At 42.8% G+C, this 118124-nt stretch overlaps 3 protein-coding genes across 9 annotated transcripts; 1 reads left to right on the top strand and 2 right to left on the bottom strand.

The window, feature by feature from the left end:
- Positions 1-29122: 29122 nt before the first annotated feature.
- On the bottom strand, positions 29123-51242 carry STYK1 (serine/threonine/tyrosine kinase 1). Of its 5 annotated transcripts, none has more exons than XM_074825732.1 (11): positions 50986-51242; positions 45234-45768; positions 36797-36901; positions 35748-35891; positions 34527-34775; positions 34017-34198; positions 32284-32367; positions 31819-32027; positions 31547-31587; positions 31182-31278; positions 29123-30496 (listed from the first exon to the last, which is right to left on the bottom strand). In XM_074825732.1, exons 3-11 carry the CDS (start codon positions 36861-36863, stop codon positions 30292-30294), a joined length of 1278 nt encoding a protein of 425 aa, XP_074681833.1. In that variant the 5' UTR covers positions 36864-36901; positions 45234-45768; positions 50986-51242; the 3' UTR covers positions 29123-30291. The 5 variants fall into 5 exon arrangements, with proteins under 5 accessions (XP_074681833.1, XP_074681835.1, XP_074681834.1 ...); XM_074825734.1 differs by having other exon boundaries at positions 45234-45594; positions 50986-51065; XM_074825733.1 differs by lacking the exon at positions 50986-51242 and adding an exon at positions 46312-49459.
- SYCE3 (synaptonemal complex central element protein 3) lies at positions 49483-54213 on the top strand. Of its 3 annotated transcripts, XM_074825737.1 has the most exons (4): positions 51261-51309; positions 52006-52144; positions 52645-52753; positions 53834-54213. In XM_074825737.1, exons 3-4 carry the CDS (start codon positions 52645-52647, stop codon positions 54001-54003), a joined length of 279 nt encoding a protein of 92 aa, XP_074681838.1. In that variant the 5' UTR covers positions 51261-51309; positions 52006-52144; the 3' UTR covers positions 54004-54213. The 3 variants fall into 3 exon arrangements, with proteins under 3 accessions (XP_074681840.1, XP_074681839.1, XP_074681838.1); XM_074825739.1 differs by lacking the exons at positions 51261-51309; positions 52006-52144 and adding an exon at positions 49483-50914; XM_074825738.1 differs by lacking the exon at positions 52006-52144 and having other exon boundaries at positions 51223-51309.
- A 7800-nt stretch (positions 54214-62013) lies between these two features.
- Positions 62014-86917, bottom strand: YBX3 (Y-box binding protein 3). Its single transcript, XM_074825731.1, has 9 exons — positions 86506-86917; positions 82772-82835; positions 81005-81038; positions 75966-76055; positions 75212-75334; positions 68672-68766; positions 63749-63920; positions 62985-63085; positions 62014-62539 (listed from the first exon to the last, which is right to left on the bottom strand). Exons 1-8 carry the CDS (start codon positions 86744-86746, stop codon positions 63020-63022), a joined length of 885 nt encoding a protein of 294 aa, XP_074681832.1. The 5' UTR covers positions 86747-86917; the 3' UTR covers positions 62014-62539; positions 62985-63019.
- Positions 86918-118124: the final 31207 nt, after the last annotated feature.

The following is a 118124-nucleotide window of genomic DNA, read 5'->3' as shown; positions in this document are numbered from 1 at the left end:
GTAGCTTCTACTCTTGACATACTGCCAAGAAAACACTGCTGAATTGCCTTTGAGCAATAGCTCTCTTCAGAGCTCATTGATACATTTATCAGTGCCTTCTTTCTCTGGAACAAAAAACAAATCACAGTGCAAGCCTGGAAAAAAATGTGCGTTTTCTTGTTATTTGCATTTTGTTGGATTTTCTGGCAGCTTACAAGTATTTAGTATCTGCTCTTCTATTTTATTATGAACATTTTTCATAAAATTTGAAAAAGGATTCAACTGATTTAGAAGCCTAAATGTCATTTTGAAAGAATTTAGACATTTAGCTCCAGATCTTCAGGGCTGAAGTCCCACTCACTCTTGAAAATGCTGAAAGAAATGCAACACTGTAGCCACAAACATTTAGTAATATTTTGTTTTGTAGCATTTTTAAAGACATAGTCACATGACAAAGCAGAAAGAAATCTTGTTGGTTTTGAAACTATATAGCTATATGCATCTGTGGTTATCTACATAAAAATCAAACATGAGACACTAAAAAAAAAAAAGAGCATTTTAAAATATATACATTTGCTGTGGATGTCATGGAGATGAATGTTAGATTGTTTCACTGTTAGAGAAAAATGTCATCCACTGTCTTGGCCTCAGAAGATGAGAAAGAATCCAGTGGTAGACACTGAAGGCCCTACAGCTACCTAACAAAATGGAGAAGCGACATTAAATTAACATCACTGCAGTGACTGAGATATTTGTGCTTCTTATAGAAGGCTTCATCTTATTCTGCCTCGAGGGTGTCCTGTAAGAAAATGGCATTTCCCCAACTCAATCACAGGGGAAAATACCTTTTATTAAAACTTTAACTATTCCAGAAGGCAGAATCAAGGGCATATTTGGACCAACTTCTGAGCTCTGAAAAAATCACAAAAATGCTAAAGCATATTCATGTTTTATCATATTTTTATAGTCTATTTTAGCATATTCTTACAGTCTATTTTAGCATATTCTTTTACTGTAATATTCTCATATTTTTCCAGAAAGCAGAAAACACATTGAGGTAGTACATCCCAGGTAGCATGAGCTGCAATTTCATTTAACACACTGACACTTCTCTGGACTCAGGCATTGCAGGTCTGTTGCTCCCACAACATGGACATTTTCTCCTCCTTCTGCAACTGGTGTTGGGTTATCCAGACCACAAAAATCTCCATGATGGTACCTCCCTGAAAAAGATTCCTGGTCAGAGCCTGCCTCCCAGAGAGGATCTGAACATGTGACCTGGTCTAGCAACATATTCTTGAACAAGACAAAAAGAAACAATTTTAAAAGGAAAGTAAACAGGTTTGAGAAAGAGCGGCATCCACAAAGGAGAGGAGATACATGAGGAGACACATGGAAGAAGACATTGCTGGGGACATGGCTGGAGATGCACCCTTGGAAGATGAAGCTCCCATACCAGAGCAGGGACAACCCCAAAGGGAGAGCAGCCCGTGGGTGACCCACGCCAGATCAGAGAAAAATGAATAAAACACATGGACTGGCAGCGAGAAACCGTTGCATTCCAACCTCAGCCTCCTGCACTGCCCATCACATCCCTGAAGGGATCGGGAGAAACTGAGTGTAATGCATGTCAAAAGCAAGGGAAGTTGGGACCAGGAGGGGGTGAGAGTCATGTCTGACTGAAGCTGAGCTGGAGGAAAGAGGAGGAAAGGTGTTTCCCTAAATGTTTGTTCAATTGTTTACTTTCTCTTTTTTTCTTAATATCTGAATCAGTAATTAAAAGTTGTGCTAGTTGGGAATAAATAAAATTAAATTAAATTCCCCAAGTCAAGACTGCTTGGGCCATGGCAAGTATGCTTACTCCAGCTGGCAGGAGTGTCCAAGACCTGCCTGGTGGCCCATGTAGCAGTTTCAGCTCAAGCTTAGCCTTCTGTGTAATGCTGTACATCTGGGAATGTGGTTCCTTCCCTCAGCGACGATTGTTTTCACTATTTATTGCTGCCTAGCTGAGATGGCCACTACGTCTCCAATTACCTCATTGTCAGGTCAGCCTGGGCTGCTTTAGCTTTCTCCATATATTAAGCCAATTAATGGTCTTTTCTGGAGTCACTAATATGTTACAAGGATGTAAGGTCACTAAGAGTTCCTCTGGGCTTCTTGTTTCTTTCTGTTGCATACCTGAATCGTTTGGAACAGGGCAGATGTGGTTCAGAGCTTTGGGTGAGCTTTCCCATTACAGCTATTTGTGCTTTCCTTGTTTTTCCCATTGCATACTAGAATCATCTGACATGTTAAAGCTGTCAAAGCAGTTCAGGTCTCATTTTGTCTGAGTGATAGTTTTGGGCAAGTTTTACCACATGACAAGCTAGCCTCCATTTCCAAAGGATCTCAAACCAATCTACAGAGATTGATACTAAAATGGTCATCCTACTTATGGAAAGGCAGCTGTTCTTTCTGCTGCAGAATACAATCATAGATCAGCTAGCTACAGGGTAAAAAAAGCAGAACGACATTAGGACTCTGAAGCAGGAGGTGGGGGATTCTTTTGGCTAAAACTGGGTCAACACTTTCATAGACTCATCCACTTCCAGAAATACTGAAGATAATTTACTATTATTCATAAGCTTAGATTGAAAATTATTTTCTGACTCTCCAACTAGCATGTTTTTTGATTGGAAATATGAAAGATGTAAGCCACACATAGTGTGGGAGTTTTAAAAGCAGAAAAATGGAAGGCTAAATTATATAATGAAATAACAGAGAAAAATTATATATGCTAGCTACAGTTTGGGGATAGTGTGTTTTCTGAGAAGTTTTGTACTGCCTCTTAAAAAGTCGAGAAAAAGAAACAGGGTGAAGTAGTCTAACCCAGTTAAGTGAGACAGAAACCTCCCAGCTGTTCTTGTTTTCCACTTTCAGACAATTGTTATCATAAACATTTTCTATTAAAAACTCATGTTTCAGCCAAAGAACTCAAATATCCACTGTTTATGTAAGATATTTATTTGTCTGCCTGATGGGGTGTAGGAGTTGTGAATCTCCCAAGTGTAGAACAGAGATTATAAAGTCATCCGATGGGACAGATTCAGCGATGTTAGTGCAGGACCCAAGACCACAACATCAAGTAGGATTCACTGCTATGAAATTTAGAGGCTGTAACCAAAACTTGACTCTCCTGGTGTAAGGAGACTCTCCCAGTGTAAAGGAGAACAGCCTTATCCTTCCACCTATGTAACAAGGACAGTAATTAATAAACTCTTCTGGAGCAAGAAGTAGCAATGAGTCTCTAAAGGATAGGAAGGAGCGTCAAGGGAGACGTAAAGGATTTACACTGGAAGAAAAACCTTAGATGCTTGATCCTGCCTTCACTGGCACTACTGAAGAGCTTCGGTTTGGTTTCTATGAGAGCAGACTCTGCATCCGAAAGCGGAGACAAGATTCTGCTTTAGGCTACATTCGTGGCACTGAGATTGGTAGAGCTGCACAGAGACAACTGACAGTGACATCCTGCCTTGTCTGTAAGCACCAGCTTAAAATCTCTCTCTTTTTCTGGCATAAGAACAAGCAATTCGATAAAAATCAGGTTTCCTTTATGTTAAAGACCATTGTAAGCAACTCTTTATTTTTTTTCCTGGAGACTTTAACACTTTTTTAACATAATCAAATACATTAGTGTCAAAATACTTGTGAATCTCTTCTGCCAAACTTGTGCATAATTAGTAAATACTACTCAGTTTACTTTTTGTACAAGGAGATATCAATAGATTTCATAATGAGCTCATTTCATTATAATTTGCAAAGAAAACCAGAACAGAATTAATTGCAGGTCTGACTCACCTGTGTACATATTTGAAGACAAGTGACAAGACTCCTGTCAAGAAGTAATAAAAAAAATAAAAAGGGAATTATTTTAGCCTTCTGCTGAACCAGATGAAGAAAAACAAAAATAAATTAATTAAAAATACCAAAATACAAGTCTGCAGAAATATTATGTTTAATTGGAGTTTATTTCAAATAAACTTCTTACTGTTAGTTAATTACTGTTGCCAAGCATATTTAAAGGTTCAAAGTGCTTAGAACTGCCAGGTCTGGCAGGCTGGTGCTCGTTCACATCTGCTCCTGTAGGAGGTTGATAAGCCAGGGTTATTTTACGCACATGATATTTTCTTCTTCTTTCCAAAATAGCTGAATAAAATAACACCTACTCTCAGAAGTTCTCAGCTGAAAATCAGGTTGAAAGTTCCACCCCAAACCAGAACCATGAGTAGTGGAATAAGTGGATATTTTGCCCATCCGATACCCAAAATGCTTTGTTTCCAAGGAGAAAACCTGTTCCTCTCTGAAATTCAGTGAAAAAATTTCTTTCTTTCTTGGTGGGAATCAAAATGAACCCAAGAAAGCTTTGGGGTGGTTGTCTGCAGTCTCCATTACGAATGCTTCAGCCTATGGATGGTGTCACCCTCCTTCACTTCCCATTTCAGTCATCATCATGTGTGTCAGTCTGGAAAATGTTGTTGAGAGGTGATTAATACTGGATTTTAGACTGGGTAGATCCCACTGGGGACAGCCAGCTTGAAAGGAAATAAAACAAGGTTGTTGCTTCCTCACTTCTGCGCTGCTGGTGGACCCAGCTGGGAAAAGATGCAAGACTTAGAAAGGAAGCTGGGAACTAGATGGAAAATACATGTTTTGATTGAACTGATATTTCATGACAGGTCTTATTGGCCAGGAAAGCAGCAGATATGAGACACTTAGCTGGGTCTGACATATGTCACCATGTCAGGGAGTTCACAGCCCTCAAAACCTCATCCTGAGAGCATTCTGCCCTACATTTCCAAGCCACTATCCCTTCAGCAGACATGTCTGCACATTAATTATCACAGCATTAATTATCACAGGTGGTCCAAAGAAGTCAGATCACAGTGGAAAATTCTTTTCTGCCTTTGTGATTAATATTATCAAACAAAATAGCCTACAGATACAAATAATTCTTAAAAAAGAACTGGATTATTCAAACCTTTTTTTTTTTCCTCTCCAGGTTTTTTTTCCTGACACTATGTACACAGCAGGACTGCATCAAATTATATCAAATACCACGAGAAAAACTCAGCCCCTTTGAGGCATTTAACACACTGCAGGTAGCCTAGAACAGAAAGCTAACAAGGTTTCCACCAAGTCACTCATTAGGACAATTTGTCAGATGGCATAATGCTTGAATGGGTATTGTCAAAAAATATCAGGGTTTAGATGTCACTCCTGCAATATTACAAATAGCAAGCAAGTGGGTGATAGACCAATTTTCCATCTCCTAGATGTCTGTGGTAGCATGATTCTCGTAACAATAGCACCCATGTAACTAATTTATAAAACAGATGAACTAAACTTCTGTCAATCCGCTTTTGTGGCCCACCCTCCCCTGAGTCAGGAGCACCTTTTCTCAGTATAACACCATCTTTCCCACACCACAACCTTCTTAAAATGCATTTTGATCTCTATGCTCCCTGAAGCACTGGGGACTGGGGGTCATATACTGCTTCTCAGCACAGCCATACTTTTTCCCTGTTTCCATCCCTCTGACAACCAGTAGAGCAGCTCAGCAATGCACAGTGCCTTTAAGAGAAGGTTGTGCTAAAATACTTATTTTTGTCTTAGAATGTGTAAACACTGGGTTTCATTCCAGAGCCCAGATAATTTCCCACCCCTCCAGTGCTGTCAGTATAGTTCATGGATCTAATAGTTGATTATGGAAAAGTCAGAAGTGATACAGCTGCAAAAGTAACCCAAACCGATTCCCTTCATTCCTCAGTTTCTACAGGGAGAACAGGGCACGATTTTCACGTGCTGAGAAAAGACTCATATATTCATGAGGTGCTATAGTACATATTAAACAGGAGAGTGCTCCTCAGAGGCTGAAACAACACCCAGATGAGAATTTACGTGCCCAGAATCCTGCCTGGTTCACTTTACATTCTGCTAGGAAGAAATACAGAAAACAACAGTATTTATCAAAAGGTATTTGTAGCACCTCTGCTGTTTTTCTCACATGCTGTGTTAGTTTTTGTAACTTAGAGTGAATACTTATTAAAGAAAACTAATGAACACAAAGGAGTAACACTTGCAAAGTGTTTATTAATTGCTTCTGAATTGATTAAGCTTTTAAAATAAACTCCTTTTGTATGCATACACAGTCACAGAGGAGTTCTCTGATTGGAGCGTGGCTTGCAGGGTGCAGTGTAGGGCTGAAGCTGCTGTTTATTCTTTACTGTAAGGCACAAAAAATCCTGAAAGATTGCTGCGATGGCTGCTGAAAATTTTTAAATCCTCCCAAGGCAATCAAGCTGAGTATTTTGCAAATCAGAGAGGCTACAACTACTGTAGGATTTGTCCTCAGGTATGTCATATCCCTCAGTATTATTCTTAGTAGCATGATCTTCTGTACCTCACTGATGAAGGGCTTGCCTTAGAAAGCCCTTTATTCACAAATATGAGCTAGTTCTTATGTATAGCCAAAGGAATAAAGGTCTTCCATTCCAAAAGCAGCCTGATGTCCTACACCACCCTGTTTTATTTGAAATCTGAAATTGGAAAACATCTTTTATTGTTAACTTTTCTAATCTTAACTATAAAAGGCACGTAAAGAAATAGGCCTTCTGGGTACCCATAGTTGTCTTGGAGTTTGTAGGGATTCAGCATGGAAGGGGCAGATGGGTGAGCCATACCAGGCTCTGCTCCATCACAGAAGTCTGTATACAGCAAGCAAAAAGCAAGGCAGATACACTTAATATTCTTCTATAAGAGAGCTCAAGAGCTGTAGTTGCTGCTGTAGTTTACACTGTCAGACATGAATACATCCCAGTATTGCTTCACAGCCCTGGAAACAGGGGCTAATAAACAAAGAGGGTAAGGATTAGCACAAGGAAGAACTCATGGCTGCTGTACTGGGAGCTTGGGAAGGCGGAGGGGATACAAGGGACAGAGATAAGGACAAGGGCCATATGAGTAACACTGTTCTAACTCCTCAAAATGCTGTTATAAAAGCCTTTGTCTGCTGAAGCCTCGAGGCAGAACACTCCTCCCTCCTTCTGGAAGAGAACATGCCCAAAGGCCTCCACCTCCCAAAGCAGGCTTTGTAAAAGCACAAAATAAAAACCAAGGATAAGATAAACTTGCAAACAAAAGAAACTCAGATTTCACTTGCTGGGTGGGCTAAAATCTCCTCTAAGTGCTCTACCCTGTCCAGTTCTGCAGTTTTTTCAGTGATTCCCTGTATTAAATAAGCAATAAGCACCCTTACCCCCCAGAAGGCATAAGACTCTGCTAGAGGTCTGCACCCAGAGCAGGTGACCTTGCTCTGCTCTGGTTTCAGGGCTCTCCCTTGCTGTGTGACCTCCTGCCCGCCCATCCCACCTTCTGGAGGCTGAGCATGTCCAGCCAGCTGCAGAAAAAGCGCCAGCTGCAGGGAAGGGGTCTCCTTGACTGAGCATGCTGCAGCAGGGATGGGGTGACTGAGCAGTCTTTCTTGTCCTCTCATCTCTGCCATCTGGTTTTATGTCTTACCTTCCTCTCTTGTAATCTATGGCCCTTCAGCAGGCCACCAGCGGAGACCACACATCGTGCAGAATTGGTGTATGAAGGTCTGGGACTGAGAAAGACATTGGAGAGATTTCTAGACTCCCTGCCACTTAAAGGTAATAAAAAGTCTGTCTAAGGAGTGCTCCAGGCATTCTGAAACAAGGACTTGTTCTTCAAACAAATAACCGTTTGACATACAGAAATCTAGTTATGTGTTCACTTAACTCTCTAGCAAAGCCTAAGCTTTCAGCCCTACATGATGTGTTGCACCTTCCGATAGCCTGTGTGCCTTCACCTTCTATGTAAAGTCAGTGAACACCAGGATCGGTGGTGTTGCGTGCCCTTCTCACCTCCTCGGGTTGCTGCTTTGGATGGCGGGATAGCTACTTGATAAAGTGCCCCACATATCATAATCTATGATACGGTGATCCCCACATTTCCCCTATGGCACTCTCTGCAGAGGTTTCACCATTTCTCGCTGCTCACACCTCAGAGACTGTAGTCTGAACAAGAATGCATTGCTGTCCCTGAAACTTTTCTAATTCTTGGAGACGCTGACTTCTTTACAAGGAAAAGGAAATGCTAGCATCTTTCTGAAGTCCTGTGGGGAAACAAACTGCATCTCAGGGCTCATTTTTGGTGACTAGGTCTCAGGGAATGGACCATGAATAGTGAGTCCAGACCAAAGACCAGATCCTCTGATTTAACTAATGATTCTCAACTAATAGCAACCCCCATTATATAAAATCTGCCTTAGAACTTTTCAGGAATATCTCATCTCAAGCAAACCAGTAAGTCCTATAAAGGTGTCATCCCTGCAATATTCTGCTTTTGTAGCAGAGGAAGAACTTTGAACAAAGAGAAGGACTCATTCTCCTTATGCATCACTAAACACTGGCCTGGACCCAGCTCCCTGGCAGAACCACACAGAGTACTTCAAAACCTGAATCCAGGTCTACTGCTGCTTTTACCAGTACCACCACCTGCAGCCCAAGGCTTCCTAGGCAGTAAAATTTTCAGGGAATAAATTCTGGGGGAAATACAGCCTCAATGAAATCAGTGGAAAAACTGCCTTATAAAAAACCACATCCTTATAAAGCCAATTTTATAAAAGTCTTATAAAGGTCCTACCACAGCCTGGAGGTGTGGAAAAAGAAATATGAATTATACTTATGAAATCATTTATATGGCAATGATACCAATGCTGCACTGTACCACTGTGCCTTATGATCTTTGGAAGTGCCTGGAAGTGTCTGAATCCAGGAGAAAATGAGTTGAATATATACCTAAATGGATTTTGCCAGAATTTCTTGAAAGATTATTCGCTTTCCTATTAGACTGTGGATGAGAGCTGACTGCAGAAAAATATCTTAGAATAAATGATGCAGTCCTATGGTAACCCTGAATTAAGATTATTGGTGGATGAAGTAGTGTTAAAATAGAGTCGAACAGAGAGAAAGCCTGAGGTTTTGGTTACAAGAAGGCACTTCAGCTGCAATGGTGGCTCAGCTCCAGAGGGAAGGGTTTGGGGCTGGGAACTGTCCCATCCCTCTCAGGCTGGGGACAACCTTTCCTTCCTGGAGAGCATCTCTGCAGCCAGAGTGTCCAGGGAGAAGACAACTACCCAGCACTGACCTTTCCTTTGCACAGCCTTTGAGGGACTCACCTGCAAGACTCAAATCAGCCCCGTCTGTTTTCTTGCAAACCTCAAGCAGGATTTTGTCAAATTGACAGAAAACTCCCACAGTTTGGGCTGCTAGGTGGTGTCTACCTGCATTAGTCTCACTGGAGTGAAAAACTACCTTTCAAATTGTCATTGCAGCAAAATAAGTAACCTGAGACAAAACTGCAGTTTTACAAAACTGTCTCTTTTAACTCATTAATTTCTGAATGCAGTTAACAAAGTTATTATTTCATTACCACTGTAACGTAAATATAGGGACTATGTCCTCTTTACATGGGGACATCTGATGCTGCTGTGTTAATTTTGAGTAGCAGAGGACGCCCTTCATACTTTCAAATTAGTAGAGAAAAAACTCATACATATGGGTTATATATTGTAAATTTTCACAGTATTTTCCTTGGTCTGCTGCCATGCTGGAGCTACGCTGGTGGTTTTGTGCTTATGGAATAATCTTCCCCAAACTTGCACTCGCCATTCCACTACGCAGCCAGTGGACATAGCAGAAGGTTGATTACACAAGTTCCTGCAGGCAAAGCACTAAATGCTTTGGTATCATTCATAAATACTTTCAAAGGTATGAAGCTTTCTTTAAAAGCTTCACAGAACAATGGTTGAGAGCCTGCTCTGATTTTTAATCCTGGGTTTGTTCCTAATAAAACCAAATTACAGCAGAATGAATAACTGGTGGTTGTTTATTAGTCATTAAAAGATTTTTGATCAAAACATCCATTAGTGCTAATTCAGTAGATGATTCTAAGGAAACTGTTGCTTTGGTTTTGTTTTTTTTTTTTCCTGATATGTTCTATACTATGAACATAGATGAAAGAGTATAATAGAATATTGACTTATTCCAGGGTGACTGTGTATTCATCCAGTCATCAGTGTTCAGAAGATAGACCTCTGTCCTAGCAAATTTTAAAAATATCTTATTGTTAATTGGCATAGACTGTTTCACAAGTTTGTGTCTGAAGAGCTGGAAAAAGAGGTGTATTTCTCCACCTTATAAGAGGATACTTGGGTATATGTTGTCAAAAATCCTACTGCAAGCTCGTATTTGATTTGTCTTGTCATGCAAGGTTTCATGCTGTTCTATTCAACACCCAAGATCTCCCTGGTGATAAGTATTTACTGAGGCTGAATTTAATGTATACTCTACACACTATTTCTGCACTAAGCATTTACGCTACAGCAAATGCTAATTAGTCATTACATATAAATAATGTAATTTTTTCATCCTTGAAATAATTGGTCAAAATCTCTTGTTATGGGAGACAGCTCATAAACCTCTGTTAGATCACTGGGTTTCTCACTCCCATATATTAGTACTGGGGCTCGTATCTTCTTACAGTTTGTCCAAAACACATCTAGCTGCTCTAGACTCCATATTGGGTTAAAGTGCTCATATTATAACCATTTCTACTGATGTCATTGCAAGGGCACTCTTTGTTATTTCTGAAAGGTAATGGCAACTGGGATATTTTCCTGAGGACTGGAAGAAAGCAAATGTCACTCCTGTCTTCAAGAAGGGCAAGAAGGAGGATGAAGACAACTACAGGCCAGTCAGCCTCACATCATCCCCTGGGAAGTTGATGGAGCAATTTCCAGACTCATGGAAAGATGTGAAGAGGATCAAGAGTAGTCAGCACAGATTTATGAAGGGGAAATCATGTTTAAGCAACCTGATAGCCTTCTACAATGAGGTGACTTGTTTGATGGATGAAGGGAGAGCTGGGGATTTTATTTGTCTTGACTTTACTAAGACCTTTGACACTGTCTCCCATGCACAGAAAAGCTGATGATGTGTGGGGTTAGATAAGTGAACAGTGAGATGGATTGAAAACTGGCTGAACAGACAGGCCCAGAGGGTGGTGATCAGTGGCACAAAGTCCAGCTGGAGGCCAGTGATTAGTGGTGTACCCCAGGGGTCAATACTGAGTACTTAGCTGCATTAAGAAGCGTATGGTATGCCAGCAGGTCAAGGAAGGTGATCCTCTGCCCCCTGCTCAGCACTGGTCAGGCCATGTACTGAGTACTGTGTCCAGTTCTGGGCTCCCCTGTACAACAAGGATACGGACTTACTGGAGCGAGTCCAGCTAAGGGCCACAAAGATGATGAAGGGACTGGAGCATCTCTCCTATGAGGGAAGGCTGAGACTGCTGAGATTGTTCAGCCTGCAGAAGAGAAGGCTCAGGGGGATTTCATCAACATATATAAATACCTGACGGGAGGGAATGAAGAAGAGGGAGCCAGACTCTTCCCATTAGTGATGACTGACAGGACGAGAAGCTACAGGCACAAATTAAAAACTTGAATTACAATCTGAACAGAAGAAAAGAAAAAATACTGTGAGGGCAGTCAAACACTGGAACAGGTTGCCCAGAGAGGTGGTGCAGTCTCCATCTGTGGGGATATTCAAAACCAGACAGGACACAGTCCCAGGCAACCTGCTGTAGCTGACCCTGCTTCAGCAAGGGGTGGTGGGACTAGATGATCTCAAGGGTACCACTCAACCTAAATGATTCTGTGATTCTGGAAATTAAAACAGAATTTCTTAGGAAGACATACCTTGTGATTTGCTGAGGTTCAGAAATATCATTTCTTTTCTTGATGCACTGAGGAATCTGAAAACATAAGTTTTTGGTTTCCAGCCATTTTCCAGTCATTGTCTTTTAATATGTGACCTGAAATTTCACATCAGCTTAAGTGGTAGGAGGATCAGGTAATGAGTGGTAGAAAAATGTGTAAATAACAGAAATTTGCAAATTTTGTTGAATTATATTTGTTACTGCTTTCTTCCTATTGACTAATCAAGGATATTCCATTTTTCTACCTAAGCAGTGTAAAATGTAATTTGGAACTGATATTAGGAAATACCAACCCAAATATGATGTTCTAGACATAGTATATTGCTTTGAGAGGTTAATTTTGCTCGAATAAGTCTCTATTGGCACTTGTTTTATTTACAGCTCTGTTTAATGGTAGAATGTTGATTTCCAGATATTTTGGTATACATTCAGTGCCTTTAGTTTTTTTAATTATTTTCACTGAAAGGCATAACAAGACTCTGCTATGATTCCCATCTCAATTATTTTTGCACGTTCACGTTCTGTAGGATTCTTTGCATCTTTTCCTGGTCTTTAGCAATATCAGGTTTTCCCATTTAATATTAATGTGTTATTTATTCCTTTCATAGAAATTATTAACACACATGTATATATATCAAAAGTAAGCTAAAGAGACAGAATAATTACTAGAATCAATGCCCGGTCCTTTCTCACATAAGTGTACCCCACCAGCTCCCATTTCTTTTACTTCACAGCTATAAACTTGTTTCAGAGCTATGGCAAGATAAAGCCAACCGTAGGTAAATAATTTTCTGCAAAATTTGGGAATCTCCATGCTTTGCTCTTCTGTGTATGTATTCACCATCTCCACTCCTTGTGTAATGCTGAACCTCCAAATGCTGTCCTGAACAGTAAAAATGACCAGTGATTTCTCCAAAAGGAAATGCTATCACAACATATGCTTTTAGAAGTATAAATCAGATACATTGGATGGACTGACACAATATCAAAACTGTAAGTGCCCCATCACTGCCATTTGTACTGAGTAATAAACAAAGCAATCAATGTTGTGCTTCTATAAAGTCTTTTCATTGAATTATTGAATTTGAAAGCTGTCAGGGAAGTTCCCTCCAACAGTGGTCTATCTGAATAACGAGAACAGCAGGAGGAATTCCTTCAGCCACAGAGTATTTAGCCACAGCCATATTCTATATACTTCCAGGAAGAAGCTGGAGTATTGGAATAAATCTTTCTGCACCATATGTGATTTTGTCATGTATATCAACCTCCAGGAAAAATGCCTTGATGAAAGATGAAAGATGCTCTGTGCAAGCAAAGAGGAAGATTCATTTGCTCAATGATGCTTTAAGTGAAAATCACCACTACAAATACTAGAAGAGCTACTGAGATCCAGACTGCTCACCACATCAAAGGTATAATCTCAGAATAAACCTGTGTAGATTAAGGTGGAGTCCCAGGTTAAACCTGTGTGGATGTTAACTTTGTGTGTTGACTACAAATGCTTGACTGCTGAAGGGAGCTGGCAACTCTATCTGTGAAACACAGAAGAGCAGTCCAAGCGGATGGTAACCCTGTGTGAAAATGAGACTGGATCTCTTAGGCTACATCCATGTTAGTCAATCGAACAGTTCTAGGACAAATTGGATTTATATCCTTACCTTATGTCTATGTTGTGTGCCACAGTGCTGGTATTTTTATTCTCCACACTAATCTGGCTTTCTGACTAGGAAGCAAAAGGCCTATTTCTGCAGCTGACAAGGTATCACCTAATTCACAGCATCCACCAGGCCTGCTGGGAAAAGCTGGAGCTTCCCTCCGTAAGTCCAAAACTTATCCTACAATTACAAACAAGAGAGGAGAGATGGCAGGAACGTCGACACGGACCATCGCCTCTGCCAGCCCTGTTACTGCTCTCAGCTCCCAGGAAGCCACCCACCCACTACAGAGCAGCTGGCCCTTACTGCTCCCGCATACCTGGTCTCAAACCACCCAGCTTCCAATTTAGGCAAAACCCTGTTTTAAGAGACAGTAAGTTTTTTAGCACATGGTTAGGGAGCCCCAGCCAGTTTTGATGGCAGAGAACATGTCCTGACACATTCAATTCTTCTAGAATGGACGTGGCCTTACAATAACGTCCTTAAAGTCTCCTGATAGCACATTTCAGAGAACATCTGGTCAAAACATTACAGAAGTGCTGCATAGAAACAATTCCTACTGCTAACGGGCATACGGTCTTCATAAATCCTGAGTCCAGTATCTGAAATACCTCAAGGGCCAGAGACAGGGAATTTAAAACCATGACCACGTACAGCACTGGGAAATGCATAGAGCACAATAGCTACAGCACTGCACTGAAACCAAGGGAATGGACTTGAGCATGTGAGGATTTTTTTTGGTTTTCATTCCTGTCTTGGGTGACTATATGACAACATTTCAGTCTAGAAGCTCCAGAACTACCACCAGCAGTACTGACAGTTCATGTCTCAACAGGACGACTAAATTAGCAGCATCAATACAACCTCAGTTTCAATAGTTAATCCTCCATAAGGCCCATCAATATCTTCCTCTCTGCCAACACAGCACAATCCCATAGTCATCGAAAGGAGAGCAAGTAAGTTTCCAGAGAAGATCAGCAGAAGACTTCAAGACCAGCACACTGGTGTGGGCAACTGACAATCCATAACCTTGCAAGCTGGTGTACAAGCATGACATTCAAAGATGAGCAAGAAAACGATGCAGGGCAGAGAGTAGTAAATTAAAGCTGTGATGGTAAAGATGCACAGAAAAGGGGATTGCCTTTGGCATGGGTAGTGTTTGGACATGCCACCTGGGAAAAAGGCAGTAGGGTTTGTGGGATATAGAGATGTTAGGAGTGGACAGCCTATGGTGAGCCAGCTCATCACGACTGGAGTGGTTTAAAAAAAAATTAGTATCAATACAAGCTAAAGTATGATAAAAACTTAACATTCTTTAAAATACTTGTGAAGAATACAGGAAAAGACATTTACTACTCTTGCATAAATTTAAATGAACCTTATGTTTTTTGAACATCAAAGGGGTGCTAGAGATGAGATTTTCAGAAATGTTCTTCAGGTAAACATGGCAACAGCTACTGTTTTGTCATCTCAAGCATCCTGGGTGATATGCAATTTTATCGGTAAAGAACAGCTGTTGTAACAAACACCCTCCTCTCAGATAATGCTAATAACTTATTTTGTGACTCCTTAGGGGCACTGAACCTAACAACATAATCATCAGTATTTTAAGAAATACCATCATGAACTACCACCGGAGTGTCACTAAAAAGGCATCATAGTCATCCTGTCAGGTAGTCAAGGTGGAGTTGGTGGATGATTCACCTGGTTAGTTTGTCCAAGAGATAACTGATGATAATCATTTATGCCTGAAGTTGAAGTTATTGAAGGATGAGTCACTTGTTCTATAGCAAAAGTAAGATTCGTAATAGAAGGGACAGCAGCATGTAAGGGCTGCTTTTCATACAATTCATTCAATATTTTCATTCAATTTACAATGATTCACCATCAAACACCAGCTGTCATTAGGCTTACAGACAGGCCACATAGGGGAGTTACATGGGGAATGAGTTTTCTAAAAAATACCCTGTCTTTCTAAATCCTGAATGAGAGCAGTTACACCTTGTGAGGCTTCAGGGCAAATATGATGTTGTTATACACAGGTTGAGGTAGTTTTAGGTAATTTAGGTGTGGTCTGTAATAGAAAAGTATTAGAACCTCCAGCTGGTATTTCATCTATAGAAATTACAGAAATCTGAGTTTGATGGTTTGGCATCCAAGTGCCTAAAGGAGTCTTAATAGTGTGAGATGTTAATATATCCAAACTTACCATATATTAAGGTCCTACCGCCACTAGAGATCTCAGTATTCTTCCATGAGGCAAAATCAATTTTATCCTGGCCACGAGGAGATCCTGCCATTTTTGGCAGTCCCTGTTATAGAAACACTTTCTCGGGTTTTCCAAATTAATCCAGGGACATCCTCAGCTTTAACCATTGATATTGATGCTCCCATATCCTTAAAAAAGAGACACAAAATAAATCAACTACTATTAATGGTATACAAGGGCTTTCACTAGTATTAATTCAAAAAATTTCAGCCACTTGGGACAGATCAGCAGAACTCCATGGGCTGGAAATTGGGATTTTCTCTCTTTGTTTCCAAATAGTAGGATCAGGAAAGCAGGTGAAAGATTTTCTTATTCCTCCTCTCAGGAATATTCCTATCCAGTCCTCATTCAGCTTTTTGCCATATTCTGAGGACATCTGGCTTAGCTGTTCTGAATTAAAATTCACCCCCTGAGGTGGGGGAGTGCCTCTGTCTCTGGCAGGAGCCAGGAATTGTACCATGGAAGTTTTAATGAAAGGGTACAAGGAGTCTGTCTTACCCGTATGATGCTCAGGTAATAAAGTGGAGGTGGAATACCCTCTCTCAGAATCAAAATCATCCTTTTCATGATCAGTTTTCAAGGTATTTGTTCTTTCAGCAGTCCCATGCCCTGAGACTGGACGTGTATGCTCTTGCTCTGGCTGTTGTAAAGCCAGAGGTCTGAGGTTAGTTTCTAATTGTCAGAGTCATTGGTTCTTGCCATGACTATGAGATTCAAGGGCAGCTGCTCTAGCTCACTATAAAGTATTTTGAGTTTGCTGCCTCACAGATTTGAGCTTGCTGCCACTAACACCTCTGCAAGGAGCCCTATGAAGGACCCTTGCCTGCCTTTGCTTTACATTTATGACTCTCCTGTCACCTCTGAAATTCTGCTCTTAGTGTTTCCCAATTAAAACAATTTTTAGCTACTTAATTCTTATCCCACCTACGTGTTTTCCATCCCTTATCTTCTTGCCATGTCACCATCTTTCTACTGCCTCCTCCCAAGCATCCATGACCTGTGTATTTCACAGAAACCCACTTCTGACACCAATTAATGTCACAACTTAAAGGGTTACCCAGCCTGTGGGTATGTAGAGAGTCACAAACATGGGTTTGCAGGATTCTGTAAAACACAGTGCATCCTCTAGCTTTCTCTACTTTACTACAGATCACCATGAATCACTACAAGCAAGTATACCTATGATTAATAAAGTGAATACATATATATCAAGTTATTACACATTATTATCAGCAATCAATAGCATCATATCATCAATCAAGTATATACATAATATTTCAGGTTACTACAAACTCATCACTAATAAAGCAAACATCAATAATATAACAGCAAATATCCTTATGGTAGGTTACTTATATGCATATAAAAGTATGTTCATAATATTACCAGTACCAAGTGCATCAAACTGATCCCAGAAGTGGGATCAAATCAAATCAGCCCCAGAACTGGGCTCAGAATGGGACCAATAAAATACCAGACATCGACACACTTCAGAGATGATCCACATCACGGAGATGGGGGTCAACCAGGCATCTCTGGCGATGGCCTAATAACTTGTCCAGGAGACATCTCACAGAAAAGTTCGAGCAAGCAGTTCAACCTGCTTAGAAAGAGGAAAAGTATGTGCAGCATGGGAAATTCACAGAGACAGAGGCTTCGTTTTGTGTCAAAAATAACTCATTTTTATATCACAGAGATGTAAATGGGCGTAGGACACCACCACCTGGAGCAGCCAGTAGAGGCAGCTGATTTCTGTTTTTCACTTGGGTCAGCCAAAAGATGATGACGTTTTCCATTCTCTCAGACCAATTCTTGTTTTTCCAGACTGTTTTCCTGTTCTTGCAGCTGGAGCAGCCAATGGCAGTTACCAGTTCTTACTTTCTCAGGGTGTTTTCCCCTTTTGCCAGACTATCTTTCACCTTTCCAGATGATAAATTGCTGTTACAGTCATTTGTTGTTGTACTTGTCGATGGTATCCCAGATACTGTCTCTGTTCAAAGGTACCAGCTGTGCTGCTCAAGGATGCTTCTGGTTCCCAGGCCTCTCTCCCAGGCTGGCAGGCACTGTCTCTGTTGGCATTGCAGCAGACATCTTCCTCTGCTTAGTATTTTTCCCCTTATAAACAGGTTGCCTTCGTGGCTGTTCACATCAAGGAAGAAACTTGCATTTCTGAGAGAAGTCTGAGACTTGCAGTGTAATTTGAATTGGCCAGCTCTACACCTTGAAGCTGATTGCGAAACTTTCCTAAGAAATTTTTGCAGTATTGTCTCTGTTATAATAGAACTTGAAACCCAAATTTTCCTGGGTTCAGAGCTGAGCTGGGACAGCAGGAGGGGGAGAAACACCAATTTCCAGAGTTGTCCTCTGGTAGCCTGGCTCCTATGCTAGGACATCCAACACCTAGGTTTTCTTTATTGTTCCTGAAACATCAGGTTTAGATTAAAGACCAGAACCCAGATGTGGCTGCCCTCACTGTATAAAAACATATTAATGCTTATATATATATATATATAAAAGTAAAAAAAAACCTGGTGAGCGCTTGATTTGCACGTCTTGTCTTGCATGCAGCCCTTCAGGCTGGGCAGAAAACAACAGAGGTGGAAAGCTTAGCATCACTCCTCACTCAGCAACTTAAATAAACACTGAGGTGTAACGCAGTGAATAAACATTGTCCTGACCACGATTGTTCTCAGAGTTGTGATGCCTACTGCCTTCAAGCCTCAGCTTATTTTGGGATATTGTTACCAATTCCAAAATCTCAGAGAAGCTTCTGTATAACTGTAACTACTCAAGTTTTTAACATCTGCATTTTGCACGTTGCATAAGTCATCATGACCTGCAAGTCATTTCCAAGAGTTTTCAAGGCTACATGCACATGTATGTGAAGGAAAAACAGGTGGTAGTCATGGATTTCCAAAATGTGCTCACAACACAGCTGCTAGCAGAAGCCATATAAAAATTTACCTTGATGTGAAGTTCTGTGTCTGTCTTCCCATGATTTTCTATTTCTCATTTTAGGATTTTCCTTTCTGTTATTTTGATTTTGGTGATGAACTGCAGTAACCACAGTCACTCTCTGCCTACCATTAACATGAGCATTAGGGTTTTGAGTACGTATGTCCACAGAAAGGCACGAATGAGAATATTACATATATTCTTGCCTGGTTGTAAAACATACCTTTGGCAGCACGACACAAAACTCCAAGTCTTAAGTGAAACAAAACAACCCTCTCACTATTTCATCCCTTACGTTTTCCTAGACCTGTTCTCTGGAGAAGACAAAAGAAGATATAATTGAAGGTCAGAGATGGGCAACTGCTGCTGCAAGAAGACTACAGCCCTGGCCAGCGTACTGGGGGACACGCACCGCAGTTGTGTGGCAGGTAGGATATAATGGCAGGACTATTGGCCTCGTGTCTTGCTGCTGTCAGGTACAAGAGAAACACTGAGCAATGCCACTTCAAACAAAACCAAACCAACAGATGCCTACAGGACACAAACAGACCATCTGGAGTATCTCAGCATGCTCACACTGTGCCAGCCGGGACGACAAGCCTGGACAGGAAGCAATCACCAGGCATCATGACCCCCCTGTTTTCACAAATGGTGCTTCATTGCAGGTCCCATCTTCTGCCAAAGTGATGCCAACCATGGCTGAAAAGATACATTTGGTGCTGGTTACATCATCCATAACCATAAGCCAGACCTGCTTCCAGTGTGCCTGTCCTCCAGCAATTCTCCCTGGCACCGTCACCAGGAACCCCAGTTACGGGACAGGATCCCAGTGAAGGCAGGTGCTTCGGCCAACGTAAGGCAACTTGGCAGCTGTACCCCTGAAGCGAAAAGCAGGCAACAAGGTAGCCTGCATTGGAATTACAGTGTGGTGCCTGGCAAAAAATAAAGTATCAGCTAGGGGACTATTTTTCTAATTTAATTTCTTTTGACTTAGACTTCCACAGAACAGACCTGTTTCAAACGCTTTTGCCCTTACCTTTCTGATGTAAAGCAGCTCACTGAGTAATCACAGGGATGTACTGTGGCCAGATAACTCTGGATGTGCCCTGAGTCAGAAAAAACATACAGCTCCTCTCACTGAAGAGGTAGTTACCATGTTTGCATTCAGCAGCTCCTTCAAACAAAAGTTGGTTTAACTAATATGAATCACACTAACACCTCTTCCTACTCTGAATACTCCTGGAGGAGTCAGACATATCATAGCAAATGTTGCCCTGAAGATAAAATATCCTAACATGTGCTAGCAAAAACAGATGAAGAAGCCAGCTATTAACAACTAAGAACTGAGAGAGCATTTTCAATATAATGTCCTGGTTTAAGATTAGCATGAATAACAATTCCAATGCTGGCGTTGCTCTACAATCTCAAACCAGGCAACCGTGCTCAAAATCACTGATTTTTGAACAAATTCAACACAGTCTTAGCTTGACTATCCCGACATTACTCCACTACACTGGCGGGCTCCTATTCTGACATATCAAATTCTGCCTGAGCGCTGCACTGAAGGGCTCCAGGTGTCATTCCAGGTAGGAATGTATCTCACAAAGCAAACATGCATTGTGTTATTAATGAAGAAATACGGAATAAGTCTTCAGTGACTGGCAGAAAGCAGGAAGAAACACGCAGCATGGGTCTCATGACAGGGCTTGGTCTTCTGCTATCATCTTAATACCACCCAGCATGTGAACAAGAAGCTTCCTGATAAGCAGATCCAGCACCTTATGGAGGTGCTGGATGTAGGCAAGGGCCATCCTATGGCAGCAAGAAGACTCAGTAGCTTCCTCCTCTGCCACGGACATCTCAACTTCTTTAATCCTACCTGTGCTCTTCAATTCCTCTTTAACAGCTTTTTTGCTCTTAAACCCTGGATGCTGACATCTTTACTTCTACCAAAAACTGCTCAAAGAAGAAAAACTTCAAATTTAGAGTTTGGACAGAAATCGTTCCTTGGCTCATGTGCACCCATTTAAATTCTAATCTAAAGAGGATTATAAATATTTCATCACATATCTTGTTGGTAGTGTTGCGGCTCAAGCTTAGCACTATTAAACGCTGCTTCCTCACACCGCAGGTCTGTTATAAATTTCCCAAAGTCAGAAGTAGTTCCTGTAAGTGAAGCAAAGGGTGAAGAAATGTCCCCATGCATGCTTCAGTGCCTGATGAGACAGCAGTTGTAAATACCATGGTAGAGGCATTTTCAATACACAGAAAGAATCTCTAACCCAGGACACCTCAGAAAAACATCCAGCACTGCTACGTAAAACAGCAGCAGGGGAGAAGAGTTTTCGGGTTAAATAACACTTACCTGGCCACTCCCTTGCCAGTGAAGGCTAAGCCTCCCCACTCACACTTCATGATCTGCAAGCTCACACAGTCTTAAGAGCTCAGAAACAAGTCCAGGATGAATCTGTGCCTCCAACAGGAATAGGAAAAAAAGCAGTGCTGGGTAAGAAACACTTCCCAAATTCAAGAAAGAAGTAAGAAGGAAGATAAGTGAGTTGGAGATTCCTGGGACAGCTGGAGTCCGGAAGTTTTTGCTTCAGCTTTAAAGGAGACAGTACGGGCTGCAGGATCTACAGATATGTGTCAGCCTTACTACGAGCCAACATTTCAAGACCTTGTCACCTTATCTAACATTATATGGTATTTCATATGACAATTGCATCTTTTTACCTTCCACGTCGGATTCACTCTAAACATGCAGAAGCAGGCAGAAGAAAACACTGGGGTTGTGCTTCCCACACTGCATTTGTTCAACTGCTGCTTACTGGCTGCTCATCTACAGGGCAGGGAACTCACAACTCACAAACCAACAACCACCAAACTCAATTTTAAAGAGATTATAAAACCAGCTACATGGCACAGCAAGATTTTCTGAACAATTATTCACAACTGAGATGTATCCCATCGCTCACAGCTGCAAAGCCTAGGTCAGACACCATTCTAACACTGAACCATCAAGAATGGACAGTAACTTGCAATAGGGGAATGATACCAAATTATCAACACTCCTAACAGGAGCAGCAAAACCATGGTGGGTAAGACCAAACAGCATTCTCTGACTCCAGTATATCACTTGGCCTGAAAAAAATAAGTGTTTGTTGTCGGTCCCAAATGATTTGATGTCATCTTGGCAGTGTTTTCCAAGCATTCTTTTTTTTGCCTGATATCTGTCTGTCCTGAGTCAGACTCAAAACTGCGCTGCTGCATTTACAGATCTGAAAAGTCACCCATAGCCACCCACATCTTCCATGCTGTGTGCACATGTCTTAAAGAAAAGCACATTTTAAATAAAAGACTGTGCCCTCCTCTCCTGGTTTCACCTGGCTACAGGCACCTACATTGGCTGAAGTCAGCTCTTTCTCTACAGCCATTAGCTGTATCTAGCAGCTTTTATAACCTTTGAACAGAAAAGCTACTGCCACACAGAACGAGCCTTGCAAGAACACATTTTGACCCCACAAAGTATTTAAAAAATATTAGTTAAAACTACCTTATAAGCCTTTTAAAACTTTTCTGCACAACTCTGCCTATATGTGTTTAGTCTATTTTAACCACCTCTCCAGAGGATAAGGCCTTCAAGCCTTCTTCCTTCACTTCTTTTTTGGAACAAATTCCAAAAACATGTAATTATTTTAACATGCATCAGTCCAGTCATGGACTATACTAAGCGTATCTCCTGGTCATCTTTGCTTTCCTGGTGTTTTGTACAAGCCATATTCAAAAGTCCTTGGATTACTGACAAGCTATATGAAATCCAATTGTTTTAGTGGTTATTAAATAACTCCATTGCACTCCACAGGCTTGCTCATGCCATGCAAAATAAGAAAGAGTTACTGTATTTTTGTGTGTGATATTAAATCAAGAATGGTTTTGATATAGTATTCAAGGCACTGTTGCTAAAAGCCAGTGATGGCAGCTCAGGCTACCTTGCTACATACACATATGAAATTCTTGGGAATGAGTTCTGCAGGAGAGAACTGCAAGAAAAAGAGGAAAGAAAATAAGTTTCCAAGGGCAAAATTGGGGAGGTGGAACAAACCTGCAAAGGGAAGTACAGCATCCTGCACAGAAATAATTTCGACAGGAGGTGGAATTTGAGATATAATTATTATAAACTTAAAAAATTTACAATAAGAAAACCAAGACAGCATTCATTAACATTTGGAAAAAAATTACTGGATAGCAAGCTCTAAGCCACAGAAGATTCAAACATTTTCATGAACATCACCAAACTAGCAATTTAAAGTTTGGCATATGAATTATCAATTTTATACGCTGAGTAGAAACCTACCAATGGCCCAAAGGGTTGGTTAGAAAAGGCTCCACCGAGTCAGTATGCATGTGGGATAACCCAGAAACAGGAATATCTCAATTCTTACAGCAAAAAGGAGAATAAATCCTGTGAGGAGCGATTGAAGGAGCTGGGACTGTTTAGTGTGAGGAGGAGAAGGCTGAGGGGAGACCTCATCACTCTCTACACCTACCTGAAAGGACATTGTAGGGAGGTTGGTGCTGGTCTCTTCTCACAGGTGATTAGTGACAGAACAAGGGGGAACGGCTTTAAACTGCAACAGGGGAGGTTCAGAGTGGACATTAGGGAAAAAATTTTCCCAGAAAGAGTGGTCAGAGAGTGGAATAGGCTGCCCAGGGAGGGGGTGGAGTCACCACCCCTGGATGTGTTTAAGGGTCGTTTAGATGAGATGTTGGGGGATATGGTGTAGGGGAGAACTTTGTAGAGTAGGGCTGATGGTTGGACTCGATGATCCCAAGGGTCTTTTCCAACCTGAATGATTCTGTGATTCTGTAATTCAAATAAGCTTTCATGTGAAAGCTCAAAACCTATGAGAAGCCAGTACAGCTACAACTGTTAGTTGAAATGTATAAATCAACTACATATGGAATTGTTTTAATTGTATTCAGATTCACAGTTGCATCTAAATAAAATCAGATGTACAGTCAAGTCCTCCTCTTGCATCACAGCATTAATTCTTAATTTTAAGGTAGACTACTAGAGGGCAGATGTGGTAAGACCAGTCAGTCCTGGCATTCAACCGACTGCAGCAACTATAGGGAAACGAGGGCAAACACTGCAGCCTGTGGGACAGGGCTGAGTTTTGTCACATTGCTGCCTGTTTCTTATCTCAGAAACCATGCTGGCATCCTTTATGAACCTGTGTGAAGTAAAGGCACCCGTAACCCTGTAACAAGGATTTTTTTGACATCCATTTGGTCTGACATCTGAGAACCTTCCCCTGCCTTACCGAGAGCAGCTGCTGCAGTGAAGCATGACTAATCCTTGTTATTAGGATGCCACCCCACCTCAGAGCAGCTCTGACAGCAAGGGCTGCTCCAGCAAAGACAAATAAAGAGCAAAATATGCAGGGTGACAGCAGCAGGAGAAAGTAAACTAGATCTGAAGTACTGGTGAAAAATTGGAAATCAGCTTGCAAAGTGAATGAGCTTGTATCTTCTGAGCCACAGCTATAACATGCATTGTGTGAAGCTATGCTGACATGGGAACAGAAGAGCGACACCTCTAATGTAAAACAGAAAGCTACAGAAGTAAAATGCCTCTTACAGAAGTGGATGATGGTGGGAGCTCTTTAAAATCAGGACAAGAGGAAAACCCCAGGCCACCTCCTCCTTTTGTCGTAGATAGAAAGACCCGTTGAAGCATTCTATAAATATGAGACTAACTAACGTGAAAAATGTAGCACCTTTATGCGTCTTGGAGAGCTTGGGGGGGTGAGGTATGTTTGTGAATTATTGCTGTTTCTTGGTGGTGCAGTATCTGCTATAAATAAAACCACAAGCTGTAGGAGGTAGCGTAAACAAAAGCACTCACATCCTCATGACTAAACCACAGCCCTCACCAAAAAGCAATTCTGTGACCACAGGAGAGAAACTGCCGTGTCTCTCTTCTGTGTGTTTAAATGAGAATCTTTGCTACATGCCTACTGTGTCAGGAAAAAGATTTATGGAGGCCTAGAACGTTCAAACAGTCTCTTAGAAAGCTAATGGCACATCTGTGGTTTCAGGAAATTCCAAGCATGGTGAAGGCAAACCACACCATGAATATTTAGTGTCTGTGCATCCTGTCTGTTGCCACTTTTTGGACCATAACCCTTTTTTTTGTCTTTGCCTGCACCAGACAGAACTTTCTCATCCTTGGGAGAGCTGTTGGTGCTCATTCAGTGTCTCATGGAAAAGATGATCAAATGGCTGAAAAGGGCAGGTAGCAGGGATGAACTTTATCTGTAATGAAAGGCGTGCTTCATCTACATTTGAGAAGGGCAGTGAAACAATCCACTGTTTTCCAGTCTCCAACCCTGGACAAGCAGATACATTGAATGCTGGTCAAATAAAGACTCAGATGCATATAATTTACACGCTGTGGTGCTAAACTGCTCCTTCCTTGTCCCGTCAGAAGCGAGGCCAGGCAAACTCACTCTCAGTGCAGTAGAGTGAGGCGAGACAGACGTTGTTGACCCTAACGCTACCTCTCAGCACACCTAATCTGCTCAGGCACCGGGTCTCACTGTCACAGCTTCAAATATACAAAAGACAGCCATGCAACCGCTGTGTTGGTTCTCTGCTTTGTTCCAGATGGAGAAATTCTTTTCTCATGTTCTAAAAAAGCTTCCAGACTTACACCCCAAGCCTAGGACATCACCATGCGCAAAGTAAAAAGCTTGTTTCAAAGAAACAGTAAACTCATGCTTTCGGTGATGGCAAATTGTCAGAAGTATTGCAAATCAGAGAGGTAAAGTCCGGGTGCAAAGTCCATTCTGGCAGTTCTGCAGGAGCTGTGGCTCCTCTGCTTCACACTCAGCCCACAGGGACTGACGGAATGATACAGATGGCCCTGCCATCTCGGAGAAAAATTCAACATAATAATCAAAAGTCAACACTTTTCACAAGATATTCCAATTAAACAAATAAAATAAAGTCTGCCATTGAAAATCCATGCTTCTCCACAAAACAACTGAAAAATTTTCACCAAGCCCTTAGTGGATTCACTAAGGAGGAATTCATGCATGGGTCTACACTGATCCTAAAAATATAGACCTGTGGATGAACAGAGACTGCTGCGTGGAAAAGATTTCTATATAGACTGCTTTAATTAGCATGAAGTTTAGTTAAACTAGGGTAACCCCACACATATAATTCCTTTTATGCCTCTGTAAAACTTAATCTGATTTAGATTTAGTCACTTCGAGACCTACATAAGCTAACCTGGGAAAAAGGCAGTCCAACCAGAATAAGAATGCTCACATTGAGAATCAAGCCACTTTATTAAAAGGAAATTAAATTTAGACCTTATCATATAGCAGGAAAATCTCTTTCTCTGGGCAAATTCATAAGGAGGGTCTTGGCACAGATTTGCTCTCAGGGGAAACTAAAGCAGATCTTTGGCTAGAGACTGTGAGGTGCTCAGCATCCTGAATTCCCACGGATTCCCTTGATCAGGGCTTTGATAACAGAAACAAAATATGAGGATTGGTGTAAACCAGAACATTGCTTTCTGTGATGTAACAAGATAGGGAGCTTTGAGAACAGTGATGCATTTGTCACATTTATCTCTCCATTTAACAAAGCTCCCTGTGAACCACTGTGCATTATTCATCAGGTCTGCAGCAGCGCTGTGGATGCTGTTCACAGTTCTGCGATTGTGTTACGTCTGAAACACACCTACCTCGCACCGGCAAGGCCTTCGAGAATATCCCGTTCTTGGGTGGGAGGTTTGAACCAAGCAAGTGTTGGGGTCTTTTTTTAATGAATAGTTTATTCACCGAAAAAAAAATATCAGCTGAGTGGTAACTGCGAATTTGACATAAATCTACCGGGTAGCTTTGAACCTGTTTTCAAGTGAGGGAGAGAGAGGAGGATGTTGTTATTTCAGCATTTTGAAAATAAGATGTTTCAATTCTTCAAGCCAGATTTACACCAACAGTGGTTATGGACGTTAAGGTGGCAATTAGCCAATACTATAAGAAAAGTTAGAAAGGTAACGGAGCATTCTTTCATGGAGTTTGCAATGTTCTGGTATATAGTGCTGATATATGTGTGTATGAATTAACTTTACTTTTATTTCTGGATGGAAACATAGTTTCTTACAAAGCCTAAGTGATATAGGAAAAACAACCATTCCATTCATGTTATGTTGCATTTAAAAGAGAAAACTTAACATTCTCTCATAAAATGTTGATGGAAACCAGAATCTAAGCTGCTTTTTACAGCTATATATGTTTAATATCTAAAGTGATGGTGGAAGTCTTCCTTCAGGCTAAATATTCCCCTTTAAAAGAGCCATCGTTAGGTTTTTTTCACAACACTGATTTTCAGCCTTGCATCCTGCATGGCTAACACCTACTTTGGACCTCATAGGATGCTGCAGATCTGCAACTTGTCCTGAAATTATCAGGGATTCAGCTACATGAAAGACTGAAACCTAACGAATCTAACTGACCGCAATTAGCCTTTTGTGGGTCGCCGTGCCCTTCAACTTCAAACACATACAAGGGTCATTCATTGGAGGGATACTGAGTGAACATTGAATCCACTCTTTGCACAGAACAGTAAAACTATTCCTTTAATATGCATTTATTCTTGGGGTTTTTTTACAAGAACCTTTATTGCTCACAGTGCCAAAATAATTAGAAAAAAAAAAAAAAATGAGGGCACTGTCAACTTAGAAACCTTTAACAGTAGAAGTCAAATGAGAAAATTTGTTTCACAGACTGATTCTGCTTCTTTTGAAATGAAGGAAAAATGTTCAGGTTTTTTTACAAAGTTTGCATGTTCATTAAATCAACCAAATCTTTTCAGATAAGCTTTGTGCAGTTTATATTATAAAATATAAATATTGAACAAACAAAAACGCCACTTTTTTTTTTTTTTTTTTCCATTAAAGAGACATGCCCCTCTTCCAGGCAGACTCTGAAGACATACAGGTGTATTCCCACTGGGACTCCAACCCCTCAGATGTCCTAGGGCAAGTCTTAGCTCAGGCACTACTGACTTTTCTGCAATAGCACTGGCACAGCCAGAGCCTGCTCATAACCCAATGAGTCAAATCACACGCACTGACATCAATCACCAGTGCAGCAACCCTAGTTATTGAAATCTTTACTGGAAACAAGTCTGGAACGCATGTTAAAATGTATCTGCTGATCAATGCGTGGCATATAAATGGCTTACAAGAAAACTACATACCTAAAATTTCTCATGCTGTTATTTTAAGTTGAATTTTGAGTTCATATTCAGCAGCTCACTGGGCACAAGTTCGTATCCTCCATATGATTACCAAAGTGATCTGTGTTGTTTGTATGTGAGACCTTGAAGTAGCTCTGTTATCCTCACAGCATTCACAAAACGCTACACACTGTCACCCTTGTCACAGGGTAGCTAAGAAGGCAATGTCCAATATCCAGACCCTCACTGCAGAAGTCAGACAGCAAAGGTGTCACCACAGAGATAAATACAGTCTACGGTACATTCTCACTATAATCACACAACCATGTCTCTGTGCACGCTTATTCTCATCATGTGTTGTTTTTACTGTAGATCAACCTTTCGTATTTGATGTACTCTTAACATTTCCACACTGTTTTCACAGTAGCTGTTGTAACTGTGGACAGATGTCCCCCCAAAAAACAAAATAAATAACCCAGCAATTAGCAACTCAAAAGAGAAGCACGTGAACAAATGTCCTGCTCTGCTCAAAGGAATGATTGGTTGAGAACCATCCCTGAGAAATTCAGCTCTGTAAGGAGTTTTTCCTCAGACAAACATGGGATAATATGCCTTTTGCCTTGGAGTACTCACTTGACCTCACAGCTACTACAGGGGAGGTATGCTCTACGTGAAAATGTATTGCATTAACGTAACAACCTCTGTATCCACAAATATGCATGTTTTTAGTGTGTTTTTTTTTTTAATACAGTACCCATTCTCCCATGGGAAGCTAGAGTATAAACGACTGGAGAAATCCCAGACACTTATCGAACACTTAAAAGGCAAGAACACACCTGTCTTGAATAGGTCCTTAGTGAATGGACAGGAAACTATCCATTTGTACTGCCTGCTCTGTGTACTTTTTCCTGTGCCTCAGGACATATTCCCCAGGACATCTCCTCTTCTGAGTACCCAACTGATGCAGTTTCCTGGGACAGAAAGGGTGGGGAGAGATTTCCAGAAACCTCCTTGTGGTGGATTGACCCTGGCTGTACACCAGGTACCCACAAAAGCTGCTCTATCACTCCTCTCCTCAGCTGGACAGGAGAGAGAAAATATAATGAAAGGGTCGAGATAAGGACAGGGAGATCACCCAGCAATTACCGTCACCAGCAAAACAGACTTGACCTGGGGAAATTAATTTATTGCCAATCAAAATCAGAGTAGGATAATGAGAAATAAAAACAAATCTTAAAACACTTTCCCCCACCCCTTCCTTCTTCCCAGGCTCAACTTCACTCCTGATTTTCCCTCCCTCCATGCAGCGCAGGGGAACAGGGGATGGGGCTTGTGGTCAGTTCATGACCCATTGTCTCTGCTGCTCCTTCCTCCTCAGGGGCAGGACTCCTCACACTCCTCCCCTGCTCCAGCGTGGGGACCCTTCCACAGGAGACAGTCCTCCATGAACTTCTCCAACATGAGACCTTCCCACAGACTGTAGCTCTTCACGAACTGCTCCAGCATGGGTCCCCCGCGGGGTCACAAGTGCTGCCAGCAAACCTGCTCCAGCGTGGGCTCCTCTCTCCACAGGGCCACAGGTCCTGCCAGGAGTCTGCTCAGTGCGGGCTTCCCACAGGGTCACAGCCTCCTTCGGGCACCCACCTGCTCCAGCATGGGGTCCCCCCCAGGCTGCAGGTGGGCATCTGCTCTCCTGTTAACCTCCATGGGTGCAGGGCACAGCCTGCCCTCTCACCACAGGCTGCAGGAGAATCTCTGCTCTGGCGCCTGGAGCACGTCCTCCCCCTCCTTCACTGACCTTGGTGTCTGCAGAGTTGTTTCTCTCACATATTCTCACTCCTTTCTCCCAGCTGCTGCTTTGCAGTACTTTTAACCCTTTCTTAAATGTTATCACAGAGGTGTTACCAACATCGCTGATGGGCTCAGCCTTGGCCGGTGGTGGGTCCATCTTGGAGCCTGCTGGAACTGGCTCTATCAAAGACGGGGGAAGTTTCTGGCATCTTCTCACAGAAGCCACTTCTGTAGCCTCCCAGCTACCAAAATCTTGCCATGCAAACCCAATACACTTCTTTAACTCAAGTTTCTCATTACATTTTCTACAGCTTCCTAAACCCACTCTGCTTCCAAAAGACCACTGGCAGGATGATATCAACAGGTTGATTTAATAATAATGATAGCAGTTAGTTGTTTCTGGCATGGAGGAGAGATCTGATATGTATAATGTGTTTGAAAAACAGAGGGATCCCTCCCAGCATACACACCTCATTCTGAGCTTGCAAAGTGTCTAGAACGGGCAAACTCAGAGACTTCTTCACCAACACGTGTAACGGTCCTTCAGAGTATAGTGTATTCCCTCACTAGGCTGTGCACATCGACACCAGCAACATTAGCATAGAGTTCAGGCACCACTAGCTCAGGCACCTGCAGAACTGCATGGTCATTGCTGGTCTTTACAGCTGTTTGTAGGGACCGGATCAGGTCTGCTGGAGAAGGCCGGTGAGCTGCGTTCCACTGCCAGCAGGACTTCATGATGCCATACCTGTAAGGTGGAGAAGGAGGGAAGCACTGGGAATGAGAAGCACCAACACAAAGTTTTACTACAGTCAAGTCATCTCATATTTAAAATGACTAGAGACCTCCTCTTTTTCTTCTTCGTATAAAATTCTTTCAATGACCCTTTGAAATTTGCAACCACATAATATAATATGTGGGGACAAAGGCTTGCAGTTGTTCACCAGGATGTCAACTGTATGGGAAAAGGGAAAAAGACTGGTATTCCCTTTTGAAACAGCATTATGGAAGAAAAACCTCTGAACATTAAAAAAAAATTATGTCTTCACAAAAGGAAATAAAATGCCTTAGATATTCCCTGTGGATGCTTTGTTCACTTCAGGGAGAATCCCAAAACTTAGAGGAGAAAGATTACTCCAAAATAGTCCTGCATCTTGCAGGAAAGCAGTGGAGCAACAAAATGCAAGAGCAGACAAGGAAACAGAAACAAGAGCCATTTTCAAAAGCAGGAAAAAAGGTTTTGGCAATCAAGGTTTCATGTAGCAGAATCCAGTAAGGAGATGTGGCAGATATGTGAGAACAAGTCTCCTCAGATAACAAGTTACTGTTTTGTATAGTCTAGACTTAAGAGATCTTCTGTAAGATCTAGTTTTGTATGTCTCACTTCCATTTCACTCTGCAGATCTCAATTGTCCATAAAGCAAGTGGCTTACATGGCTTGCTGGCAGCTTGAGGGCTGCTTCATAATGTTCTGTCTCTGCAGGTATGATAAAATGTCAGAAGGTGGCACCTCAGGATATGGTGGAGCACCTGGAAGGGTAAAAGGAATAACAATAGAAAAACTATAAGGTAATGGTTGCAGATAGCAGCTTCTGTGTAAGTCCCTACCAAAATCCTTTTTTTCCTACCACAATTCACACTGACAGAAAGTCTAAAAGGAATTTTCAGACTTTGCAAGTTGGAAAAAACAGGTTGTTTCTTTAAATGGCCCAACTTTACGTTCTAGTATTTGAGATTTTGTGTCTTGTTAATTTGCTGCTTCCTTACATATTTTTTCATTGTCATTAAATCTTCTTACCTAATGTAATCATTTCATACAGTAGAATTCCAAAAGACCATCTGCAAGAAAAGAAAACAAAGTGATGTTAACTTTCCATTCTAGCTAGCTAGCTTAAATACATGAAAACAACTAGGCATGACATGCAGAAATGAGAAGGTATGAGCTGTAAAGTGAAGCATTATGCTGAGACTAGATAGGCCTTACTGTGAACTTCTGGACATTAAATGATACATAAAGGAGTGAAAGAGATAGGCCTGACAGATAAACTTCTAGTCCAAAAAAAAATATACATGTCTGCCTTGATGCTGGGGGGTTTCTTCAGGAGCCGCTCTGGTGCCTGCCACTTGACTGGCACAATCTGTGTGACTGAGTTGGCACCGTATGTGTGAGTTTCATAGGCCAGATCCAGACCACAGAGTTTAGCAGTGAAGTTGTGATGAAGGAGGACATTCCTGGCAGCAATGTCACCATGGAACAACTTCTTCTCTTCAAGGTAAGCCTGGAAAGTTGGAAAAGAAAGAGGCCGTGATAATTTTAGAAGGAATTTTAATTGATATAAATTTTCACTTAGTTTATGCCTGTCTTTCACGCTGCGGAATAGAGGCGTAGGCTCACCAAAATAATGCAAGCATCTTTGGCTCAGTTTTAACAAAGCATATCCTTAGTGCTTAGGCCAGGAAGACTCAGGGCACCATCTAGACTTGTGTTGCAATCAAGCAAGAAAGAAAAAATAGAGCAAATGAGAGCAGACTTACCAGAGCTGCTGCAACCTGCTGTCCAACTTCATATACTTGCCTCTCAGTGAGGTCATAGGGAATACCATCCATTGTCATAATATCCTAGAGACAAAAGAGCAGACCTTGGTTCAAACAAATGCCATAGCTGTAGGGTACTGGGGAATGTTTCCTTCTAATCTAATGAGTACTTTATGCTCCCCCAGCTATTTTCACAATTGGTCATAAATTGACTGAAAAATAAGGGTACATGGGTGGGTGATGGTGATGGATGGATGGTGTGCTGGGTAAGACAAGCACACTAGAGACAACTGGTGGGTAAACTGAAGGGTGGAGAAGAGATTAATAGGATAGAAATGGGCAGAATGACAGTGGAGAATGACAGTCCATACAGATGAATGAAAGATATATTATAAATTAGAATGATGAGTAGAAAAGCACACTTATAACATACAAATGGTTATCTGGTATGAGACTCAGTCCACCTCTCTTACTACCCTGCCTGTAACAGTGACCTTAGCTGGATGCCCAGATGAGAGAAAGAGAATAGGGTAAGCACACAGTGCTTTTCTTGAGTCATTTTCCACTCCCCAACTATTTTCAATTTAAGGACGTTCTGAGATGTTTCTGATTTCAACATGTTCAGTAACCAGTAAGTCTTGTCTTGAGCCCATGTAAAGTTTTGATATCCACAGCAGTGGGTGCCAAGGAACTCCACTAGTCAACTCCCCACTTTGTGAAGAATCACCTCCATTTGTTTGTTTTGAACATGACACTTACTGGCTTTCTTTGCTACCACCTCAACCTTCTGTTGAAGAAGACAGCAAGCAATCTCTCTGTATTTAGTGTTCCAGATGTAGGAGAATGATGGATTTATATATAGTGACATGACAGAGTTTTGTTTCTACGCCTGTCTTAATAATGCCTGATACTCGGTTTCTTTTTTGGCTTAACATTTTCACCAGACTCCATATTTTCATACTATCAGATACATCATTTCACCCCCCACCAGCAATGGGCAGATACGAGGCCATCATTACAAATGCCAAGATTGCTTTTCTACATGTGCGTCATTTCATCTTTAACAATGCTGAATTTCATCTGTTCTTTTTATTGGCCAGTCTCTCAATATTGGAAGACCCTTCTGTGATTCCTCAGGGTCAGCCCTTGCCTTTACTGGCTGGAATCATCGGCAACCATCATCACCTCACTGTCATCCCATTTTCTAGGTTATTGATACATGAAACAAACAGCACCAGGTCTTAGGTGGGTGACCTCCCTCCAGGGCAACTACCAGCCTTTCACTCTTATGCTCTGTTTCCTGTCTCTTAATCAATTAGTTATCATTCAATGACCTTCTCCCTGGTGTAACTGCTCTGCTTTCTTAAAAGGATTTGCAATGAGACATTATTTAAAACTTTTTAGAAATTCATGTAGCTGTATCAACTATCACTCTTATCCCAGTGTCTGCTATACCCTTCAAGGAACTCCAATGGTCTGCAAAGTAGGACTTAGCTTTACAAAAGTATGTCAACTTCTCCAAATTATATCATATCACTTGAGATATCCACTAATTCTATTCCAGTTTAGACTTGTGTAGAACTTCTTTGGGGGATGGAAATAGTTTAGACTGATATAGAGGGATGCATGGAAGGATGAAAAGAATCATCTATGACTTATGGACTATGACTTATGGATAGGTATGTACCTAAGGAATTTAAGAAGGTATTCTATCATCACTTCTTTTGTCTCACCTTCCGACATGTCCACAGAAATGTCAACAGGTCACCAAGAGACACATCTTCCATGATCATATAAAGTGGGAGCTGGTCTACACAGCATCCAACCAATTCAACCAGATTCTTATGATGGCCAAGCTTTTGATGGAATTTAATCCTTCCCAGGAAATCCTTTACTTCCTGGGGACTAGCCAGGTCTGAAAGAACAAAAAAACCCAAAATCAAACCAAACTAAACCAAAACAAAACCCACATTAAAACAAACAACCTCCCTTCAAAAAAAAAAAAAACCAAACCAAATGGAGGCAGCAAAGAACCAAAATGGACGGTGAGTAGCTTAAAATCAATATGAACAGCAACCTTCTTTAGTCCTACCAAGACACTCCTACCAAAACACCACTCTGACTAGTTAACATGATACTGAACACAGCTTGTTCTTGCCCCGTAATGACTGCAAAGTTCTGCCCAGCATCATGTCTCTGATACAGAGATCTGTACTGAAGCAGGTCCTGGCCACGTGCCTTACCTTGTAAGGCTTTCAATACCACAGGCTTAGTCTTCCCAGGGTTCCCAGTTTCCAGCTGTGCTCTGTAAGTGCTACCATAGCGGCCATGTTTTAGCAGCTGCAAGGTGCCTGCTGAGAGTTTCTCTCGCGGTATCTCCAGTTCTTTCAGAGTCAAGGATGCCGAGTTTAGCAGGCTCTCCACAGATGTCTCACTCAGCTGGATATAGCAGTTCTCTGTCGAGCTGGATTCCTGCTTATTCTTGTCATTCACTGACAAAAGCAAATACACATGATGCATAAAAACAGACAGATGAACTCTTGTAGTCGGTGGCAATGCCCATCCTTCTATCCTCTTTAAGTTTTGCTCCATACTGTTTTGGAAATCAGGACAAAGTAAGGAACTGTTATGGTATGTGACTTATCCTGGCTCTTGAAGAGGAGAAGGGATTTATCTCCCACTGTATTTGATGAAAAGGCAGAGTGAGTCTGGAGATCTCTACTATATTTAACTATGTAAACTTTCTAGATGATAAGACCCATATGTACTTGATTCCCATGTGCAGAAGCAATGACCATTTTCTTTTATTACCAGCTACCAGTTGTTACGAAAGCGACATGCACAGGGTGTTCCCACAAAGGCCTTATCTTTGTTCTCAATTATTTCCCTTAATATAGGCTGAAGAGGCTTTTTCCTCTACACAACCAAATTCAGTTCGGAACTGGATTTTCATTTCCACACAGCAACATGTGTTTCCAGTACCAACACACCTTTCCCTAACCCCTCACCAGTCCCTGTTCTATTTTCTGTTGTCTCCATAGGAAGTGGGACACAGCAGCTTGAAATTAAATTTCTTAATGACAGTATAGAAAATGGATTAACTAGATGTGATCTACATCGAAACAACTGTCATTCATAATTACCCCAGTGCAGTAGCCTCTAGAAGGCTCTTACATAAACACACTTTCCAGCTCTCAAGTGATGTTACCACAGTATGTTAAACAGCCCATACGGTATGGAGCTTTAGGTTTTCTCAGATCCATCTATGCTACAGATTCCACTACTACTACTGCAAGTGGGGTAAATCAGGGTTCCCAGTTTCTCTAAAGTTCACTGGATTGTTGAATACCACTCAGGCTCTTCATAAATGCTATTGCTTAACAGCTCTAGCAATGAGGAAATGGGATTGACTTCCAGCCACTGAAACCAACACTCTTTTCTCTGTTTGAAAGACATTTTTTTACCTTTGTGTCCAGATGAAGATGACTGCTCCTGCTTTGCTCGCAAGCCACGACAGTGGAGCCAAAGGATCACAGTTAGCACGATGACAAAAAAACCCACAAGGAGAACAGGGACAACAATCACTTCAGTCTGATATTCACGCACAACTATCATCAGAAAAAGAAAATGGGAAACCAAGGAATAAGCAGCACTGCCTGGTGCACATTCATTCTGTATAACAAAGTAGTAATAACTCATTTCAGTAATTTTCAACCCCCAAAGCATGTGTATCTATCCTCTGCTCCTTGGAACAGCAACTGAACACTGTTAGTGCTGCCACCCTGTTTTTCAGAGGTGCTCAGTATTTAAACTGCATCAAACCAGTGGGACTCCCACACCTAAGGTCACTTATTTAGATGCCTTAATACAGAGGCTAAGAATTGTAGCCATGTGTAAGTATCATCCACCAGTGAAAGAGAACTGGCCCTGGCAGAGGGACAGCAGGGAGATGGGAAGGGCTGGATATTGCTGTGCCATCACAAATGCACATGCAATCACAGCTTCAGCTCCTTCCATTAAAATTATAGGGAGCATTTTAAAGAAAACAGGGCGTAGTCACCTGGTTTGGAATTTGATCAGAAGACATTGCAATTAACAAGGATGTTGCAGGTAACTAAATCTCTTATGTCCCCAGATTTGAGAGGTGGTGCTATTTCTACATGGACCAAGATCACATTTCAGTTCTCAAAGATGACAAAGTCATGAAATCAAAATCTCACAAGACTGGTCCTTAGGGAAGTTGTAGGGGATCTTTAATTACTATATTATATCTCATTCAAAGTAGAAATACTCTAAAATGGCTAAAATTCTGTGAGATAAATCCCACCACAAAGGCTGCATCCCCTTAAAAGTGTCTCCCGAGACACAATGCAGGGAAAGCTCAGTCAAATCCTTCTGTGTGGGCTGGGATGCAGGTGGAGGAGGGGAAAGGGCTTGGCCCACTTTTTAGTAAAGCTGGACTTCCTGCTCAGCATGTGAAAGCTTATTACTTAAAGGAATCTGTGAATCTTACCACATAGCTTGTCATTGCTGTTACATTCCAGTAGCATACGTGTGAACCTTTTTACATGCCCTGCCATGTTCAGTTACAAGCAAGTGGGTCTCCAATCTCTGTCTTCTGCATAGACACAAAGAATATTAATGAAATTTATTAGGAGAAAGGATGATTTATGAAGCAACAAGTGAGCCGAGTATGGAGCTTTCTAACCTCTTATGATCAGTGACTGTGTGAAGAAGAAGCACTGGGACTGATACAGGACATCCACTATCAAATCCTACAAATGGTAGACTCATGACCAGAGAGAATTTAAGATTAAGCTTGTTTTACCGTGCTTCACAAGCAGTTGGCTACCCCTAGGCCTAAAGGCTTGCCTATGCACAAGAACTCATAGTCATGAACTTAATTATATTTAAAGAATAGCTAATACAGTTAATACACTTCTAGCTAACACACTTCTTAGATGCCACAATGGCTCAGCTTTTTATCTTCTGGGCCATAACAAATGAACAGATCAGCAGCATGCGTACAAAATGTCTGTCCTTGACTACAGACCCTGCCACAACTCATACTGTTGCTCCACAAAGACAAGGAGAGGAAAAGACATATAATTACAGCTCTCTGGTACGGACTCCTTAACACTGCCGGGTTTATAACTAATCTGAAGCACAACATCTGGAACTTTTCTGCATTTGTAGTTAAAAATCCAGAGCCTGCGCAAGCATGCACTTTTCCAGCTGTAATTTCAGCTAGTACTAATCCCTTAGAGGGTGCAATCATACACCTACAAAACCTTCTGATTGTGTAAGTGCACTGGTCATGTGTACAACCCCGCTCAGACAGGGCTAGATTCACCAGTGCATGCCAGTGTCTTTGGATTGCACCAGGACTGCAGATCAGCTGCAGGCCTCCCAAAACACATCCCTGGTGTTGAATTTCAGTTGTTCTGCATTACAGGGGGAGATCACCCAGGAAATTTGTATCCTGGCTTGCATCAGAAATAGCGTGGCCAGCAGGGACAGGGAAGTGATCTTACCCCTGTGCTCGGCCTGGTGAGGCCGCACCTCGATTCCTGTGTCCAGTTTGGGGCCCCTCACTACAAAAAGGACATTGAATGACTTGAGCGTGTCCAGAGAAGGGCAACGAAGCTGGTGCAGGGTCTGGAGCACATGTCGTACGAGGAGCGGCTGAGGGAACTGGGGTTGTTTAGTCTGGAGAAGAGGAGGCTGAGGGGAGACCTCATCGCCCTCTACAACTACCTGAAAGGAGGTTGCAGAGAGCTGGGGATGAGTCTCTTTAACCAAGTAACAAGCGACAGGACAAGAGGGAATGGCCTCAAATTGCACCAGGGAAGGTTTAGAATGGATATTAGGAAGTATTTCTTTCCAGAGGGGTTGTTGGGCGTTGGAATGGGCTGCCCAGGGAGGTGGTGGAGTCCCCATCCCTGGAGGGGTTTAAGAGTAGGGTCGACATAGCGCTGAGGAATATGGTGTAGTTGGGATCTGTTATTGTTGGGTTGATGGTTGGACTGGATGATCTTCAAAGTCTTTTTCAACCTAGACTATTCTGTGATTCTGTGGAATCGGTGTATGTGGTTTTGTTTATGCTCTGGAGGACACAAAAGCATTTTAGAAGATGCCCCACTCCTACACTAAGTATAGTATCTTTACAGAGGACTGAAGTCATAAGCCAGGAACAGGCTCTGTGGTGCTGCATTGATTTACATCAGCACAGGAGCTGGACTATTATTTCTAAATTACAAAAATCAGTAGTGATGACTGACAGAAAGGCAAGGCATGTATATTTAGCCACTGTTTCCTATAAACATTGCCAAAAAAGTAAGATTTAACAGCTTCTCAAACAGTATCATCTAAAATGTTTTATAGGCATTGGGACTTTTATCCTGCAAGTACTTACTTTATTTTCAGCTAAGAGTTCAAGGCAATTAACCTCAATGGCAAATGTTAATGGGATTCTTATTGATATTAATATGGTTTTATAGAAGTTGGTGATGGATGAAACATTGAACAGTTCATTCTCATGCTTAAAAATTAACAGGTGAAATTATACTTTATCACAACAGAGGCAGCAGAAAGACAAAACCGGACTATATCTGCACTTTAAGGTATCACAGAACATCCGTTTCTTTTTTTATTTCCTTTGATTTTTAATATGCTAGCAAATTCACCTGGTTGCAGGGTGTGGATATAACATGAATGCAGTCAAGGGAGCAATAATACAGCAATAACATCAAGCTTTTCAGGTACGCTCTGAAAGCAAGCACACTAAGTCAACCTCAGCTAACACATACACACACTTATACACAAATACACAGGTATCACCATAAAAGGAACAGCCCTAGCTTCTTTCACTTTCAGATACACACAGATAAGAAAGACACATATGAATAGACATGATGGTATCACAGGAAAATAGACTTTAGGACCATTAGCCAGCAATCATGTTGTATAATCTGAGTCATAAACAGTCCAAGCTCCATCTTAACACTAGTTAAAGACTTTGTTTTGTACAGGTGCTCACTACAAATGCACACTTACATTTATTTAAACGATGTGCATGCACAAGCATATATAAGCACACACATACCAACTTGTACTTACACAGAAACATGCTCATATAGTCACCAAGATCCACGATAAAAAGCACTGACGCAGCAACCAGGTCTACACTGGTCCCTTGTTTGTAAAAAAGACTCCTACCTACTGCCTTATGCACCTCCCATCAGTGATGCCAGAGGGTGGCACCCATGTTTTCTAACGATACTCAGGGCAGAACTATGGGATCCAGAACTAAAAACACTGGCAGCCATTGGTGCTTTATTTGCACTGGCACTCCCATTTGTTGCTGGTGCTTATGGAGCTGCCCAGGCGTTACCACTGGAAAAGTTGGATTAGACAAGTCCATTTACACTCCACACGTCCATCCTCTTGCAAAACTCAGGAAGCAGGAAAAGAAGTTGCACTTAACAAGATAAGTGCCTTTCAGTGCTGCTTTCCAGACCGAGACCAAATGAATTCTCACACTTAGCTCTTTCTGCAGCTTACTTGTCTAACAGTAACATTATTGCAGTTCCTACATTTCCATCCTCACAAGAGTGGTAACTCAAAAATCCACAGATCTCTTATTATACAATTAATAAATATACTTTGCAGTTACCTGTAGGAGACACGTGGAGGTTACATGGAACTAACATCTTCGATGTACAAGTGATACTCACCACATAGCAGAAAGCATATTGGCAGTGCTCAAGTACTTATTTTATTATATGAAGACAGTTTTCCAGGACCAAGCCAGGATAAGGGAGACAAAAATACCTTAAGAGGTTCAAAACCTATACCTCACTGGCATTCTGATTTTCCTTGTCTGTGTGTTATGCTGTACCAAGACCAGTGCTGTCTAGATCATGAGCACAGAAGAACATATCCTGTCTTACTTCAATTTAGAATCTGTGCAATTGCAAGTAAACATCAGCTTAGTTATTCCACTGTTTTTCTATTACTCTTTTACATAAACTGAAATCCACTCACTGGAATTAATTTTTATTTTTTGTTTACTTTCAAAACCATATTTGCTTCAACAGTTTGCTCTCCTTGCCTGGCCCTATCTAATCTTTCAGATTATTCTGATTTCCTCCTTCTTCAGTTGAAACTCATTTATTTTTGCTGTTTACACAAAACCTGGAACTTTCCTTTTTCTCTTGGACATGCATCTTTTTTCATCAGGTTCTCTATTGTGCAGCATATCAATGTGACTTAAGAAAACTTGTTGGCAGTGCAATACAAAAGTCAAACATGATAGGTAACGAGCACAGTACTACGCCACTCTTCCTTCAGAATGCCAAGGCTCAAGGTAAGGGTGGTGTGTTCCCACTCAGTTTCAGACTCCAAGGTTTTCCTGAAAGACACCTTCCCTTTGACAACAGTGACCAGAAAGCAAATGAGCTTTTCTAGAACAAAGCTTCTCAACACAAGGGACTGAATGGGAGCAACAAGGGGCTGTGAAGGTCTTTGTAAATGAGTTTTGAAAAGGTACTTGCTACCCTGACTAGAGCTCAGAAGGAGGGAACAGGGTTTCCACTAAACAGATCTGGAGAGATGTGGGAGCTTTTGCTGTGGCAGAGGGAAATGAATAAATGTGATTCAATGCAGATACAGTGGACACTGCTCAATTTACAATGTTCAATTTACAATGCTCAATTAACAATGTTCAGATACTACACAATTCCAAGCAGACTGCAATAACGATGGCAGCCAAGCCTTTCTTTGACTAATACCTGAATCCAAGGCTCCATGTCCAAGCTAAATATACAGCAAAGGCCATGGTATCTAGAAACAGCAGGAGTGGCTGCCCATAGAAAATGAGAGATACAAGGCAAAACCTTAGCAGAAGCCAACCTACAGTCAACAACATTTGCAAACTGGTACTAGCAGACTACATGGTGGATGGCATGTGGCGCAGCAGTTTGACAGCCTGGCGACAGTGTCAGGCTAATTAGCCCCCATAGCCACCCTGCACTGACACTTACTGCTTCTCTGTGCATGTTTGCCAACAGGATGAACACTGGGGGAAAAGGTGGTGTTTTGTTTTCAGCCATGTTTGTTGGCCAAACTGTTCTGCTGCCCTGGCAATTTAGACAAAGCACAGAGGGCAACTGGGACGGGAATAAGTAGCTAAAAGATGGCAGTTGCAGGGGCTGCTTAAACCAGTCCAGGAGGCCCTAATACTGAATGTGAATATGGTTTTGTGAATGCAGCTGAGCTGAACTAGGTGCTCACCAGTGCTAAAAGAAAGGAGTATCTCTCCTCTCTGCTCTCTTCCCACTCCTTGTTTTGCTTCCAGCTGTGCAATCGATCACATGGTAAAGTGACTCAAACCACCAACCTGGCAGGAAAATTTCACTGTTCTTTTGCCATGGTAATTTCCTGCCATTTTAGTGTGTGATGTTACTTCACCAAGCAATTCAAAAAATGTCAGGGCAGGCCTGAGGAAGTGGCAGGAGCACACATCCAGAAGTAGGAACAGGGAAAATGGAGCTCCTGACACCCAGGGTGGCTAATTCGCCTAAAGCTGTATTGTGAAACCTTCCCTGTGTCAGCACAGATCCACAAGCGCTGTGTGCCAGCATAAGCCCTACTAAGATTTTTCCAGTGCCCTGTCATTCATTCCCACATGTATACTGTCCCCTTAGTGCTAGCACAAGCATTCACATGGCAGTGAATGGACTGGACCAGGAAGGTGATCTGTCCTAAAATAATTAATCCTCTCTCACATTTTATGGACTTAAATTTCTCATCAGGCTCAAATTATGCTATTTAAAGTGGCAGGACATAAGAGTAAAGAAGCCTGAGTGACAAACATTGTGGTGAAAACTGAAAAGCAAGAGAAATATAAAGTCTTATGTGTCCTTGGAATATATGGGGACAGCTTGAGAACTGCATGCAGAGAAACTGCCTTCTGCTTGCTCCTGCCATGTTCATGAAAATAAGATGTTGTACATATGCGTGGTAAATACACAGTTTTGTCAGTGAATATGTCTGACTTGGGAACTAACATCAGTTCCCATCATCAATGCAAATGTGTAAATCCTTGAGTACTGATTATCTATTCTGTCTGAAGAAACAGCTGATTAAATTAACTAAATATGACAAAAATAAAGGCTAAGACTCATCTGGATCTTCATTAGACTTTTTAAGCTGTGCTATAAGCTGACATGGAATTAATGTAGTTATTTCTCCAGACTTCCTGGCCTGCACACCACTTTATTATAAAAATATTCTTACAGGTGTTTTTCACGCATTAATTGTGAGGATCAACTGTAATTTGACTACAGGCATGTAAAGAATAGCTGAGTAATTACTCACTTCAGTCCAGCATACTGCCTGACTGATAAAAGGCAAAATAAATCATTTAACCATAATGCCTTCTATTTCATTTCTTACAGTGGCAGAACCACACTCCCAAGCTTTTCCAGTCACCATTTCTGTACTGCTTTTATTATTTTCCTCCTCTTTAAAGGGACCTTTGAACATGGACACCAGTAAAGGCTTAGGCAACAGTTATGCACAAGCCCTGGCTGTGCAGCTGAAAGGGAGGGGAGCTACCAGGAACCAAAACGGCAGTGAAACCACAATGTGTGGGCTCAGGTCAGCTGAGCAGTTGTGGACACTGAATGTGAGTGAAGAGGGAGAAGAAAAGCACCACGGAAAAGCAAAAAGCAAACCAGATATTTCTTCCCCTGTAATGTCCACCATTTTACTAAAAGCAGCATCCAAAACAAATAAAAAACAAGTCCCATAGGTTTCAAGCCTAAGAACTTCATGCCACTGCAAAAAGCTATGTATTTGTTAGACTACATATCCTGTCTCTTTTGCCTTCAGAAGACCTTAGTGACTACTTCCAATGGCCTGGAAGATCATGACACCTTTGCAAGGTTTCCCTGGCCCATCGAGTCATCTCACCTCTCACTGTAAGGCACCTGCAGGTTACCAAGCACATCTCCAACTGTGCAGAATGGGAAATTCTCACCAGTCAGCCCAGGTTATAACATACCAGAGACACCTCACTTCTGTCCTGAACAGGAATTACTGATAATATCCTGTGGCTTGCTGTCCCGGCTGTAATAATGTCTCAGCTGTAAAGATTTGGTACTCTAACTCACTTTTGCAACAGCTGGTAGCTGTAACACCCTGTAAGAAAACAAAGTGTTTCAAAAAATCACATACAGTGACTCAAGACTTGGACCAAAATTAGAAGCAGTACCTGAACATCAAACCTAGGCTAGCTGCTACTGAAGCATATTAGAGGAGTGAAAGAAAATTACGCTGACCACTTCTGAAAAGCTAGACCATGGAGAAAACAGCAAATAATGAGGTCCATGCTGCTATCTGAGCAGGTGAATTACTTAGGGCAAACCTGGCTTCTTTTCAAGGGAGCAGAATAAATAGGCAAAGTCAGCAGTCGGTACTGCATTGAGAAATGTGAGTCAGGAGGACTCTGCACTGCTGTGCTTTCATGCTAACAAGGTTAGTCCAAACTGGCACCTTATCAGTGGAGATACGCAAGTTCTCATGGTGCTAAGTTTTGCTTCAACTCAGATCATCTCAAAAAAATTAATTTATTTGTGCAGCATGAGGAAGTCTGAGTACAGAAGTGTGAAACAGTACAGAAACCGAATGGTGATTAAGACAAATTTTTTTTTTTCTAATGCAGACACGGCCTACTATAGTTTCTGAAAATTAACATATATTTGATCACACTCCCCCTGAATTAAGGCCACGAAAAGTAATTCCTCACAGCTAATCTGCAAAATAAAAGTTAAAATAAATTTTAGAAAGCAAGGAATACATTAACCTGAAGACATTAGTGAGCAGGCTGTTTGGAATATGAAAAGTCTAGAGACCAAACTATCAACAGCACACTCCAACCTATGACCTACTTTTGTGTAGTCAAAATCACACTCTACTTTTGAAAATGCCAGCCATTCGGTCTCTTTCTCACTGACTGACTTCTGATTTTGCTGGTAACTGCCAGTACTAAGCCTGTATCAAAACCTAGCACAAACTGGATACAGATATTCTGAAAAACTGACAGCAAAAGCTGTGACAGGACATAAGAAGAATGAAGGAGTTTTTCAAAGGACCATGCATACGTGTAGCTCTTGTAAAAAACACTGTGTGATAAAAATACTGCATGATATCACATTGCTGCATAATGGCTTCAGAAATGGAACATGAATCTGCTTTCATAAATGCACAGCCACGAGGAAACTGAGCTGAAGCTGTGTGCACAACTTTAGCTACATAATTTCCCAACTTTTGGATGTTTCGTGGTGCATTTAACATAGATTTTGTTTATAATTTAATCAGTAGCTCACGCACACACACACAGATACATGCAAACAGGGAAACACGTAGAAAAATCTAGTTATCTGCACCACTTTGAATTAGAGTTAGCTTCCTTACAATCAAGCAACACCGATGGAATTCAAATGCTAATTAGTTCTGAATCCAGCCCTAGGCATGCGTTGCTTAACCAAACACTGGACATACTTACACATACATGCATAGCATCGCCCTGCATCGTTTCAGTGAACTGAGACTAATTTTATACGAAACTTATTTCCTTTGTTATTTTCTTCCTCTTTAAAATGTGCCTAGAAGTTATTTCATTTAAATCAACCTGTGTGTAGAGGACATATCTCTTTGTATTTTTTTTTTCTCAAACCCCAATACCATTATGATCACAGAAATTTATTACTATAAGTAACTTCAATACAAGCAGTAAGTACATGCACAGATGTATACACATACATACACAGAGGTATAGACTTTATGGTACAGCTATACAGCTCGGGTCACATTTATGCTAATAAAAATCTTTTCAAAAAACCTAAATATTCATTAGCTAATCTTCCAGCAGTGTTTTCTCTTACCTGAATTACAGCACTTCTCTTGCCCTGCGGTAGTCTTTTCCTGAAGCTCACCTGCTGCCAGTTCCCAGTTTGTCTGAGGCCACTCCTGATAACGCTGATAGTTACCTTGTGTGGTTGTAATTCTTATGACTAAGTTCCTTCTCACTGATTTTCCTAGCCCCAGTCCTGCCCAGCTTCAATTGTTCTCAGACCTCAAGGTCTTCTCAGCTGTCTCTCCAGGGAGGTCCCTTGCGTGTATGTCCAACACGTGAGCTGACAGGTAGGCACACACTTGTGAAACGGGTCTGCCTGGCTTCCACCAACCGGCTGCTCACCCGCTGATGACAGAGACAGACAAAGCAAAGAGTCCTCGGGCGGGGACCTGGATCATAATTTGAAAGACAGGCAAACACAGATCAAGAGGGATAGGCTAATGTGATAAACAGAAACAATACACTTCAGATTGCAGGTTCACGTTTAGAAAAAACGGGTTCTTGGAACAGAAAAAACCCCTAAGACTCCAGATGCTGAAAAAGCTTCCTACCAGGAACACAATCTGCAAATGAAGAAAGAGAGAAAAGATTAATAATACCAAAACATGCTACAACAGAGAGCAGCAATGCAGGCTTTTTTCACATTCTGCCTTGCTCGTTCGTATCCCTCCTGCTCGGGATTGTCCATTTTCCTACCCTGCCATCAGCTCTCCCCTGACCTTTACCTCCCACCACTCCAGCCCAGAGCTCCCACACTGCCCTGGCAATGACCCTCACTTACAAAACCCCTTCAAAATCCATCCTGAGCTCCCCAACCAGGTGAGATAATATTCCTGAACTTTCCCTGTGACCTTTAACTGCTGTGATGCCCTTGGGGTCACTGCTGTGCTCTGCTGGTGCCCTCAGTCCACAGCAGCTGTGTGGCGTAACCTTCACTGCACCTCAGTTCCTCACTGTTTTAGTTCTGGGGACCTTCTTCCCACCCAACCCATATATGCAAGTCCCAGCTGTTGGCCTGCCCTTCCCTATCACTGAAAAATCTTGTGTTAAGAGTTTTGGATTCCTGATTCCTGGTTATACGAGTCCGTACAAGATTATTTGCTTACCTACTTCATGCAAGTGAGAGGCAGTTGCATTACAAGAGGAAACAACGTGAGACCTATCGTTGAGAGGCAAAGTTCATTTCACAATCAACAACACGACACAGGTAGCTTTGGGAAGATGTAGAAGATGATATGATCTCTGCCAAGTGTTTGAGCAAAACTTACCTACTCCTGTTAACACTTTGGTGCTGCACATATTATTTTGTTGTGGGAAAGTTTTAGCTGCGGTAGAGGCAATAGCTTTAGATACTGAAACACAATAGTTAATTAATCCAGAAGAGAGACTGCATAGCAATATATTTTTACACCATTACACCCTAAACTTCTCTCTGGGATTATTCTTCCAGCTGGCATTTACTGTCCACGTGCACAAAATGGTGAAAACCAGGAGTGGTTTTCTTCACTGCTTGATCTCTCTACAGAGACTGGCAGAAGTGGGCAAAATAGTATTAGTGAAATAACTCTGAGGACTTTAATCCCCTGAGAAACCAGGAGGGGTATCTTCTAGACTGAAAATTATCTTGAGTTAGATCACTACAGCTGCAGAGTCTAGGCTCAGATTGGTTTCAGCTTTCCTCTTATTCTGGTACTAACTTGCATTGACTCTCTGCAGTACTTTCTCCATGAAGGAGCAGGGGATCTGTCCTTTACATCATTCCCCATTAAAAAGTGGCTAAAATGCAAAGGACGGTTCCTCATTTAAACGAGTTCTTTACTGAAATGTGTTACTTTCCACAGGCACCTTCCCCAGGGGCACCTGGGGGAAACTATTCAGATTCCTGTTTAAAAATATGATCATTGAAAATCTTCCTCCTTTTGCTCTTTGTTTCACAGTTTCTACAGCCCCCAACTGTAGAAGAAAGAGTGGGAAAGGCAAGGGGTTAATATTCAAGGCATGCATATGCAAAAAGAGCAACCTGCTGCTTTTAGTTTCCCCAATCTCTCTGCTGTGCTCCCAGTCTGACTGGTTGGAGAAGATATTTTAACCTTTCAGAGTTCAGGCCACAGACTATATAAACTTCCTCACTGATCCACAAGCCCCTCCCCCTGTTTAGTTAAGGAATAGCAGACATTTATTGTCGTGTTTTGTCCTGTGAAAAATAAACTTCTCCTGCTCTATGTCCTGTATTGTGTGCACAACCACAAAGAAAACACTGCATGTTTAAATGCCTCTGCCCTTCTCTGTTTTTAACTTAAGCAAGTATGATTAGGCACACTGAAAGGCAGTAGACTGGCAGTCTTGTTAACAAAAACATCCTCTTTATCTCCAACACAGCCATAGCACACCTAGCAACCATCCAAACCACCCGGCAGCTGCTCAGTAGCCTCAAGACCTGTTTCTGGGCCTAAGCAGCAATTCAACCACAAACCATTCAGTCTTTGTCCTATTCACTGAGCCCTTAACACGGCTGCTAATTTTGCAGTTCAGCTTCCATAAGCTAAGCATACTCCAAGGAACTGCTTCTGGACCAGAAAAAGCAAGCTTCAGATGAAAGGATTCCCTTCTTAAATGTCGTTGTGGTATTCACTTTTTCTGCATTAATTTAGAGACGGTAAGGTCTCTGACTACTTTCACATCCTAATGTAAGGTTTAAAACTGTGGTTTATAGCTGATAGACTGTGACCGCTCTTTCGGTCAGCCTAAGCCCACAGAGCTTGAAAGGCTCAGTACCTGTTTTATTTCTGCAAGCCAGGCATTCATCCCCGAATGGGGTAAGAATCAGAACAAATGATCTAGAAGTGAAAGAAAAATTCCCATCATTATCCCAAGCCTGTTCTGCCTCATCAGCTTTGCCTCCCAAGATAGCAGGTCTTCTGACTTGAGAACAATTAATCTACCTATTTAATATTTAGATTTTTCTTGAAAATGGTAGTTCTAGTGTGATTTTCAGTTCATCCCTGCAGTTTTTGTTATTTAAAATTTCCAAAGGCACAAAGGCTAGGAGGGGGTGGCATTATATGAAAAGAAATAAAGAAAAAAAAGAGCTTCTCCTTATAAAAATGAAATGATTTAAGGATTATGCATCAATCTTCTTCACCCAGTTGAAAGTCCAGTAATTTGCCACCACTTCCTCTATTCAGGGTTAGGCACATCTAATAATAGTCTTTTTACCTCACTTTCCTACCAAATTAGGCCTTATCATTTCCAACTCTTCTCCTAAATCGAAATGGATATTTCATTTGCACAGCTTCACGCAGTCACTGGTCTGGTCAGCCCTCTCTTCTCAAAAGAAAGATCCTGGAGGTTGGTTAGATGCTTAAGTAGGCTACAGTACAGACTTAAGTAGGCTACAGTTCAGTTTTCCCCTTCGGTTTCTCTGGCAGATTTTCCAGGCCCTGAAGCTGGGATTCATTCAACACAGCTGAAAAACTAAGTTAAGGTCATAGCTGCCCTAGGTTCTCTGCATAGTTAATACAAGGTCACAAGAATTTCTGTAAAGCAACTCCAAGTACTAAAATCCTCTCGCCCTACACTGACATCACAGGTCCAAATCGTAACCTAGCTCCTGATTTACATGTCTTGGTCAAATGTCAGAAGTTAGATACCATACATTTGGGATAAATTCTGTTGTCTTCCTCTTCTTCAAAGCAGTAACTGCCCCGAGCAGGAGCTCTTTGGGCTCCCACAATCAGTACTTACCCTCAGCGTAACTCGGTAGCTTGGCCACAGCCTCTCCCTGAACTCCAGGGCTGACAGATGAACTGTTACACTCTAAGTTAGGTGCAGCACGTATCCCATGCATTCAGTTCTGCTCTGTCTAGTTCCTAAGTGCTTTTGTTCTGAGCAACCAACATCCTGAGCATCGTATGTATGCATATTCCTCTGGTATTTTACCTTTTCTCTTTCAGTTTCTTATGTTCTTTTTGTTAATATATAAATTTTCCTTTTAAGTTCCTGCTCTTTGCCACCGCATTTTTACACTGTTTCCATTTTCCAGTAAGAATCCAACAGCTCCTCTTGGCAAAACCTAGAAGCTCGTGAACAGAGCTATAGTGACCTAAACACCCAGTCTCAGGATGGAATAAATTGCAGGGTGTCATACAAAAAAGAAGCAGAGAAGCCAGCTATCCCCTGGAAAGGATGCCCACAGAGACCTCAACAAAACTAGAAAGTATGTATCACCAAGAGCTGTATCACTGTTACATAAAAATGCATTCAAGAACTATTCCACTGAATAATTTTTACACCTGTAACTCACTCTCTAACACATTGCTGTGTCCTAATTACAGTAGAGAAGAATCACAAATAAACCAAGTCATGTTGAAACAAAACATGCTCCTGTCTGCCAGTGTCACTGGAAATAGATTCTAGCACATTTATTATTATGCAGTGGCAAGGTGGCTGCTAAGCTACTGGAATTACACGCACAAACATACAATATTTGCTGCCCAGGTTTTCAGAGTAATGAAGCAGTACTAAAAAACACCGCCACTAGACCAAAAATCAGCTTCCTAACACACATGTACAGAGGGAAAGCAGCATCTGGGAGACAGCTTAAAGGGGTCACCTAAGAAATGACTGTGCCACCTCTGTCACCTCAAACAAAGGGTCCATCAGCTTAGTCCTGTCCTCAGAGAGCTGGCAGTGAGAGTGCCTAGGGAAATGAAAGACGGTAATGCCATAAAATGATACTTCCCTTAACACTTTCTCCAGCCTCCACCAGCCTGTGGTTCAAGATTTAGCCGGATATAACTTTGTCTTTCATACGCCTTGAAGGATTTTGTTCAACTGCTTTTGAACTCCTGCAGAACTTTAGCAACACAATGCTGCGATAAATTCTGCAGCATTCATATAACTTGGGTGAATAAATACTTCATTTTGTTTTGTTTTGAAGACAGATTGCCATCTTCAAACCAGCTACTCAGTTGGCAGTGAAATGAGTGGTGATAGCAAGAGATGAGTAAGTTTCACGCATGATGAGAATACTAATATACTCAATCATTTAAAAACAAGACTGTGGATGAAAAGGAGAACAAGAGATATGGAATGGGACACAATTCAGAGAAGGTACTTGCTTCTCACTCTGCTATATACCAGATAATTCCTAGTATCAGCAAACTCTTGACAAAACTTTGAGTCGTGTTGCTCAGTCATCAGAAGATTTCTAACCCTTCTTTGCCTACTGCTGCAAACACCCTCTCTTGATATGACAAAGACCATAGAATCACAGCACAGTTTGGGCTTGAAGGGACCTTCACAGATCATCCAGTCCACCCCCCTGCCATGGGCAGGGACATCTTTCACTAGACCAGGTTGCTCAAAGCCCCGTCCAGCCTGACCTTGAACACTTCCAGTGACGGGGCACCAACAGCTTCTCTGGACAACCTACACCCAGTCTCTTCTAGTTTAAAACTGTGGCCCCTCGTCCTGTCACTACAGGCCCTGGTCTTAAGTCTCTCTCCACCACGCAGGCAGGGAGATGGAACCCCACAAAGAAACAGCTGAGGCACCACCCAAGTTTCAAACTTTGGGCTCAAGACGCAACTTTTGGGTTACTTTCAGGGCAATTCCCGAAATGACAGGCTATCTGGTGCGACCAGTCTTGCCACGGCGTCAGGGGCGGGCAGCGAAGGTGGACGAGGGGAGGCCCCGCACCGGGCTAACGTAAGGGTGTTACACATCGCGGGGGGCCGCGGGGACAGCCAGGGGGGCCGTAAGCAGGGGGAGGGGGTTACCTCCTCTTGTCCAGCCTCCGGGGAAGGGCAACTACGGCACCGCGGCAGGCAGGGGACGCGGCGCTGCCCAGCAGGCCCGGCCTGCCCCAGAGGCCGGGGCGGGTGGCCAGGCTGGCTGAGGGTCCCGCCGTGCCGCTGCTGCGGGTGCGCTGGAAGGAGGGGGGGTGGCGGGACACGGAGCCGTGCCGCAGTCCGGGCCCAAAGCCGCGGAGCGCCTCCCTGCCGCGGCGCCGGGGGGCGAACCCGTGCCCTTCCCCTTCCTGTCCCTCGGCCGCCTAACTCCGCACCCAAGCGCTCGTTTTCGTGAAACGCAGAATTAATCGAGTGCGTGAGCTCGGGGGCAGAGCGGGCAGGAGAGGACGGAGGGGACAGAACGGCGGTTTTTTGGTGTCCCGTGCCCGCCCGCTCCTGTCCCCGGCGGCGGGAGGCGGGAAGAGCGTGTGGGCCTCTGGAGCTCGGGGGTTGAGGCGGGGGGTGGGGGGGGGCGGGCGGAGCGGTTGGTGTCGGCGGGAAAGGGGAGGGTGAGGCGCTGGGGGGGGCCGGCAGACACCCCGCCTCGGGGACGGGGGAAGGACCTTCCCCGAGGGAGGGAGCGGGGTGAGGGCTGGGTACCGCTGGGCAGCGACCACCCTCTGAGGCCTCCGGGCTGGGCCCGGCCGTCCCCCGGGCGCAGCGCGGGCCTGGTGGGCAGTTAAAGCGTCCCGTCATGTGGTACGGCAAAGGGTTGGGGCTTGTTTGGGGGCTCTGGGGTAAAGGGTTTGCCGGCACACGGTTACCTCATGGTTGTGGGAAGAGACTCTTGAACACCCAGCTTCTTGATAAGACTTGGCATTGCTTTAAAATGCTGTAAAGCCGTTATAAAGTGTTGCATTCCTTCCACATTTATCATCAATAAAAAATGGAAAATGGATACTCACTAATTGAATTTGAGAATCATATATAAAAAAAGATGACAAATCTATGCCTGCTGTGTGATGTGGATAGTCACTACAGTGAAGCTCTTCATCTCCTTCTTCATAGTTTCATCCCATCCATTGGTGGTTTTCAGAAAAGGAAGTTAAAGGCAAGGCTGTGTGTCACATTTGCAGTCAATATCAAGGTTCTGAAACTTAATTGCATAAGTTTGGCCTCTATTTTACTACCTACAACTTAACCAGAGGTTAGTAAATCATAAGCACTTACCTGCTTATATGGTGACAGAACGTGGTGCATGCAGTTACCCAGCAGTAGCATCTAAGTGTGAAACACTGGATGTAAATGGAGATTTTACAACTAACTTTGAAAATTAGGAATTGCCCTACATCAGAGTATTTGGGAGAGGAGCTTGAAGACAACTGTAACAGGATAACGGATAAAATTTTCCAATGAAGTGTTTGACATGGTGATCGTTGTTATTACTGATGCCAAAATCATCATTTGGCACAAACACAGCATATTTGAGTGTAATTCTTTCTACTTAACAAAGTGAATTGAAAATAGTATGCAGCATACAGCTGATGACCAGTAACTTCAAGGTCAGATTCTTAATGAATTCACATGTAAATTGAATATTTATATACATATCATTTTTTTTTTAATTTATTGCAATGTTACTTTCAGCTGTGAAAATCAACTCACTTCAAAGTAAAATAAAGTATGAAATTCCTGGTTTCCTTTTAGATGGCCAAATCAGAATCTCAGGAAGGAAACTATGATAACATGATAAAGATGGTGGAGGACCTGAACAGGGACTTAGAAAAACTTCTGGAGGAAATGGAAAAGCAAACAGGTACAGGTCTTTAAGAATGATACCTATTTGTCTACTAGAGTGAAGAGACTGAAAATTTATATTTAATGCTGTGAACTTCTGTGTGATAGAAATGTAAGTGGAAACAATCACCATCAACTAATGCCCTAATCTTAATCGGGAGGAAGTGTGCAAATAATCCAGAAGTTTCAGATGGCTTAGAATTGAAAATTAATAGAGATGCTTAGTTCAGAGTGGTGGTTGAAAACAGAAATAATACTAAGGTATTTAATGTGCAATTGTTAAAACATAGTATGTAAAATGAGATTTAATTCTGAAAATGGTGGGATACATAGTACCTCTCAGGTCAGTGCATGACACATTTAATTCCTCAGTGAGAATAAAGACCCCTCTGCAAATTTAATCTTAGTCCTGTATGTATGGAGAGGACTGCATATTCCTCTCCATGTTCTGCAACAATTCTATCAGAAACTGTGTGCAACTAACCAGAATAGATGGAAAACTGTTAATTATACTATTTGTGATTAAACACAATTTATGAGTGCCATTGAGAAAACTACAGTCAAGTTATGGTAAAACAAAAAAGAAAAGTATGAAGTAAGAGCTAAAACTAGTTGCTCTGCTTTATCAGATACTCATTATTTCAAAATCAGTTTAATTATTTAGGTTGTTCTTAAAATCTTTCATCTCTATGCTGCAGCCTCCTTGATCTTACTCTTCCTCCCCTAACACAAGCCTTCTGACTGTAACTAGTATAGAGAGAGGATTCTTTGGTTTATTTATGTTAGAACAGTCTGTTGAACCTTTTTTTTTATTACTTGTTGTAATTTTTAGGTAAAGTGTCTATCTCCCTTTTGTAATTTATATCCGTATACTTCCATTCTAAAGTATTTTGAGACATTTATAAAGAAGTAATACTCAACAGTCTTTTATTTAATCTTGAGTATTACTGTGGGCAGTTTCCACTTTATTTTACAGCAAGCCCTCTCTGACATAAGATCTGAACTGATAGTAATTCATGTCCTTTATTCATTTATTGAGTCAGCCATTGCTGTTATTTAGCCAAAATTCCTGGTTTAGTAGTATCTGTTGGGTTTGTAGTGCAGGCAACCTGGATGGCCTATGACATGGTAGTCACACGTACCAACCCAGACCTGGCCAACTCCATGAGGCGTTTGGAAGATGCCTTCCTGAGTTGCAAAGAAGAGGTGGAGAAGAAATGGCAAGAGGTGCTAACGGAATCTAAAGGTGAAGAGCAAGAAAAAGAATAAATTTAATTCAGTTGTACTTGCAGAACTACATCCCTTGGAAAACCACTCCAGTCTTTGTTTTCCAGCTGTGGAGGTTTCACAAACCCTGTGGAAAATGGGTTGGCTTTCATCTTGCTAGGAACTACTTATGTGTGTGCATCTATGGAAGTATTTTAATGAGATTACACATATATATATATTTATATTGTTGAAGATAAAAGGTAACAATGTGTCTATTTTTATGATCATCAGTAATCCTTGTAGTGTGTGTGCATACTGAAGTTACTTGCCCTCTGTGTCTTTCTTCCTGCCAGATCATACTCACTTTGTCATCAATATACGTGGAATTCTTTGACACCTGAGCAAATGGGGGGGCGGGGAGCAGGGGAGGTGCAGTGGACCATTGCCGTGGTATTGCACCAGCACATGCCTTTCAAGGAAAACTGAAAAATTACATCTTTTTCCAAATCAAAAACAGGTGAAATTCTAGATTTGCGGATAGATTGATTTAGTTTGATGTGGGATTGCCAACTAGGTGTTCAGTTATAGAATTTTATTATTCAGATAGCTCATCTGTAGTTGGTTCATTTTGTTTCCTTGGATTTTTAACCATTTCTTTGGACTGGTCTTCCCAGAAAGATTGTTCTTCTCAAACCCTCTGAAGGTACCATGTCTCATTTAAGAAAAAATTGTTTACCATTATAGACTGCACTGTGTGTGGTGTTCTCTGTGGGATTGCTGCAGAAGCCAAATTAACCATGCTAGAAAACATGCTTTTCTCCGTATGTTCCTACTGTGCAATATTAAAAAAGGAAGAAAAAAAATTACTTTTCTTTTGTAGTCAAGATGTTGATTAGGAGCACCACCTTGTGGCCTGCAGTTAATGCATAAATAAGTATTTTATCTGAGATGGAAGTCAGTGCAAGTTTTGAGAAGGATCTTCCCTTTCATTAAAATCAGCCTCTTTTAACTAGAAAGTATGCCCCATGTAGGAAGTGAGAGCATCTCCAGCTCCTTTCTCCAGCTCCTTTGAAGAGGCATTTAATGATTTAAATCACATCTCAATAATCTGTCAAAAGTTTCCTAATTTGTAGACTATGTATCCTCTTGAGACTGGTTGATCTTGATTCACAGACAGAATGTTTATCCCACAGAAGTGAAAAATATGTGAGTAATTTCACTTTTTCTTCCCCCCCCCCCCCCCCCCCCCCCCCATGCTATAAAGGTACAAATAGTAAAGAACATAAACTTTGCACTCTTGACTTTCCAGCGGGTAGGTCTTCCTTCCAGCCAAGGTAAGGCGAAATGTCAGGGCAGCACGAGGAAACTTTGATTAATCTCTGGAGGATTTTTAATGGCATGTTGACTACATTGTCTTCACTCTTTAATTTTGTATTAAAACCGAAATTCTTTGAAGAGGCACTGTCTTTAACAGCTTGTGTAGGAGTGTACTGAATTTTGTGATTTTGGGTGACCTTTGGGACATAAAGTGCTAAGTATAGATTGACTGTAGATTTTCCAGAAAGTTCAGTTTTCATTTAGACATTTAAACCAAGTGGCCAGTGTTAAAAAAAAAAAAAAAAAAAAAGGATTTTTCTTGAATCCAGGAGTCCCACTGAGAATAGAGAATACTGCTCAAAACCAACACTTTTAAAAAATATGTCTTTTAATTAATTGTGACATTCAAGGAAGTTGCATCTGTTATATAAAGTTGCATCCTATTTCCTGTGATTAGAAGGCTACAATAAGTGAGTCTGTCAGAACACTGTTTCTTCAGAGCGAAGGTCCACAATCAGACAGCATAGCTATGAGGAGGTATCTGGTAATATTTTTTTCAGTCCTCAAGTCTCAACACTTCACAACTTTTCCTTTCTGGATTTTGGAAAATGGATTTTTTTTTTTTTCTTCTGTATAACTGCTGAGGCAGAAGGCATTACAGCACCATCAACAGACAGCATTAAGAGCACCTTGATTTCCTCCTCACCAAACAGCAGACAAATGATGGGCAATTAACCATCAGGCACCAATTTAGCCTCAAGGACAGGTGCTTACACTGGCACCGGGCCACCCTGCTGTGAAGGAACAGGAGTTCACAGGAGGGGTGCTGGGGATACCTGTGAACATTTGTCATCTCTGCCACCCTTTTGCTCCTGAAAGTTCTCACACATATGACCACCAACACCTAAGGGTGTAGGGACAGAAGGTGGGAAGAGAGAACTGGGAGCACAGCGTGGACTCTGCCTGGGGAATGGGACTGGGTCTGCCTCTTGCTCCCCAAGATCTTGTTCCCAGCTGTGTGATGATAACTGGAGGAGTTAGGGATATGTGCCAGCTTAGGAACAGTGCACATTCCTTGAAAAACTATACAGCAAGATGATTATACTTTAGTAGTAAAATAATCTGTGTTCATTTTAGGTTGGTTTTCTTATTTTTTAACTTGAGGATCTGCTTGTGGGGACTGTGAGTTCTGTTTCATGCATCTCACCCTCTACCACATTTCAGCCCAGCTCCAGGCTTTAGATTTGCAGCAGAAACCAGATAGCCCACATAGGAAATCAAGGTGTTTCAATCACCGGGGTGCGTCATATAAAATTTCAATAAAAAGTATGTGGAGCAACAGCCCCATCTAGCGATCCCGTCATTTAAAACTGTAACTAATCCAAATTGCTGGGTTCACATCTCTTAATCCCTCATCACCCAAGATTTCTGTAATGAGAAGTGGCAGCAGCAGCACAACTTTACGTTTGTTCTCAGTGAACTCCACTTCTGTGATCTGAGGCTGTACAGCAGTTATTTGCAGGTGGTTCCTGTACGTGTGTTTAAGGCAAAGCATGCTTCTGCAAAACAGCTATGGGAGCAAGAGAAATGGGCACCGGTGCACTGCCACTCTGTGTGCCAAACAGAGCAGTGAGGAATTCCATTTCCTTAGTTATTCATTCCTCAGCCTCTACTAAGTAACACTTTATAAACAGTCACAAATCAGTTGAAATCTTTAATTTCTTGTTATGCAGACACCTGGACAGATACTGGACTCTATTTACCCTGGTTCATTTTGCATGAGTAGACAGGCCAAGTCTTGTTTCCAATGTTGGGTATCAGCTTTAATCAAGAAGCAGATGAAGCTTAGCAAAGAGCTTATGGACTTCACCCTTAAAAAAACCCCCAAACTATTAAGGGTAGTAGATGCTCTGGTGTTTAACACCATCCTTGTCACAACGAAATTTACTAATCTTAGTTATGAACTTAACCAGCAAGAGTTGACTGTCTAGGAGTAAACTATCATCAGTGAGCCATACCTTGTGTGGTCTGAAGAGCCTGCAACGGCACAACTTGAAGCGCATTCCTCTTCTGAATGTAAAGCACTCTTTCCTATAAAACAGAGGTGTGCAAGGTGTCCTGCAGCCCCTTTTTGTCTAGCAGCTCGGGTACTACTGCACTCAGAGCTGCCTAGATTCTCAGCACTGTTTAGAGTTTGCATTAACAGTTTCTCACCAGGAAGCAGCTGTGACTTCACTGGAAGGCCAATATGCAGCCTCCTGGAAATTCTGATGGTTGAAACTGTGCCCTTCTCTCAGTGTAGAACAACTGAGAAGGGGCTGTAGGCATTTCACACGTCCACTTAAGCATATTGATCCTTGTCAGAACATGGCCTAGAGCTCTGTTTAGAATATTTATTTAATTTAGTACTAGTGCTTTCCAGTTCTTGATTACTGCCCCAATTCAGGTTCTCCCAAAAAGGCTCAAGAAGAAAACTCATGCTAGCTGTTTTACTTGTTGGCACAAACGGTTTCAAAATTTCCAGATCCTTGCAGCAATTCTTCCTGAAATGTGTGTGGAGAGATTGACTCTGTAACAGCCCTATTTACACATACTAGCATTAAAATAATGTTTTTTGCTGGCATTCTTCACAGAGAAGCAAAGAGCTTATTGAGAACAAAGGGGGTGAACAACATTCCTTCCGAGTCAGTCATTTCCTTCGGGCAAGGACTGTATCACCTAGGCACTATCAGCATGAAAGTGGCAGTGCCTTTTCTGTGTATATTCTATTAATACTGATTTTTTTTTTATAGCACTGCCTCCTCCCTGCTTCTGCACCACTGTAAAATGCATTTACATTTTTTCAACAAAAACCTGTTAGTGTATTCCTTCTTTTTTTCTGTATCTGATAAACTTGTCTACTTGCCTGGTTTTCTGTAGGTGGTCTGGGTTTGGATCATTGGAATACACACACAGGCAGTAAGATTACAAGGTTTTGGAGGTGACATGTAATTTTACAGTTAGATTGAGTTCTGCTGGTAACTAGAAAATTCTCTGTGTCTCTTCAGAAAAGTCAAACTGACTGAAGAGGATGCAAGGCAAGACACATTAGGCTGACACTAATACAAGCTGCTTATCTGAGCTAAGAGTGTGTGGATCTTCACACATTTAACCCACACTGAATTTTTTGAGAACAGCTCTCTTTCTATTCTACAGACACACACTTTATGGCAAATCATCCTTAGAATTCCTGACTAATTCTAAGGCCTTATGCGGTCCTACAAAAGTCACAATTTACAAGTCAAAACTCCAGACTAATAGCCAAGCACTGAAGAATGATGCATTTTGACAAGTTAGAAAATATGGTGAAACTCTGAACTCAGTAACAACTTTCTGTAGATCTTTCCTATCACATTTTAAAACTTTTGAGATATTACAAGTAATTATTCATCTCATCAGCTGGTGGTATTAAGTCATCAGGATCAATCTTCTGCTCAGTGCATCAAAGCCTAGCTGTAAGACTCAAAATCAAGTCACAGCCACATCGCTCCACTATTGTCAACAGCACAAAATGAAGAGTTCAAGCTGCCACTTGTTTGACATGGCCTCCAAGACTTTCATCTTGTTTATCCCTGACCAAGGGTCCCACTGCCACTTGGCTCGTGTAGCTGTTCCCCCCCCGCCCCCCAACTATGTCTGCAGAGAATGCACTTTCTTTCTACAGAACCCCAGCAGTGCTGAGGGCTAGGTGGTTCTCCAAAAAAACAAACTAGCAGAAAGCATAATAATGTCCACGGCCATAGCTTTGAACTTGGGATCTACAGACTTTCTAAAAAGCCGCAACAAATAACCAAGTGTCAGACTTGGATAGTTTTCCATCTTCACCAGATATTTCCACGCATCTACAAATTGAAGAGTTTGAAAACCAGTTCTAGAGTTATTAGGGTCATTACAACGCTTGCTATCCAAATCACATGCAAGTCCATTCCCGTATTCCATGAGGGAGGCTCAAGCATGCACCCCAGCGTGAAATAAGTACACATATAGCTTGCCATAAGGGCTGTGAAATCAAGTTCTGTGTAGCACAGGCTTTATTTCCAAAGTTTTTCCAACTGCAGCAGAAAGTCTGTTTCACTTCCAAGGAACCTGTTGCACCTGTGTACAGTCCTCCCACAGAAGTGGCTGCACATGGACATAATATTGTTCAATGCAGATGTTGGTATGTATTTCTCTGAATCGGTGAACTTCTTGTCATTGCAAGACTATTATGTTTAAATGAAACAGTACACAAAAGCCAACAGAAGTTTCTTCCTTCTTTATCCTCCTCAAAAGATCACAAGCCACAGGGAATTTTTTGCAGCCAAGTAACAGTAGACAGCAGCCTTCACAAGCAAAAAGCCTGGTTAGAATCAGGCAGACAGAGTATCATGAAAACACTGTAAAATTACTACACTATAAAAGTGTAAGCTACTCCAAATGTAGGCTGTTATAAGTACCCATGAAAGGGAAGAATGCTGGAATGAGAGGATCAACATAGCACATAAACAGTGGCTCCAAGCAGGTCTAACTACTCTGCAAATTCAAAATCCTTGTAGCTAAGTCTTTATAAAAAAACCCCACCAAAACACAAACTCACCTGGAGTTCTGCTTGAGGCAAATAACCCACAGTCTTATTTACAGGTACACAAGCACCACAGTTCCCAAGAGAACTGACCCTCATTCTTGAGCAACAGTTTTATATTTCCTCAGCCAAAGTTCAGTTAACCAGAGAATACGTGGCCTAATAAGGGAACAATATATGCCCAGCCTAAGACATCTGAAACGTAATTCCAAGTGAGTGCTTTAGACTTGATAGAGTTGAGCTTGTGTTTCCGTAAGCAGGAATTCAGGGATGAAGGTTATGTCAGTCACGAGCTTCTGGTTTTTTTGCAAAGATTCTTCTTATCACAAAGGTAGGACTGAAATAACAGAAATAGAACCAGACACTAAGACACCAATTGCATCTCTCCCTTGATTTCTCCTTTGATAAAATAAAGATGGCTAGTTAGGTACTCTTGTTAAACTGACTCAATCTGACCTACATTTTGCAGAGATTAAGTAAATTCTATTTGGCCCATCAAATCACACTTTAAGAAAAACACTTTTGAACAACTGAAGACAGTTCAAGTACTTTTTATGACAAATTCTGCAGTAATGCTCCAGTATTTATATCTTACACCTGTTTATATGATGACAAAACTGCCAACCCCACCCCAATCTGCCCGATTTAGTTCTGAACACAACTGAAGCCTACTAAGGATTATCCTGCTTAAGAATTTTTAAAAGGTGCATTAATTATGTTTTCCTTCTTACTAAATTTTATTCTGTATCAAGAGTCATCTTCTTCATCTTCCAAGGAAAGACCCTGGAATACCACTGCATCCACCTCAACATTTTTCCCAGCCTACAGCTTACTGGTGCGATAACAGCCTCACAGCAATCCTTCTACCAAAGTACTCTCAGAGCTGCTGGGTGTACTCAAGGGACTCTGAAACATCCTCCTTCCTGAACCAAGCCTGTAGCTTTCGCTTCACACCTCATTAAAAGTTCCTAATTCCCTACAAAAGCAAGCAGGAAATCCCCAATACAGTCAGCTGTGGGCAGTGCAACTCGTGCATCACTAAACCTTCCTCTAGCCCTGCCAAGGCAAAGGCAACAGGGTGCCAGGGCCATTCCTCACCTTCCCAGAAGCTGGAAGCAAAGTGCTTTGGAGTGCAATTATCCCCTACACTCCCCTTACTTCTCATTTCCAGAAGAGTAACATGAGGATGTGTGTCTCCAGAGAACCTTGTATAACTGTTTTAATTATTAATAGTGTGCAAGAACATGGAAACTAGAAGAATCAGAGACAGAAAGTACCTGCCAAGAATCTGCTCTCATTTAGTTCTACATGTGTACAGTTACAGTGTTACTCCAGACCAATGGATTTTACATGAAGTGTTATTCAGCAAAGGCTGGGTAAAGACTGCATAGTTAAGAACAGAAAGAGGTGTTTTAAGGAAGCAAATATACTATCTAAGGTTTGGATAACAGCAACAGCTAGACAGGAACGTGAGAAATGTTGGACTACAGAATGAAGGACAAGATAGCTGAAGAAACACACCCATATTCAACAGCTGGAAGTAGACTGATAACACTTGTAAGACATCCAAGTTTTAGGAAGGACTGTTAGAAACACACACATTACTAAGACAGCCAAGTACTCTGCTCATTAACACAAGATGCACAGGTACAGATATTTTACTGGTTTCAAATAAGGAAAAGTGGAGAGGCTAATAAAACATACTGCTGTTATTTGGAATGAAAGCTTGAATAAAGTGGGAGTTACTAAGCCCACTTTGAGCAGAGGACCCTCAAAACTTGGATTCTACTGCTTACAGGACACAACAGCCTAGCAAAACAGATGGGGAAAATACCCCAGTAACCCCCTCCAAATACCCCAAACTCCTGCCACAAGATGTTAACAGAAAAACACAACCATTAACGGCATTTCAGCCAGAAGAGCAGAGGGGACAGAGTAGGTTATAGCTCTACTGCACAACTTCTTTGTGGAAGTTTTGGATTGAAGTAACCTAACCTAGCCATATCCTTGCACATATATCATCCAGCATGGTTTTAGACAAGATACATCACATACTAAAGAGGCAGCTCTCATTTTCACATACAAACGCTGACGCATCAAGATTAAAATAATGAATTATTTTAAAAGTAAACATGAACAAACATACTGAAACGTTTTTCTTTTTGGTAGTTGAAATCACTTTTATTTGTGAGGAACGTCACCCATGCTGCACAGTTTCAAATAGATCTTACCAAGGAAAGCGGAAGTTTCTCCTCCCCGTGTCCTGCAGTGAACAGGAGTGGCACAGAAAAAAAAAAAAAACTCACACCTGGGAGGTTTAGCACCAGCATCCAATAAAAAAAGCATTTGATTTCAATTTCAGTTCTTTGGTTGGGTTTTTTTTCCCTTTTCAGTTTGATACCAAAAGAAAAATTGAAAAATTCAATACTAGCGAAACAGTGAAATTCTAAAAAAAAAAAACCCCACAGTTGCTGTTGAAACTGGGGAGGTTGCTCTTTCTGAATCTCGCTCTCTTTCTCTCTTCATGCATCTATCTTGCAGGCGTTCCCTGGATCTCAGCTGCTGGTAAATTTTTTTCTTTTAAGTTCTGATGTTTCAAATCTTCACTTTAGTCATCACTGTTGACAATTTATTGCTTGTGTTTCTTTGGTGTTACTTTTAAGTTGTATTTTAGGACACCTGTTGAAAAGCCAAATTTAAAAAAAAGGCAGTTTAAGTTTTCATTTTCCTGTTGAAGAGGTGAGATGTCAGGTGGAGAGGGAGCTGTTATGATAACAGACAGGATAAGCATGACTGGCTTATCCTCTCATAAGCTGAGAGTACGGTATCTTCCTAAAGCAAAACATTACTAACACATCAGCAGATGCTATTGCTATACAGACCAGATAGATCTCCCTGAAAAATCAGAACTGTAAAGCAAAGTCTACTTTGTGACAAATACAAACACAGAGGCGGAGGAGAGAAAGAGAAAAGCAGCAGACTGTTCTTGGTTTGCCTGCAGGGCACTCTCAGAAGTTATGATAAATACGCAGCCATACATAAGAGGATGTTCCCGGAGTCCAAGTCCTAGAAGCATACACAACGCTGCTTCAGCTGGAGAACAGGAGCTGTCTATATTCCTTACCTGAGGGATGGTAAAGGTGCCTAGGGAGCCGGATGTTACTCAGCACCACTCTGCTCGGTCACTGGAGCAGGATTTTCAGCAGGTGTTTCAGTCACCTTTGTCTGAGACACAATAAAGCTTTGTTATAGGCAAAGACTGACCGCCAGCCCCTTCCTCACTTCTGTGGTAGGGCCAGCATAACCCAGGTTTTAAACTAATCAAGACAAATCCTCAGAAAAAAATATTAACTATGGGAAATACACTAAAGTTTAAGTATTACACAGCAGATAATGTCAGGGAACTACCTCAAGTACATATAGAATGAGAAGGTCTTTCCTCATTAAGGTAAAAAGAAATAATCTGTTTATAAACAGTTCCCTGAAATCATCTGGTTCAAGCATGCAGGTCAGGAAATGGATCTGGAGCTTTCAAATCCAACTCTTCTACTACATACAGACTGAAGGTCTGCGGAAACTGGAACACACAACTGTTCCTCTCCACTTCAGAGATACCCGTTACAGTCTGGCCCCAAACAAGAGCTATCCAGAAGCAACCCCCATCCCACTGATGGTCCCATTTAAGACAGGCTGCTCGTTCTCAAAGGTCAGAAGGAAAAGGAATGAAACCAGCTACCTCCAGGCATCAGCACTTTGGACTTGGCCATCAGACTCCTCCAGCACACCAACACCACACTTGTTAAAACTCCCACAGGACAGAAGGTCTCGAGCACTCACCCCATCAGAACTTGGTCTCTGCCACATTCTGCCAGGAGCGTGCTTACTTACCTCTTTCCCATCCTGAGCTGGAGCGTTGGGTGGACGAGGTCGACGCCTGTAGTTGTATGGGCGCCTATACCCACGGCGAAGTGGCTGCTGGCTCATAGCATTGGCCTCATGGTGGTTCTCTTTGTTTTCAGCCTCTCCAGCCACCGGGGCAGGGCGTGGACGTGGCGGCCCTCTGAACAGGGGGAGAAATAGGTGTTAAGTATGAAAGAAGCCTGAGAAGGTTAAGCTACCACAATTTTAGCCCAAAGACCTCTAACCAAGTACCACCTTTAACAATTTTGAATGCTAGCAAACCATCCCTTTGGAGTTTGGCTAGCATACAGCTGGAAGGGAAAGACAAGCAACCTGGGTGTCTCTTCACTGTCAAACCTACATCAGCATATTCTACTGTCTATCTGACAATAAAGATGTCGTTAGCCCATGGGAATTACTGGCTAGGAGAAGAAACAAGCCAGTCGTGGCCTCACAGGCCGATTCTGCTAAGTTAGCCTTGGCACAGCCACACATGAGCCCAGTCCTATTCACAATTAATGGTGCAATCCCTGGGAAGCTGTTTCACCTGTAAACCATTCCTGGATCTTGGCTCTTTCCCTTATGTTGCCCCTCCTGGTCATGTAAGCATAGCACTTGTCTCGGCAGGCCAGTTAGACCTCATTAACACTATCAAGTCCATGTTCCTGAAGTACGCAAGAGCATTTCATCCCATCTCCAGTATAAACAAAGTACGTTTACCAACTGTCAAAATGCTGCTGAAAGTGATGACAAAGTCACTGCCTACTATCTAGTTCCTATTAGCTGGTTTAGTTAATCCACAGCTATCTAGTCCCAAAAGCCAATTTAGCTTTTCCAAAGCAATCTAACATAAAAGCACTAGTGTCACTGGATTTAGTGCATGTAAACGTAAGCAATACCTACCTGTTAACTCAGACAGAAGCATTCCACACTCATACAGGATAATATATCATACCTCTTCTAGGAAGAATGCATCAGAAATGCATAAATTCCTGTTAGCCATGGGCAAATTATCCAGCTTGTGATTCACTCACATGACATGCAAAAGCTCAGGTGCCTCATTGTACTTGGTGTGGTGCTGTTCCTGACTGCCCAATGCTAATGAAGACTTTCAGGAATAAAATTTATTCAGCTCATACTGATGCTGCTAGGTATTACTCCATTTCCCACAATCCTAGATGAGAGCCAACTTTAACACAAACATTCACAGATAGAAAAGCTCGGGTAGAGGTGGAAGGCTTGTGGTTCTAGACCCAGCATCCAGAAGGATAGATCCATTTTGCATGGAACAGGTAGTCATTACAATTAAGGACAAGATTGTTATTCCTATGAACTTCAGCTTCTTGTTGCTCTTGCACTCTTATTTACATCTTGCTATTTGCTTTTGAACAAACATGCATATGAAAAAGTGGGAATTGCATCCATTTCATAGTTATCTCGCTAAATTCAATGTTGGAACTTGACCTCTTAAGCTAGTTGATAGAAAGACAAGATGAAGAGGAGCAAGTGAGTGGCAGACTAAGACAAATCAGCTCCTTGAGAGCAGGATCATAGACTGGCTTGGATTGGAAGGGACCTTTAAACTTCATTTAGTCCAACTCCCCTGCAACAAGCAGGGACATCTTCAACTAGATCAGGTCCCTCAGAGCCCCGTTCAACCTGACCTTGAATGTTTCCTGGGATGGTGCATCTACCACCTCTGGGCAACCTGTGCCCGTGTTTCACTATCCTCATCATAAAAAAATTATTCCTTACATCTAATCTAAATCTACCCTCTTTCAGTTTAAAACCATTACCCCTTGTCCTATCCCTACACTCCATGATAAAGGGCTCCTTCCCCATCTTTCCTGGAGTCCCCTTTAATTACTGAAAGGCCGCAATAACATCTCCCCAGAGCCTTCTCTTCTCCAGGCTGAACCACCCCAACTCTCAGCCTTTCCACACAGGAGAGGTGCTCCAACCCTCTGATCATTTCTGTGGCCCTCCTCTGGGCCTACGTCTTTCCTGTGCTGAGGACCCTAGAGCTCAATGCAGTACTTCAGGTGGGGGTTTCACCAGAGCAGAGTAGAGGAGGAGAATCACCTCCCTTGGCCTGCTGGCCACACTGCTTTTGGTGCAGCCCATGATATGGTTGGCTTTCTGGGCCGTGAGCATACATTGCCAGCTCATGTCCAGCTTTTCTTCCACCAGTACCCCCAGTCCTTCTCCACAGGGCTACTCTCAATCTCTTCATCCCCCAGCCTGTATTGATACCAGGGGTTGCCCCAAGCCAGGTACAGGACCATGCAGTTGGCTTTCTTGAACCTCATGAGGTTCACATAGGCCCACTTCTTGAGCTTGTTCGGGTCCCTCTGGATGGCATCCCATCCCTCAGGCATGTCAACCACACCACTCAGCGTGGTGTCATCTGCAAACTTGCTGAGGGTGCACACGATCCCACTGTCTGTGTCACTGATGAAGATATTAACCAGTACTGGTCCCAGTATGAACCCCTGAGGGACACCACTCATCTTCATTTGGACATTGAGCCGTTGACCACTACCCTCTGGATGTGACCATCCAACCAATTCCTCATCCACTAAACAGTCCACCCATCAAATCCATCTCTCCAACTTAGAGAGAAGGATGTTGGGGGGGGGACCATATCACAACGCTTTATGAAGAACACCAGTGAAAGTAATTCAGTGTTTTATTTAATTTGTCACTCATTCTCCAAGATAAAACAAGTCACAAGAAGCCAAGAATCTGAGTGAGCTTTTCCACTTAAAGGAATTCAAGTAAAAAAAAAACTGAGGCAACAACTCAAAAGGTATGACAGTCAGAGGACTACTATTTCACACTGATATTTTTAACTGCATCAAATTCCTCAGCTATGGAATTGTTCCCTCAGTGTAGAGGCTGGAAGCTGGAGCAGCCATGTCAGAACTAAGGCTGGAAAATGAAGAAAACAATCCTATACTGGCCAGTTTAAGGTATGACTAACACAGATGACTCGGCAACTTACTTCACATTTCTCCCTGGAAAGCATCAATGTTCATGTGAACTCCAAGGGATCTTTACTGAGAACCTAAGAGTGGCCTACTGGGTCTTTAAGTGTCCATTTTTCTTAGTTTCACAGATCCCTAGGGAAAAATAAGGGCAAGGAAACCTACTTCCCAAATAGCCTCCCAGCCTCCAACTGGTTTCCACACTGGGGATTTCCTGAGCCAGATAGTTTGCCTATTTAGAGATATCACAGTGGTGTTCTCTTCTAGTTATTAGACCAGTCCCCCCCAAGCTCATGCAAGCTTTTAACATCACCAACATCCTGTGGCAAAAAGCTCCAGTAATCTGCTGTATGTATAATGACCCGAGTCAGCAACCTGAGCATGAGTCAGCAGGGCACTGCTGCAGCAACAAAGGCAAAATGGATCCTGGGCTGCATCCACAGAAGCATTAGTAGCAGAGCGCTGAACATCCCACTCTACTTGGCACTGATCAGGCCACACCTGGAGTCCCGTGTCCAGTTCTGGTCCCCACAATTCAAGAAGGAGCAGACAGACTAGATACAGACCAAAGGAGGGCCAAGATGATCAGAGGGCTGGAGAAACTGCCCTACAAGGAAAGACTGAGGAAGTTAGGTTTTTTCTCCCTGGAGAAGAGAAGGGATAGGGGGAACTCACAATATTTCAGTACTTAAAGAGCAGCTGCAAAGAGGAGAGAGGCTTCCTTTTCACAAGGAGCCACACTGAGAATACGAGCAACAGGTACAAGTTTCACTAGGAGATGTTTTGGCTTGATATAAGAAAGATTTACAGTGAGAACAATCAGAACACCCTCCCCAGGAATGTGGTAGAGTCCCCATCACTGAAGGCTTTCAAGGTGTGATTGGACAGGGTGCTAGATAACCTCATCTAGGCTCCTTTTCCCATGAAGGATTCAGCCAGATGATTTTTTTTGAGGTCCCTTCCAACCTGGACTGTCCTATGAACCTCCCTTTGTTTTTCACTATGTCTCCCATTTCCTTCATTTGAAGGCTCCTCGTAGTGTATTCTTTTATCAGAAGAAAAAGCAAAAACAATTTCATCCATCCTTTCCATGCTACTCATTATTCTGAGGACCTCTATAATCTGTATTCACTTGTTTCTTCTCCCAGCCTCAGCATCATTAGTCACTTCTCCTCTTCAGATTATTTTCTGGAAGCTCTCCAGTCTCTTCAGCACTCCCTTTCCCCAGAAGTTCTAGCAAAAGTCACTAATAATCCTAGTCTGTTACCTTCTCCTTTAGGAGCCCTTGAAGAACCTAAAGTTTAAATCTTGACTGATAGCTATACCCTCCACTAGCACAGGATACTACAAGACAACTATAATGCTACCACACAATCTAATGGCCTGGAAGTGACAGGATGCAGAGGAAAGTTCAGTACCTACAAGTAGCGCCAGTGCATAAAACCAAGCCTGAGTGACATGTGGGACTGAGCTGGATGTGCACAAGCTACTAGTCCAGAGCTGAACTGGAGTCCACAAGCAAAGTTGTAAAGCACACCCTGCCCCTGCAGATAGTGGGCCTAGTTGTCCCAGACCAATTGGGATTTGGATTCTTTGCTTGTCCAGAAAGAGTTCAGCTGGGAAGACACAGATCCTGCAACTTGCTCAGTTCAATGTGTTGCTCAGTTGTGAGAAGTAACAGGATACAAAGAATTCTTCACTCTTTCTTGACCTATTCCTGGCTCTTAGCACATTAAACAAATTCTACAGTTATTTCCTTATTCCTGTGGCTCACCTTTCTCTTAGTAATTATAATGCTTCTCACTGCCCCTACCATTTGCATACACATTAATGCCAGGGGATACAGCTTCCTGCTCTTAATGACGCCTGTACAGACCACAAAAGCATCCAAATTTAATGATGAGCAAAGGAAAACTGTACAAACCTGCGATAGCGGGGACGATACGTGGGATTCCTATGGACTTGTTGATGAAGTTGTCCTCCTTCTGTGACCCCATCCTTGATTTCTCCCTCACCACCCTACAACCAAAAGAAAACAGAAGACAGAGTTAAAGGTGAAGTGTTATCTTATTTCACAGGCAGTGTATTAACTATAAAGCCCAGTGACCTGAACAGAAGTTCAAAGACACTGTATCAGTACAGAAACACCAGCACATAGGGTAAAAAGCAGCAGCAGATACTCAAGAGTTTAATTTGGGCAAAGATAAGAGTAGGACAGAACAAAAGCCAATCATGCTGCCCTTGTTCCTCAGAGTAACAGACTAAGAAGCTGCCTGATGATGCCTCCTCCCTGTCTGCCAAGAAAGGCAGAGAACCTGACTTCTCTGATGTATATGAAAGTGCATTTCAAGACATAACACATCTACCCCTTACAAGGCAGTGTCATAGAGAGGCAGCTGTCGATCAGGACACTTCTGAGTTTGGACACGAACTGAAAGACATCACACAAACTTGCCAGAGACCACTTCTGGCTTCTTTCTACACAAGCCCCATTCCACTGAGAACTCCCACAAAAACATGAAGAAATTTAAAGACAGAATAAAACTGTACCACATCATGTCAAATACAACATTTTCAACCTTTCAGGGATGCAGCAGTTATCTTTCCCTTTTAGTTGTTAACTGATAAAGCTGTATTTCAGGTTTTTTTTCTGAGTTTGTTGTTTATTTGTTTTGTTTTTTAAATGCCAGCCATCAGTAATGTTTGTTTTATTAAAAATTATTAACCATTCCCATTACACTATTCTTTCCTTTAAAAGAAGGAATTTAACAAGGCATGGACTTCTGTTTCCAGATCTTCTAGATCTGATCCAGCAGGAAACAAAAGCTATTGCTTCCTGACAGCATTTCAGTAGTCTACACTAAGTTTGACAGGTCTCCTTCCAATTTCACACAGCTATTTTAACTACCACCATCATATTTTAACTGGCAATCTTGGGTAACTACATGGGCAATGAACTTTTCCTTAGCTAAGATAACATGATGATTAGCATTTAGAAAGGCTGGACTGCTGTAGGTTCTAACAAGAAATCTTGGGGAATTAAGTGAACCTCAGTGACCAACCTGGACAATCTTCTCCTCTCGTCACAGTAAAATACCCTCCAAATGCATTAATAGTTTCAAGCACTCTTCGTAGCTTTTGAAGTTTCAAAAAAAAAAACCAGAGACACAGCCTAAAGGCAACTGGAGTATTTCACACACTGCACTTAGAAATAGCTGTATCAACTATTCTTAACAATGACAGGCTCAGCTGCTGAGCAGAGAGAAATCAGAATTCAATTAAAAAACACTATCATAAGTACCATTATCTGTTATGTTCTCTCATGTATAAAACTGATCGGGATAACTAAATATCAAGAGGAACTCCCACCGACTAAGTGGATAGTAATAATAGGTAGCATCTGATAGCAGTTGAGAAGTACCTGAGAGACTCAGAACCCAAAAGGAAAATTACACTTTCAAGTTTACAACAGCATTATACTACTTATATCTACTTTGCAGTACCAATCTGTCCTGTTTGTACAGAGATGCTTTGTACTACATAACTTTACAGTTTAACAGACCTGTGATGTGTGGTCAGAAGCATCTCTGACAGTAAGGTAAGAAACAGCACTGCCACTATTGTGTGCAGCAATAGTGATTCAGAGCTCTTAGGATCTGCCTTTTGTGAAGCAAGCACCTAATGCTGCTCCTGCTCTCACTCTTCCTCATGTGAGAGCTGGTAAGGCACAGAAACAGAAGAGAGCATGTGAAGGGATAAGAGGATGCAGAACTGAAACAATCCTGAACATATTCCAGCATAATCACCACCTCTCTTTCCCAGGATTGGAATCAGTACTCAGTTCTACCACTGCAATCCAGAAATACAGAACCATGAAGGCCTACTGGGTCTTGTCTGAGGGGCAAATGTGCCAGAAGCTAACACTACATCAACCAACCTAATTGTAGGGAGGGGCACGCAACACTACTTTTCATCAGCTCTCCTATAGCACTTGACAGTCAGCATCATTCATAACTCTTTAAAAGGCAGCACTGAATGTTTTTAATGGCACAGCCCAAGTCCACTCCTCCCTACAGAGCGCTGCATTGGAATCTCAGATAAAAGACTCCAACTTCTGTAGTGACGGAAAGAATGACTAAGCCTGATGAAGCATTACTCGAAAACAACGCAAACATTTTCCTATTCATCTTGAACTGAATGTTGCTATGTCAGTATTTTAAATAGGTTTGGTTTAAACAATCAGTTGAAAACAGAGTAGCAAAGCAAGTTAATTGCTTAGCCCAGAAGTCCCAACAATTTCCTGCATCTTCTATAGTATCACAAAAATTCAACACATTACATTAGTATCACTGTCAATTGACCTAGGTCTATTGGCCAGATATGAAGTATAGTTCCAGAATAAAACAGTCATGCTGTCAGAAATTACTGAAACCGATGCAATTTGAAAACAGAACCTGAGCTTTGAGGTCTTGGTACCTTACTGATAAGTGTATTCATTTATTAGGAAAGTTTCATTTGCACTCTCTTAAAAGCACCACACCATATCTAGCACACACATGATCCTGTTCACTCAATCTCCCCCACGGGAACCTTCCAACTCTGCTTAATACCTTCCAACAAAACATTAGGTCACCCTAAAGGACAAGTGAATGAAGCTGGCCTGCTGCTTTCTACATTCTCCTCAGGAGGCGAAAATAGGCAGGCAGGCTGTGATTCCCCATGAAGATCTCACAGATTTCTCTAACCCTGAAAAGGTACAAAATTTTATTGCTGTCCCCCAAAGAAAGGTTTTATAAGCATTAACTGTAACTGCAATGAGCTTTTTACCCATCTGCTTCCCCCGATTTCTTCATTGGTTCCTGTATCTCTTCAGATCAGTCACTAGCTTTTGTGTAATACTATTTATCTTTTCAGGTTTCTTCTCTGTAAGAAATAGCATACACTTCTAAAACAGCTCTCAAACTATTTAGCTTATTTCTCAACTCACTTATATAGAGGCTTCTTCTATTAGTAGTACACACAATACGTATGTGAGGGCATCATCCGTTCTCAAGGTTACTCAATGATTCATTGCCTGTTCTAACATTCTGACTACAGCTCCATGCCACGTCTATGTTGTCACAGTTTAGTGAAGAGTGCAGCCTCTTTTCTGTAGTAGATACAGTTAAGAAATTTCTGATATGAACAAGTACTTCCACTTTCCACAGAACTCTCCATGAAATCCAGACACAGTTCCACTGGAGCTGGTTAAACACCTCAGATTCCTCAAGGTTCTCTTCACTCTTGAGAAATTCACACAATGTGCTCAAAAACAGACCCAGTAAGTTACACACAGAATACAGGCACATTGGAGCTAGCATGGCAAAAAAAGGGTAGCCTCTTTAGTTGGCCTAAAACCATGGCAGTAAGCAAGGATAAATCAACTCTTGATGCACTGTAAGGCTGGACTGGAGTTGCTAATAGACATCATTAAGAGTTCTTGAAAACCTATAAGGCCACTATGTCAAAAGTCACCCCAACAAATAAAACAATTTTTTTTCAGTAAATATAGGATTGATGACATGCTCAGCTGAGCTCTGGGAAAACCTTTCACCTCTGCAGCCTAGTAGATCTCTAAGCATAGCAGGCCTGAGACCTTTTCCTTCAGGTGTGCAGCAGGAGTTGCCTGCAGCTGAGTAAATATCCTTTCAGCAGACACAGCCCCAAAGTGCCATACCATCAGCAAATCAAACTTGTCCCAGAAATATCCTGCAGGACAGTTAGCCAAAAATACTTCAAGTAGAGAGGCACCACCTTTCATGCACCTGTTAACAGGACCATACACAATAGTGTATGTGTATTGCTACAGCTCACATACACTGCTACCTTTCCTCCCCCTTTACACATGTGTGAATAGAAGGGAAAGAAGAGCCCTTGTTAAAGGAAAAGGATATTAGAAAGAAGCATCTTCCTAGATGCAGCAGACAAGCAGTTTCAGTGTGAAGAATGTGTTAACTGATGCAAGTGAGAACTCTCCAGAAGGAAATACTGACCACTTCAGATGAGGATTCACTCTACTCTCAACTGATCCATTAAAGCAAGCACACAGGGGATGACAATATCTGGACAAGTTTGAGTGCTTTCACTGACCTACACTAGGACAACTTCAGGGACAGTCCCTGCAAAGACCTCCTTAAAGTAGAGCTTCGACCTGTTCAGGCAACGAGTAAGTGGGTGGGTAATAAGGCCCAACAGAACTGGCTGTACCTCAAACTAGCTCAGAACACAAGAAGGGTCCACTGCAACATGCAGAAAGTTGAGCAGGCACAGTAGAACATCAACTTTGGCTGGACAAGGAACTCCTGACTGAGCTCAAACATGGAAAGGAAGTATCACTGAAGTCCTACACATACAAGTCTATGAGACTACACAGGATACATTTGAGAGTGCTAAAGGGGCTGGCCAATGTCACTGCTTGGCCAGTAACATCCTTGAAAGGTCACAGCAATCATGGAGTTTGCTTTGTTACTTGTTAGGGCGGCATGCTAAGGGAATGGTGATATAACGTCTTGAATGAAATAGAATTTGCTCTTAATTTTAACAGATGATACCAAATCCAGAGGAGCAGTCAATGCATTGACATTCAGAGGATACTCAACAAGCTAAAGAGAAGGACCAAATCTCATGAACAATGGGAAACAGTGAACACCCAGGTTAATGTCCTTTTGTAAGTTATCATCTACAAGTTTTGAAGACTGTAATTCTTCCAGGGTGAATGGTCCCCGAGAAAGAGCAGTATGTTTTAGGTTACTAAATGAGAGATGACTTCATAGGACATCAGGCACCGGTCGCACAACAGCTAAGGTCTGGTACCCACACCAAATCAGTCTGGGAACTCAGATATAAGCAAGCCAAAGGAAAACAGTGATATCACAATTTGTTCCTCTTGTGTACATCTTCAAGTACGAGGATCCAAGTGCATTAGTGTCACACGCAAGCCAGATTTTTAGCTGCATGAGTTTACATTAGACATCCAAGAGAACATGTCCCAGCATGAGTACCCTGAGACTGAATGTTCCCCATGCACAAGCTGGGTCTCACATTATCACTCTTCAGGCAGAAAGAAACAGCTGCTTTCCATACCCAGCAGTACACAGGGTTGTCTAAGCCTTGATATGTCTGATCATTTAAAATCTGAAGCAGCTCCAAGGCAACACCAATACTACAAGCTAAAGCATTCACTCCCAATAAAGACAGTTGACGGAGATTTTCATCTCAGGAGAGCAAAGGGAAACGGAATCAATACTGGAACGTAGCTGGTTGATGAGCTAACAGATAAGACGTGAAACATCAAAAAGCTGAACAAAACCAAGTATCCTAGTTCTTTGCCACTTGGCATGAAAGCTGAAGCTACAAACTGTATCACCACAAAAACAAAGACATACCCAGTAATAAGCCATCAGTTACCAGCACCAACTTCTAGCTGTCTTCAAGGGAGTCAGAACACCTTTCATGTATTTAAGGCTGAGTGGTGTCTAGCAGGATTAAAGACAAGACCTCATGATAGCTAGTATAAACAGCTAGGCTTTAAGGAAGGATTTGACAACACTTGTTCTGTTCACCCCCATGCTGTCAACTCTGTAGAACAAGATGAGAAGAGAGTTATATTGCTTGGGCAGAGACTTCCACCAGGGCCTTCATACTGGATCAATCACACATTTCTGCAAGTGATAATCACAGACTCAACTATTAAAGAAAAGATAAGACTGGAGTATGTTCCAGGTTGTCAGCTCGTTCCAGGCACCAATTTAGCACAAGCACAGTGTGGATAGGAGTACTGCTAGAACTACAGCCATGTACCTCATACTTACTTCTCCCTCTGCAAAAGCTTGCAGGGAAGCTGCTTAGGAAGACTTGCAGATGTTATGAACAGCAGTGCATAGCTATTTTAAAGAAAAAAATGCATTAACTCTACACTGAACTGCTGTAGGCAGAGGCCTATGAAGGGATGACACATGAAGGTTTCAACTAGTTGGTCAGACTACTACCATGCCATGCGTTAAGTGACAAACTTCTAAACAAATCCAGTCTTCCAAGTAACCCTTCTGAGCTATGGTTATGCTATTTAGAGTAATATAAATACTTCCCCTTGCTTCAAGTAAAGGGCATGGTGAACCACTTAAGTGTCTCGCTCCTTTGTGTTTATTCTTCAAACAGACAGATAACTTAACAGCCAAAGAGATGCTTTTAACATATTCTACAGAGGAAAAGCCAAGGAAAAGCCTACAGGACACCCAATAATAGAAAGTATCAGTATCAACAATGACATGCTGGAAGAACCCAGAATATTACTGAGGAACACTCACAACTTAGTTAAGCATTGACAGCTTACTATATACCGGTGCTGAACCTGCAGTTCCCTTCTGAGAGGATCAGAATACTGCTGAGGAGGTAGGATGACCACAATTAAAGAAACTAAACTTACACTTCGAGGTGGCCCACGGCGTCGGCCAAAATAGCCACGTCGATAGCGGCGCCGGTCTGCAGCATAGCGGCTGCCTTCTACAGGGACTCCATCTGGACCAGTGACATTAGCTGCTTCTGCACCCTAAAAGGCCAAAAGAAAGTAAACCAGGGTGGTGTGAGAAGAGAACAACCAGCTACAGGGAGAAGGTGAAACAGAAAAGAGGCTTTTTTGCATCAGTTCCAAGCTACAGAGATTCCTTTCTCCCACATAGCGCAAAACCAGTTTTATTCTCAACCCCATAACCAACAGTTACAATCATGAGTTAAGACCCTATCAGCCAGGATTAGTTCAGAGGAAAAAGAAAGAAGGAACTGATTAAAAACAACAAAAAAAATCAGAAAACTCAAAAAATTGAGAAAGTAGAAGTGCAAAGAACTTGAACGTTCTTACAGTTAATAAGCTACCAGACTCCAAGACAAATTCTTCAGGGCAATGTATGCCTCAGTTAATGATCACTGGGCAAGCTGTAAGCTTCAAACACTCTATCAAGCAAAAATTACAGATTCTAGAAGCACTAGGATGTAAAGTAGAGTTTTGATACATATCTAGAAATACTTCTTCATGGAGCCTTTAAAAAAGAAAAACAAACAGATCTTCCAGGGATTAACACATTAGACAAAAACACCAGACACACAGCTAAAGTTCTGTGTTACTCCCCACTAGAGTGATGTTAACTGTTGGACAACACCCCTAAATCTCCATAATCTCTCACCTTCTCTCCCTCGACCACATCAAATTCTACAGTCTCTCCATCACCGACACTGCGCAGATATTTCCGTGGGTTGTTTTTCTTTATCGCCGTCTTTAAAGAAAGAAGATACAGAAAAATATATTATTTTACCATACTTATTATCTTACACATTCATAGCCCTGTAGATAAGGGAAGGACAGTATTTTCCTGCTACAATCCTAGCCCTACACACCAGATCAGTCACCACACCAAGGTATTTCAAGTACACAGATGTCTCTTATTCCACAGGTCCTCCAATACTCAGTCAAGGTTTACTCCTTTCTCAGTACTTAGGAGTTTGTAAGTCAGCTGTTGTCCCAGGATCCCCTCTGTCAAACCTACTAAATATCCAGATCATTACATATTTCTGTACAGAGTTCACAGCGAGCGTTTGGTCTCCTGCAAGCTGTACCAAGGCAGCTCCAGCAGCAAGTGACACCCATGCTTCCATAGTGATTAGGAGACCTTTAGACCATCTACAGAGAATTTAAGACCAGGAGCATTTCTGTAGAAGATGGCATTACTACAGGGTATCATAGCAACTCAAGAGTAACTAGAGAAGAATTACTGTAACTCTGGTGTAACATAAATAAGCATTTTACCTAAGCACTGTAAAGGAGACCCCCCCCCCAAAATTAGGTGAGTCCCTGAAGAACACAGGAATGGTACCAAGAATAGACAACCACAGACTTAGTCATCTCCTAGATGAAAACCCCAAAATACTATTAACAACATGGCTTCAGATCAAAACCAGCTGACAACCTCCTCAGACTCACAGGAACACTCAAACCGGGAGCAATTTTCAGCCTGTCAACTACCAATGCCTTTCACTGTGGAGTATTTCTAAGATTCCACAACAGGCAGTTAGCAAGAGAAGCTACTGTCTGTTCAACAGGTAAGGGTTCACAAACTGGAAGAGGCCAGGAAGAAAAACTCAAAACCAAAACACACATTGTACAAGGCAATCTAGTAGCCAGATTTTTACTGAAGTTCTCATAGACTATTAAAGACCAATTCACTTTAAATTTCTTGATATGGGCATGTTTTGTCAGCATGAAGGAGGCAGATGCAGATAGAAGCACAGCACAGACAGAAATACAGGGCACAAATCTGGCTTAAGAAATGAGATGCAGGGCAGAAACTAAAGAAACCGTTGTCACATCCATCTGCAGTTCAAGAAAAACAGGCAGAATGAAGATCTGTTGAGTTGTTGCCTGTGCATGGCAATTATATTCATTCAGTCAACAATAGCCCAAGAGTATTTCCCACTAAAGGAAAAGTTCTAATCAGTTTAAAGTTGATCTTGACCAGTTTAGGAAAAATATTCTCATTGCTGCTGAATAGTCCCCTTTGTTTCAGGCAGTAGGCCAGCGTGTCCTTTTAGCCCTACATTTCGCCACACCTTTCCCTGTACCCTGCAGCGTCCCTGAATGGCTTAAGGAAGAATGCAAGAGTCTACACATTACTGCTACCAAAGCAAAAACAACCCAAGAGAGGTTTTTTTGATACAGGAAGAGAATGAGCTGCTCAAGTGAATTCTTTTGGGAATTACTTCAGCCAACAGAGACTCCCACCATCAGCTGAGACAGCTTTGTTCACTTTCTGCTGACCTGTTAGTGTAACTGCCCCATTTCTAAAGTCAGCTGGAAGTCCTAGCTTCTCCATAAATGCTATATATCAATACTAAAATCATTATCTTCACTGCAGATTAAGGGTTTAATTCTTTCACTACCACTTGTACTGAGACAACTGACTCAAACTCGTAAGACTCGTGCTCTGCATGACAGAGATGTCAACAAGCTGCATTTCAAACTCCTTCCCCTTCCTTGCAAGTGCAGAGGAAGAAAGGACTACAGGATTTCTTTTCAGCAGAAGGTATACTTAAAAATAATGAAGCTCCTCAAACATCCTCCAAGGAGGGTATGGAAGAAATTCAACAGGATTCCACATGTTCCATTCCAGCTTTATGGACAGAAACGTCAAAAATTCATATTTTTGCAATTGAATAACCTGCCAACAGGAGATAGAGGCTGCCACACAGTAGGCTGGGGCTTGTTTTATAAAGGCAACCAGGAACAATTTTGAGCAAGTCCTAGAATTCAGAGCATGAACTCTACAGCTTAACTACTTACTACTTCAGCTGCAGGTAAACATTGCTGAAATAAGCTTCTAACAAGCCTAAGCTCTAAGCCTGATGAAAAGACTTTTACTCTGTATATCCAGAGGGGAGAGAGCACAATTTTCCCTGTTACTGTTCACCAGCATCCTGCAGGCTCCAGCTTCTTTGATTCAAGAGACAGATGTTTTGTGTTAACACAGACAGCACTCAACAATTAAGACAAAGCCTTTCCTTTCCCAAGGGGACAGTGATGAACAGACAGCTTTAGGAGTCTTCAGAGCTATTGAGTATTTTGTTTGGAAGAGTTCTTTCCATACCCTCATATCACCACATCACATGCACATCCAGCACTGTCACAGCAATAGCCATGATTTGTTACACTGCTTACTGGTGCACATACACCAAACTGTGCACAATGAAGACAATCCAGTGAAGAAAAAGAAAGACCTGTGAAGCAGAAGACATTAACTCCTCCTCACTGCTTGTTGATTCAAACTATGCCTAATTCAATTGGACTTCTCTGCCTACTGACACTTTTAATGGTGTTAAATTGCAAGACCCTCCTCCCCCCCAGGCACACTCCACCCCACAAGGTGGATCAATCCCTACTGCTCACACCACCTCTAACTGACACAGGTGCCCTAGACAGGACCTCGCATGGCCCAACCAAACAAGGATGAAAACAAGATGAAGCAGGTGAAGAACTGCCCTTCCCCAAAACACCGCTTGGGGCCCCTGCAAGACAAAGGGTTAATTCAAAGCAAGCCATGCATGGCCTAAAGAGAAAAGCATTTTAATCTGTACTAGGTTTATAAATAGCATCCAATAGTCAGACACCCAGCGTTAACCCCCATTCCAATCATGAGATCGGCCTGTCCCCTCCCCGCTGCGGATGCACGCAGGGGAGGCAGGGAGAAGGCTGTATCTATTCAACTAGGTCAGCCTTATTCTGAAGGGATTAGGCATGTAATCCAGCCCCTGCCAGGACGGGTGCGAGGAGGAGGGGCAGAACTGGCACTAACTGTGGAGAGGGAGCTCGCAGCAGGATGTTTGCTTACGCCATGGATTTGCCTCCCTTGCCGGGCGGCCCCATCAGGAGCTCTGGCCAGAAAGCCCCAGGCTCTGGTAGCGAGCGCATTCACGTACAGGAACAGCTTGAGATGGAAGAACTGAGGAACATCTGATTGCAGCCAACGCAGACCAGAGCTGGAAGCATCTACTCTGCCATGCACAGCCTACCAAGAGGGTTAATCAGATGCAGGCTTGCACGTGATGTGGTATTTCTGAAACATCAGGCCAGTTTTGCTCAGTGCTCGCTCCAAGAGGATTTCAGCCACAGGAGATGGCAAATAAATTCACACACGCCAGTTTACATTTAGGTGAATAATCTTCTCCACAGGTGAAGGAGACAAAACAGCACAAATAGCACCAACTAGCTTGCTGTTGACCTTCACTGGCTGGGTCTCTGCAGGCAGCTTTCCCAAGCAGAATAACACTGATCCATGTTATCTGTTATCAGCACAACCACCATTTTCCAGGATATCTTTTCTCACAGGTCTCAAGACCTCGTTTGTCTTCAAGGTAGTTTTACAGTGTTGCCTATCCAGAACATGTTTCTTACTAGAACTCTTCCCACCCTCCTCTGGACACACTCCCATCAGGCTAACAGAGGCAGTTTCTGCATCAGCACGCACACAGCACACTGTCATTAAGGAAGGAGAGTCACCATTAGAAACTGGTACATGCAGCGAGAGCTCTGGCTCCAAAGTCTACCAACTGAACCCAGAATGTGTACTGCACACACTCCCTGTCATCTTCACTCATTACAGGCACCAGATTTATTCCCTAACAGCTTCATCCATTTTTGGATAATGGATCTACACCCCTTGACCCAGAGAAACCATTATCACAGGCTATTTAGTCATGAAGCCACAGAAACTAAACTAACTCTCAATGTTGACCAGCATACTTAACACAACTACATAACCATGTATCCTCATCCTCTGTGACCAGCTCTGAGCGCAAGTTTCCTCGTTACATTTGATGGAAATACTGCTACTTATGCCACAGAGAAAGCTCATGCTTTTAAGGATCACAAGGGCCTGCAGACATTTCATATGGGACAAGCTCCAGGGGCAGTATTTCATTTTCTGGTGAAGTAAAAGTCTCAGATGATGCAAAACCAGATCTAAGCCAACTAATCAGTTTACATCGCATGGAGACAGCATCCTCCATCTTCCCATTAGTTGCCTGCGACCACAGAGTCACAGTATAAACTTAGAACAGCCTAGTGACAGTTCAAGGGAAGCTAACCAATGACAAGCCGCTGGGCAACCTCTCTCCGCTTGGGCACACTTGGCACAGAGCCTTCCTCCTTCCTAAGAGCAGCTGCCTCATGCAGCAACAGCTGATGGCAACCAGGCTGGTCAAGAGCCAGACTAGATCACTTTCTCTCCAATACCAGAGAGGGCAGACAGAACAGACCTGCAAACGAAGAGGGTAAGAAGAAGCAGAAGGCACAAGGAGCATGAGGAAATGGTGGGGAAGGACAGACAAGTAGGAAGGTATTTAACAAAACAGAGGAGTCATCTCCCTGAGGGAGGGACAACTGAACAAAACAAGACACACACCAAAAAAATCAGAAAAACCACTTTGGTGCTCAAATCAAGAGCAGCCAAAAGAAGGTTTATAATACCTACTCCTTCAGTAGTTATATCTCCAGAGAGAAGGAAAACACACCCTAATATTCCTCCCTGAAAATTCCAACATACACATCCATTCAAGGTATTTGTGGTAAATATTCTAAGGAGAAGCCAGGACAAAGTTGGGTGAATGTTTCAGGAAGCTACATTAGAAGCCTATCATAGTGCACATCTCTCAAGTACAATTACTGCTCTCTTACCTGATGAACAAACACATCTTCTTTGGTATCATTTCTGTGAAAAGAAAGTGAGAAGTCATAAGAGTTTAGACTAAGAGACTTAAATAGAAATCCCTGACTTCATAAGTGAAACCCTTCTTCCCCCAGCCTGTAGTACATCCCCTGGATTCCATACATTCTGTGTAAGTCTATGCTACCAAGACCCTGCTCTGAATTTCCAGGGTCATATGCTTGACAGCAGAAAGGCCTCCCCACCCTTCAGAAGGGTGAGGGGACAGGGGGAGGTTCTCTGTAATCTTTTGGCAAACATTCAATATTTTGTTTTGACATTGGCCAGAGTTAATGACTGGACTGCTTGCCTTTCACTATTTCCCCCCCCCCCCCCCCCCCCAAAAAAAAAAAAAAACTTCCACAGGGGCTGCAACCTGAGCTGTTATCCCAGAGGTCAAGCCAGACTATCAACAGGACTGGCCACAGCTGTTAACAGAGCTCTCCTTTCAGTGAAACTCAAAGCAACCATGCACTGGAGGTGTTAGGGGAGTCCATTAGAGGGGGACCCAGACACGAAGTTGACTGGATTAGGCCAGCCAGTTCAAGCTTCTGCACGCAAAACATGAACACAGCTCTGAGATCTTGATTCTGTGTTCCCATACACCAGAAGGAGCCTAGATCCTGCTGCTTGTTCACTCAATTCCTTCTCTGCAGAGGGAACAGGTGGGTCAAAGAGTTTGGGAAGATAATACATAATCCAAAACTTGTTGCACTGGACTGAAATAATAGTAGACTTCAGTTTAGCAAGAAAGCTAACAAGTTATTACAGCTGAAGGCTCTCGTATCAACTGCTATGAAGGACTTCAAGAGTGCTTCCTAAGTCAAGCTTTTCTTCTAAGCTTACATAAGACTGGATAGTAGTCTCCAGAGACTGAGATTCATACTGTAGCAGAACTGTCTTCAGATCCATGAAACGGGGCTCTTCTGCCCCTTTCTACACTATCCAACTTACCCAAATCTACCTGCTGTGTAACAGTGCAAGGACTTGCAGGACAAAAATAACTTGCTGGGAATGTCGTCTGCAAGACAAGCATTCACCATGCAGGAGCCTCATTCTTCATAAAGCACATAAGACATTTATGCTCCTCAACCCCACAGATATTCCAGTCCTTAAAGCCAGAGTTTCCTCCAGTAACTTGGAAGCGTATGTCTTGTGCACCTAAGGTTGGAGTGCGATCAATGTCACCTAAAGCTATTTGGCTTATCGATGCCATTCAGGGTTTTTTTCTTCTCCTCTAAACATGAACAAAAGATAGAGAATTTCTGTGAACCCAGGCCTGGAGTATCTTCAGTTAGATGATATCAGAGAACCTCAATGTGGTCAAAATACCTACTCTAAATACAAACAGTTAACACTTGAATTTTTTATCCTGAAGTATTTCCCCTCATCCTCTAACACCTTTAAAAAAAGACAGGCAGTCAATGAAAGCCCATAGAGCTCACTGAAGGTACAGTATGACTAACATGAGAAACAAGTAACAGACCAAATTTGTAATGATTTGGACCCTTTCCATTTTCTCCCCATATGCACAGCCTTCGATGGAGGAGGGGGGAGAGGGGGTAGAGTCCCCCAAGATGATATCCAAGTCTGTTGAATGCCTGGCCAAATCCGGCCATCAACAGCATGAACTTGCAGTCAGGCCCTCAGGTCTCTGCTGCAATTACTAACGCATGGCCTATTATCTGTACCATGAGTCTTAGTACAGTATAAACAGGACTATCATAATTTAAACATACCTGTTGATAAAGCCATATCCATTTCTGACATTGAACCACTTGACTGTGCCAAGAACTTTGGTGGCTGGAAATAAAAAGTTAAAGTTACTCTAAAACATAAGGAAGTACAAGAATGTTACAAAAATACTTTTATACCTACACATGAAGCCACAACCAGACCTGTTCCCTTAACACTCAAGGTGTACCTTCATCTCTTCAGTTTATACTAACACAGTAGCAGGAAGCAGGGCCTTAACTTGCTGTTCTTCAGCCAAGAGTTTGCTACACAGCATCTAGAATTAAGTCCAGCTCTATTTTCAGAATTGGCCATTCATCCCTTCTATTTCTTATCCCAGAAATGGGCAGTGAAGTTGAGAAATCCCACTGCCATTCACCAGCTTTCTTTAGCTTAGCAGCTAGACATGAAGCACAGCTGAAGGAAGCCATTTAAAAGTCCCCTCTTTCACTCAGACTTATCCTTTCTTCCTTGGAAACCAGAACTGGCCAAGGAAGCAGTATCACACACCATGCGACTTGCTCAAGTGGAGAGGCAGCACACCCTTACTTTGGGCAAACTCTTTCTTGCACTGCCAATACCACTGTAACCAAAAAACACACCACAAGATGTTATTTTTTCTATATTCCTACTTCTAGAGATCTTCTATCATTTACCAGCTACAAACTGACCAACTTTATGTTCCAAGGCTTCTAGGATCAAGACAAGCTCTTGTCTCACCCAACACCAAAACAGCATCATACTTAGAAGCCATACTGCAGTGTCTTATAGGATCTGGCGAAACCTGTTCCTCCAACATATAGGAACGTGTGGGAGGAACTCAACAGCGATGGAGGTAGTTCAACCTCTCCTTCCCTCTCAGCAATTGGGTGGAGACCACAAACTTGTACTTTTCAAACTGTAGGAAAGGGAGAATTTTGGGCTCTAGACTTTAATAGATTTTACTTATTACATAGCATGACCACAACTATCTAAGCAATCTACCCAGTACTTATTTGAAAATGGTCTTGTCACCTACAGATGACTGCTTGTTAAAAGCCTTACATATGTTTGGGGGGTGGGAGGAACCCAAGAGGCAATTAAAAGGAAAATAGTCTGGAGATAATCTCCAGTTCAGAAGTCCAAGCCAGTCTGCTAGAGGCAAGAACAACACACTGCAAATCATTGCCTTCATCTGCTCCACACCTGCATTATTCCCTAAACATCCACGAGGAGATGACAGTCCTAGACAGACCTTTGGTCTCATGCAGTCTTGCCATTATTATATACCCTTCTCCTTGCCTGAATACAGAGCTAAAGTAGGAGTGCTTGCTGATAGCAGTCCATTGTGGTACTGATGCTGTTATTGGAAGCAGTAACAGGCCATTTCTCATTGCACTTTTAGAAGTGAAGGATTTGGTCTCCTTTAATACACTTTCTTAGCAGAAAATGTTCTTACTTCGAAGACTGAGACAGTTACTAGAGAAAAGGGCTCTATCTAGTGCAGCATCCATTCCCAAGACTTCTCATTTACAGAGCTAAAAACCCCAAGTTTCACTGCTTAGCACTGATTCAGTAACAGTTGTCAGCATCATTTATAGTTGTGTTTTTAAGTGTAGTTTCACAGGGGCATCACTAGGTACAGACACTGCTGCCACAAAGACACTGGCTACACACAAGAGCTCACTGCACTAAGACAAGTCAACAGGGGAAGGGGGGCGGGGGGGGGCACAGAAACAGGTGCCAATGGCACATGCAGGTTTTAGCCTGCTTTAAGAAACAAGGCTAATACCACTGATTCCCTCACCATCATCCCTTCCCTCCCCCACAGAACAGCTACCGAATCTGCTGGCCTATTTCAATCAGATTAGGGAGAGGGTGAGAAGCCCAGGAAGCCTGACAACAACCCTCAGAGAAGTCAGAAAGCTGGTGGAAGGAGAGGTGGTCAAAACCCACTCTGTGTGGCCAGCCTGCTGCTGCTAAGTGGACATCCACACACAGCTTCAGAGCAACATTGCTCCTTTCACACAAGCTGCCAGAGACCACAGGCGAGTCTCCAGTATATTCCCTAAGACAGTGTACTGGGAAATACCATTCCCTACCCACACTAGTCCTACAGTCTCCCCTAAGCATTACCACAGGGGAGGGGAAAAAAAGAACCTCAGACACAACAGCGTGATGCTGACCATCCATGTGGCCATGGTGCAGGCATTGTTAAGCCTGAGCTGTCATAGCAGGGAGATCAGTCAAGGAGGAGGGCAAGCCCAGAAGAAACCATGAACAGTTTTATTGACAAGTCAGAGAAGGTAATTGATGTGATGACAACTATCCCACCAGCAAGTGAAAGCCCACATATTCCTACAAGATGCTGTACTCTGAGGCTATCAGAGGAAGCAATCATCAGACACTCCTACCCGTGACAAAATAGCCTTTTCATTAGTTTTAACAGGGAAAGCCAAAACTTCCTGTGACTAAGAGAGAAGAGAAGGTTGACTAACTTTAATCCTTATTCCTAGAACTCAGACATTTGGATGCCCTGGGCAAGCATCACACCTTGCCTCTAACGTGATCTTTGCAAGAGACTTAAGAGAACATAATCACAAAACCATTAACAGGAACATTTGAGGTGGACAGGAACATAAGTCCCTTTTCAATTAGTTTTACCAATGATCATTTTCCTTTCAACTCCTGCTGGCCTAGCCATAAGGCCAGTGTGCAAAACTATCACCACGGTGGTTTTCTTTCCCTACTTAGACAGGAAAGGCACTTGTGCCTTTGGTCTCTTCTCCCCTCTTCAAGCAATAGGTGAACATAAAAACGTTACCAATAATGAAACAAGCCATGTTAAGGCAAGAAGCAGCCAGACACACCAGCTCTGGATGTGCCTTGACCGATCACTGACAAATCAGATAACAGAACAAGGGAAAAAAAAAAAAAAAAAATCACGCGAACTGTACCTCCAGTTTCTGTTTTGCTAGAATCCTTCCTACCTCAGCTCCAGAGAAATCCTTTACCTGGCTCCTCTACCTGCTGCAGCAAGCCCTCAGTCTTTCCCTTCAGAAGACTAGGCACTTAGTGAAGCTCAGGACTCTGCACTTAGTAGTCAGCCTCAACTTGGCTTTTACTAACCTCTTAAAATCACATAAACAGCAGATCCCTATTTCAACTGCACACTGAAGTCTTTTCAACAGGTTGATCCCGTTTAATCACGATAAAAAAAAAAAAAACAACCAACACACTAACTACGCACTGGGCTTGAGCACAGAGGGGGCAACTTGGCATTTTGCTTGTCTCTTTATTGATGAAGTAGAAACTAAAAAAAAAAAAGAAGCCAAGACACTAAACCTAGAGGCATTATGAGAGCAGTATAGACAGAGAAGCTGTGCAAAAAGACCTTATGATGAAAGGGGGGCACACAGGGTTTTACCAGCAACCCTTTGCCAAGCGGGGATGCCCATCAACATGGCTGCACTTCACGCACTACCCCGCCCGGCCCCGGAGAAGCGCCCGCGGCCGCGGGCGCTTCTCCGGGGCCGGGCGGGGTAGGGGAGGAGGAGGAGGAAGAGGAGGAGGAGGCACGGCCGCCTGCCCGGAGCGCAGCCTGACTCACAGCCGCGGGAGGCGGCGCGGGGTGGGGGGGGAAGCTGGGCTGGGCCCCGGGCGGCGGCCATGTGCTGCCCCCCCCCCCCCGCCACCACCTTCCCGGCTCCCTTCCCGCCGCAGGTGCCCCGGGAAGTTGGGAGCGGGGCCGGGTACTCACCCAACACTTTCTTCTCCGTCTCGGCGGTCGTGGCGGGGGCGGCAGCAGCACCGGCAGCCGCCTCACCCACAGCCGCGCCCGGCGCGGCGGCGCTGACGGGGCTCTTGGGTTTGGCGTCCGGGGCGGCGGCGGCGGCTGCGGCCGGGGGGGCGACGGTGGTGGCGGCGGTCGTGGTGGTGGTCGTGGGGGTGGCCGTGGTGGGCGCCGGGCTGGCGGTGCTGGTCTCCGCCGCCTCGCTCATGGTGCCTGGCGGGAGGGCGCTGGGTGGGGGTGTGGGTGTCCCTCGGGCCCGCGCTGGGTCTTACTGCCCCCAAAATGGCCCCGCCGAAGTTTTAACACAGTCAGCGGGGGACGGCGCCGGCCCTCGCGCCGCCTCATTAGCATTTAAAGGGGACGCGCCGACGTGGGCGGGCGGAGCGGGGAGCGGCTCCCCCCACCCCTCCCTCCCTCCCCTCCCTCCCCTCCCTCCCCTCCCTCCCCTCCCCGCGCCGGGGCGCGTGGGACGACACGACGCGACATGACACGACACGACACGACATGACATAACACGACACGACGTGACATGACACGACACGACACGACATGGGTGACGTGGGTGAATGCGCCTCTGGCCGTTTGTGCGTGCGCGTCTGTGCGGATATATACGTCTCTCTCTTTATATATATATATATATATATATATATGTTGTGTACGTGCGTAAGCCGCGCGCGCGTGTCCGCGGGGGCGGCGTGGAGCTGAGCGCTGCGCGTGTCCGTGTCCGTGTCCGTGGGCACACGCCACCGTACCCCTGCGCACGGGCGCGCCGCTGCGGGGACGTATGGATCACATACACAGCTGGCACGTGGGAGCGCGGAGAGACCAAGCAGTGGGCCCGGACCCACGGGTGTGTGTGTGCCCACGGGTGTGTGTGCCCACGGTGTGCCCACGGGTGCCTGGCATGGCAGGGGTGTGTGTGTTTGTGTGTGTTTCCGTGCCCAGGGGCCTGCGGGCGGGTGGGTGTTCGGGACGCGGGTGCGTGTGTGCGTTGGGGGAGGCCCAGGCGTGGCGGTGAGTGGGTGTGGGTGTGCAGCGGCGTTGTCGCTCCTGTTTCTTGCCTCGTCACCTTTTCCACTTCAGAACGGTTTTCTCCCGTGGTGCCCCTCAGTTTGCGCCTCCGTGATGTCTCGTTTTCGCCCCCGCTGCCCCACAGCTTCATTTCTTTGCCGCTGCCCTGACATCTCCCCCTCGCCTGCCTTCCTACCTCTTCTTTTTTCCCCGTCCTTCTGCCAAGTTTTGTACAGCCTCCCTGAGCGTCCCTTGGGTGACGTTTCCACTCTCTTTCGCAGTTTGCACCCCATCCTCATTCCACACTCCCACCACATCACTTTTCTGAATTGCCTCTGCCTTGTGTCCATCCTTCCCTACGAGACGGACGCCTGAACCGAAGCTTCAAACGCCTGGCCTTCTCCACTTTCTTAAACTTTTGCTTTGCTTCTCCGTACACCTGAACGCTCAAAGAGCACGGTCCTGTTCGGTTTTTGCTTTGTGCCCCGTCCTGATCTCCACTTTTCCACAATTCCTTGATAGTTCTCGCAACAGCATCCCTTGCTGAACATCAGCTCCAAAGCAGCCTCAGATGAAGCGTGCTCCGGGAGGGCACACCTCAGGGTATGGTCTGAACTGCACCGGGTCTCACCTGCTGAAACTCCTCAGGAAACTTGAACCTGGATTTGGTGGATGTCAGAGCCAAAAGAAAAAAGATGCCACAACGCTGTGACACAGACCCTCCCACAGCTGCACACAGGCTGAGGCTTAGCTACTCTAGAGACCAAGAGTGAACAAGTGAGCTGTTTTGAAATTCCAAGTACTTTCAGAGCATTCGGAGGTATTTCCACCCACACAGGCATCACAGCTCCCCGTTCAATTACTTACACCATTTTCTAAATCCTGGATGGAAATTATTGTTACAGTTCTTATTGCATCCCATTAAATACACATAAGAAACAGAAAAGTACTTCTTGTCCCAGAATTTTTAATCCTCCACTCTACGTTAATTTTATTATTTTAAGATTATGTCATTTTGTGCCCTTTTTCATTTGCAGAGTACGTGGAAATTTCTATGAGGATGCTCATTTGAATCAGTTTTGAGAGGAAGGCTTATTATATTAACTAAAATGTGTCATCAAAATTCAGACACTGACATGCACTTGAGACATCAAATTTATTTTCAATTAAATTGTTAATTAATTTTTCTTAAGCTAATTTTAGAGTTTTATTGAAAAGCCCATTCAACAAAAAACTACAGTATACAAGCTGTGGAAATGTGCTTTATTCCGTTCCTTTGTAGAAAATTGTCAATGTTTTCCTTTAATTATTTTCAATTATTTTAATAATGAGAAAATGTAAGAATTATAGAGTAGTCTTATTTTTCCTTTTCTTGCTGACAATTGGTAATATATTTCCTCTGCTTCGGTATTCAATCTCCTTTCAAAAATTACGTTGGAAGAAATTAAATCCACCAGCCTGGGTAATAAAAAATTATAACTGTTGCACATGGAGACTAATTTCTACATCTCTACATTTTCTGAGTAATTCTTATCAACTAGTTGTAGATAACTATTTTATGAAATTTAGAAAGTACAGAATTACAGAAGGGCTGAAGTTGTAAGGCACCTCTGGAAGTCATCTGGTCCAACCCCCCTGCTCAAGCAGGGCCACCTAGAGCCGGTTGCTCAGGACCATGTCCAGATGGGTTTTGAATATCTCCAAGGATGGAGACTCCACAACCTCTCTCTCTTGACTCTGTCTCACCGTAAAAAAAGTGTTTCCTGATGTTCAGGGTGAGCCTCCTGTTTCAGTTTGTGCCCGTTGCCTCTTGTCCTGTCACAGGGCACCACTGGAAAGAGCCTGGCTCCGTCCTCTTTGCACCCTCCCTTCAGATATTTATACGTTTATAAAATCTGCCTGAGCCTTCTCTTCTCAACAGTCCCAGCCCTCTCAGCCTTTCTTCCCAGGAGAGGTGTTCCAGTCCCTTCATCATCTTCGTGACCATTCATTGCACACTCTCCAGGATGTCCATGTCTCTCTTGTACTGGGGAGCCCAGCACTGGACACAGCACTCCAGGTATGGCCTCACCGGTGGGGAGGAGTTACCTGCTGGCAACATTCCTCCTAACGCAGCCCAAGATACCGTTAGTCTTCTTTGCAGCAAAGGGCACACTGTTGGCTCATGGTCAACTTGGTGTCCACCAGGACCCTCAGGTCCTTCACTGCAAAGCTGCTTTCCACCTGGGTGGCCCCCATAGTAGTGTCTGAGGTTGTTCTTCCCCAGGTGCAGGACTTTTCACTTCTTACTGAACTTCATGAGGTTCCAGTCATCCCATTTCTCCAGCTTGTTGAGGTCCCTCTGGATGGTAGCACAACCCTTTGGTGTATCAGCCACTCCTCCCAGTTTGATGTCATCAGCAAACTTGCTGAGGGCACACTCTGCCCCATCATCCAGATCATTCATGAAGATGTTGGACAGGATTGGACCCAGTATTGACCTCTGAGGTAGAGCACTAGTTACTGCCCTCCAACTAGACTTTGTGCTGCTGATCACCACTCTCTGGGTCCAGCCAGTTTTCAATCCACCTCACTGTCTGCTCATCCAGCCTGTACATCAACAGCTTCTCTGTGAGAATCTTATGGGAGACAGTCTTGAAAGCCAGGTAGACAACAGCCACTGTTTTGCCCTTGCCTACCAAGCTAGTCATTTCATCATCTAAATTTATGAGGCTGGTCAAGCGTGATTTCCCCTCAGTAAATCCATGCTGGCTACTCCCAATTATCTTCTCCTTCATGTGTCTGGAAATGGTTTCCAGGATTAGTTGCTCCATCACTTTCTAACGGATCAAGGTGAGGCTGATCGGCCTGTAATTCCCTGGGTCCTCCTTCCTGCCCTTATTGAAGATAGGAGTGACATTTGCTTTCTTCCAGCCCTTGGACACTTCTCCCAGTTGCCATGATCAATCAGAGTATCGAGAATTACCTTGCAATGACATCTGCCAGCTCCCTCTGCACTCGTGGGTCCATCCCATCAGGGCCCATGGACTTATCCATGTCCAGCTTGCTTAAGTATTCCCTGACCTGATCCTCTTCCACCATAGGTACATTTTTCTTGCTCCAGACTTTTCCCTGTCTCTGGAACTTGGCATTCTTGAAGATAAATCTTGCTAGTAAAGGCAGCATCCAGTACCTCAGCCTTTTCCTGGTCCTGTGTCAGCAGGTCCCTGGTCTCATTCAGCAGTGGGCCCATGTTTTCCCTAGTCTTCCTCTTGTCAGCTATGTACTTGTAGAAGCCCCCCTTGTTGCCTTTGACACCCGTCACCAGATTCAATTCCTTTTGCTCTCTGGCTTTCCTAACCTCACCCCTGCATGCTCAGACAGTGTCTTTGTATTCCTCCCAAGTTACGCATCCTTGCTTCCACCTTCTGTATGCTTCCTTTTTAAGTTTCAGTGGGCTTTCCTTTTTGAGGGCCAGGAGCCTCTAGTTCATCCACTCATGCCTCCTGGCATTTTTGCCCAACTTCCTGCTCATTAGGATGGACAACTCTTGAGCTTGGAGGAGGTGATTGCTGAATATCAACCAGCTTTCTTGGGCCCCTCTTCCCTCCAGGGCCTTATCCCATGGGACTTTTCTGAGCAGATCTTTGAAGAGGCCACAGTCTGGTTTCTCTCCAGGGTTATGAGCTTGCTTTTTTGGCCAGCTCTCTCCTCTCAGGATCTCCACCATCTCATGGTTGCTGCAACAAAGGTTGCCTTTGACCTTCACATCCCCAGTGAGCCCACCCTTGTCTGGGAATATGCAGTCCAGCAGAGCATCTGTCCTCATTGTCTCCTCTATCACTTGGGTCAGGAAGTTGTCATTGGTGCTCTCCAGGACTAAAGTCCTCCATGAGGACAGGGCCTGGGAATGTGAGGCTGCTCCTATCTGTCTGTGCAGGGCCTCATCTGCTGCTTCTTCCTGGTCAGGCAGCCTGTAGCAGACACCCATTATAATGTCACCCCTACTGGTCTGCTCTTCAATCCTCGCGTTGCTCGCATCCTTGTGTTGGCTCATCATCCACCCCTGGGCAGAGCTCCAGGCACTCCAGCTGCTCTCTCACATAATGGGCAACTCCAGGTCTTGGCCTGTCCTTCCTAAAGAGCCTGTAGCCCTCCATTGCAACACTCCAGTCATGGGAGCTGTCCCACCACGTCTCCATGATCCCTGTGAGACTGTAGCCCTGCAACTGCACACGCATCTCTAACTCATCATGTTTATTCCCCGTGCTGCGTTCACTGGTGCACAGGCACTTCAGAGAGGCACCTCGGCATGCTCATTTCACCAAAAAGGGTCTGGGGTTTTATTCCATAATGTTGCCTTGTCAGCACTTCCTTGCTTACATGCAAATGCTTGAGTTTGGCTCAAGCCTTGATCTGTTGATTTTTTTGTTTCCTTTTGTTCACATTTCCCCAGCCCCTTTGCTCATCAGCCCTGTTCATCACTCCCTCACAGGGCTGCTGGTGACTGTCCCTCCCACATCGTTCCTAGTTGAAAGCTCTTCTTACCAGGTCAGCCATTCTGCTGGCAAGGATGCCTTTGTCCTGCTTAGTGAGGTGGATCCCATTTGTCCCAAGCAGATGCTGATCCTCAAACAAGGTCCCATGGCCATAGAAACCAAAACCCTGTCGCTGACACCATCTCCTCAACCGGTTGACACACAGTCATCTCCTCTTCCTCCTCATATCCTGTCCCTTCCCCAGCAGAGTTGAGGAGAACCCTACCTGGGCCCCCATGACCTGAGTATCACCCCCAGAAGGAACACTGTTTGAAGAAAAGGCTTTTTTTTAAAAAAGTGTCTTAAAATTTCTAAAAATTATTTTCATGACTCTCCTTCCTAAATAGTAGATCCATAGCACATCCACAACATCCTTCTGACATTGCAAGTGGTGGCAATATCAATCTAACGCCCTGCTTAAATTGCTCATAACTTGGCCAAACTGTGATAGCTTGGACTGAAATTTGCACTTCTTAATCAACAAGTTCAGCAAAAGATAGTCCTGACAGTGAGATGAGGGAAAAATACTTTGTTTTCCCTCATTTCAATTTGTTTTAGGACTTGGCTTTGTAAGTTACAGTGACTCCGTGATTTTGAATAGAAAGTTGAAATTTAGGTGTGATAGAGGTACATGTTTTACAGTTCCTGTTTGGGGGGAGAACTAAAAGCACCCCTCAAAACTACTAGCAATCAAATTTCACCAAGTAATGAACTTCTGAAAAAATATCTTTAACACATGGTCGTTAGAGAAACGATCTGAAGGTGCTGTCTGGAGGTGCACCAAGCATGCTCCAGCTCTTACTTGCTGCTTGAATCCCGTGTCTGTCACTCCTACGTGAGCACCAGGGGACACTCCAGCTGAGGACAACTGAGCAGGTCACCCTTGCAATTGCAGTTCCTCTGGGTCACTGTGGCACCAGTCACCGGTGTTTGGAGAGAGAAGACTGTCCCATGTGCTTCCTGCTGCCCAAGTTGTAACAAAGGCAGGAAGCAGAGGACAGCTGGGGAGCATGGGCTCCACCAAATGCCAGCCCAGGGACTGAAACATCCAGGGTGAAGACGCTTGTCAGAAGGGGATGAAATACTGGGCGCAAAAGCCAAGAGAAAGCAGTAGCTGAGAGAGCAGAAAGGCCTGGGGGTGGGTGGTTCAGACCTCACAAGGTCATGCTCCATGTGTTTTGCCTGCTGCTGCTCCAGCTCCCCAGGTGGAAGGTGTCTGAGCTGAAGCCCTGGAGAGCCAGACCTGCTTCTCGCTCCGGTTAGTCAGGGTGGCTCGGTGGGACAAAAATGCCGTTCCCTAGCCTGAGGTTTATTTCTTTTTCACTTTTGGAGGGGAACAGAAACCCATTCAACAAAAGTCAGTAAAGCTGCAAAGTTAAGCAAGGAAAGGTTGAGAAATCCTAGGAATGAGGTTACTTGAAAGTTTGAAGTTCAGCCCCTTTAAGTGTAGGAATAATTATGCATTTCTTAATTAGATGCTCACATATTCCTCTTCCCACAGGATCCTGCCTTTTTTCAGCAAATGAGCTGTTCTTCAGTAGTCCCTTTCATCTTCTATGCTCGATGTGCAGCTCAAGCTATTATTTAATGCATATTATATAACCCTCAGACTCGATGCAGAATTATTCATTCCCCTCTTTCTTTGGGATCCTGTGGGGCTTTTACCGTTATGTACCCATGGTTCCCAAGCATTAATGAATGTATTTTATCCAGCGTCGTGTGCAAACAGCTGGGATTATCATCTCCATTTTGGGGATGGGGAACAGAGGCAAAAAGAGATTAATGCTACTGTTTTCAAGTATCTGCTGATTCTGGGTAGCTGCCTTGAACATACACACGTTTCTTTTCCAGGGAACTTGCTGTTTTATGAGTTGGGTGGGACATGAGACACCTGCGTGAGGCGGGACATGTGGCATAGGAGCATGGGAGCTGTTTTATGGGGCTATTTTATGCCCCTGGCTTCAGGGGAGGTTGCTCCTGCAGATCCCAAGTGGGAGGAGATGTCTCGCTGCAGCACCGGGTCAGCAGCCTGGGCCCCCTTGGAGGGATGGGGTTTGAACCCCACCTCTTATCTCGCTGTTTCCCACCAGTGAGCGTAGGTCGTCGTCCATCACGTCCCATGAATTTCTCTCCTTCGGTGACTAATGCTCTGTGGGGGCATCCCAGGCACCCAGCTCCGTCTTCTGAATCGCCAGGTACCTGCATGAGGTCGTGCAGCTCTGAAAAATGAAATACTTTGTGATTTTTATAACAAGTATTACATTTATTCGCGGGCTTCCTTTTACAATCCTAGCCTCTGGAGTCCTGTGATAACCTGAAAATCTGTTTCTTTGTGCAGAACCTGCTTACTCCATGCTGGCTGCAGAAAAGGTAAATGTACTGTTTAAGGCTTAGATACTGAAAGACAGATCAGAAGAGCTAAAATTCATCATTGTTCTAAAAATTTCATGATTTTAAATCAACCCCGGTGCATTTTGAGTGCTGGGAATTGGCGAGAGTATACCATAAAAATTCTAGATTAGCTAGATAGAGTGCATTTGATGATTTATGGATATGAATAGCATTTTCTACTTATAAAGTAGCTCTTTAGGGGCCTCAGGCTCTACTGAGAAATCTGAGGGGAAAACAGGATTTCTGAAGTTGACATGCAAGGTAGCTGCATTCACCTGTCTGTAACAGGACACACTGATCCAATAGGCTAATTCAAAGAGCAGATTGAGCTAACAGGTTTTGTAATTAGAAAATGTGGGGCTCACCGAAGTGGAAACATTTTGCAGATACAAATCAATTTCTGTAACTGTATTTCTTGGAAAAAAAAATTATATAACACCTTTCAATAAAGTGGAAAGGTTCTGTTTCAATAATTGCAGAAACTAACATTTCGATATAGCATTTCCAGATGATTTAGTGTACTGAAATTGTTCTATGTAATATAAAAATAATGTTGAATTTTTTTTTTTACAGTAAACAGTATATTTCTGGGGATATATTTTATAAAATACATCTATAAATACTCCCTTTTCTTCCAATCTTGGAAAGGAGAGACATTTAAAGCTGCAGAATTTCCTTTAAAATGGAAAACCCTGGTCTTTCCAGGTCTAGCTTGACAAGTAAGAGACCTGTTGGGCCTTAACCCTGAATTTAAACTATAAATTCTTCAAATTATAAATAGTCTTTTAGTGTGCTCTTCTACACATCCTGGCATAACTGGGACCTTATCTTCACTGCAGCCTGTGCCTGTGTTGATATTGTCATAAAACTGATAATACAATGATCTGCCTACGACAGGCAGGTCATTTAAACTATCTACTTACCTTCCTTATTGCAAAATTAAAAGTTATAGCATTTATTTACAAAAGGAAGTTTAAAAAGTCAGAAAATCATAAACTAAAAAATGTAGCACTTCACCGAGTCAGTGGAAAAATGAGTTTGGGATTAAGCCCTAAGCGAATGGTTGGATCTAAAATGTAGAGGACTGATTGATCTTAATTACTTTAAAATTACATTTTATATCATCAACAGCTACTTCTCAAGTAACACCTTTCATTCTGGCTTGAAGGCAGTTTTACAAAATCCAGAAAGTTGTTTGGAGTTTTTTTTGGAAGGCTTTTATTAAGAAAAAACAATTTACACTGACTTTAATGGAAAGTATTGATGGTCTTCTAAATCCTTTAATCTAGAAGGAATCAAAGTGGTTTATAGATTAAATATCTGCAGTCAAATGCAGCATGCTTCTCCACCAACCTGTGTCCAGAATATTTCAGAGTAATGACGTAAGAGGGAAGTAAAGAATATCTTTCCCATTAAAGCTGTGGAAGGTTATCTTGGAAAATAGAACAAAGTTACTGTGGTAGGAAAGTGACAAAGGCTCCAGAAGTCACCATCCTTTCATCTCCATGTTGTCCGGCAAGCATCTCCCAGCCTACTCTGAGAAACGTGATGTTGAATGTGGGGAAAAAATTTTCCAGTGGACAGTTTATGAGAGAGTGGTGTGAATTGAGATCACATTCATTAATAATTTTAGGCAAAATAAAATTAACAAAATACTTCCAAATTGTCAAGGAATCCATTTGAGTATGTTAAATGAGTATATAGGTAGTCTGCATACAGTACACCTGCTTCAGCACGTCAAATGAAGAACAATCAATCCCAAAATAACCCATAGCTTGGCACTAGCCTGGGAAGTGTTGGATTAAATTCACTCTTAGGATTGCTGTGTGCTACCACACAGAGGATGTGTTTCGAGCTTGGCTGAAGTACCCTAGAATTATTGCTAATAAGCAATTTTGGATCATTCCAGATGGAAGGACTTAAAAGGACTGTTGATGATTTCTATCACGATTTCTGTGTTCTAAAATACAGAAAAACTCATGGGTAAAACAATTTTGATTATCCGGCTATCTGTGAGATATGAAGAACCTGATTCCAGGCCAGAGTGGAAAGACCTGAACTTGAGAAAAAAGCTGCTGCTGCTGAAAAATGAAAAATTATTTGATAAGAGATGAGAGACCTGACGAGCGGTCAGCAAAGGAAAAATTTCCATTGATGGATTGACATCTACAAAATTTTGATCAGATCCCAAATGTGTCAAAAACTGGGTAGCTGACTAGGCTTAAATATATTACTGTACTGCCATGCAAGTATGACTTTTAATGAAGAAACTGAAGAAAGAGTTTAGGATGCGCTTGCTAGAGCCGTCCTTGGGCTCGCTCAGTGTCTGGGGAGCCCTCGCCAACTCTCTGCCCTGGCTCAGCATCCAGCTGCACGTTATCCCACAGCAGCAGGGTCAGCCCTTTGTATGGTTGCTCCAGCCAAGGCTTTTTGCAGTGGGTGTCTTAGGGGTTAAGGTGACAGAAGACAAACACACAATAGGTGGTGTTATTCTAAGGGAGTATAAAGTATAGCTGGAAGGACCTTATCAAGATAAGGAATTAGCTCACTAGAGCACTGAATTGTGTAGTGACAGTCACACCGGCTTGCTTCCGGATCTGTGTTTATTTACCATTTGAAAAAGACTGGATGACAGCCAGCTGTTGGCTCTGTGAGAAGGCCAAGGAACAAGATGTCTACACTGGCAAAGGACTTTGCAAGTTGTAATTTGTGTTATAGACGCAAACAAGTGTAGAACATGGTACCTAAATTTCAATTCAGAAAAACCATTCCTCAGCCACATACACACACCACAAACCACAGATTCATGAATTTGACTGTGCATGTAAACAGAGACCACACACAGAGAGAACTACACCCAGCACATCCTTTCTTAGGTCACAGTGCATTTGCCTGCACTACAGAACAAAAGCTCAGATTGGCAGAACCCCTCCCCACCCCCCCTGCTTTGTCAAGGAAGACAAGGGTGACCTGAGAGCAGCCACCAGAGATCTATGGGGAGCCTTGTTTGTACTAAGGTGGGGAGCTGCAGATCAAACCCCAGGCAGAGCCTTGGCGTAAGCAGCTCAGTTCAGTACATCAAGTGAGAAGTGTTGAGGTGAGAAGGTAACGGAGAGGTGCAGAACCCGCTGTGCTCCCTAGGGGACACAAAAACAGTCTTGTTGTGTCCTCCAGCATCTCTCTTGGAAATGGTCTTTCCCTTGCATTTCATGGTTATTTCTGAAGTCATGAGCTTTGACTGCCTTTGTAATTTTTTCTAAAGTGACAGTCTTTGTATCGCTATGGAAAGTACAATGGCAGCAAGGATGAGGGGGGTATGAGTGGAAGAGTGTCCAAGGAATGTAAACTACCCTCTGACACAGAGTCAATACTCAGAGGAGCGTGTTGCTGAGGAGTATCCTCTCCCCATGCACTTTGGAGAAAGTGAATTATTTGTAAGTACTATGCCAAGATTAAGAATAATAATAAGAAAATAACACACTCAAGGGAGTATCCTCTACCCATGCACTTTGTGGAAAGAGCGTTATATGTAAGTGCTATACCAAGATGAAGAATGCTGTGAGATCCGCCTACGGCACTGGATTCTCCTTTTGCCTCTCATGGTGAATGAAGACCGCAGAGTTAATAAATTCCTTCTCTGCTCCTGAGTGTGCCATCAGCTTTTTTTCTTTCTTGTCCTCGGGGAATTTCGTGAAGGAAGTATGTGTCAAAGCAGACTTGGACACTGTGATTCAATTCTTAAGTCTGGGGCCTGTTCTTCTGAAACAAATTTTCTCCTTTTTCTCTGAGCCTGCTCCCACCAGCTGTAATGTAGCAGAGGACGGCACATGCCTACAGGGAAAATGGGTTGGGAGATACATTGAACATGGTCAACTCAAGGTTTTACGGCGAGTCATTAAAGGTTTTTTAAAAGTTAAAAGTGGCAAGTGAAGAGGGGAATTGTCTGAGCCAGTGCAAAAGGTTTATAATTAGGAGAGAAATCACTGGAATAAAGAAAAAAAATATCCTGGCCTGTGGGGCAGGTATCTGCAGGCAGGTGCCAACTCTGTGCCTGGCAGAAGGAGACATGCTGATAGCTAAGTGGTTCAATCCTTTGTTCATAAAAGCAAGTGTCAGACTCCGTGGGGGTGGCAAAAATCCCATTTAATTTAAAGCTAAGTTGCATCAAAGCAAACCAGAGCTCCAAAGAATAGATTGTAGAGAGGAATCCTGCTCTGCCAAGTAAGAAGAGAAGTGTCTAAGGTGTGATCTAACACAGTGCCTTTTCACTAGGCATTTATAGGACGCTGTGAAATGCATATGCCCCAGGAATACCTCCTGTCTATGTTGCAACATGAGCTAAATATTGTTGGACTCACAGCAGCTCCCAGCGGACTGACAGCCCAAGATAGCAAGGCTGCTTTTCTGAGAGGTTGTGTTGTCCCAACATGGAAGAGGCTGGATTTGGAGCCTGCTCTCCTGTTCTGTGCTGACACCAGGAGCGCCGGTGCGGTCAGGTGGGTTTACCTCATGGTCGCATGTAAGAGAGAAGAAGAAATCCATCAAGGGCCAACCATAATAAAAAGCCATCCAATCTTACCTCCCTTTAACAGCAGCAAAAATGAAAGCCTTGACCTTCTCTGAATGATTTCTGCCTGACTTAATGCCTATCTGATCATTTACGAGACACTAATTAAACAGTTAGAGCATTACCTGAATCCAGTTTCCTGAAGTGATGGAACCAGCTGGTACCCGAATGATGTTGTTGCCTGACAGCACATATAGAGGCACACCACAGGGTGCTGTTGTCCAAGGAGGCAGTTGCTTTCCTTCACCTGAGAGAGCTTTGAGGTGCTTCTTGGAGCCATTTTGCGAGTCCTGGCTGCAGGCTAGGCCACCAAATCGTAATGCTCTGAGATTGACTCTAAAGATGCATTTTGGCCCCTTTTATAAAGCCTATTTTTAACTTAAAGTTTGGGAGCGTTGTGAGGTTTGTTTTCGAACAAAAGCCTTGCTTCAAAGTAAAAACATCAAAATTCTTTTGTTTTTAAAATGCTGAAATGCAATACTTGGCTTTTCTGGATTGTCTTCTCCTTTCTTTATCCATGACTTCTCCCCAAATATGTCCTGAGCTCGCCAGTACACAGGCACCTCGTTTCTCAGTTCATCCATCCCAAAAGCCCTCTCTGCTGGTCCCTTGTCAGCGTGCTGCTGTTCCACGCCATATGAAGTGTCTCATGAGGGAGGGACCCTGCTGATCACAGAATCACAGAATCATTCAGGTTGGAAAAGACCCTTGGGATCATCGAGTCCAACCATCAGCCCTACTCTGCAAAGTTCTCCCCTACACCAGATCCCCCAACATCTCATCCAAACGACCCTTAAACACATCCGGGGATGGTGACTCCACCCCCTCCCTGGGCAGCCTGATAGAAGCAGCTCAGATCTCTTGCCCTAACCTCTGATGGTTTGTGATTATAAAATTTTGGGGGTGAGTGCCAACCATCCTCATGGACATGAGGGACATTCCCCTCCACCCCTCTCCACTGCTGCAAGAGGATGTGAGGCAGTGATGGGATTTACCTTCCTCTGAAAACATGATGTATTCAGCACTGTCTGAGGTAATAAAAAGCGAGCCAGTTCCTATTAAAGCAAATCCCATTCCCTTGCTCTACACAGCTATCCCTTTTCCTTACTTCTTCCCAGGAATTTTCAAACTCACACAGGAATCCCGTGAGGAGCATCATCACATGCAGAAAGGCTGCTATGCTGCCTGCACCTCCTCTTCCCTTTTGAGCCAAAAAACCTTTTTTTTTTTTTTTGCCACTGGTAACTCAATATGATACATCTGTGCTGAAAAGCTAATGGAATCAAAGAGATTTAAAACGGAAAGGAAGACAAACCTTCCAAGGTCAGCAGAAATAATGGTTTTATCAAAACTTGTAGCTCTTAATAGAGTAAACCAGAGAGATTTATTCAAGGTCCAACCATGAGTCCAGTCATTCAGAGCCAGTAGATGGCAGTGAAAGATGGGGAATAAGGAAGATTAAACCTGTAATTGAGAAGCAGCAGGTGGGTTCTCATTTCAATGCAGAGACTTCACTAACCTGGTGCCATACTCTGTTTGCAGGCATGATTTCTTGGAGAGCCATTTTTTTCTTATGCCTCATGCCTTTCTCCTTAGGTTCTTTGGACACGCAGGAAACACCAATGTATCTCTACAGTAAATTTATGTTTTCACCATTTAACCCAACAAATAAGATTCCCTAAAGAACGGTTGCAAGCACAATGCCCGATTCATAGGTAGGATCACATATAAGCTGCTGAAAGCCAGCTCCTCCTGACCAAAGGCCCAGTAACTGGTGGGTATGATCCAACAGCTGCACAACAGCTCATGGAGAAAGGGAAGACTACAGTCAGCTGACACACAGAGAGCCAGCTGAAGTTAGGGAGAGCCCATTTGTCCACAGTAATGTCTGGTCAGCGTTTGGATTAGCAAATTGAATATGGCAAAGAAAAACCATCCTGGGACCTTGAGCGAGTGTAGTGGTCAAAGCCCAGAGTGTGCACTTTAACACAAAGCAAAACCTTGTACAGCAGAATGCTGTGTAGTCCTGCATTGTGCAAGCTGAATGAAACGCTTGGCATTGTGGTCTGTGATGCCACCCTGCAACAACTGAGCGCTTCCCACCTGGGCATTAAGGGACATGGCTCTCATCTGTCAGGGTGAGAGGGATGAAACACGGGAGCACAAGGCTGCAGAGGGTCCTGGGACCTTGGCTTTGCATGCATCATCATCATGTTATATATATCCTTAGGAAATGTGTTAAGCTCCATCCCAAAACTAGCTTGTTCTCCTCTTCCCCCCCATAAATGCCCTCAGATTATCACCTGTAGTATCCCATGGGTTTCACTCTGCTCCATAATTCTATAAACTGCAATGAACATAAACACAATTATCTCTATCTAATATATAAAATATAGAATTGATATAATCAGTGCAATTAAAATACATTAAAAAGTCTAAATATAAATAATAAAATGTCCAGTTCACATTGGAAGCAGGTTGACATTTTTCACAGAAAGTGGCTTCTGACAAGTGAAAAATTGTTCTTCAAAAAAAGTTCTCCAAAATCTAAAACATTTCCAGCAGGTAAAACTTTTCAAATAAACTTTTTCAATGAAAGTAGAAGCATTAATTCCACTGAAAAGTTTTCTCAGGGGAAAGCCACTTAATCACAAGCTATACGTAACTTCTAGAGGAAATAGCATCCTTAGCTGAGTCACCAGCAACCACAAAGACTCCTGGATTTTATATTCTGGGCCTGTCCCTGCTGAGAGTGAGAGATCCCTCATGTCACGGCCCTAGGAGGGTTTAAATTAAACCAACCTCACACACATTGTGCGAGGCTGAACTTAATTTAATGGCATCTGCCTGATATCCTAGAGGGATATGTGTTCTCTGAAGACACTTCAACAAGACCCTTTGGTAAGTCCCAGATTGTTTGAATTTATCCTTGAAATGTACTATTGTTCCTTTTTCCTCGCCTTTTCACAACCGTCACCATTTTAGAATCACGGAAGAATTTATGTGGAAAGAAGGTCATCTAGTCCCGCTCCCTGCTTGGAGCAGGGCTAACTTCAAAGTTTGATAAAGTCGCTCAGAGTTTCTTGTAGAGCTGAGAAATCTAATAAAACCTTGTAACTAGGACAACCAAAAAGCTCATTGAATGGCAAGGAAAGTCTTTGTCATGGCATCTCTTTAAGCCAGAGCCGAAGGCATTCACTGGCACACTGTTATTAACACAGAGTTACGTAGCCCCTGTTACAGACTGTGTAAAGAACTATATCGACTGCACATGTGATATGTATAAAGTATGACTATCACTTTGTATCGTGCTTATATAAAACATAAGTTGCAGTGTGTAAAGCAGTAATGCACTGAGATACCCAGCCAGGTATTTAACGCCAGTAGCGACTTGTCTACTGTTTAATGCCATGACGGCTGTTACCAGGTTCTGTTCTCTGTCGGGTGGGGAGGTGGCTTTACCTTGCCAGGTGCTTTCTGAAGTTAACTTTGGGGATTAGCAGTTGTCTGAGTGTTAAAAGTGAGTACCAGATTAAGGCATGAATCACGGGAAACCTTTCCGGGGTTGGGTTACAAGGTTTGCATTTGAATTGGATCTGCCTGGGGATGACTTGACAGTGCTGGGACAAGGATTTTGATTGAATGATAGATCCTAGCCTTAAGGTTGTATAAGTGGCTGGACAGCTGCAGGAAATGGATATCAAAACCTTCTGGTTTCCATCTACTTTTATAGGTAAGCCGAGTAACCATACTTCTTCAGTTTCTGTACACACAGACCCATTCCAGTCTTTAGAGCTCTGCAGGTAAAGTTGTTATTGTGGTCCCACAATAAGGTGCAAGAGCCAGACTGTTCCTGACTTGGGAAGTGGAATGGGCAGGGCAGGGAGCAGAGAATGGAAAGGTGGGGGAGAGAGCGTGGCAGGACTGTACTTCCTCATCCTGCTGTTCCCTGAGGAGGGTGGCATCTGCTTCCACTGCACAATCCTCTGGGAGGCAGCTCCCAAGTGCTCCCTCAAGTACAGTAGCAGCAAGCCTGGTCTTCCCATGCTGCCACAGGGGCAGGGGCCTTGGCTATTGATGCTCCTGTGCACACAGTAAATGTGTTGTTAGTGTCTGAATGTAGTAAATGCTTCATTTCCTAATTTTTACTTTAGTGCTCGTCTGCTCTAAAGGATGATTTCAGAGTGGCTGGTGAGCAGCAAGGCATTACATTCCTATGGGTAAGGGAAATCTCTACACAGGGGTACGGGACCATCTCCCCAGCATCCAGCCTTTCCAGCACAAGATTTCCCCCAGCGAGCTCCAGCAGGCAGGGTGAGAGCTGCTGAAATAGAATGTTGGGAGCCTTTGATGACCAGCTTTAGCCAGATGCTCCTTGGATCTCCTACAGAAAGCACAAATCCCAGGGACATCTGAGAAAGTTGTTGCTCCCCTGAGGGTGCAATTCTCCCTATGAATTTATTATGTCATGGTATTTTCATCAAAATTTAGGTTTTCACTTAGAAAAAGTGTTATCTAGAAAAAGTGGTTTCTAAATGTTCTCTTTGAAAAGAAGACACAGGGATCACACACATGAGGAACCATATTGTTGATCTCTGAAAAAAGCAACATGGATGGATTCAGTTGCTTGGACAGAGGCATGTACTTTCATCTGGGATAACTTACCATTTCTGACACAAGGCTTGGCAGACATTACACAGGATCTACAGGAGACCTTCTCCCTTCTGGGGGCACCTGGAGGCTAGAAGGAAGATCTAGGTGATATACGATGGCTCCAGATGTTCATGTTTAGACATCCCACCAGTAAACCCTCTGTACTGAATGGCTTTTCCATTCCGTCAGGAGATGGTCTTCAAGATTCAGTTAGCTTATTTCAGAAATGAACCATCTGGCAGTAATTCAGGCCCCAGAAGGCTTTGTGCCAGGCTCTATTGCTGCTTCTAGCCTCTGTCTGGCTTCAACCACGCAGTACACTCTAGCCAGCCACCTGACCGTTGCTCTGTCTCTCTGGCCACCACAGGGCAGTCACGTTCAGATGGCCACCTAGAAGAGTGCAAGCTGGGCTGTGAGCCTGGGTGTTAATTGCTCTGTACTTGAGGTATCTATAGGAACGCCACTAGCTGCTCTGGGCTGTCTGACCCTTTGCTGCAGCCATGACCCAGACCCAGGTAAGCTCTCAGTGGCCTGGGCAGGTAGGAGCTAGAGGGCAAATGAAATGTCTGGAAACAGGGGAGGGGAAGAAGAGAGTAGGAATGGCAGAAGAACTTTCCTCCATGTGAGTGCCATGCGATGATCTGTTTGGTACCTACCACACCCAGCTATGTCCTCGAGCTATTTTTATCTGATGACACTTCTGTGCTGACTCATCCCAGTACTCAGCTTCTGACACACGCCTATGAACCACCAGGCAAAATATCCACCCATACTCAAGCTTTATCTCCGAACCCACTGTTCTCCTGCCTGTAATGCAACAGTGCTTTAAAGTGTGAAAGGAGCATAATAATCTTCCTTTTTAACAAGATCCAGTGACATGCATTGTACCCTGTCATGACAGCACAGTGGTGTTATCCGCCAGCTCCTTAGATTATTAGGACATGCTCAAATGTTCTTAAAATTACAATGTGAATGATACTGTTATTATCTGGAAGAGGTGGACTTCTGTAGCACAACCAATACGGTCTTAAACCAGAGCTCAGCAACAACAGGTCACAGCAGTAAATTCAGGTTTGGGTACTGAAAGTCTGCCCTGGCCACGCCTTAGTGTGAGGAACAGCAACTGGGCTAAGAAGAAAGAGAAAAAATCACACAGAGCCTGAAAGTGATTTGGCAAACTTATCTCACATTCAGTAAAATCATACTCAGAGTGTCTTCCCTCTGCCAGATCTGTCAGGGTGGAGTTGCTCCCTCTCTCCTGGGTCTGATTCACTCTCATTAAAAAAGGCCACCAATGGTGGTGGGCTTCCTACCACAGTTTATACACTGTAAATTGCCCGGCCTGATGTTCCTGAGTGTCAGAACTGATCAGGGTTGGTTCAATGGAATCATATTCCCTGAAAGATCATTTTGCTTGTTAGTTATGTTTGGTTTCTTTGGATGACAACATCCTTTCTACCACCAAAGAAACTGCTACAGAATCACTTCCACTGCTAAATCCTTTTGACTCTGATTTCTTTCTATCACTGTTACTGCTAGTACCTGCTATCACTGTTACATAGCTTGTTTTACGTGGTCACCAGAAATACTCTCTTCCTGCAACTACAGCCTCCAGGCATGGACTGGAAATAATTGACTAGCTCACTCCCTGGTCATCTTCTGTGTGATAGACCATCTTCGTCAGTGGTCCCTGAACATCCCAGCCAAGATGAATCTTCTACATCTCCCACTTCCTGTCTTTGCTTTTCACTAAATCCCATTTCATACACTCTCTGGTGGCTACAATCTCTCTGTGGTGAGCCATACTTCTAACTTTCTGGTTTAGTGGCACTTCTATGCTAGGATTTTGGATGACGCAAGAAGTAACAAGCAAAAGCAGTTAGACCCTTCTGAAACAGGCAGGTGACAGTAAGAGGTGAAATGAATAAGGTGGGAGTCTGGGATGTGGTAAGTGATGCACCCAGAAGGAAAGGAATGACTTCTATTACTTGTCATCCTGCCGGTCCACTTTCCTAGCTACCAAACCTTCCACATCCTAGATTAAACCTTTTCAACTGCTCAAACCCTACAGTCTAGTCCATCCAAACCTCTGGACTTGGATGAGTCCTGTGAGTCTCAGGAAAATTCCCTCTTATATATATCCTTCAGCTTCAGTTCATAAATTCTTTGCCCTGGAATACTTCAGAGACAATCCAGTGAAATTAGTACTTGATTCCTGTAGGGCTTGAGAGCAACCTAATAAATTTAATTACGGGCTCAGTAAAACCCTACTCCCAACTGTATCATCAGTGTTTCTCATGACTCATGTTTGTTGTGTTTAGAGGTCATTGCTGACTACACCACCGTGCCAGCTGAAGAATCCAGTGTAATTGGTAAGTCTTTTTCACTTCCATTTTTTTCCCTAATCTGTTATTGCTTAGCTTCTTTCTTTTGACTTCACTGACTCCTGCTTCTTAGAACCCATGAGAAACGTAGAAACTAGAGTCAGGATCTGTCAAGCATCCTGCTTACCATCCTTTTCGCTTCATGTGCTGCAGTGCTGACGTACACAAAAGTGCCACTGGCTTAAGCAGGATCAGACCCACCTTGTAAAATGGTGCTTCTCAGACAGAAGACTGCCGGGTATCAATTCCACCTGGTGGTCCAAATTAGAGCCATGAATTGAAATGAGAAGGGTTGGTCTTAGAAGGTCACGTTAGAAGTAATCTCCTTGGGAATGATTCCCCATAATATTATCAAATTTAACATTTTTTTTCCCCTGGAAATGAAGTGACTCTGTGGATGCAGCCGTATCTCTTACCACTGAGAAGCCATCCAGTCTTTTCACTGTTGAGGCCAGCTAGAAGCAGTCTATTTAAAACTCCAAATAATCAGACATGTTTTCTGCATCACATGTGCTTTCTTTCCTGAGATAGCAACAGCATAAAAGAATGGATGCAAAACCAACCAGCAAGCATCTGTTTCCCTTCATTTACCGTTATTCTGAAAGCTCTGAAATGATCATCCAGAAACATGAATTACTGGTTAAAGAGGTTCAGTCCAGATCACCAGCATTTCATGTTCTTCACCTTGTGATCACTTTAACAACAGGTCTCCTTGCTGCAAGAGCAAAGCCTGCGTTTTGCCCTTCTTTATGGCTGCACAGAGGACACCCACGTGGCCTTCCTCACAGCTCTCCCACACGAATCCCTCCAGGAGACAAAACCACACGTGGCACCTGAAAGTCTTCTCACCTCAGGAGCCTGTCTTCGACACTGAAGAGGTCCAGCACCCACCTTTCCATCCCTGCTTCTTCCACAGTCCTCCTCCTTCCTTTCTCAAATATTCAACCGTGTCCTATGGAGAGGATGGAGACTGAGAAGCAGACCCCAAGTGCTGTGCAAATGCCCACTGCACAGTGTGTGAAACCTTGCTTTCAATGCATAGTTGCACAGTCCAGAAGAAACCGTATGAGAATGATCTGGAGGTCAGTTTGTCCTCTTAAGTTTCACGGGGTTTAATAAAATGTTCATTTATAATAAAGCTGTAGATAGAAAAAAAAAACCCTAACTATTAAAAAGCTCTGAATTTAAAAAACATTTTCCAAGTTGTGTGTTTACGCGATGTTGTCAATGAATTCACACAATGGTGGCAACAAGGAGCCAGCTTTATAGTCCCTAGAAACCCTCTTTTGCCCCAAATTATTATACTTTGCTACTCAGCCAGTTCTCCCAAGGGCTGAATTTGACCCATTTTTTCATTGCTCTGTTTTTTTGATAGGCAAGGATACAGCATATAGTGGTTTTCTTCTGTAATTTAGATATTTATTTAATCAAGAGTGAAGTGAGGCTTACTGCTTCACAGCCCCAGGAACACCAGACAGGAATTGAAAACCAAGAGCTGAATACTTTCTAAATTTCTTTTTTAAAAAAATCATTACTGCCCTGTACTAACAAGCTTCTAATGCACCTCTTTTACATTAACTACACTTCTCAGCTCACATCAGCAATGAGGAAAAGGGTTTGCCGTACCTAAAAGCACTCTTTTTCAGGATATGGTTTCGAACATTCAGCTGGACAAGAGTTAAGGGCAGTCTCCGAAAAACACCTTCAACTGGTGCCTTCGGTTTCTCTGCAACTACAGAAAGGAGCCAAGACACAGAGGTTTCAGCCAGCGGAGGGCAGCAGCAGCCATGTCTTAACACAGCAATAGTTACTTGAAAATTGGCTGCAAAATCTTTAGAATTTGCAGTTCAGCCTCAGGACACTAAGAAATAGATTAGTACAGTGAATGATTATTTCCAAAATCTCTTTGTTTCTAATTTATTAGCAATGATGATAGCAATAGATTTCAAGTAAAGATCAACATATCAAAAATACTAATAAAGACAGGAACCCGAGTTCCAAATAATTTTTGGCACCCAACAGAAAGTGAGATTTGCAATTACAATAACAAATGTCAATAATGCCATCAGCCTTAGGAGAACAGATCCAAGGTTACATCAGTGAAAAAAACATACACATTCTGAGCAGCCTTTGACATAGCTGCAGTAAAGTGCAACTCTTCGAGTATTCCAATGTCAAGTGGGTAAAACTCCCACGTCAGATGTGGAACACAAAGCTGAGACTGGCATTTCAGACACCCTAATGACTGCTTCTTTCAATGCACCATGGAAACCAGAAGATAGAAAAAAACTTCTGCAATTTTGAGAAATGCTCAGGACATGGTTCAAACAAACTATCACCACTGAAGAGCCACTCTGGCATAATGACCATACTCAAATACAGCGTCCCTCCAAAATCCACTACCTTGGTGTTACCTTTGAGGAAGAATGGCATAGAGGAGGTACAATGAAATTAATACCATCAACTAAAGTCATTAAATACTTCAAAAGCAGCATGGACATTGTTAAAAAGCAATCAGGGCAAGGCTCAAGGAAAATATTTCAAAAAGACTCTTAATTTTTTTCCTCTCTAAACTATGGAAGGCCAAGCACCTCAGTAAAGTAGAAATCAGCAAAGCAATAATAATTATAGTAATAAGCAATCCTACAAAAAGTTTAAAACCTGTCCACGAAGTAAAAAAATGTATACTTTGGCAAATAGGTTACAAAACCAGAATTAAAATCTGGAGGGAGAAAAATTCGGAAAACCTTCCCCATGGCATAGAAATTACCTGATGATTTTTCTTCAAGCTTGAGTCAGGAATCCTACCCGAGAGTCTTTAGGGCCAATTGATTATGCTTTTTTAAAGAAAACATTCCAAAAAAGTGTGGCCAAAAAAAATCAAAGAAACTCTTGGCCTGTATTGTGGAGAAGGTTAAGGAGGTTCGTACGTCAGAACTTTTCTTCATGAGGGATGCAACAGAAGACCTGTCTCAAACTGAAGTATTAGCTGATGAGATTTTAATACTACGTAAGAACAAACATGGCTTTTAACAAGGGCAATCATGGCTCCTCAGCGTGCTGTATATAGGCAAGGGTGATCTGATTTGCACAGTATTTTTGGATGTTTTTAAACGTTTATAACAATCCCCAACACATTTAATCTGTGTCTGGGGAGCTGAAGCCATCACTGGTTTGGTGGTGTACAAGAAGCCAACTGTGCTGCATCAATCAGAGCTGTAGCTTTCCACCCTCGTTCATCTTTGACTTGCCAAGGCAGCCGGGAAAAGAATGATGAGATAGAGTAAAAAATGGAGCAGTTTTCTGAAGGCTTCTGGATCAGCAGAAATATTTCCAGCCTACAACACACTGTTATCACACTTAGCAAGGATGTGGACAGAGCATCTTTTCCTGCTTGCAGAGAACTTGACCTCTAAGCCCAGCCGAGCAGCCAGGGTTCTCTATCGCTTGGTCCTCTACTAAAGAATGAAATTAAGGCACTACAGCAGGCCAGGGCAAACACTGATGCTGATTTATTGCAATCCAGATTCTAACAATATTAAACCACAAAGTGGATTCAAAGCAAATTTTACAAAAGATTCCTATGCTACAAAACAAATTTAGTAACTTTAGGAATTAAATGTTCCTGTGACGGAGATGCAATCAGCAGCTGATGAGCAGGTTTCTTCACTCAGCACATCTCTTTCTATAAGGGAAGAGAAGAAAAGAGTTAGGTATCCAATCACGAGGTCCTGAGGTAGCTCTCAACTGTCCCAGCATGTTGTAACACTAAGAGACTGATCCATCTGCTGGGAGACACTACAAGTATCTGCTAATCCCCTTTGCCTTACTATCTCATAACAAAAGTGCAGATGTCTGAGTTTGGATGCCTACAAAAAGTGTTCACTTACAAAACTGATCTTTTCCTCCGGCATTTTCCTCACCATGGATGGATCCCTCTGTAACAAGACATCAGAAAGGTCACACTGCTGGATGTTACCCCCAGCACATACCCAGGGAAGGTAACAACACTGTTACACAGATCAGGGTAGTCACAAGAGAACACTGAAGGGGGAGCATAAAAATAGGATGGTCTGGAAGAGCCCAGGCTGCCTTTTCCACTAAAGGGGTTTATTACCTAAAAAAGCAGTCATGCAGCAAGCAATCCTAGGCAATTTTAATCTACCCAAAGACACCTTATGCTTTTCTCTCCATCCAAACAGATCATCTTCAGAAGTGGACATAACCCTACATTTTAAAATGAAGATTTAGATCCAGTTTCAGATCTAGACATGTCTGATCAGATGTGGCAGACTGAGCCCAGTCATGAGTGAGCCAGGACCCAGATATGAACTTCAGGTAACAACTTCTGCCCTTCCTCACACACACTCAACTTCATAAACTTCTAGCAGTGGGAGAAAGTTGCTTTTTTTTTAAATTAGGTAACAGAGCATTGTGTCTAGATCATGAAGATCTGGGATCTCCAAATTGATTGAGACTCTGAAGAACACAGATAAGGTAACACCTGTATAAAAATAAGAGCAGGTTTTTCACTGTAGAGGAGCAAAAAAGAAAAATAAGCACAGAAATGAAAACTCACGTGGACCCCCAATCACAGATCCTTCATTCAAACTGATGCTGTGCTCAGCTGCTGGCATAAGGAAAAGATGTTAAAAGACAAAAGACAAGCGAAAAACCAGAACCAGTAAAGCCAGTTCTTTATAACATATATATCACTCTACAGTTCAGCTGGTCTTTCTGCTTCCAAATTGAGTATGAGGTACCCAAAAGAAAGTGATCCAGAAGCCAGGCAGCACTGGTAACTGGCACACTGCACGGACTGCCTGGCACTGGCACACGCGACCTGATGCCTCTCCAACTCTGCTCTGTTTGCTGGGAAAAAGGAAGATGCAGCTATGAAGTCCTAGAATGGTAAAATCAGGAATGCTGGGATTGCTGTGCACTGGCTGCATCCCTCACAACGTACATTTCTTCTCTGGAGATAACCCACATCTTAATTGTTGATGCTTTATGGATGGTTTCCCTTGTCCTGAATTTAGATCAGAATCCTAGTGCAGTCATGAGGCCTCCATACGTGACATTAAGACCATTGCTTATTATTTATACTACCAGAGTATCTGGGTACACTCATTATGAACCATGGGATTATTTTATTAAGCACTATTGTTTAATATCACAGCAAAAATACCTATCCCTGCCACGCTTTCCTCAGATAAATTACAGTCCTCATATATACCTTTAACAAGTTAATGAGGCAAAACCTACTGCCTGATGCTTCCTCAGTGTAAAGAAATTTCTGTGGATTTAAGAGTCCCCATAATCACAAGCCCCCTCTCCAGCATTTTCATGATTATAGTTCTTCAGAATGTGTCGGAAAAAGTAAATTTATCACACAGTGCAATAAAGACAGAACATCATTTATAAGCTAAATAAAGAGGAAACTTCTTACATGTTCTCTTCTGCGCATATTGCTTAGTGGAGATGATGCTGGGCTCACCTACAGAAAAAGAAAAATCAATACTCTGTGGAAATGCACGTTTCGCATCCTTTTCAGCAAAACTCTTTGCAAATTGCCACGGTGGGGTAGTGTAGGGCTGGTTGCGCTAAGCAGAGGAAGCAGAAGTAGCAAGCTAGCTGAATGTCCTGCACCCCCTCCCAGCACTATCAGTAACTGGTAACTGGTAAAGTTTTTCATGCAAAGCTGGCTGTTTATCTCATACATAAACCAGACTCTGCTATTTTTACCTTCTGAAAATAAGTGCCCACAGATACTTTTTCCCTTTGCTTATGTTTTATATACATATCTGCTGCAGGCTTGAAGAATCTATGACAAGAATAAAAATTAGTAAAATATTCACAATACAACAGACAAAAAATGAAAAATGTGCCAAATGAGAAGGATATTTGGACACTGTTAAACAGCGGTTTGGGGTTCTGCTTACATTTATTTCATTTCCATAGTATATTTACAGCTGGAGAAAGGAAATGGATAAAAACTTAGCTATTTCCCCTATTTCCAGCTTAATATAGCATACTAAAAATAACTATCTCCTTTCTGAGAACTCCAAGAAATTTTCTGACTGAACTAAGAGACCAGAAATGAAATTTTTAATATACTTAGGATGATGAAAAAGGCCAGAAACTATAAAAACCCTCAGTTCCTCTGACAGACATTATACTTCACAAAGGAACAGGCTAAGAAGCCAATATCCAGGCAACGACCACAAAATTTTCCTTCTTCTCTCTGCAGGCCATCACCCACTGTAGGAATCTGAGGTGTGTGTGAAAGAGGGTAACTGTGAGGCTGTTGGCTGAAGACATTTGCAGGCAGAAGGGTAAAAGAAACAAAGCTCCTTGGACATACCAGTCATGTAGTCTTCCTCTGTGATAGAGTCATATTCAACTATTTAAAAAAAAATAAATATAATTATTAAAAAGAAATTGGTATATTTTAGAAGGCAAAATTTTCTAAAGGCTTTAGAAGAAACCTCAGCCCATAAGAAACGCAGCGAAGTTCAAGTTTCATTCTGTGGAATAAGCACTTAAGCCAGATGTAGAAGAGAAAGAGGAAGACAACGGCATCCTGATCCACCCACCTCTTCATCCCATCACCCCAACCTCTCTTGAAATCCATACTACCAAGGAAAGAGTATTAAATATTTCACTTGCTACCGAGCAGACTGAAAAGTAATATTGCTGGTGGGAGCTAAAACCCCCAGATTTCTCAGCACGTTTGGCCCAATGCACAAGTGTTGGGTGATGGGACAGGGAAGCTGTGCTCCAGCCGGTCTCCTGCAGGCACACATCCCACCAGAAGGCACTCGCTTCCCACAGCACACAAAAGCAGCTGTGAGCACACTGACCATCTGTGAGCGTTTTGGATTTTCCCTGGATTTGGGATCCAGGACATAGAAGAAGTTTTGGATAATGCAAGAGCAAGGGCAGCAGAGCCATAATCAAGGGCCAGATGAGCAAGATTTGTGCAGAATGCATTAAAACACAGATAAACATGACTTCTATGATGCAGAAGAGCAACCACTGAAGCACCAAGGCGATGGAAAAGCTGAATTCAGAGCTATTTGTGTTGGAGTGGCAATTTGTCAACTTTAATAATACGTCTGACCTATTTCACGTGGAATACTGGTCTTCTTAGGGTGCATTTTTAATCAGATATTGAAAAGAAATAAGATAACCAGTGGCCGAGGACGCTGCAGTAAGGGCATCGCAAGCACTGAGGGAGGTGTGGAGGGAGGACACAGAGGGAGTGCAGGTCAAGACTGGAGGGACACTGGCAGCATTATTAAATGAAGAAGATTTAATACTAATAAGGCCTTCAAAGTTAAGCTCTGAAGAGCATTAATGACTCAGGTTGAAGTTATCTTTCCCACAGTTCTCTGGTATGGAAACACAGCTTGGGGTCCCAAAGCAAAATCTCCACACCTTTAACAGTCTGGGACTTTGTCTGTGGCCTCTGCAAGCTCCAACGGGAGCTACAGCCTTTCACGCAGGAATCACAAGGATATATATCACAGTAACACGAGTTAGGAACTTTAAGTACCAAGACTAACTTACTGTATTCACTCCTCCTGCCTCTGCTTCCACTGGTGGTCATTTCACCTGCAGCCATGAACACAAGAGAGTATATTTAGGCCAGCCATGTTCTGCTAGATGCTCTCCAATACCTGCAAACCCTTAGGTACATGTGGCCAGCTGCTGGGGCTATGTGCCAAAACATCTGGGCTAGTGGGAAAGCATGACACCTAAGAGATGCTCCGCTGCATCACTGGTACTGCAGCAGCAATGCCGGTTTGTGCATGCTGTTACCTCTGCAATAAGCTTTGGCTTCTTCTTGTTCTGTACCAGAAAATACTCAGCTTTCAGTTGTGATGACTGTGAATTATCTGAGACACTATGCTGTGAGCCCAGGCCAGAAAACTGATTCAAACAGGGGAAAAATGCAAAAAGCAAAGCTGGGGTTGTAGCTGATGCTCCAATAATCAATCAAGAGCTTTAAAGAATCAGTCACAGACCATGGCTAACAGGTAGCCCCTTTCTGAAAACTGAAGGGTCTTGTGCAGCACAGCAAAAGACAAAATATATCACAAAAGAAATATTTAAGTTGCAGGATATTCACTCAGCTTATCTCCATTTGGGTCTGTCCCGAAACTAGGACACGGTCAAAGGTGAGTTCAGCTAGACAAAAAGAAAACATTACAAATACATATTGTCAGGAATAACGGTTGATTACTGCTTTTCTTTTACGTAGGATACCTTTTTCTTAAAAATGCTTTAAAACTGTCTGCTAAGGAGGCATGTCAGTGTAACACGCCATCTCAGACTAACCTGCAATCACACCAAAAGCCAGAAGGAAACCACTGCTGCAGGGTAGAACTAAAGTGTGTCAGCACAGAAATGCAAAGTATTAAGAAAAAAAACCTTAAAACTGCCCTGGGACTTACTAAAATGTATAAATAAAGCCCTGGGTCAGGCTATCAGGGGGGCTTGAGGGCAGGAGTGCAAAGCCCTGGCAGAGCTGTGTGGAAACAAAATTAAAATAGAAATTATTTCTTGTCTTAGGATCACTGGACTCAATAACGCATACATTCCTCACTCTTTTAATACCACACTCTACAACTGAACTAATATGCTTTAAAGTCATTTTAACTTACTGCTTAGACCATTAGCAAACAGCATAGGCTTACACTTTTTGAAAAAAATTCAGTTTGTTTGACTTTTAGCAATTTGTCAGGTAGAGATAACACATCAAGGTTAAGAAGGGTTTTGAAGAAAAGAATGACACAAATTCACCTGTTGCCTTTCCAGCTGAGTCTTCATCGTGAAAGGTGATATTTAGGAAAGCTAATTAAAGCAGACAAATTAGTTACGTTCTTTCTAGTCTTGTGCAATTGCCAGTGTTAGTTGAAAAGCAAAGTATGGAAGAAAGAGACCCAGACTTCATAAAAAAAAAGACTTTTCCTACTGTTCTAAAGATTTTTTAAATACTTGCAAATATTTTTGTATATTTCTTTATATTTTATTTTTTCCTGACAATTTCTCTAATGTAGTCATTGACAATGAATATATTCGATAGGGACACAGCTACAGGAAGCTCCTTTTTCTTTTCCTGTGTAGATTTATAGAAAGTCTGTGATAAAAATTGCTCATTTCCAAAAAAACGAGCAATATCCAGGCGGACAGCTGAATCATAACGATGTCATCTCTAAAAGAACAAATTTCCTGACAGTACGGAAGATGCAGAGTACAGTTAGATTAAACCAGAGGAAAAAGTAACATAATTACCTATAGCAAACCACCAGAGAGTAATGGAAAAGTTTCTTAGAAAAAAAGAAGTAGAAGCAGCATTTCCAGGGAAATGCATATTGCTATTAATGAACACGTTACAGGTTAGGAATCAAACTACTGCATTTTTTAGAGAAGAATGAGGACAGCTCAGATATAGACTCACTCCTTTTTTTCTGTACTTTTCTACAGAAGAACTGAAATGCAGGATAAACAGAAGTAGCTGTCATTAAAAACCTACATGTTGGAAAACTGGAAAAAAAGGCTTTTGTTCAAAAACTAATTTTTATAATAGTGGAAATTCATTATTCCTAAGTGCAGGATTTTAATGCTCTTTTTCCAAGCAGGGAAAGGAGAAGATCCATCACTTCATAGCTGTGCTTTTCCTTTAGTATCACTAACACTGGGATATTTCTGAGGCATTAGCATGCTTCGGTGGGATCTGTTTCTAGGAAATTAAATAATGTTGTAATTTAGCTAGAAACTCACCAAATATCTTTGTTATTCCTTTCTCAGTAAAAGATTGGGTGAAACCTGGTGAAACAAAGAAAGAGAAAGACTCAAAACCAGTTGGAAACATTTTAGAAAACCACTTACTAAATATATCTTAATTACCTCTATAGGCATTTCGTATTCGTCATGTGTGGCAAGCACTAAATGAGATAAAATGAATAAAGGGAAATTTTGCCTATGAACATATTTCTAAAGAGTTCGTTTCTAGTGACAGCATTCCTCTGGGAAGTGGTGTGATTTCCATTACTCGAGTCTCTGGATCTATACTAGGTGACAGCATACATTGACTCAATCCTGCAAAGACCACAGCAGCAGCAAATGATATGTAATCAAATCTCTTACACATCCAACTTCTAGAATATCATGTTGCTTCTCTTGGGCATTTTTAAAGACTTTTAACTACACTGGGTATTAATCTGACCTAACTTAAAACCTCAAACAAAGTAAAACAAGACTCAGCACATGTCTAGGATGACACTTCCACTACATAAAAAGAAATGCAGACAGCTAAAACACTCTTGAGATGCAGCTGAGACCTGGAGCCAAAATCAGTTGTCAAATAAAAGTTAGTGAAGCCCAAGCAAGATCTACAAAGGAAGAGAAATCAAGAAACTCTTTGGATGGGTCTAGACATAAAGAACAGGGGTTGCTACAGAACTGGGATTTCTGTGTGTCGGTGCCCATCCTGCCCAGCTGTTCATGAATACTTACATAGTACTTAAAGCCAACATTTAACAGAAAAATGGTTGTTGCCTTCAAGTACTCTTTCTGGGGCTCTGACTGAGATAATTAAAACAGCAGACCTCTTTTCACTTGCCACCCTCATGTATAGGCTGTAATGTACTTGGAAGATTTCCACAGGAAAAATTCTATACATTAACAAAGTAAAACTATATTTTATGTGTGACTACATACCAGTATTTTCATTACCCTCAGCAAGCCAGTTCCTTCTCTGCAGTCAGAGTTCTATCTGCTGACTTCAATAATTAATATTTATCTCTTTCAACTCCTATGGGCTTTACAAAGATGGCCATTGGTTAGAGCCCTGGTGTAGAATTTGGGAGAACTAAGTTCCAGTGACTGTTTTGTTACTGAATTCCTGTCTCATTTTTGGCAGGATATACAGGATATACAGCCTTCGTGAGCTGTATATATATATATATATCAGCACCCATCTGCAAAATGAGTATAGAAAAATATGTAAAAAATTATATGACAGTGATGGAGGGCATGTGAGTAGCCTGGATTAAAAGTGAGGGCTCAGAGAGGGAGCTGCACCCCATTTTTTGAAGAATAGTTTTCTTTTGTTAAGAATCAGTTCTGAAGTTTCTGTCAATAACATCCATTCAAACTCACTGAAATCTATGCCCTAGGGGCTGACATACTCTAAAACGCATTCTAGTTATCAATTTTCCCCATTTTTAGGGTTGATTTTCATAGGAGGAAGTTTACACTGCTTAGAACATCACGTGAGCCAGCATTCAATGCCATACGTAAACCACCCCTCTGCATAGCTCCTTGTCCATTCCTTCCATAGTTGGTTAAGGGGAAAAGAAACTCACCAGTAGCTTCTGTGGTTGTGTCCTCCAGGTAAGAAGCTGTGGTATCTGAGGACAATGAGAAATAATTCAATATCTCCTGTATACTCAGAGAACATGAAATACGTTCTGGAAATTTTAATCTCCACAGCACATAGCATATATCTGAGTAACCCAGCACTCTCCACTGTCTTGAAAGACCTTCAACTGTGGGTCCATAAAGGGCCGTTCTGATCTCTAAAGGTCTCAGGCATACACAGTAATGAGACCAGCTGAATTTTCCATCATTGCTTCCCAACCGCATCTTGGGTCTACGCACTGCAGTTGTCTTATCATAGAACAGTTTGGGTTGGAAGGGACCTTTAAAGGCCTAGTCCAAGCTCCCAGTGATGATCAAGGACATCTTCAACTAGATCAGGTTGCTCAGAGCCCCGTCCAACCTGATGTTGCCCAGAGCTGCTTTCAGCACCCTGGTACATGCCCTAGAAAAAGCTCCTGTGCAGATTTCACCTTAGAAAGAAAACAGGATTGAACTATTGCAACAAAGCTGGTGCAGGGTCTGGAGCACATGTCGTACGAGGAGCGGCTGAGGGAACTAGGGTTGTTTAGTCTGGAGAAGAGGAGGCTGAGGGGAGACCTCATCGCCCTCTACAACTGCCTGAAAGGAGGGTGCAGAGAGCTGGGGATGAGTCTCTTTAATCAAGTAATAAGC

Source organism: Strix aluco, chromosome 5 (assembly GCF_031877795.1).
Source record: "Strix aluco isolate bStrAlu1 chromosome 5, bStrAlu1.hap1, whole genome shotgun sequence".
Taxonomy (NCBI): domain Eukaryota; kingdom Metazoa; phylum Chordata; class Aves; order Strigiformes; family Strigidae; genus Strix; species Strix aluco.
This window is presented reverse-complemented; position numbering and strand designations above follow the sequence as displayed.

Excerpts from the sequence above, each read along its gene's own strand:
- YBX3 (XM_074825731.1), bottom strand. The coding sequence starts at position 86,746 with ATGAGCGAGGCGGCGGAGACCAGCACCGCCAGCCCGGCGCCCACCACG. Across the intron at positions 76,056-81,004 it reads AAGATGTGTTTGTTCATCAG|ACGGCGATAAAGAAAAACAA; the intron begins GTAAGAGAGCAG and ends CTTTCTTTAAAG. Across the intron at positions 75,335-75,965 it reads ATGTGGTCGAGGGAGAGAAG|GGTGCAGAAGCAGCTAATGT; the intron begins GTGAGAGATTAT and ends TTGGCCTTTTAG.
- STYK1 (XM_074825732.1), bottom strand. The coding sequence starts at position 36,863 with ATGGCAGGGCATGTAAAAAGGTTCACACGTATGCTACTGGAATGTAAC. Across the intron at positions 32,028-32,283 it reads AGCAGGTTGCAGCAGCTCTG|GCTTACCTTGAAGAGAAGAA; the intron begins GTAAGTCTGCTC and ends CCAACTTTCCAG. Across the intron at positions 30,497-31,181 it reads TCAAGCTGCCAGCAAGCCAT|GTATGGCATCATGAAGTCCT; the intron begins GTAAGCCACTTG and ends TCCACCTTACAG.
- SYCE3 (XM_074825739.1), top strand. The coding sequence starts at position 52,645 with ATGGCCAAATCAGAATCTCAGGAAGGAAACTATGATAACATGATAAAG. Across the intron at positions 52,754-53,833 it reads GGAAATGGAAAAGCAAACAG|TGCAGGCAACCTGGATGGCC; the intron begins GTACAGGTCTTT and ends TTGGGTTTGTAG.